Below are 125,294 nucleotides of genomic sequence, written 5' to 3' on the forward strand. Positions count from 1 at the left end.
CTCCCCTCCTTTTCCTATCTCTGCTTTGTTTTATCTCTTTTTCCTTATCCTTCTTTCATTTGTTTCCTTCTCTTTTTCATCTTACCTCACCTCATTTTTTTGTCTTTTCTCCCCACCATAGTTTTTCTTCAGCAGTGAGCACTTCATTTTCCCTACTCTTTACTCATCCCTCTTCTCTTCCTACTTTTCTCTCACTTCCTCTTCTCCTTCGATCTCCTTACCTCACCCCATTTTCTTCTTCCTCTGTGTTCTCTTACTTTCTTCACCTTTCATCACCCCATTTTTACGTCTTCTGTTCTCTCTCCACTCATCGTTTTTCTTCACCCAGTTCTTTCTTTCTAGCTTCTCTTGCTCTTCTTTTCATCTCACAGAATTTTTCTCCTCTCACCACATTTTTTGTTTATCCTTCTTTCTCTCCTTTTCTTCTTATAGTGTTTTCCTCCCCCATTTTCCTTTCTGCTGCTTAGTTTTCTTAACTCCCTCTCCTCTCATCTCCCTCTCTTTTCATTTCCCCCTCCCTCCACTCCAAACAGCTTTTAAGAATAGTGATGACTCATGCCTCCTCCTATTGCTGCCATGCGTTGCCATGGCGGCGCCCCCAGATGTAATTGACTCCTCCTGAGCAGCGCGGGGTGAGCGGAGAGAGACAGAGACCGCCGACTCACCGGAAGCCAAAAGCTGATGTCATTCACTTGCTCGGATGACGAGTCTTTTTCTCAGGCTTCATTCTCCACATTCAGCTCAAACAAACATCCATTCATTCTGCCTCCATCAGCTCACACACACACACACACAGTCTTCTGGCTTCAATACATAGTTTCACAGGATGCAGATTGTTTGGCTGTAGGTAGCTGTTGTGACCTTTATCAGCTGCACATAAAAGAAACGTCCATATGTTTGTACTGAAGCTTTTACCTTCTCCTTCTCTCACCTTCTATGTTATGAAGCTAACACTCAGTCATAGAAATGGAAGCATCACAACTCAGGAGTGTTAAGGTCCTGTGTGGTGTGTGGTGATGTTTACAGTGTTAAAGAACACAATCATCATGTTATTCTCACTGTAGCAGGTGTTCCCATTAGTGATGTGTGATATCACTGATTTCCTACCTGGTAAAAACCTAATGTGTGCAGAAATTAAAATTAAAAGCTAGATCTCAGAAACTTTACAAGGTTTGTGGTGTTGCCACAGTAACTGTCTGTCCCACACGTCACATTCAGTGTTGTTGCTGCTCTGAGAAGTGAAAAAATTCACCACATGGTTGTGTTTGCAGTCGGCCATCCTCAGTGTCCACAGCGGCTCACATTGTTACAGCCAGCATTAGCCAGAATCAACAGTGGTTCACTTAAGTGTGCTTATGAGCTTCAGCTATTACTTATTACCCTCCATACTGCTCGTCTGTAATGTCCCTCTTGTATTGAAGCCCCGACATGAGAAATTGTTCCGCCGGTCAGTGCAAATCACGCGAGATTTGCACTGACGCTACAAACAAGCTTAAAATATAGACTTATTTAATTTTTTTCGGAACAATTTCTCATGTCGGGGCTTCAATACAAGAGGGACATTACAGACGAGCAGCATGGAGGTATTTGGATGTTTTTTGGTGTGTCTTTTTGGACGAAGAAAAGTGAGCACCATTCACAACCATTATATGGACAAATACTGCTGCGCGGACCCCCCCGTAACTCCGAGAAGGCACGGAGGACTCTGAAGATTCTCCCAGCCCTTAGTCGACATGAGGGTGAGTAGATAATGAGTGAAATTTGAATTTTGGGTGAACTATCCCTTTAAAGCAACACTTAAGCTTCTATTTGTGTTTTTCAGGGTTTCCTACCAGAGGAAAATGCCATTTAAGATGAGGCACTCACCAAAATTCTCAATACACCAGACTTAATACACCACCACATCATGAGATGATGATGATGATGATGTGAAAGAGTTTGAATTGTTTGAAATCTGTAGCACGGTAGTTTTCTTTCTTTTCTTTTTTTTTTTTTTTTTAGATCTGTTTGCTGAAATAGTTAAAAAAAAAAAAAATCAAATGGCAGGGGCTTTGATGACTCATGTCTGGACCGCTTTGACACCGCTTGCTGAAAGTCTCTGCTCAGAGTATGAATCAGCTGCAAATATACCATTAAAAAATGCATTGGATTTGCTCAGGGCATTAATTTTTGTTGACGTGTATGTGCGTTTCCAGCGGCCCATCTCATCTGCCTCTCAGGCACAGTCCACAGAGACACAGGGGTGAAGGAGTGGAAAAAGAAACTACAGACTGAGGTTTACAGATCTTTACAGATCTGCTCTAAACAAATCTCTCAGCTCTTGAGTCACATTTGTTTTACATGTGTATATTCCACTGTGTCCCAAAGCATCGACTCCACAGTGACTTCAGCTCACAGCCTAAAATATAGATGTAACACAGCAGTGGGAGGCAGAGACAGGAGAGGAGAGCAGCTATTAGGCATGTTGATGAGAGAATTACCCTCATTCAGTCTCCATCCAAACCAGACAGAGAGGCAGGAAGGTGCCCAGTTGGACCTCCAGTGCTACCTCCACACCCACGCCTTCACGTCCCCCAACTCTGCCCCAACCCTCCTCCAAATGTCAAAATGTGTCACCATGGTAACCACAGGAGGGATGCGAGATGGGAGGGGAGTTGTTTTTGCTTGGCAATGTGGCAGCAGAGCAGTGACGTGTAGCGTCTCACCCCACCACAGACCTAAACTGCGTAGAATAGTACAGCAGTACATCCAAGGTTAGAGGCAGCGCCAGCATGAGCCGACCACAGGCCAATGTTCTTCTCCTCTTCTCTTCTCTTCAATCTCTTTTTCTCCCTGTGAGTGCAAACAGAGAGGCCGGCGGCTGACACAGTTACAGCAGAGGAGCCATTCATCACTGGTGGGAATGAATGCAGAGTGTGTAGGTGTGTGGATCCATCAAGGTTCATTTTTGGAGCCCAAATTGATCTGTCGCTCCTCTCTTCAAGGAGTGCACAGTTGTTTCTGCAAAGATTAAGGTGTCGTTCTCTCTCCCTGGCAGTGAAGTGTGAGTGATGTAAAAATCAAATAGAACACTGTTAGTTATTTTGACGGGTGTGGAGTGAAAGCCGAGCATCTCTGCTGAAGCTTAACTTCTCTCATCTTCCCCCTCCACAAATCAAAGCCAACCTGACCGAGTCTGTTGCCTCCACGACTGAGGCCAACAGCTCACTTCCTTACCTCATATTTAATTTACACATTTACTTTAAAGTCATTTTGTATAGGAAAACTAAGCTTTCATTTAACCAGAGACACTTTGTCGTGTGATGTTTTTATGCCTGCTCTTGTGTTATCAAGGTTTCCTCCTCACTCAGCAAAGTTACTAATCAGCAGAGATGTTTCATGAAACCAATGTGTTTGTATTTGCGTGTCATGTGTTACCACCTTGCACTTCCTAGATTACAGTTGAGGAGTTGGTATGAAAATTATTTAGACCCATCTCATTATCTGTGCCTTTCAAACTGGATTCAGATACACCACTAATTGATATGATGGAACAATGTACAAATACAATGAGAGAATGACGAGCTGTGAGAATGATGTTTGTGATGTGTGAGTTGCATCAAAACAGCTGAGAGAAACTGGACTAGATGTTGGTGTTGCCTTCAGAACTCTCATGACATCCTATTACCATATCAGGGTCAGGGTTCCAAAATTTCAAAATCCCATACTTTTTCCAGACCCTAATTTCCAGACTTATCAGTAAAAAAAAATTCAAATAAATTGTGACATTTGATCAATTAGATGTGTATCATGTAAATAAATTGTAAAATGTATTTTATTTTATTTATTACATTTCATTATTCTGAATTTGTATGCCATTATGTCACCAAATAATTTCCAGGAGATTGTAGCTAGGTGTAATAGCGCATACAAGAAAATTAACCCAAATAACTTAAAATAAGACCCAGGTAAGAATTAAAATGGATATGTTTCCATACAATAGTTTCCATTTTCCATATTTTTCCAGACCTGTAAATGTATCAAATCAAATTCCATACTTTTCCATACTTGCGTAGGAACCGTGCAGGGTACAACAATAAACTGGTTTAAATCCTATCAGGAACATATTCCAGTGGTTCCAGGTCAGTTTTCTTCACAGGTTCATCAGGAGGACGGCTCTGTTCTCATGCTCATTTTAAAAAACCTCATTAGCCGTTGAATCCCAGCTCTACCTCACACTAAAATCCATGGGTTAAAATCATTTGTTAAAAAAAAAACCCAGCTGAATATTACACAAAAGAGGAAGCTCAGACACTGATAATTTCCCCCATTTTTTATTCTCTTAATACACAAGAGAGTGAAGCACTGAGAGGGCCTCACACTGTGTCCCCTGGGAGTGAAGTGGACTGCAGTGAGTCCTCTGTAGTGGATCTTTCATCCACACTTTACAGCAGCAGCTCGGGTGGTTCGAGGGATGGACAGCAGATAATGGTTAGTCACACAGGCAAATCGTCTTTGGCTAAATGAGTGGCATTATATAAGTTAACAGGTACCATTCTGACTCATACTCACCTTTGTCCTCCTCAGTTTACAGCAGCAGCTCGGGTGGTAGAAAGGAAACACAGGAAATAATGATTAGTGAGACAGACAAAGAAATACTCAAGTTACTAAACATTTTCACACACAGCAACACAAGTGTCTGTCTATGTCTACATCTTATAGACTGTAGGCTACTATAGTCACACTCACCTTTACTGTCCATGGTGAACAGCAGCAGCTCAGGAGGCAAAAGAAGAGGAAAAGAAAACTGGTTAGTGAGGCAGACTAGTAATGTTTGAATTACTACATTGAATATAAAGGAGCTAGTGTGCACATTAGTTCACATTATTGTAACATATATTATATAATACTGCTGATCATATTTTTCAAGGACAGAGGCTCATACTCACTTTTTCTGTCTATGGTTCTCTGTCCATCAGCAGCTCAGGAGAAATAGGAAGAAGGGAAAAAAAAAAGGTCGGTGAGAAAATAATCATAAGAACAGACATACAGAATTTAAAATTAAACATGTTCTCACAATAACACAACTTGCTTCCTATAAACTACACTATAGGTCATACTCACTTTTTGTGTCCTCAGTGGACAGCAGCAGCTCAGGAGGCAAAAGAAGAGGAAAAGAAAAATGGTCAGTGAGGCAGACTAGTAATGTTTGAATTACTACATTGAATACAAAATAAAGGCATATAGCTAGTGTGCACATTAGTTCACATTATTGTAATATATATTATATAATACTGCTGATCATATTTTTCAAGGATAGAGGCTCATGCTCACTTTCTCTGTCTATGGTTCTCTGTCCATCAGCAGCTCAGGAGACAGAGGAAGAAGGAACAAACAGGGTCGGTGAGAAAATAATCATAAGAACAGACATACAGAATATAAAAATAAACATGTTCTCACAATAACACAATTTGCTTCCTATGTCTATATATCATAAACTACACTATAGGTGACTTTTTCCATGTTAGAGGCTCATACTCACCTTTTCCATCCTCATAAGACAGCAGCTCTAAGAGACCAGGCTCAGCTCAGGAGGCAGAGATAAGTCATGGTTAGTGAGATGCATGATAACTAAACATGGATGTAAACATAGAGCATAGAGAAGCTTACACTTACTTTTTTCGTCCTCTGTCAGCTGGGATCTCCGGGGCTGATCCGAGCTGACCCTGGGCGAGGGGGTGTTGGGGGCTGAGAGGAGGGTAGGGGTGTGTGTGTGTGTGTGTGTGTGTGTGTGGCTTGCACTACTGTTGATGATGCTCAACCAACCAAATTGTACTGAACCCCGCCAGACGCAAAGGCCAGACCCAAGAAATAAATGGTTGATCGAGCCACCATAACTAAATGTGCAAGACTACAAAAACTACAAAATAACCATTGCGTAATAAAATGTTAGGGGAATACTATACCGTAATGCTCAACCAACCAAATCCCCCTCAGGGTTGTAAAGAGTCACACTAGTGGTGCAGGCCGATGTGTGATGATACCTGCAGCAGAGAGCAGCTGATCTGAGTCGCTGTCCTCTCACGGCCTGGGCCTCTTGGCTGCAGACGCCTGGTCGTCCTCCTCCTGGGGCCTCCTGGAGGAGCGGGATGGAACACCGAAACGCTGTTGAAGAAGATCAGAAAGAGAAAAACCCGGGGGTGGGGGAGAAAGCAGGAGCAGGAGCAGGAGCAGCAGCAGGAACAGCAGCAGGAACAGCAGCAGGAACAGCAATAGCAGGAGTAGAAAAAGCAGGAGCAGCAGCAGCAGGAACAGCAATAGCAGGAGTAGAAAAAGCAGGAGCAGCAGGAGCAGGAACAGCAAAGGCAGGAGCAGCAGGAGCACAAGCAGCAAAAGCAGGAGCACGAGCAGAAAAAACAGGAGCAGGAGCAGGAGGACGAGCATGAGCAGCAAAAGCACGAGCACGAGCAGAAAAAACAGGAGCACGAGTAGAAAAAACAGGAGCAGGAGGAGCACGAGCAGAAAAAGCAGGAGCAGGAGCAGAAAAAACAGGAGCAGGAGCAGGAGGAGCACAAGCAGAAAAAACAGGAGAACGAGCAGAAAAAACAGGAGCAGGAGGAGCACGAGCAGCAAAAGCAGGAGCACGAGCAGAAAAAACAGGAGCAGGAGCAGGAGGAGCACAAGCAGAAAAAACAGGAGAACGAGCAGAAAAAACAGGAGCAGGAGGACGAGCACGAGCGGCAAAAGCAGGAGCACGAGCAGAAAAAACAGGAGCAGGAGCAGGAGGAGCACAAGCAGGAAAAACAGGAGAACGAGGAGAAAAAACAGGAGCAGGAGCAGGAGGAGCACAAGCAGAAAAAACAGGAGAATGAGCAGAAAATGCAGGAGCAGGAGCAGGAGGACGAGCAATAGCAGCAGCAACAGCAGCAGCAATAGCAGCAGCAATAGCAGCAGAAGGAGCAGCAGGAGCAGGAGCAGGAGCAGGAGCAGGAGCAGGAGCAGGAGCAGGAGCAGGAGCAGGAGGCCCGAAAGAAGAGGCAACAGAACCAGCAGGCTGCAAAGCAGGAATAGTAGCAGCCTGAAGAGCAGGAGCAGGGCTCATAGCAGAGGAAGCAGGCCGAAAAGCAACAGGTGCAGCATCGCTGAGGGGAGAATCAGCAGAAGGAGAAACAGAGTTGTCTGCAGAAAAGGGGGAGGTGCTGAAAGAGCAGAAGTCGTCTGCAGGAAAGGAAGAGGAGCAGAGAGAGGAGTCGTCTGCAGAAAAGGGGGAGGTGCTGAAAGAGCAGAAGTCGTCTGCAGGAAAGGAAGAGGAGCAGAGAGAGGAGTCGTCTGCAGAAAAGGGGGGGATGCTGAAAGAGGAGAAGTCGTCTGCAGGAAAGGAAGAGGAGCAGAGAGAGGAGTCGTCTGCAGAAAAGGGGGGGATGCTGAAAGAGGAGAAGTCGTCTGCAGGAAAGGAGGAGGAGCAGAGAGAGAAGGAGTCGTCTGCAGAAAAGGAGGAGGAGGCAGGGCTGGAGGCAACTGCAGGAAGGCAGTCTGCAGGGCAAGCAGGAGGAGCTGTCTGCAAGTATGCAGGAGGAGGAGCAGCAAAGAAAGGAGGAGGAGGAACAGAATAGAAAGCAGGAGGAGGAGTAGTGGGAGGAGCAGAATAGAAAGCAGGAGGAGGAGCAGTGGGAGGAGCAGAATAGAAAGCAGCAGTGGGAGGAGCAGCAGCGGGAGCAGTGGGAGAAGCAGTAGGAGGAGCAGTGGGAGAAGCAGTAGGAGGAGCAGTGGGAGGAGCAGCATTTAAGACAAAGGGGAAAGGTGGAACAGTGTCACCTGGCTGGTGGCCCTCCATGACGGGTGTTGGTGGTGGTGGTGGTGGTGGTGGTGGTGATGCCAACAACCGGGGTGGAGGACAGGGGAGAAGAGCCAGCTGGGGGGAGAAAAGTGAGAAAATGTCACATTATCCATTAGTAAAAAACCTATTGATAAAGAGGCTGGAACAGGACAGCGAGGATTGAAGGTATAGCTGTAGCAGATGCACCACAGGCTCATCATGGGAACCTCCAAGAGATGTGTTTGTTATGCAGCTGCACACTTTAGTTTCTATCTCTGATAAATACCTCACATCAGATCAATAGTCTAATTCTGTCAGACAATTACATGGTCTGATAGATATTTTTGATGGACATCTTTATTATATCTGATAGATATAGATATCTGATAGGTATCTTTATTGATAAAAAATAAGATAAGATGTATTCGTCACATACACAATTATATGTGCAGTGAAATGTTGTTATTGTGCCTGCTTCTAGTAATAATACAATAAAAATACACAATCAAATAAATAAATAATACCATTGAAAGACACAATCAAATAAAAATAAATAATACAATACAGTACAGGGATGGGGCATTTACGAAAGGGCTTCTGCTTTATAACCACTTGTGTGCTTTTTACTGGTGTTTCCATGCTGCTACTTTTAGCAGTGTTGAGCACATTACTTTTAAAAAGTAATTAATTTAGTCTATAGTTACTTGTTACTTTCCCCAAAATGTAACAACTGAATCTACTACATTATAAAGTAGCCTAACTCACCCGCCATAAGCATAACCCCAACTTCCTGTTTATCTGGAACTAAACAACTCATCCTCAGCACAGGCTGAGTGATAGGATAAGATGATGGACTGAACAAATGTGTAGGCCTACAAAACGGTGTATTAGCCTACCGTATTTAGTGATGGGACTAACGGGTGTAACGGCGCATTTTATTGTCAATAACGATAACAGCGTTAAAATGGGGGAAACAGTCACTTTTTTGTTCAGGCTACTCGTTACTGAAAAAGTAGCGCATTTAGTAACGCCGTTATATTAGCTACTGTAATGCCTTTATTCCCATCACTGTGGATGAGTTGCAAATCAGAGACTGAGGGCTCAGACAGATCGCATTTCAACACACAGTCTCTGGTGAACAGGTATAATTATTATTTAATTATTAAGTCTCAGCCTCCGTTTGTTCACAGACAATTACTGTGTCAGGAATACTTTACTAATAAACCCTAACATTCAAGCTTAAATGTCTCGGAAATCATCAGCTTCAACAAGCAAACTGAACGGGTCCTGTGGACTGGACCTGCACGTTCTAACTGTAGTTCCATCATCTCCATGGTGACAAAACATGTAGATTTTTCTTTTTAAGCATTTTTTAAAAAAGGGCCCAGTCGCCATCTCAAATATTAAACTTTTGACAGCAATTTGTTTTAAAATGTGTAATGTTAAACGAAAATATCAACATGTTTGAGCCAATACTTCATTGTTAACACATTCCACATCTGGCCCGGGAAACAAAGGCATAAATCATCATTTTACACCAAGAAAATGTCAAGGAGGCTATCATCCAAAACTGTTCTTTCCCATGAAGCTAAATTCTATCAATGTTTTATGCTAATATCAAATAAAATACATCAATTTACAGCTTTATTATTATTATTATTATTATTAATACCAGAGTTGGGGGGTTGAAGAAGATTAACTGAGTCATTTAGTAGCCTATAAAATGAAAATATGTCTTACCTACAAAGCACTGAGTCCAAAGCAGGTGCTGGTCGGTGGGGGGTCCGACCGGGCCTTGTTTTCCGCTGATTTAATCCGCAGGTGGGTCTTCTTCAATGGAGTCCTTCAATCGAAAATCTTCAGTAGAGCTGATGAGAGCTTTCTACAGGTGTCCAGAGGAGGTTTGTAGTCCGCTCAAGTCCGCAAAGGGTCAATTTGCCAACAGAGGTTTTGCGCTGGGTCAACACAGAGTCAAGTCCAAGTGCAAATGAGACACAGAACAGTTCGGTCAGACGTCAAGGTCCCGTTGCCATGGCTTCTACGGAACGTCGGCGCGTGCTTTCGTGCGTGTGCGAGATAAAGAGATACATTACATAAGGCTACATTATGACATTAGAGGTCTTCAACAGGGGGTCCGTGTGACCCCTAGGGTCCGCAGAAGTTCTGCAGGGGGGTCATGAAACCTTTGTTTGATTATACAATTTTGGTTGTTTTGTTTTTTGTTTCCACATTTATGCTTAGAATAAAAACCTCAATTTGAAAAGCTTGTAGCGTGATTAGCCTATGATTCTATTGAAAGACATTGTTGATATTGGTATTGGTCTGTTTATAAATGGCAGTGGCACGACCATGAATAGCCTACTGTAGTGACTTCTTTTCCTCGGGCCATAAAAGAGAGTCACTCACTGTTGCTGATGTAGTAGCTTGTAGTTGACGCGTGCATGGTGCTAAAGAGGGGCACGTACAAAAGTCAAAACTGTATGCCTTCGACCAGCACACCTGTAGGCTGATTGTCCACGGTTTAAATAACCCCCCGTGACCCGTAGTGCATCATGCACTTCCGGTGTCAGCGGAAGTCACCACAATAAAACCCGCCAAGTACAAACATCAAAATAAAAGCACAAATATGGCTCCTACACACCGGGCCCCAAATTGCTTCTGGGAGCAACCAGGGCAATTTATAAACATACATACATAGCAGGAGCCATTACAACAAGCAATTAGTAATAATCAATATTCAGTCAATAAGCTGTGGTGGCGGGATGGCAACCCGCAGCCCCAATGGCTCCGAAGGCAGACCGGCAGCTCCAGCAGCTTCCGCTGGCGACGACCAGCAGCCCCTATGGCTACGTGATGACCGGCAGCTTCAGCTGGTGGCCCCAATGGCCACGGTGCAGCCCGGCAGCTCCAGCTCCAACTGCTCCGCGGTGACGACCCGCAGCCCCTATGGCTCCGTGGACGACCCGCAGCTTCACTGCTCCGCGCCGCAGCCGCTCTGTTGCCGCCGCGCCGCTCCACCGCCCCGCTGCGAGTGTAGATCCGCAGCCCCAATAGCTGCGGTGGCAGCCGGCAGCTCCGGCAGCTCCGTTGTCGATGACCCGCAGCCCCTATGGCTACGGCCACGGCAGGCAGCTCCCGCAGCTCTGCTGACGGCCAGCTCTCCACTCGCTCCGCTGGCTCCGACATCCTGCAGCCCCTATGGCTCCGGTGACGGCAGCGATCTGGCTCGGTGGTGTGGCGCGGCTCAGGCCTGATCCCTCGCAACACGAACGGCATTCAAAGTTCTTAGTGAAGCACAGTTTTGACTTTTGTACGTGCCCTTCTTTTCCCTATAAGAGGGGCACGGTTGCTGGTCTCCAGTGTTCGGACGCGTGCTAGTGCAGCTAACAACAAAGGTGCCCAAGGCGAGGGTTTGTGCTAAAACACACATTTATTATAACAAAATACACAATACCTCCTTGGCGGATGGGACACGAAAGCACATAAAGACACGGTCAAAACTGTATGCCTTCGACCAGCACACCTGTAGGCTGATTGTCCACGGTTTAAATAACCCCCCGTGACCCGTAGTGCATCATGCACTTCCGGTGTCAGCGGAAGTCACCACAATAAAACCCGCCAAGTACAAACATCAAAATAAAAGCACAAATATGGCTCCTACACCTACTGTATATGAACCATAGCTGAGTATTGAATCCAGGCTCTGGAACCAGCTCTCTCCATGGGTCAGAGAGACAGACACTTACATTTAAGTCCAGGCTTAAGTTAAAACCTTCCTGTATGACAGAGCTTTTAGTTAGGGCTGGTTCAGGTAGCTCTGAACCATTTTATGGCTATGCTGCTATAGGCTTAGACTGCTGGGGACACATCTGGTTACATCCAGTCTCCTCTTACACATTTCGAACTGAACTTGAACTTTGCAGTTTGGCCTTGGTGCCTGCATCGCCTCCTTCCCCTGCTGTTAAACCAACCTGCCCTCCCTGATAATGAACCAGTCTGCCAACCAGTACTCCCATTAATTTGGCCTGCTCTGGTTCCTGTATATGGTCCAGCCTGTCCTCCAGAAGCTGCCTTCATCAGCACTCATTAACTGACTGATTCCATTTCCATGTCTTCCCATATTCCATGTTGTAAACTGTTTTCTTGTCTGTATACATTACAACATCTATGTCAAGTCTGCCCGTCCTGGGTGAGGGATCCCTCCTCTGTCTCTCACCCTGAGCTTTCTCATGTTTTTTTTCTTGGGAGTTTTTCCTCAGTGGTTGTGAGGGTCTAAGGGCAGAGGATGAAACCAATGTGTTTGTATTTGTGTGTCATGTGTTACCACCTTGCACTTCCTAGATTACAGTTGAGGAGTTGGTATGAAAATTATTCAGACCCATCTCATTATCTGTGCCTTTCAAACTGGATTCAGGTACACCACTAATTGATATGATGGAACAATGTACAAATACAATGAGAGAATGACGAGCTGTGAGAATGATGTTTGTGATGTGTGAGTTGCATCAAAGCAGCTGAGAGAAACTGGACTAGATGTTGGTGTTGCCTTCAGAACTGTCATGACATCCTATTACCATATCAGGGTCAGGGTTCCTACTCATTCAAAATTTCAAAATCCCATACTTTTTCCAGACCCTAATTTCCAGACTTATCGGTAAAAGAAATTCAAATAAATAATGACATTTGATTAATTAGATGTGTATCATGTAAATAAATTGTGAAATTTATTTTCTTTTATTTATTACATTTCATTATTCTGAATTTGTATGCCATTATGTCACCAAATAATTTCCAGGAGATTATAGCTAGCGCATACAAGATAATTAACCCAAATAACAAATAAGACCCAGGTAAGAATTAAAATGGATATGTTTCCATACAATAGTTTCCATTTTCCATATTTTTCCAGACCTGTAAATGTATCAAATCAAATTCCATACTTTTCCATACTTTCCATACTTGCGTAGGAACCGTGCAGGGTACAACAATAAACTGGTTTAAATCCTATCAGGAACATATTCCAGTGGTTCCAGGTCAGTTTTCTTCACAGGTTCATCAGGAGGACGGCTCTGTTCTCATGCTCATTTTAAAAAACCTCATTAGCTGATGAATCCCAGCTCTACCTCACACTAAAATCCATGGGTTAAAATCATTTGTTAGAAAGAAAAAAAACCCAGCTGAATATTACACAAAAGAGGAAGCTCAGACACTGATAATTTCCCCCATTTTTTATTCTCTTAATACACAAGAGAGTGAAGCACTGAGAGGGCCTCACACTGTGTCCCCTGGGAGTGAAGTGGACTGCAGTGAGTCCTCTGTGGATCTTTCATCCACACTTTACAGCAGCAGCTCGGGTGGTTCGAGGGATGAACAGCAGATAATGGTTAGTCACACAGGCAAATAGTCTTTGGCTAAATGAGTGGCATTATATACAGTAAGTGAACAGGTACCATTCTGACTCATACTCACCTTTGTCCTCCTCAGCTTACAGCAGCAGCTCGGGTGGTAGAAAGGAAACACAGGAAATAATGATTAGTGAGACAGACAAAGAAATACTCAAGTTACTAAACATTTTCACACACAGCAACACAAGTGTCTGTCTATGTCTACATCTTATACTGTATGCTACTATAGTCACACTCACCTTTACTGCCCATGGTGAACAGCAGCAGCTCAGGAGGCAGAGTGGGAGGAAAATAAATAAAGACAGACCAGTAAACCGTTATAATGTGTGTTACAATATTAACATTCTAAACAACAACAATGATAACTAAAAAAACATTGCATTAAGTATGACATAACACATAGTTTCTTCCTGTTTTAAATTTACAGACTCTTCTAGGTCATACTCACTTTTTGTGTCCTCAGTGGACAGCAGCAGCTCAGGAGGCAAAAGAAGAGGAAAAGAAAAATGGTCAGTGAGGCAGACTAGTAATGTTTGAATTACTACATTGAATACAAAATAAAGGCATATAGCTAGTGTGCACATTAGTTCACATTATTGTAATATATATTATATAATACTGCTGATCATATTTTTCAAGGACAGAGGCTTATACTCACTTTCTCTGTCTATGGTTCTCTGTCCATCAGCAGCTCAGGAGACAGAGGAAGAAGGAACAAACAGGGTCGGTGAGAAAATAATCATAAGAACAGACATACAGAATATAAAAATAAACATGTTCTCACAATAACACAATTTGCTTCCTATGTCTATATATCATAAACTACACTATAGGTGACTTTTTCCATGTCAGAGGCTCATACTCACCTTTTCCATCCTCATAAGACAGCAGCTCTAAGAGACCAGGCTCAGCTCAGGAGGCAGAGATAAGTCATGGTTAGTGAGATGCATGATAACTAAACATGGATGTAAACATAGAGCATAGAGAAGCTTACACTTACTTTTTTCGTCCTCTGTCAGCTGGGATCTCCGGGGCTGATCCCAGCTGACCCTGGGCGAGGGGGTGTTGGGGGCTGAGAGGAGGGTAGGGGTGGGTGGGTGTGTGTGTGTGTGTGTGGCTTGCACTACTGTTGATGATGCTCAACCAACCAAAACGTACTGAGCCCCGCCAGACGCAAAGGCCAGACCCAAGAAATAAATGGTTGATCGAGCCACCATACCTAAATGTGCAAGACTACAAAAACTACAAAATAACCATTGCGTAATAAAATGTTAGGGGAATACTATACCGTAATGCTCAACCAACCAAATCCCCCTCAGGGTTGTAAAGAGTCACACTAGTGGTGCAGGCCGATGTGTGATGATACCTGCAGCAGAGAGCAGCTGATCTGAGTCGCTGTCCTCTCACGGCCTGGGCCTCTTGGCTGCAGACGCCTGGTCGTCCTCCTCCTGGGGCCTCCTGGAGGAGCGGGGTGGAACACCGAAACACTGTTGAAGAAGATCAGAAAGGGAAAAACCCGGGGGTGGGGGAGAAAGCAGGGGCAGGAGCAGGAGCAGGAGCAGGAGCAGCAGCAGGAGCAGCAGCAGGAGCAGCAGCAGGAACAGCAATAGCAGGAGTAGAAAAAGCAGGAGCAGCAGCAGCAGGAACAGCAATAGCAGGAGTAGAAAAAGCAGGAGCAGCAGGAGCAGGAACAGCAAAGGCAGGAGCAGCAGGAGCACAAGCAGCAAAAGCAGGAGCACGAGCAGAAAAAACAGGAGCAGGAGCAGGAGGACGAGCATGAGCAGCAAAAGCACGAGCACGAGCAGAAAAAACAGGAGCACGAGTAGAAAAAACAGGAGCAGGAGGAGCACGAGCAGAAAAAGCAGGAGCAGGAGCAGAAAAAACAGGAGCAGGAGCAGGAGGAGCACAAGCAGAAAAAACAGGAGAACGAGCAGAAAAAACAGGAACAGGAGGAGCACGAGCAGCAAAAGCAGGAGCACGAGCAGAAAAAACAGGAGCAGGAGGAGCACAAGCAGAAAAAACAGGAGAACGAGCAGAAAAAACAGGAGCAGGAGCAGGAGCAGGAGGACGAGCACGAGCAGCAAAAGCAGGAGCACGAGCAGAAAAAACAGGAGCAGGAGCAGGAGGAGCACAAGCAGGAAAAACAGGAGAACGAGCAGAAAAAACAGGAGCAGGAGCAGGAGGAGCACAAGCAGAAAAAACAGGAGAATGAGCAGAAAATGCAGGAGCAGGAGCAGGAGGACGAGCAATAGCAGCAGCAACAGCAGCAGCAATAGCAGCAGCAATAGCAGCAGAAGGAGCAGCAGGAGCAGGAGCAGGAGCAGGAGCAGGAGGCCCGAAAGAAGAGGCAACAGAACCAGCAGGCTGCAAAGCAGGAATAGTAGCAGCCTGAAGAGCAGGAGCAGGGCTCATAGCAGAGGAAGCAGGCCGAAAAGCAACAGGTGCAGCATCGCTGAGGGGAGAATCAGCAGAAGGAGAAACAGAGTTGTCTGCAGAAAAGGGGGAGGTGCTGAAAGAGCAGAAGTCGTCTGCAGGAAAGGAAGAGGAGCAGAGAGAGGAGTCGTCTGCAGAAAAGGGGGGGATGCTGAAAGAGAAGAAGTCGTCTGCAGGAAAGGAAGAGGAGCAGAGAGAGGAGTCGTCTGCAGAAAAGGAGGGGATGCTGAAAGAGGAGAAGTCGTCTGCAGGAAAGGAAGAGGAGCAGAGAGAGAAGGAGTCGTCTGCAGAAAAGGGGGGGATGCTGAAAGAGGAGAAGTCGTCTGCAGGAAAGGAGGAGGAGCAGAGAGAGAAGAAGTCGTCTGCAGAAAAGGAGGAGGAGGCAGGGCTGGAGGCAACTGCAGGAAGGCAGTCTGCAGGGCAAGCAGGAGGAGCTGTCTGCAAGTATGCAGGAGGAGCAGCAAAGAAAGGAGGAGGAGGAACAGAATAGAAAGCAGGAGGAGGAGTAGTGGGAGGAGCAGAATAGAAAGCAGGAGGAGGAGCAGTGGGAGGAGCAGAATAGAAAGCAGCAGTGGGAGGAGCAGTGAGAGGAGCAGCAGCGGGAGCAGTGGGAGAAGCAGTAGGAGGAGCAGTGGGAGAAGCAGCATTTAAGACAAAGGGGAAAGGTGGAACAGTGTCACCTGGCTGGTGGCCCTCCATGACGGTTGGTGGTGGTGGTGGTGATGCCAACAGCCGGGGTGGAGGACAGGGGAGAAGAGCCAGCTGGGGGGAGAAAAGTGAGAAAATGTCACATTATCCATTAGTAAAAAACCTATTGATAAAGAGGCTGGAACAGGACATGTAGAGAGGATTGAAGGTAGCTGTAGCAGATGCACCACAGGCTCATCATGGGAACCTCCAAGAGATGTGTTTGTTATGCAGCTGCACACTTTAGTTTCTATCTCTGATAAATACCTCACATCAGATCAATAGTCTAATTCTGTCAGACAATTACATGGTCTGATAGATATTTTTGATGGACATCTTTATTATATCTGATAGATATATCTGATAGGTATCTTTATTGATAAAAAATAAGATAAGATGTATTCGTCACATACACAATTATATGTGCAGTGAAATGTTGTTATTGTGCCTGCTTCTAGTAATAATACAATAAAAATACACAATCAAATAAATAAATAATACCATTGAAAGACACAATCAAATAAAATAAATAATACAATACAGTACAGGGATGGGGCATTTACGAAAGGGCTTCTGCTTTATAACCACTTGTGTGCTTTATACTGGTGTTTCCATGCTGCTACTTTTAGCAGTGTTGAGCACATTACTTTTAAAAAGTAATTAATTTAGTCTATAGTTACTTGTTACTTTCCCCAAAATGTAACAACTGAATCTACTACATTATAAAGTAGCCTAACTCACCCGCCATAAGCATAACCCTAACCTCCTGTTTATCTGGAACTAAACAACTCATCCTCAGCACAGGCTGAGTGATAGGATAAGATGATGGACTGAAAAAATGTGTAGGCCTACAAAACGGTGTATTAGCCTACCGTATTTAGTGATGGGACTAACGGGTGTAACGGCGCATTTTATTGTCAATAACGATAACAGCGTTAAAATGGGGGAAACAGTCACTTTTTTGTTGAGGCTACTCGTTACTGACAAAGTAGCGCATTTAGTAACGCCGTTACATTAGCTACTGTAATGCCTTTATTCCCATCACTGTGGATGAGTTGCAAATCAGAGACTGAGGGCTCAGACAGATCGCATTTCAACACACAGTCTCTGGTGAACAGGTATAATTATTATTTAATTATTCAGTCTCAGCCTCTGTTTGTTCACAGACAATTACTGTGTCAGGAATACTGTACTAATAAACCCTAACATTCAAGTTTAAATGACTCGGAAATCATCTTAATTTCAGCTTCAACAAGCAAACTGAACGGGTCCTGTGGACTGGACCTGCACGTTCTAACTGTCGTTCCATCATCTCCATGGTGACAAAACATGTAGATTTTTCTTTTTAAGCATTTTTCAAAAAAGGGCCCAGTCGCCATCTCAAATATTAAACTCTTGACAGCAATTTGTTTTAAAATGTGTAATGTTAAACGAAAATATCAACATGTTTGAGCCAATACTTCATTGTTAACACATTCCACATCTGGCCCGGGAAACAAAGGCATAAATCATCATTTTACACCAAGAAAATGTCAAGGAGGCTATCATCCAAAACTGTTCTTTCCCATGAAGCTAAATTCTATCAATGTTTTATGCTAATATCAAATAAATACATACATTTACAGCTTTTTATTATTATTATTATTATTAATACCAGAGTTGGGGGGTTGAAGAAGATTAACTGAGTCATTTAGTAGCCTATAAAATGAAAATATGTCTTACCTACAAAGCACTGAGTCCAAAACAGGTGCTGGTCGGTGGGGGGTCCGACCGGGCCTTGTTTTCCCGCAGGTGGGTCTTCTTCAATGGAGTCCTTCAATCGAAAATCTTCAGTAGAGCTGATGAGAGCTTTCTACAGGTGTCCAGAGGAGGTCTGTAGTCCGCTCAAGTCCGCAAAGGGTCAATTTGCCAACAGAGGTTTTGCGCTGGGTCAACACAGAGTCAAGTCCAAGTGCAAATGAGACACAGAACAGTTCGGTCAGACGTCAAGGTCCCGTTGCCATGGCTTCTACGGAACGTCGGCGCGTGCTTTCGTGCGTGTGCGAGATAAAGAGATACATTACATAAGGCTACATTATGACATTAGAGGTCTTCAACAGGGGGTCCGTGTGACCCCTAGGGTCCGCAGAAGTTCTGCAGGGGGGTCATGAAACCTTTGATTATACAATTTTGTTCGTTTTGTTTTTTGTTTCCACATTTATGCTTAGAATAAAAACCTCAATTTGAAAAGCTTGTAGCGTGATTAGCCTACCATTCTATTGAAAGACATTGTTGATATTGGTATTGGTCTGTTTATAAATGGCAGTGGCACGACCATGAATAGCCTACTGTATATGAACCATAGCTGAGTATTGAATCCAGGCTCTGGAACCAGCTCTCTCCATGGGTCAGAGAGACAGACACTCTAACTACATTTAAGTCCAGGCTTAAGTTAAAACCTTCCTGTATGACAGAGCTTTTAGTTAGGACTGGTTCAGGTAGCTCTGAACCATTTTATGGCTATGCTGCTATAGGCTTAGACTGCTGGGGACACATCTGGTTACATCCAGTCTCCTCTTACACATTTCGAACTGAACTTGAACTTTGCAGTTTGGCCTTGGTGCCTGCATCGCCTCCTTCCCCTGCTGTTAAACCAACCTGCCCTCCCTGATAATGAACCAGTCTGCCAACCAGTACTCCCATTAATTTGGCCTGCTCTGGTTCCTGTATATGGTCCAGCCTGTCCTCCAGAAGCTGCCTTCATCAGCACTCATTAACTGACTGATTCCATTTCCATGTCTTCCCATATTCCATGTTGTAAACTGTTTTCTTGTCTGTATACATTACAACATCTATGTCAAGTCTGCCCGTCCTGGGTGAGGGATCCCTCCTCTGTCTCTCACCCTGAGCTTTCTCATGTTTTTTTTCTTGGGAGTTTTTCCTCAGTGGTTGTGAGGGTCTAAGGGCAGAGGATGAAACCAATGTGTTTGTATTTGTGTGTCATGTGTTACCACCTTGCACTTCCTAGATTACAGTTGAGGAGTTGGTATGAAAATTATTCAGACCCATCTCATTATCTGTGCCTTTCAAACTGGATTCAGGTACACCACTAATTGATATGATGGAACAATGTACAAATACAATGAGAGAATGACGAGCTGTGATGATGTTGTGATGTGAGTTGCATCAAAGCAGCTGAGAGAAACTGGACTAGATGTTGGTGTTGCCTTCAGAACTGTCATGACATCCTATTACCATATCAGGGTCAGGGTTCCTACTCATTCAAAATTTCAAAATCCCATACTTTTTCCAGACCCTAATTTCCAGACTTATCGGTAAAAGAAATTCAAATAAATAATGACATTTGATTAATTAGATGTGTATCATGTAAATAAATTGTGAAATTTATTTTATTTTATTTATTACATTTCATTATTCTGAATTTGTATGCCATTATGTCACCAAATAATTTCCAGGAGATTATAGCTAGCGCATACACGATAATTAACCCAAATAACAAATAAGACCCAGGTAAGAATTAAAATGGATATGTTTCCATACAATAGTTTCCATTTTCCATATTTTTCCAGACCTGTAAATGTATCAAATCAAATTCCATACTTTTCCATACTTTCCATACTTGCGTAGGAACCGTGCAGGGTACAACAATAAACTGGTTTAAATCCTATCAGGAACATATTCCAGTGGTTCCAGGTCAGTTTTCTTCACAGGTTCATCAGGAGGACGGCTCTGTTCTCATGCTCATTTTAAAAAACCTCATTAGCTGATGAATCCCAGCTCTACCTCACACTAAAATCCATGGGTTAAAATCATTTGTTAGAAAGAAAAAAAAAACCCAGCTGAATATTACACAAAAGAGGAAGCTCAGACACTGATAATTTCCCCCATTTTTTATTCTCTTAATACACAAGAGAGTGAAGCACTGAGAGGGCCTCACACTGTGTCCCCTGGGAGTGAAGTGGACTGCAGTGAGTCCTCTGTAGTGGATCTTTCATCCACACTTTACAGCAGCAGCTCGGGTGGTTCGAGGGATGAACAGCAGATAATGGTTAGTCACACAGGCAAATAGTCTTTGGCTAAATGAGTGGCATTATATACAGTAAGTGAACAGGTACCATTCTGACTCATACTCACCTTTGTCCTCCTCAGCTTACAGCAGCAGCTCGGGTGGTAGAAAGAAAAACACAGGAAATAATGATTAGTGAGACAGACAAAGAAATACTCAAGTTACTAAACATTTTCACACACAGCAACACAAGTGTCTGTCTATGTCTACATCTTATAGACTGTACTATAGTCACACTCACCTTTACTGTCCATGGTGAACAGCAGCAGCTCAGGAGGCAGAGTGGGAGGAAAATAAATAATGGTTAATAAGACAGACCAGTAAACCGTTATAATGTGTGTTACAATATTAACATTCTAAACAACAACAATGATAACTAATAGTTAGTAAAACTGGAAAACATTGCATTAAGTATGACATAACACATAGTTTCTTCCTGTTTTAAATTTACAGACTCTTCTAGGTCATACTCACTTTTTGTGCCCTCAGTGGACAGCAGCAGCTCAGGAGGCAAAAGAAGAGGAAAAGAAAAATGGTTAGTGAGGCAGACTAGTAATGTTTGAATTACTACATTGAATACAAAATAAAGGCATATAGCTAGTGTGCACATTAGTTCACATTATTGTAATATATATTATATAATACTGCTGATCATATTTTCCAAGGACAGAGGCTTATACTCACTTTCTCTGTCTATGGTTCTCTGTCCATCAGCAGCTCAGGAGACAGAGGAAGAAGGGAAAAAAAAGGGTCGGTGAGAAAATAATCATAAGAACAGACATACAGAATATAAAAATAAACATGTTCTCACAATAACACAATTTGCTTCCTATGTCTATATATCATAAACTACACTATAGGTGACTTTTTCCATGTTAGAGGCTCATACTCACCTTTTCCATCCTCATAAGACAGCAGCTCTAAGAGACCAGGCTCAGCTCAGGAGGCAGAGATAAGTCATGGTTAGTGAGATGCATGATAACTAAACATGGATGTAAACATAGAGCATAGAGAAGCTTACACTTACTTTTTTCGTCCTCTGTCAGCTGGGATCTCCGGGGCTGATCCCAGCTGACCCTGGGCGAGGGGGTGTTGGGGGCTGAGAGGAGGGTAGGGGTGGGTGTGTGTGTGTGTGTGTGGCTTGCACTACTGTTGATGATGCTCAACCAACCAAAACGTACTGAGCCCCGCCAGACGCAAAGGCCAGACCCAAGAAATAAATGGTTGATCGAGCCACCATAACTAAATGTGCAAGACTACAAAAACTACAAAATAACCATTGCGTAATAAAATGTTAGGGGAATACTATACCGTAATGCTCAACCAACCAAATCCCCCTCAGGGTTGTAAAGAGTCACACTAGTGGTGCAGGCCGATGTGTGATGATACCTGCAGCAGAGAGCAGCTGATCTGAGTCGCTGTCCTCTCACGGCCTGGGCCTCTTGGCTGCAGACGCCTGGTCGTCCTCCTCCTGGGGCCTCCTGGAGGAGCGGGGTGGAACACCGAAACGCTGTTGAAGAAGATCAGAAAGGGAAAAACCCAGGGGTGGGGGAGAAAGCAGGAGCAGGAGCAGGAGCAGGAGCAGGAGCAGGAGCAGGAGCAGGAGCAGGAGCAGGAGCAGCAGCAGCAGCAGCAGCAGGAGCAGCAGCAGGAACAGCAAAAGCAGGAGTAGAAAAAGCAGGAGCAGCAGGAGCAGGAACAGCAAAGGCAGGAGCAGCAGGAGCACGAGCAGCAAAAGCAGGAGCACGAGCAGAAAAAACAGGAGCAGGAGCAGGAGGACGAGCATGAGCAGCAAAAGCACGAGCACGAGCAGAAAAAACAGGAGCACGAGTAGAAAAAACAGGAGCAGGAGGAGCAGGAGCAGCAAAAGCAGGAGCAGGAGCAGAAAAAACAGGAGCAGGAGCAGGAGGAGCACAAGCAGAAAAAACAGGAGAACGAGCAGAAAAAACAGGAGCAGGAGGAGCACGAGCAGCAAAAGCAGGAGCAAGAGCAGAAAAAACAGGAGCAGGAGGAGCACAAGCAGAAAAAACAGGAGAACGAGCAGAAAAAACAGGAACAGGAGCAGGAGGAGCACAAGCAGAAAAAACAGGAGAACGAGCAGAAAAAACAGGAGCAGGAGCAGGAGGACGAGCAATAGCAGCAGCAACAGCAGCAGCAATAGCAGCAGCAACAGCAGCAGAAGGAGCAGCAGGAGCAGGAGCAGGAGCAGGAGCAGGAGCAGGAGGCCCGAAAGAAGAGGCAACAGAACCAGCAGGCTGCAAAGCAGGAATAGTAGCAGCCTGAAGAGCAGGAGCAGGGCTCATAGCAGAGGAAGCAGGCCGAAAAGCAACAGGTGCAGCATCGCTGAGGGGAGAATCAGCAGAAGGAGAAACAGAGTTGTCTGCAGAAAAGGGGGAGGTGCTGAAAGAGCAGAAGTCGTCTGCAGGAAAGGAAGAGGAGCAGAGAGAGGAGTCGTCTGCAGAAAAGGGGGGGATGCTGAAAGAGAAGAAGTCGTCTGCAGGAAAGGAAGAGGAGCAGAGAGAGGAGTCGTCTGCAGAAAAGGAGGGGATGCTGAAAGAGGAGAAGTCGTCTGCAGGAAAGGAAGAGGAGCAGAGAGAGAAGGAGTCGTCTGCAGAAAAGGGGGGGATGCTGAAAGAGGAGAAGTCGTCTGCAGGAAAGGAGGAGGAGCAGAGAGAGAAGAAGTCGTCTGCAGAAAAGGAGGAGGAGGCAGGGCTGGAGGCAACTGCAGGAAGGCAGTCTGCAGGGCAAGCAGGAGGAGCTGTCTGCAAGTATGCAGGAGGAGCAGCAAAGAAAGGAGGAGGAGGAACAGAATAGAAAGCAGGAGGAGGAGTAGTGGGAGGAGCAGAATAGAAAGCAGCAGTGGGAGGAGCAGCAGCGGGAGCAGTGGGAGAAGCAGCATTTAAGACAAAGGGGAAAGGTGGAACAGTGTCACCTGGCTGGTGGCCCTCCATGACGGGTGTTGGTGGTGGTGGTGGTGGTGGTGATGCCAACAGCCGGGGTGGAGGACAGGGGAGAAGAGCCAGCTGGGGGGAGAAAAGTGAGAAAATGTCACATTATCCATTAGTAAAAAACCTATTGATAAAGAGGCTGGAACAGGACAGCGAGGATTGAAGGTAGCTGTAGCAGATGCACCACAGGCTCATCATGGGAACCTCCAAGAGATGTGTTTGTTATGCAGCAGCTGCACACTTTAGTTTCTATCTCTGATAAATACCTCACATCAGATCAATAGTCTAATTCTGTCAGACAATTACATGGTCTGATAGATATTTTTGATGGACATCTTTATTATATCTGATAGATATAGATATCTGATAGGTATCTTTATTGATAAAAAATAAGATAAGATGTATTCGTCACATACACAATTATATGTGCAGTGAAATGTTGTTATTATGCCTGCTTCTAGTAATAATACAATAAAAATACACAATCAAATAAATAAATAATACAATTGAAAGACACAATCAAATAAAATAAATAATACAATACAGTACAGGGATGGGGCATTTACGAAAGGCTTCTGCTTTATAACCACTTGTGTGCTTTTTACTGGTGTTTCAATGTTGCTACTTTTAGCAGTGTTGAGCACATTACTTTAAAAAAGTAATTAATTTAGTCTATAGTTACTTGTTACTTTCCCCAAAATGTAACAACTGAATTTACTACATTATAAAGTAGCCTAACTCACCCGCCATAAGCATAACCCCAACTTCCTGTTTATCTGGAACTAAACAACTCATCCTCAGCACAGGCTGAGTGATACAGTAGGATAAGATGATGGACTGAAAAAATGTGTAGGCCTACAAAACGCTGTATTAGCCTACCGTATTTAGTGATGGGACTAACGGGTGTAACGGCGCATTTTATTGTCAATAACGATAACACCGTTAAAATGGGGGAAACAGTCACTTTTTTGTTCAGGCTACTCGTTACTGACAAAGTAGCGCATTTAGTAACGCCGTTACATTAGCTACTGTAATGCCTTTATTCCCATCACTGTGGATGAGTTGCAAATCAGAGACTGAGGGCTCAGACAGATCGCATTTCAACACACAGTCTCTGGTGAACAGGTATAATTATTATTTAATTATTCAGTCTCAGCCTCTGTTTGTTCACAGACAATTACTGTGTCAGGAATACTGTACTAATAAACCCTAACATTCAAGTTTAAATGCCTCGGAAATCATCTTAATTTCAGCTTCAACAAGCAAACTGAACGGGTCCTGTGGACTGGACCTGCACGTTCTAACTGTCGTTCCATCATCTCCATGGTGACAAAACATGTAGATTTTTCTTTTTAAGCATTTTTCAAAAAAGGGCCCAGTCGCCATCTCAAATATTAAACTCTTGACAGCAATTTGTTTTAAAATGTGTAATGTTAAACGAAAATATCAACATGTTTGAGCCAATACTTCATTGTTAACACATTCCACATCTGGCCCGGGAAACAAAGGCATAAATCATCATTTTACACCAAGAAAATGTCAAGGAGGCTATCATCCAAAACTGTTCTTTCCCATGAAGCTAAATTCTATCAATGTTTTATGCTAATATCAAATAAATACATACATTTACAGCTTTTTATTATTATTATTATTATTAATACCAGAGTTGGGGGGTTGAAGAAGATTAACTGAGTCATTTAGTAGCCTATAAAATGAAAATATGTCTTACCTACAAAGCACTGAGTCCAAAACAGGTGCTGGTCGGTGGGGGGTCCGACCGGGCCTTGTTTTCCGCTGATTTAATCCGCAGGTGGGTCTTCTTCAATGGAGTCCTTCAATCGAAAATCTTCAGTAGAGCTGATGAGAGCTTTCTACAGGTGTCCAGAGGAGGTTTGTAGTCCGCTCAAGTCCGCAAAGGGTCAATTTGCCAACAGAGGTTTTGCGCTGGGTCAACACAGAGTCAAGTCCAAGTGCAAATGAGACACAGAACAGTTCGGTCAGACGTCAAGGTCCCGTTGCCATGGCTTCTACGGAACGTCGGCGCGTGCTTTCGTGCGTGTGCGAGATAAAGAGATACATTACATAAGGCTACATTATGACATTAGAGGTCTTCAACAGGGGGTCCGTGTGACCCCTAGGGTCCGCAGAAGTTCTGCAGGGGGGTCATGAAACCTTTGATTATACAATTTTGTTTGTTTTGTTTTTTGTTTCCACATTTATGCTTAGAATAAAAACGTCAATTTGAATAGCTTGTATGCGTGATTAGCCTATCATTCTATTGAAAGACATTGTTGATATTGGCATTGGTCTGTTTATAAATGGCAGTGGCACAACCATGAATAGCCTGTACAAACCTGTGTATTAATTGAATAGCTGAGTAGGCCTATTGAATCCAGGCCCTGGATTCAATACTCAGCTATGGTTCGTATCAGGGTACGTTTAAACATGGTAGGCTACTAGGCCTAGTTTAATTAACACAATTTTATTTAAAAAAAAAAAAAAAAAATTAAATGATGCCTTATCTCTCCATCAGTTTGGGGGTCCTCCTTGACATCCCTCCCATTTTAGCTTCTATTGGCTTCCTGTGACTTATAATGATCTTAAAGGAGCATTATCGCAAATACAGCAGTAATAGCATAAAATAAGCTGACATATGTAAAAGATGGGTCGGGGGGAGCCATAACTAAATTTACAAAAAAAATCGCCAACAGTATAGTGTCCGTGGGGCAAATGCAACATTTGTCTTTGTTATGATCCAAGCCGCCCGGCGCTTGCTGCGTTAAAATGCACTCGGAACTCGCAAATCAGACCTCCGAACCGGACAAATATGCAACAGTAAGTAATGTAGCAGTGTTAGGGTGCTCACAGTCACTGAATCGCTGGTAGAACACTTTGTCTCCACGTCCCTGTGTCTTTCTTCAGCTGTCCTCTCAGCGTTATTAAAGGTGTACAGAAAAGAAAATTGAAGTTGAGCCCACTTTGGGTCATAAAATGAATGTGATAACTCATCTTTCAGACGTTGTAGGCCAAACTTTGTGCAAAATTCTATTTTTGAGTAAATCCGGGATGAAAGTGTGTATTTTTTTTTTCGCATTGGATAATGCAGGCGCACGGATTATACGTCAGCCTGTACACGATTCACCAGCCACTGATATTGGATCCGTCATCCGTCATTCAAACGTCTGAGACACGCACACACACACGGAGCTCGGTCTCGCCCCAAGCTTTGAATATCCCGCCCGCTCGATAACGACCAATCAAATTCGTTTTCCTCACTCGGGTAAACTCGTGTTGCAGCTCGTGACAACTCGGCGCGACAAACAGGACAAAGGCCATTTCTGTACACCTTTAAGGAGGAGGACGTTTCAGGTGTTGTTGTCGTTGTTGTGGTTGTGCGCAACGTAGAGCTGCCGCTTCCACTAGCGAGTTTTCTTTTTCCCGCGATTGCACGTTCATTCAGCCTGGCGAGGGAGGAGGAGGGGGGAGGGAGAAGGAGGGGGGGCGGGGGGGGGGACTAAACGAGGCTGCTCTCTCTCTCTGACAGCTGCCCACTTGTTTATATCTGATAAGCTCCGCCTGGCTCCATCTAGTGGCCGAATTTTGCGATAATACTCCTTTAATGACAAAGCTCCATCTTATCTGAAAGACCTCATCCTTCCTTACTGTCCTGCCAGAGAGCACTCCGCTCCCAGAATGCAGGTCTGTTAGTGACTCCCAGTATCTCTAGAGCCTTCAGTTACCGGGCTCCTTTACTGTGGAACCACCTCTCTCCATGGGTCAGAGAGGAAGACACTCTAGCTACAGCTAAGTCCAGGCTTAAAGCAGAAGTAAGTGGTCCGGTCGTTTTCACTAATGCTGCGTTCCAGGCAGGCTTTTGAAATCGTAAATTACAGCTCCAAGTCACAACTTACGACTTTGTAGCGTTCCAGGCAACCCACTCGTGTTTTTCCGACCTGTTTTCCCGGTGAAAGTCACTATAACGGCCACTCGTAACTTCCGACCGGTGAACTCGTACCAGATCGAACTGGTACGACTTCACGGTCGGAAAAATACGAGTTTCCTTGAACGCACCATAACAGTCCTCGTCCCTACGTCGCCACATTCACGGCGTTCCTTGGCTGCACACACAGCCCTCCATGCCGTTCTCTCTCCTCATTGGATAAAAACTGTAGGATACGATAAATGTTTTCTCTTCGGCTCAGAGCAGAGCAGAGGGACTGACAGACCCGTGTTTTGGTCCAAACACTCTATGTAAGTGATTGCTGTCGGAAGATAGAACTATTTAAGACTTATATTAACACAAATATATCACTTACTTCTGCTTTAAGACCTTCCTGTATGACAGGGCTTTTAGTTAGGGCTGGTTCAGGTAGCGCTGAACCATTTTATAGCTATATGCTGCTATAGGCTTAGACTGCTGGGGGACACATCTGGTTACATGGAGCCCTCTCCTCTCCTCTTATCTTGCACATTTCGAACTGAACTTGAACTTTGTAGTTTGGCCTTGGTGCCTGCATCGCCTCCTTCCCCTGCTGTTAAACCGACCTGCCCTCCCTGATAATGAACCAGTCTGCCAACCAGTACTCTCATTAATTTGGCCTGCTCTGGTTCCTGTATGGTCCAGCCTGTCCTCCAGAAGCTGCCTTCATCAGCGCTCATTAACTCACTGATTCCATTTCCATGTCTTCCCATATTCCATGTTGTAAACTGGATACATTACAACATCTATGTCACGTCTGCCCGTCCTGGGTGAGGGATCCCTCCTCTGTCTCTCACCCTGAGCTTTCTCATGTTTTTTTCTTGGGAGTTTTTCCTCAGTGGATGTGAGGGTCTAAGGGCAGAGGATGTTGTTATGATGCTGTGTAAAGACCTTTGAGACAAACTGTTTGTAAAAAAAAAAAAAAAAAAAGGGCTATGTGACTCCTACTCAATCACTATTCCTATACTATTCAGTCACTTCATACTGTAGAGGTGCTCTGGACCAGGGGCCTCTTGACCTGTTGGGCCCCTATAGACTCTTTAGTTTTCTTTAGTTATAAATGTTTTCATTTCATCTTTCATGTGGTTCCTGTTAATGTAACATTGTAATCATTTTTAATCATTCATAATTGTAATGATGTAATTCATGTGAAAAGTAAAGCCAGAACACATTTAGATTTAAATGTACTTTAATTGATGATCACCAGGCTGTTTCCCTTTTACAATGAATCTGCAGTAATTCTAGTTTAACCAGTTAGATTTAAAGAGACAGATATTTAATATTGCGCTGAGGAAGAAAAACAGAACTAAGATTAATACAATGCAAAAAACAAAACAAAAAAAGAACAAAAAACAAAAATAGAGAGAGAGAATCAAACAGAACTACCAATACAGCGTCTTCTTAACAACATGTTAATAGGGCAAACAATAAAAGCACAGCCCAGTATTATATTACTGTAGGTCTTTTCAGTACCAGTTAAGACAATTAGCTTTTTTCAAATATACCTCTTTAAAATAGCATTGTATTTTTTATTATTATTTCCATGTTAAACAATTACATTCAGGATTATAACTAAATAAATCACATGCAGAAAGATTAGATGGACAGATGACACCATATTGTGATGAAATGATGATTCGTTTTAATGCAGATATGGTGATGAAATTAAATTGAAAGATGCACTTTTTTCATTCTGTATCTTGTCAACGATTTGTGTATTTTTCTTGGTTTGAGGAATAGTTAGCAGTTTTGATCATACTGTTACTAAAATGCTCAAATATCACAAGAAGGATAAGTTTATATCTTTCGGATTTGTTGTTTCCAGAGCAATATGTACACTCCTGTGCACAGCACACAGGCGTACGCGGAGCAGTAGTCTAATCTTGTTGATGGTTTTCGAGTCTGCATGTGTTTCAAGTCATATTCAGGAAAAGGAAAAAGTTGCAGCTGCAGTTATTACTACCGATGTGTTATATTCAATATGTTTCTTATTGGATCTTGGTTCAAAAATCAAACTTTTCTCCTCTTTCAGAACAGAACTAGAATCGAAATGACAATTTGCCAGAACAGAAAGCGATATCTGTCTGCGTTCTTAGCTCTCTTCCTTGGAATTTTTTTCTGTCTAAGCTGATGTGATTTTTCTGTTGTTGTTTTTTTGTTTAGTTTTTATGTATTTTTTTCGTCTATTGTTTTGATCCAGCAGCATTCATGTGGTAGTACCAACTCTACATTCAGAAAAATAGATCTCCTGTATAGTGCATTCGGCTTCTGTAAAGTCATACAGTTCAGTATTGAGTGATTCACAGCGTTCTGCTAATGCCTTGATCATCTATCAAGGTCAGGTATTTGGAATCTGCCAACTTAAAAACATTATTCAAAGACAGTACAACACATCAGACCATCCTCAGAATCCATACGTTTAAAAAGAGTCTTCCTGCTTTGGACACATGTTCTCACAAGTGTGTAGGTGTGAAGTGAAACAGGGAGTCGTTTTGAATGTTCACGTCGTGCCCTTCAGTTAATCAACTTCTCCTCCAGATAAGGGCCTGTGTATATATATGTGTGTGTGTGTGTGTGTGTGGGTGTGTGTGTGGGTGTGTGCTTGTGCGTACCCAGCTTTTTAATAATACAACCTACATCAAACTTCGATTCTCCCAAGTGGAAAAAAAAAAGAAGCCGTCTGCCTCTGAAGCATCAGAAGAAATGAGATGCATACTGAGGCTTACACAGTGCATAATGGACACAAGTTATGCTTAAGAAGAAAAAAAAATATTAAAACCCTCAGTGGCAACCTTGTAAATCAGCCATCTTTGATTTGAAAGTTTAAAGGCAGGCCAGGCAGAGCAAACATCATGGAGGCTAGGCTTTGGAAGATGAGGTATAAAGTAGTGCTAGTGCTAAGAGTTGAGCAAAGTGAAGAAAATGGCACTGGTCCCAGGCTAGCAGAAGGTGACAAGAGGCTCTAGCTCTCTAAAGAAAGCTCTTCCATATTTTGAAATCAGATTGAGGTAAAGAACTGGGCGAAGTTGAACTGTGCGAGCAGAGGACTCTCTCTGCTTTTCGTTGGCAAGATTCTGACAATCATCTCATCAATGGCTCAAACAAAGTCCTTTTTCGGAAATCCAAGCCTGCTCTGCTTCACCCGGCCTGGCCCGACCCCCTGGCTTCAAATGTGTCTTCAGACAAAACCAAAACAACCCAAAGAAAAAGAAAAAAAACACAACAATCTACGTTGGCAGAAATCTACAATGAACAAAAAAGAAATGAGAAAATGAATTGCAAATGTAAATCTGTTACTCTAAAGATTCAGATATAAGATGAGGAAAAAAAACTTGGCCTTGTGTAAATTCAAGGTGAGCACACCGATGAACCTCTCCCGCCTCTGGCTGTGAACAAACAGAAAGACCTTTCACTCTGCACCCACAGAAAAAACTCACTCGCTACATAACTGACATGCTGCGTTACAAAAACAGCTATTGAGGATGTGTCGTATACTCGCGCAAAACTACCTCTAAAACATTCCTACGTTATATCTGGGTCCATTACAATCATCACCATCATCATCAACATTCATGCTCATTCTGTAAATATTTCTCTTGGGATTAATATTAGATAATCGCCTCATTATTACAATGTCCTCCTTCAGTCTGGATGAACATCTTGTATATGGTTTTATTCTACAGAGAAAAGCTGTTGACTGCTGCTACACTAACTCTCTGTGTCTCAACTGCAAACAAACACTCAAACATCCACCTCAACTCTGCTCTCCCACCTCAGAAAAGTGCGTTCCTATTTGGTGCAATTCCTCGCTTATAGACATTCATCTTGGTTTGAAAGTTTTCCATAGTGGCTTTTTTTTCAAGATGTGGCATTAATGCTTAATTCGATTAGACAGGTCCAAAGTTATTTTCCAAAAGTGGCGAGTGTCCTATTTCGTGAGTATCTGGGGTGTGGCTACACTTTGTGGGTGTATACTGTATGAACTGATCGGTCCTCTGTTTCATAGTGGTGTACTTGATTGACCCTGGTTTCTGGCTCTGCTTCAAAATGTCCCTAAAATGTCCACCTCTCTCCAAAACCACAAGCTAAAGGCACATGAAAGAAGCCTCCTGTAACACACTTCATATATATATATATTTTTCTCCTGAAAAATAAGCCAAACACTACATATAAATATTGCAGTTCCAACCGGCGTGTTGTTTCCCTCTGAAGGGGGCACCAACAGACGAGCTTCCTTTGCTACATTGGTCACAGGTCACTGCTTGTTTTTTCCATCGCGTCATGGTGTTAACAGAGACAGTAAAGATGTAGCTGAACAGGAGGAAAATGACGGAAATATTAATTAGACCTTCTCAAACGCTGCATTCACGTCAGGATCAGAATTTGCTGCATCATCACAAAATATATCATTTATTTAACATAACCTCTGTATTGATATAGAAACATTTACCCTATATGTATACTGGAGTACATACAACCAACAAAGACCATGAGAGAGACTTAAAGAAGAACCATTACATCCAGCAGATATGATTATGATTAGTGTGGAAACATCATCCCTTTGCCTGGCGCCTATTGAATTCACTTGAGCATAGACAGCCAAACAGTGTAGTCACCTGTATCTACACTACGCTGCATTCCACACTTGAAGGCTGGCTAAATTAAGGATTAACCCTATGCAGTTCTCTCCGAAAGAGTCCGAGCTAAAACACAAGCATCATGCACCAGCTAAGCTGTGAAAGCTGAGAAGAAAAATTTTCAAAGTGTGGCAACTTCAGGCACCTCCTAAAACTTCACCACAAATGACAAGAAGGAACATTGCTTTCCTTTTTTTTTTCTTTCTTTTTTTCCGTATTTTTTTTTTTTTTAACATAACATCGATTTATGTCGTTATTGAGTTAATCCAAACACTGATGGTGTGTGAGCAGGATGAGTTTTTGTCGTGCACACTCGTGGAGAAGAAAGCTTCAAATGAAGAAACTGAAAAAAATCCTACTCCTCTACAAACACTGTGCATACAGGATAAAGAAACGATAAAGTCGTTTCTGGAGATAATGTAGGACATGTTTTTGGAATAGTTGATAAGAATTCCTGTTTTGGCACTTGTTTTGGCCGTTTGTACGATTTGCCTCCTGACGTTATTTCACTTCTGAATGAATTGTGATTTGAGCCACAAGAGAACTACATACATTCATCTATAGTTGAACTGTGGCACTACAGTATGTATTTTCGGACAAGGATGTCCACTGTCCAAAAGACATGAGGCAAGGACAACTTTCAGTCTGGATTATGTTATTGAAGATTTGAGTTATTACCATATCTGTTGGTGTGTTAGTGTAGACATTTAACACACAGGAGGAAACAAACATAAAGTACAATTGAACTCATGATGACCCCGTCGTCACAGAAAGCATGAACCCAGAGGTGGGACTTTGACCTCAGCTAACAGAATCTAGTGTGATGAGGGCTGCAGCAAATGTGATTGAGACCGGTACCATGAGAGAGCGAGAAGCCTTGGGAGAAGCAGAGAGTGCTGTTTGCTCCTGCTCTGTCCGTGTTGTGAGCAGATGACAGGGGGCTGGGGTGGGAGGGGGGGGTGGAGCACAGCAGGGCTCGTGAAGCTCAGAACTCGATCTTGCAGGCAGGAAAGGATTCATCCTGCATGACTACGGTGCTGCTGGAGGCCAGGACCATGATGTTCAGGTCCTGCTGCCTCTCGTGGGTCTGCTGGTACCACTCCCGGGTCACCTCCGTGTCGTGGGTCGGGATCAGAGTCACCTGATGGGGGGGACACAAAGAACATTGGACTTTTATGCAGATTCTCATTGTCTCTCCTTCACTCAGTCTGTCATCACAGAATGTACGAGATAACGAAAAACTCACTCAAATATAGATTTCTGCATCTTGGCAGAAATATTTTACAGATTTTTGGGAGCAGCAACAGAGTATGATTACAATGGGTTTCAGATTTCAGGATCGTGTAGACCAGTCATTCCCATTCTCATTTTTGGCTTTTAATTGCATGTTTAATGTTTCCAATTTTCACTATTTTGGGTTTTATTTTAATTTTTTTTAAATTGATTGTTTTATGTTTTTTTTCCCTTTTCCAATTGTTACTGTTAAATGTTTTCTTTTTATGTAAAGCACATTGAATTGCCCCTTAGTATAAAATGCGCTAAATAAATAAAGCTGCCTTGCCTTGCCTACAACAAAACTATCTAATTATAGTCTTTGTGATACAGGTATGTATCATATAGACAGTGTACCCACCTAAAAAGCAGTATACCCACTGCAACAAATTAGACTACACCACTGCCCAAATCATATTGAAAACAGTATGATTTTTGTGAAAAATACAAAAAAATGTAATTATATAAATCATTGTAAATAATGAATAATGGTTTAAACATTAAAACGTAATTCCTTTTAAAATATAATCTTTTCATTGTTTTGTTTTGTTTCTCCCATCATTTTAATAAAAACACATCATTTGGCCCCTGTATTGTTTATGGGATCAGAGTTGGGCTGTGGACATTTTTAAGATTTTCAAGTGGGCCCTGAGCTAGAAAAGATTGGGAACGACTGGTGGAGACAGCTGAAGTGCAGCGGTATCTGCATGATGGTCTGTACCCTGCAGTTACTATGGAGAAGCAGCAGGTTTAGTTGTTAAGTCAGGTGGTATACCAGTATGGTCATAATGCCTCCTCCTCCTCCTCCTCCAGACAGCAGCATGTAGACCACACATGACTTTCTCTGTTACACCGAGCAGCCGTCTACATACTGTGACTCCTGTCTGGCTGCAATTTCCCTCCTCCTCCCTCTCCCAAGTCAACAAAGCAATTTTCCCTCAGTTACTTGCTGCTGATGAGATGTGTCAGTGTTTCATTGAACCCCAGATGGTGTCTATAGCAGAGGATCCCAACCTTTTTATCACCAGTGGACAATTTACCACGGCCCACATTCTCCTGTTTACATTACACATATTCTAATATAAACACGGTTGTGGACGGTCACATGGTTTTCTGTTACGTTTTTAATTCAATTATTAGGCTACGTACAACTCACCATAATATAATAATAATAATATATAATCAGTCATCTGGGGCTGATAGGCCAGTCCACTCTGTCATCTCGTTTTGCTGCTGTCACTGCAGAAAACTCAGCTTCACAAAGATATAGTGTGTTTGTAATGGGAGCAGGTTTTCAGTGCTTTTGTGGAGATCTCAGGATGTTCTGCTTTAATCAAGAACGCAGGGAGATTTGAAGTTTTCTGTGAAGTGATGAAGTGATGGAGAGCTGGTCTCCACGTTTACTATGCATGTGGGCTTGGAGCATGTAAATCACCTGTTGCAGTGACCCCGTAATTTAAACAGGACTCTTGTTTTTTCTTTGAAAACATCTTTTCTTTTTGTTGGTAGTCGTTGGGTCTTTTGTCGTCTCATTATTGAGTCTTTCCTGGCGATGTGTGTTTTTTTACTCTTTTATGCTTGTGGACCTGCCTGTCAGTTGTGCAGGGCTGGGAAGTGGCAAAATTTTCAAAATAAAACGACCGGAAGTGTTAATTAAACAAAACAAACAATTTTATAGTTTTTTCATTCTCTCTCTCTCCGGTACCAAATGATCCATGGCCCGGAGGTTGGGAACCACAGGTCTATAGTTATTCTTAATTTATAAAAATGTAGTGTTGTCAAGTGTCCTCTACATTAGTTGATAAATGCACCTACATATGATGGACATAAGTGTGTGTAGAGGGAGATACACAGAACATGAGAGACGGAGGCTGAGACGACACAGTTACCTGTAAATTGGAGCCCCACTGAGCTTTGCCTTCCAGCAGGGCGTCCAGAACTCCGCGGCTGGGCTCTCCGCTGCCCGGGTCGTTCCCGCTCACCACGTAGTATGAGGCTCGTACTCTCTTGAAGAATTCCTGGTCCACGTTCTTGGCGCTGCAGTGGTTGGGCACATAGGCCAGGTCGACATAGACGGGCGGTCCAGGAGGGACGGCTGAACTGGTTTTCTGTGTGTTGTTACCTGGAGAGGAACGAGGACATAACACGGCATCAGAGTGCTGTAAGGCAGCTTTCTCTTCTACTGAACTAATCACATTCTGTTCACTGATGTATTTATTTACATCAATTATTCTGAAGACAAATGCAATGCACCACAATGTTTCACTGAACTTTTATAGAATTACTTTTAAGCTGCAGATCCATCATCCTTATGCTCTTTATTACTGCATGGTACTGTATATCAGTGGCTGCACAGTTTATAATGAATACAATCTTTTTGCATGTCTGAATCAAGTTCAGCTGTTCAATATGCCACAAGCAACTCTCCATAATACTTACATTTAAACCAAACAGCACAGTTAAGTTCACAAAATTATTATGTGAATAAGTCATCAATCAAATCAGAGTAAATCTGATCTAAAGCTTTTTTTTAAAAGGGACAGTTTAACATTTTGGCAAATTTGCCTATTGCCATAATCCCTATAGTCTTAGGAGTAGGTTCATTACCTTTAATTGTCGGTGCAAGCTGTTTTTAGATCAGCAGGGCAGAGACGCTAGCTGCACAAGTTGTTACCTGCACATTTGCCATAATTATGTAACATTACGACACATGAAGTAAATACTTGGAACTACTTGCGCTTTTGAAATCACTCCGCCCAGCAGCCTTGTCTGAATGTTTTTTTTTAGTTTTTTTAATATTTGGAGACATTTTGGTACTTTTAATTATGACAGTTAATAGACATAAACAACCACAACACACCAGAATATGCAGGGCACACAGTCGGTCTACTCTGCTGTGTGTAGCACTTTGACTATAGGAATTATTTTGAATGTCTGCTGATGTTGTGTTGTGTTTGCAGGACGTCACCCACCTGAACTGCTCTTCACACCGTTGACCAAGCCTTTCCCTGGATTGAGGATCTCACTCCTGGAGCCTTGAGTCTCAGCCATCTTGATCAGCCGGGAGCTTCTGTCCGTGTCCTTCCTCCTGAGGGAGGCTGATCGCGGTGAGGCCGAGTCCTTGGTCTGCTTCGACGGAGTGGAGGACCTCTTCCTGGCCTCTCCCTTACGAGCAGGGGAGGCAGATTTGGGTTTGCCCTTTCTGAGGCCCTTGGTGGACTTGTGCTCCTTTTTGAGAAGTTTCTCTGTGCTGCTGTGGTCGTTGAGATGAGCCTCTGGATCCACCATGCACACATCTGGGTGGGGCGGATGAGGATGCGGGTCCTTCATCGGAGTGGGGAGGGGGTCGTGGGTCCTCTGAGTCGATCTAGGTGATGGAGGATGATGGGTTCCCACGGCTCCTGATGCAGATTTGTCCACTGGCAGATGTTCCGCGTCTTCGTCCGAGTCCAGATTTCCCTCGGCCGTGATGGACGGACACTCCTCTGTCTCCGGGGGGACGTCGGAGTCCGACTGTGACGGCAGCGACTCGCTCACCGATGTGGGCGGCGTTTCCTCGCCGGCTAACGTCACGGCCAACCCGGACGACGTGGCCCCGGGCGGCAGGTGCGCTACCTGCCCGGCGTCTCCGTGGTAACTCTGAGCGTGGGGGTGCTGCCTCTGCTTGTGCGACCTCCTTTTCACCGAGTGCTGCTCCCGATCGTCCTCGTCGCCGTCCTGCAAGTCGTCGCTGCGGCCGCCGCCGTCCTCGCCCTCGTCGCTGGAGAGCTGATGAGGACTGGGGTTGATGAAGGACGGAGACAGTTCTCCTTTGCGATGTTTATATTCACAAGAGGAGTAACCGGGAGGGGAGGCCGAGGAGGAGGTGGCGCCCGTGTTCAGGTCGGAGGGACGCTCTGACCTGAACAACTCCTTGGCAGGGGACAGAGACATACCGTGGACACTGGTCATCCATTCCATGGCTTCCATCGCCTCCTCTTCCTCATCGTCGTCGTCGTCGTCGTCGTCGCCATAACCTGGAGGGGGGGCACTTGGGCAATCGTCGGGCCTCTGCAGCATCTCCCAGTCGGATATACTGCTCCTCCTTCTAACTTCTAATCTCTCTGGTGGCTTATCCAACAGGCTTTTCTCCACCACTGCCTCGCTGGCTTTGGCTTCTTCTGCTTTTTCACACATCTTTGGAGCGGCCGCAGCTTTCTCCTTCTCTGTGCTGTCTTTACATATCCTCTCCTCTGGTTTCTTTTCTTCTGTTTTCTGCTTGACTTCAGGATCTTTCTTGGCCACCTCCGTCTTTTCATCTTTTTCTGCCACCTTTGCTTCTTCCTTCAAATGCGTGATAGCTCCACTCGTCTTTTCCTCTTTTGCCTCTGATGTTTTCTCCTTCTTCTCTTCTGGTTTGGACACATCTGTTATGGCACATGAGGTTTTGCTAGCTCCACTGTCACACAGTGGAGTACATGAGGCTGTCTGTTGAGTTGTTTGCGACACCACATCGGGTTTAGACACAACAGCGGTGGAGGTGATGGTGATGGTCTTCGTCTCCGTGGCACGAGCGGAACTCTCTACCGCGCACGACTCGGCCGTTGAGGAAAACGTCTCTTTTTGCTCAGTCACTCGGGATTTTTGACATTCAATACGACATGGTAGGGTGCTGTCCTCCATTTCAAGTGTAACAGGCTCCTCGTCATCTGCTGACCCGTGGGACTCGTCAGAGGAGTCAGCCCTTTGGAGAGGAGAGACATCAAAGTGAGCCAATGATGTGGATGAGCTCTCTGGCACCTTCACTGGTTCAGTTTGTTGTGGAGATGGTGCTGTAGTGGATGTTGTAATCTTTGTTTCTAGCATATAAAAACTATCAGTGCTTGACTTTGTGTCCGCTTCAGGCTTTGCAGAGCCACTCAGATCCTCACTCTGTTTGGCAGTGGTAGGCAGGGCTGAAGACGACGGTTTGGTCTCCTCAAACTGACTGAGTAAAGACACTTTAGCTGCGGGTTTTGTCGTCACCTCCATGTACTCGTCCCTCTGAAATCCTCCGAAGCAGGAGGAGCTGGTCGAGGCTTTCATGAAGGATGACTCCTCTTTGACTAGAGGGACGTCAGAGCTTGATAACGTCGTGAAGGATTCAACTTTGTCTCCAATGTGTTGGCTTAAAGGGGCTGGAGCTGAGGCTGAGGATGAGTAACTGTACGACGTGGACGAGAATGTTGACGAAGAGTATGTCAAGGTGGTGTATGTGCAAGCTGAGGTAGTTTCCTCATGTATTGCAGAGTGACTTTGCTCTTGGATGTCTCCCTGGCTGAAATATGCATCATCGCTCGGCTTGGGTGGTTGGGAGGCGTCAGAGAGCACAGGTGTTTCTTTCTTATCCTCCTTCAATTCTTCTCGACTTTCCTCGCTGCAGAAATGCTCAGAATAATCTCCAGACCTGCCCTGTCCGATGTCAGCGTAGCTGCCTGTCAGCAGAGCTGAGGAGACAGGTGGCAAAGAGCTGTCTTTCGAGCTGCTGGTTGATGTGGGTTGACAAGTATCTTTTGTCAAAAAGCTTGGAGACAGAGACCTTTTGTCTTCGTCTACTTTTTTTGACCCTTGTACGTCAGAGGAGGTTGTTTCCTCTGTGCATGACGACCTTCTCTCTGTGGTTGTTTCAGGTGACAAATGACTCTTGTCTGTCTTGGTTTCGTCCATTTTTGCAGCACCTGGGTCTGGTGATGGAGTCGTTTTGCCAACATCTTCACTCTTTGTCTCAGGAAGTTTGGCTGCTGCTGTTTTATCACTTGTATCCTCTTCCTTGAGCGGAGTGGGAGACGGAGGCGGTTTACTTAGGTCCTGCTTGTCTGTCTCTGTGTCTTTAGAGGCTGAGGCGTCATCAGCTTTTGGTTTACACACAGTTTCCACTTGGAGGACACTTGATTCAGGCGACGGAGATTTCTTATTCGAGTCCTCGACCTCTGGCGGTTCAGCGCTGTCATCAGGACTACATCTGCACATTTCTTTTTCAGACTGCTCTCTAGCACCCTTTTCCACGTCTACATCGCTCAACTCCTCCTCTTCTTCTTCTTCCTCATCCTCATCTTCGTCTTCATCGTCATCGACATTGAAATCCTCCCCTTCTACAAGTAGCCTTTTATCAATCATCTCTTTTCCTTCGGGGAAATCTAACATGGATTTACAAGTAGCAGAGCTGCTTATTTGACTGTTATCAGAGGCAAGAACATTATCGTCCGGTCCGTGTCCTGAAACGGTGCTGGCTGGGACGGTCCTCGAATCGGCTGATGCTTCGTCTCTCTCTGAAGGTGATGTCTGTTGAGGTAAAATGTCTTTTTCAGCAGGTGAGTGCCGGCCGGATGGGGAGCCCTCTTGATCCGAGGACTCCGTCTTGTCTTTCAGGGACTCAGCAGATTTTTCCTTCTCTTTTTCCGATGTTTTCTTCTCCGTCAGTTCTCCAAAGGCCGTGGGAGAAGCTGAAGCCTGGGTACCGGGATCTGATTGGCTCCACGAGGGAGAGGGTGTTTCTTGTCTTAGTGATGCGCCCGCTGATTGAACAGCAGCGCCGGAAGGAACTTTCTGACTTTCGGCGGTCGCCCCCGGTTGAAGAGCTGCTGCTGCTGCGGCACCTTCCTTACCCTCTTCTTTCTCTTTCTCAGATTTCTCAGGTTTGTCCTCTTTGGGAGTGAAAGAATAAGACTCAGCAGCTTGGGACATTTTGTTGTCTTGCATGTCTATGGGTGAAAAGCTCTTGTCCACATAAGGTGTATCAGGTCTTTCTTCCCTTTCACTCTCCTCCTCTTGGCCTTTCTCTCTGTCTTCATATCTAGGGGAGGCACTTGGACTGTGGTGGCTGCTTCTTTCACTCTCTGTGAGCGATACCGGGCTGTAGTCGACTCTGCTGAAGGACAGAGGTTCTTCTTTGTAATGATCATCGAGGAGGAACATGGCCCCTCCAGCCTCAGACTGGCTTGTTCTTCTGTTATCATCAATACCGATATCAGAGGTGTGATCAAAACCTAAAGAAACCTCACTCTCTTCTCTGGAGTCTGAGTCATGATCTTTAGGGATGGGCTTTTCATACGGATCATATTTGGATGCACCAAAGGTTTGCTTCTCATCTTGTAAGCTTCCACTGATTTCCTCCTTCTCTGAGGTCAATACTTTGCTATCCATTTCTTTAGTGTCTGCTTTTGCAGCATCCACGTGTCCGCCGTCTTCAGAATCTTTGTCCAACATGAAATATGAACACGGCTGTGAAAACCCTGGAGAAGCTACCTCTCGTTCTCCTTCCATCTCCCTCTCCGCCTCCTTCCCTGCTTTCTCATCTGGCTTGGTCTTCTCTGCGGTGGTGACTCCTGAGCTTGTCTGACACAGCATGTGTTTATCTTGTTGTGGTGTTTCCTCCACACTAGACTGGCTTTCAGTGCTGGAAAGCGTACAGCTCCTGGGTTGACTATCCGTGCTCGATACCGTTGACAACACAGGTTTTTTCTCGGTGGAGTCTGACACTGGTTCTACTTTAGCAGCTGGCACATCAGAAGCTGCCTCTTGTTTTGGAACAGTGGCCTCTTCCTTTGATGTGACAACGTCAACAGCGCTGGACTCTGGCCTGGCTAAAGGTGCAGGTGTTTCTGTTTTCACAACATCTCTGTCTATCTTGGGTGAAAGCCTACACTGCTCCTTGCCGGGCTCTTTGACGTCCTCGTCGATAGAGGGCTCCTGCATTGTGAGCGTAGGGATGATCACTGTGGGCTGCTGTTCTGTTGTTGGAGGTTTTGTTTGGTCACTCGTCCATGCAGGTTCAGATGAAGGCAGACCTCCAGAAGAGATGTCATGATCTGTTTTTCTTGGCTCCACCGATAAAGGTCTTGAGCCTGCTCCTCCCATACAGATGTCCTCCTCCTCCTCTTCATCTTCTCTGTCTTCATCAGAGGACTGAACCGCAAACGCAGGCTTGAAATCCGACTTGGTTGCCACGGTTTCTCCTGCCGTCGCCTGCGCCGGCTGTTTGATGGTTTTGTCCTGGTCTTTCTCCTGTAACTCCTCTCTCTCCCATTTCTCCTCTTTGGTGTGGTCTGTATCAGAGGAGTCACACTTTTCTTTCTCTGTGATCTCATCCGTCTTTTTCTCACAGACACTCTTTTCTTGAATCGTCTTTTCATCTTCTGCTGGTTTGATTTTTTCATCTTTGACGTGTTCCGTCTCATAGCTGTATTCTTTTTCTTGTTCTTTCTCCATTTTCTGTTCTTTGCTCAGTTCAGCGACATGTGTGTCATCTTTTTCTTTCTCTGTCTTCTCCTCTGGACTAACAATGACCTTCGCTTCTTTGTCGAGTTCTTTTTTCTCCTCCTGGATGTCATGGGGAGACACAGAAATGTCTTCTTTTGCTGGTTGCGGGTCTTCACTCACTTGTGTTACAGATGGCTGCATTTTACCTGGTGCAGAACCAGAAGTGTCTTTTTCTGTCTGCGCTCCAGGAATTTCAGCAGTTTCTTTGTGTTTATGCTCATCGGTATCACAGATATCAATTTCGTGCTTCTCCTTCTCCGCGGTCTGAGCCATAGGAAGATTTAGGTCTTTTTCATCATCTTTTTTGGGTTCAGACTCAAATGGATAATGATGTTTCCCTTTATCTTCATCTGTGGTGGTCAGTGTTGGAGTGTCCACATCCTTCTCTGTCTCCTGCTTGGTGGATTCAACAACACTACTCTCCTGTTTGATGGCACCTTTCATTTCCTCCTCAATGGGCTCAACTTTAGGTGGCTCTTTATCTTTTGCATCCTTTGGTTGCACTGCAGTGGCTTCTGTGTCTTTCTCTGTCTTGGTGTCATCCTCTTTGACCTTCAGTTCCCCCTCCATCAGCTTGTGGTCAGAGGTGTCGCTCTTCCCCTGTTCTTTAAGCTCCTCTGTTTTTAACTGTTTGTCAGAGATGTCACTTTTTTCTACCTCTGTGTCGTCCTTTGATGTTTTGACAGTAGTATCAACAGTGTCTTCCACCTTCTGGTCCTTGATGGATACATAATCAAAAGTATCACTTTTGTCTTTCTCCTTTTCCATTTCTTCTTCTTTAACCTTGGACTCTGTATCATGAGTTTCCATTATTGGTGTTTCTTTTAACTCCTCCTTGATGGATTTTATATCAGGTGTGACTTCTTTTAATTCTATCTTCTCATCAGTGATGACTTCCAGGCCAGCACCGTCTTTGCTGTCCTGCTTTCCTGTATCTTTTTCCTCCTTTATGGGCTTGGTATCAGATATTTCTTCCTTCACTTTTTCAGTGTCTTTTTCCTCCTTTTCAGGTTTGATGTCAGATGTTTCATCCTTCATTTTTTCTCGATCTTTTTCCTCTTTTCCGGGTTTGATGTCAGATAATTCTTCTTTAATTTTTTCTGCATCTTTTTCCACCTTTTCAGGTTTAATGTCAATTACTTCCTTCGTTTTTTCTGTATCTTTTTCCTCCTTTTCGGGTTTGATGTCAGTTACTTCCTGTATTGTTTCAGTGTCTTTTTCCTCCTTTACAGTTTTGATGTCAGTTACTTCCTGTATTATTTCAGTGTCTTTTTCCTCCTTTACAGGTTTGATGTCAGTTACTTCCTGTATTATTTCAGTGTCTTTTTCCTCCTTTACAGTTTTGATGTCAGTTACCTCCTTTATTTTTTCTGCATCTTTTTCCTCCTTTTCAGGTTTGATGTCAGTTACTTCCTTTAATTTTTCAGTGTCTTTTTCCTCCTTTTCAGGTTTGATGTCAGTTACTTCCATCATTATTTCAGTGTCTCTTTCCTCCTTTTCAAGTTTGATGTCAGTTACTTCCTTTAATTTTTCTGCATCTTTTTCCTCCTTTTCAGGTTTGATGTCAGATATTTCTTCCTTTATTTTCTCGGTCTCCTTTTCAGGTTTGATGTCAATTACTTCCTTCACTTTTTCAGTGTCTTTTTCCTCCATTTCAGGTTTGATGTCAGTTACTTCCATCATTATTTCAGTGTCTTTTTCCTCCTTTTCAAGTTTGATGTCAGTTACTTCCTTTAATTTTTCTGCATCTTTTTCCTCCTTTTCAGGTTTGATGTCAGATATTTCTTCCTTTATTTTCTCGGTCTCCTTTTCAGGTTTGATGTCAATTACTTCCTTCACTTTTTCAGTGTCTTTTTCCTCCATTTCAGGTTTGATGTCAGTTACTTCCTTTAATTTTTCAGTGTCTTTTTCCTCCTTTTCAGTTTTGATGTCAGTTACTTCCATCATTTTTTCAGTGTCTTTTTCCTCCTTTTCAGGTTTGATGTCAATTACTTCCTTCACTTTTTCAGTTTCTTTTTCCTCCTTTTCAGGTTTGATGTCAATTACTTCCTTTAATTTTTCAGTGTCTTTTTCCTCCTTTTCAGGTTTGATGTCAATTACTTCCTTTAATTTTTCAGTATCTTTTTCCTCCTTTTCAGGTTTGATGTCAGTTACTTCCTGTATTTTTTCTGCATCTTTTTCATCCTTTCCAGGTTTGATGTCAGTTACTTCCTTTAATTTTTCTGCATCTTTTTCCTCCTTTTCGGGTTTGATGTCAGATGTTTCTTCCTTTTTTTTCTCGGTCTCCTTTTCTTCCTTTTCAGGTTTGATGTCAATTACTTCCTTCACTTTTTCTGCATCTTTTTCATCCTTTTCGGGTTTGATGTCAGTTACTTCCTTTATTTTTTCTGCATCTTTTTCCTCCTTTTCATGTTTGATGTCAGATGTTTCTTCCTTTATTTTCTCGGTCTCCTTTTCTTCCTTTTCGGGTTTGATGTCAATTACTTCCTTCACTTTTTCAGTGTCTTTTTCCTCCGTTTCGGGTTTGATGTCAGATGTTTCTTCCTTTATTTTCTCTGTCTCCTTTTCTTCCTTTTCAGGTTTTATGTCACTTACTTCCTTCACTTTTTCAGTTTCTTTTTCCTCCTCTTCCGATTTAATGGCAGTTACTTCCTTCACTTTTTCAGTGTCTTTTTCCTCTTTTTCGGGTTTGATGTCAGATGTTTCTTCCTTTATTTTCTCGGTCTCCTTTTCTTCCTTTTCAGGTTTGATGTCACTTACTTCCTGTATTTTTTCAGTGTCTTTTTCGGGTTTGATGTCAGTTACTTCCTGTATTTTTTCTGCATCTTTTTCATCCTTTCCAGGTTTGATGTCAGTTACTTCCTTTAATTTTTCTGCATCTTTTTCCTCCTTTTCGGGTTTGATGTCAGATGTTTCTTCCTTTATTTTCTCGGTCTCCTTTTCTTCCTTTTCAGGTTTGATGTCAATTACTTCCTTCACTTTTTCTGCATCTTTTTCATCCTTTTCGGGTTTGATGTCAGTTACTTCCTTTATTTTTTCTGCATCTTTTTCCTCCTTTTCGGGTTTGATGTCAGATGTTTCTTCCTTTATTTTCTCGGTCTCCTTTTCTTCCTTTTCGGGTTTGATGTCAATTACTTCCTTCACTTTTTCAATGTCTTTTTCCTCCTTTTCGGGTTTTATGTCAGTTACTTCCTTCACTTTTTCAGTGTCTTTTTCCGCCTTTTCATGTTTGATGTCAGATGTGTCTTCTGTCGATTTTTCAGTGTCTTTTTCTGCCTTTACGGGTTTGATGTCAGTTACTTCCTCCAACATTTTTTCAGTTTCCTTTTCAGGTTTAATGTCAGTTACTTCCTCCTTAATTTTTTCAGTTTCCTTTTCCTCCTTTTCATGTTTAATGTCAGTTACTTCCTCCTTTTCAGGTTTGATCTCAGATATTTCTTCCTTTATTTTTTCAGTGTCTATTTCAGGTGTGATGTCAGATGTTTCTTCCTTAACTATTTCTGTTTCTTTTTCCCCTATTATGAGTTTGATATCAGATGTTTGTTCCTCATGTTTTTCTATATCTTTTCCCTCCTTTTCAGATTTAATATCAGTACTAGGTTCCAGAATTGTCACTTCTTCCTCCTTGGATGATTTGACTGCTTTCTCCTTTTCTTCTTCTATTGATTCAGCAACACAGATATCTTTACTGACATCTCTTTCTTTTTCATCTTGCATGGTGGGTTTAGCAACAAAACTGTCAGCCTTTGTGCTTGTTTCATCCTCAGGTGTTTTGACAGTGGAAATGATTACATCTGTCTCTTCTTCAATCTTAGGTTTGATGTGAAAAGGGACATCTTTGTCTTTACTTATCTCTTGCTCTTTTTCTTTTTCTTCTTCTGGTTTGGCAGCATCCTTAAGTGTTTCTTTTACCTCTACCTTGGCTGTTGTAGCAGAGGAATCAACATCTTTACACACCATTAGGTTCTCTTCCTCCATCTTGGTAAGCTGGATGCAGATGGTATCATCTTTGCTTTCCTTTTCTTCCTTTTCCACTGCAACTGTTGGTTTGATGAACAAAGTATCTTCCTTACATGGCAATTCATCTTTTTCCTCTTCTTTTACAGTACATGTTATAGCAGCAGTTTCATCTTTGCTTATGTCATCCTTCTTAACTTCTTCTGCTGTAGGTTTGAAGACCAGGGAATCATCCTTAATTTCCGTCTTTTCTTTTTCCTGCTCCGTGGGAGGTTTTGTGTCCAAGCTATCATCTTGAACTGTTATGTCTTGTTCTGTGGTTGGCTCGGCAACAAGAAGTTCATCTTTACTCACAGTTACATCCTTTTCCTCCTCCTTAGTGAGGATTGTGATGGCATCTTTACAAACGTCTTGCCCCTTTTCTTCTTTCACAGTGACAGCAGATGTATCATCTTTACCTGAGGTTTTTTCTTCTTGTTCAGCAACAGTGATGTCACCTAACTCTTTCTTCAAATCTTTCTGTTCATCAGTAAAGGGCTTAGTAGCAGAGACATCTGTCTTGTCCATCTCTTTCTCTTCTTTCTTAATGTCTGTCTCTTTAATTTCAGAGATTTCTGTCTCTATTTTCTTCTCCTCATCTTTAGTGGGCTCTTGAAAGGGAATATCGTCTTTCTTTGCCTCAACAGGCTCATCCTCAACAGGTTTGATATCTCCAATGTGGACCTCTTCAATCTCTTTCTCTTCAGGCGTTATAGAGCAAATATCAATCTTATCAACCTTTTCCATTTCTTCCTTCTTCTCCTCTTTAACAGCTTTGGTGTCTGCATCTTCAATCTTTTCCATCTCTTTCTCTTCTGTCTTTGTTGAGCTAATATCAACTGTATCAACCTTTTCTGTCTCTTTCTCCCCGATGTCGATGTCTGTGTCTTGGATCTTTTCAAACTTATTCTCTTCAGCCTTTACAGATGTAATATCAACTGTATCAACCGTTTCAGTCTCTTTCTTTTCCTCCTCTTTCAAAATTTTACTATCAGACACATAATCCTTCTTAACTTCTGTCTCCTTTACCTCAGCTTTGTCTTTGAGGTCAAAATCATCATCTTTTTGCGTAACTTTTTGCTCTTGCTCATCTTTGATTAGTTTGGCTTCTGAGGCAAAAATTTCCATCTCTGCCTCTTGAGTAGTTTCAGGAGTCTGGACTTTTTCAGGCTCTTTTTCATCTGTACTGATGACAGTACTGATTTCAGTTTGCTGGTCCTTTACAGGTGTAATATCACAAGTAACATCCTTAATTTCCTCCTTCTTGTCCATGATGGATGTGACTGCAGAAATGTCTTCTTTGATGACAGACTTCTCTTTCTCCTCATCTTTTTCTTTCTCTGGCTCCACCTTGACGATCTTAACTGCAGATTTATCATCATGATCATCATCGTCATCCTTCTTGTTCTCATCATCGTCATCGTCTAAGAAATGACTCTCCCGCTCTGGAAATTTACCTGCAACAGGCACTTTAGGTTCTTTGTCTTTGAGCCCAACGTCACCATCTTCATCACGTTGTGCAGATGAGACGGGGGAAACCCTCCCTGATGTGGGTGGTTGAACTTCTGTTGAAGATGCAGCAACAATAGGGACTGTTTCTTCCTGTTTGCCTTCATATTTTGGCACGGGTGTAATGTCTTTTTCTGGCTCCATCATCAATGGAGCCTCTTTGATGTCCTTTTCAAGCGTTTTTTCCAAAGATGCTGCAGCTTCTACATGTTGATCTGCTTTCTGTTTGTCAGCATCTTTTTGTGTCTCTGTTTCTGCCTCATCTTTCTTTTTAGTGTCTTCAGTTGTAGTGACGACAGTGAGAACCTCCTCTTGCTTTTGCAGCTCCAGAACGGGGAAAGCCTTCATCTTGTCCTCCACTGGTGACTGACAAATCGGAGAGTGAGCTGGACTAGAGGGTCCAGACTGTGGAGGGGAGGCCATTTTCACAGTGATATCATCTGGACTGAAGCAACGATCCTCACTCTCTGAAGTTACCGAGTCTGATCCAAAAGGTCTGGTAGGCACGACAGATGAAACATCTTTAGGTGCAACTGCATATATATTTTCCTCTTCCACTGGAAGGTGGGCTGGTTTGGTGTCCTGTGTAGGCTTTGAAACAGGAGACACAGAGCGCGCAAGCGTTTCAGTGTCTTTCTCTTTCTCCTGTAAGATTTGGGATGAAGCATAGCCCTCCTGAAGTTTTTCAAGTGAAATCTCAACATTGGGAGTTTGGTCTTCTTCCTCCTCTTCTTCCTCTTCCTCTTCTTCCTCAGCATGAGGAGCTTTAGCCTCGGCCTTCACCTCTGTTACAGGAAGCTGTATGTCTTCTGATGGAAACTTGGTTTGTTTGTCGTCTTCTAAGGAAGGCGGTGAAAGAGTTCCAGCAGAGAGTGGAAGCTCTTTGCCTTGTGAAGCGTCCGGTGGGGTCGGTAGGGCAACGGGGCTTTTGGGTGGTTCCTCAGCCTGGGGTGTTATAGCAGATGCTATAGACTGATCTTCGGCAATAGAAGTAGGGAAGGAGGATATTTTGTCGTACTCTGTGATGGAAGTTGCAGAGGACACGTGTTCCTCTTCTGCTAGAGGAGCGGTGATGATGTTGGTGAACACAGATACTTGCTCCTGCACGGCTGGGATAAAGCCTTTGTCGGTCAGGGCTGCAGCTTGTATCTCTCGCATACCGTGCATGTTCACGAAGGATTCAGTCTGGTCTGGAACAGAGATGTCGTAGGCACCGACGTCGTATTGAAGGTGTGGAATCCTCTCCTCCGCCTCTTCGTGAATCTCCTCGTCGGAGATGGTCTGTTCTGTCTCAGAGTATCCAGGGATGGTTTCATCTTGGATGTAGGAGACGGGTTCAGCTGCAGCGGCCCCTTGAGCCACTGAGGTTATGGGCGCTGTGGCCCCTCCCACATGCGACAGGTAGCCTTCCTCCTCTTCGTCCTCGTATTTAGCCGTTTCAGCAGTTTTGCTTTCGGAGATCATTTGCTCTTCGCCCTCATCTTCAGGTTTGTCTTTGATCTCTTCATCTGCTATGACATCCAAATCCTCCACCTCCTCCAGTTCAGCTTTCTCCACTGCCTCCTCTTCCTCTGGCATTTCCTTGGATGGAGGTAAGTGGAACTGCTCTTGTGTTACAACTGTAGCTGAGACAGTTTCTGATTTCTCCATTTCTTCTATCTCATGTTTTCTATCAAGCCCATCATCCTTTGCTTCCCTCAAATTTGATTCATCTTCCTCCTCGCCTATTCCCATATCCTCCTCCTCTTCCTCCTCCTCTGTTTTCTTTTCAGCAGCTGGGGCTGTTTCCTCCTCCTCCTCCTCCTCCTCTTCCTCATCCTGAGTTGCTGCTCCCTCATCCTCAAACTTTTGGGCCTCCTCTAATTCTCTGTCTTGTGTCGATTCCTTGTCTTTGTCTTCAACTTCGGTTTTGGCCTCTGGGGCTGTTACCTCCGTCTCAGGAGACTCTGAGACAGCTGGGATTTCAGGTAGAGTTTCGTCTTCTTCCTCCTTCTCTTGTGCCGGAGGCTCAGGTGAAACCTCAGAGCTTTCTGGCGGTTCTGCTGATACAGCTACAACCTCAGCTTTTTTCAGTTTCTCGAAATCCTGGGTGAGGTCTTCAGGTGTGGAAGGAGCCGACGTGCCCTCCACAGCTCCGTTCTCGACGGGTTCAGGTTGAATGACTTCAGCTTTTGGCTCCTCTGGTTTAGGTTCAGCCTTAGCTGCTTTGATTTTTCCAGTTTTGGCTCTACTTGACGCTTTAGCCTTATGTAATGTCTTTCTGACCTCTGGTGTCAGTGGTTTTAGGTCCGGCTTTGTGATTTTTCTCAGCTCAGGTTTGGATGCGTCCTTCTTTTTGTCCTCTTTGGATTTCACATCTTTCTTCTCATCTTTTTTACCAGAGTCATCTTTTTTTACTTTCTTGATTTCTTTTTTTTCCTTGTCCTTTTTCTCATCCATTTTTGACACCCTTTCCTTCGAATGCTTTTTTAAGGATTTTTCTTTCAAGAGTTTTTTCTTCTCCGGCACATCAGCCTTGGATTTTGTTGTCTTGGTCGGCTTTTTCTCTTCTTTTTTCTCTGATATATTGTCTTTCACAGAGTCGCTCTTTGCCTCTGTGGCAACTGACATATCATCTTGTCCGTCAGTTTCCTTCTTTGTTGACTTTGCAGTAGTCTTTGGGGAGGATTTTAGACTCTCTTTACTATCTGTTCTTTGTTTTAACTTGGTTTGTTTAACGACAGAGGGCGGAGCTCCTGAGGCAATGTCCTTTTGTGTGGCTACAGGATAGCGCAAGAAGTCAAGGTGCTTTAATTTTTCCAGCCCCTCCAGGATCTTGTTTTGTGGTGCATTTCCAGGGAACAGCACTCTAACGATCTTTTCTGCAGGGTTGGCAGGGAGCCAGACGACTAAGGCTGTAACTGATGTCAGGTAGGGCACAGATATTTCTCCTTCTTTCCCATTGGGCAGCACAATGCCGGTTTTGGCCTTGCTGTTTCCAGCCCACTTCTGCATTAAGAACTGCATCTCTTTACTGTCTTTGACGGGGTTGAGGATATACATGTCTAACTTGCCCACTCCCATCTTGTGGAAAAGAGTAATGGGCTCAATAGTGTTGCTGACCACTCGGAAGAGAGGTTCTGGTTTGATTGCTAGTTTGTTAAGGTACTGCAGAGTTAGTGAGGCCTCTTCGATGCTGCGTTTCACTTTGAGGTTCGATTCTGACGTACGGAGCTTCTCCGGTACGTTGAAGAAAACCACGCCCACTTCAGGGGAGATCAGGTTCTTCATCCAGTCGCTGTAGTTGGTGGAGCCTTGAGACTGCTCCTCCTCCTGCTCGGCTATCTTCCTTTGAAGGAGCCCATTGATACCTGGGAGATTGTCAGCGCCGATGTGTGTGAGTAGAATTGAGTCAATGCGGTCCAAGTGACGCACAAGTTTCCAGAAACAGGATTTCCGTTCAGAGCCTCCATCCACTAAGATGTTGAAGCCGTTGACGGCGAAGAGGGCGGAGTCTCCTCGTCCACCCGGGAAGATGTAGCAACATGGCTTGGACAGTTTCAGGAAGCCTCCGGAGGTGGGAGGCTCCAGGAGGTCGAACGGTGAAGGGACGTCCACCGTCTCAGAGATGTACTCTGTGAACTCGGTGACGCCCTCCATCTTGCGGAGAACGGGTTCAGGGTTTAGTCTGTATTCCAGGAACTCCCTTAGGGTCTGCTGCTGTCCCAGGGAGCTCCAGCCCACCTCCCCGCGGCAGGACACAGTAAGTGTAGCCTGCTGCTTGGGGGCTGTTGTGCCCAGTAATTCCCTGACCTGCAGGTAAGACAGCCAGACATATCAGTCAATGATGCATTCACAAATGTGATAAACTTGTGTTGTACAAATAAAGACAAATACAATCATGCTTTGTTGCAGTTGCCAGAAGACAATCTTTAAAAAAAAATTATTCTTAGAAAGAAAACCATTTTCCAACTGAACACTGTGTCAGTTGGGGTACAAATACCTGTCTCTCCTATAATCCTTTGTATGATGAAACTAGTTTCTATTTGTTTATTGACAAATTACAAGTGATGAAGGTCTGTGAAGGAGTAGGGCTACACATAGATTTGCTCCTCTTCTTCTTTATTCATCTTCTTTATACGTTCTTAAACATCACACTAAGCATCTGATATAATCATTACATAATGCTGTATTCAAGTCATTATCTGTATCACATGTATTGTTCTCTCCTTGCTTTTCTCATTGTTGCACCATCTAGTGGGCAAATAAAAAATAACAAAATATCAATAACCCTATACCATAAGCATAAACCTCAATTAAATGAATAGATGAACTTAAATTGTGAAGAGAACACTGATTTTTCACTCAGTGTTGATGTGAGAGAGCTCCTAGTTTCAAACACAGTAGGTATTTGAGAGTGTATATTAAGTGGATGAAAACACAGGGCTGTGGTCCAATATGACATTGTTTGAATAAAGAGGAGCAAGTCACTGTGCTGTCCAACAAATACATTTCTTGCATCTATCACAGTGATTACTCATTAAACAACGATTGTACTCCAGTTTGAACATACAGTTTATAACCTTGTATAAATCATTGTTCTGGTTGTTCTTAAATGTTAGAGGACGGCAGATTGGACTCACCCCGGGATCAGTAAAGACACATGAGAAGGTCTGGTAGGTGAAAACCCCAGTTTGGAGAAGAAGGCCACCGTGATCTGAGCTCTGGCCACTCAAGACCAGAAGCTTGTGTCCTGCTGAGTCTGTGACTAGAGACTGGATCTGGGACAGAGACACACAGAAAGAGAGGACAGAGGACAGTTGAAGGACAGACAAAGGCTGCCAAGAGAGAAAATAAATACCAGTGTCCCTAACAAAAGAGGATTTATTGTAAACTGTGTCAAAGTTATGAAGATTGATTTTTTTTTTCTTTTTCAAAAATACAGAAATGTTAACTTATAAATGACTCTGAAGTCTTTTTATTACTTCCCCTGGTGAAGAGGTGATTTTAGTGATGAGGAGGAGGAGTGTCTGATCTCAGAACTATTCTGGTAGTGACTGACTGTGCTTGTAGCTCCAGTATTAAAAACTGTCAAGTACCAAACAGGGACATCCAGTGCCTGGCTAGATTCATTATCTAGCTTTCTGTGATGAGACAGGTCCCAGTTTAAATCATAACTTCTAGATTTGCACAGTAAAGATATCATACAGAGACATGTTTATATGGTGCTGTCATGCACTGAAATGTCAAAGATATACAAATAATATATATATTATAATTACGGTAAGTATATTTTGGGGGCATTTTTGCCTTTAATTGATAGTTCTTAATGGAGAGAGACAGGAAATGGGGAGGCAGAGAGAGGGGGAATGACATGCAGCAAAGGGCCGCACGAGTCGGGATTCGATACGGGGCCGGCTGCAGTGAGGACCTCTATACAGTATATGGAGCCTGCTCTACCAACTGAGCTAAACACCACCCCAAAGATATGTTTTAAGGTCATTTAGAAACAGTGTCTCTTTTATTTATTAACAGTCTGTATAGTGTGCCATTCAGTAAAGACAGTATCTTGGTCTTGGCCTATTGGTTTAAAAGAATTTTACAGAATCCAAATTTATGAATTTATGAATGTGTGTATAAATGAGTGATGCATTGATTGGGTTATAGAAAAAATATTGTTTCAGTATCATTAGAAAAACCACTGGCAATAAGGTTAAAAGTGACAAACAACAAATGTGAGCACATGTACTTGTACTACACTGCCCGTCCAAAAAAAAAAGTCACCACTTGGATTTAACTAGCTAATAGGTAAGAACCTCCCATTGGATAATTACTGCATGGATGATTATGTTTCAGCTGGCAACACAACTGATGCAGTCTCATTTCTTAAACCACTATGTCAGAAGACGCATCCTATTGTCATGAAAAAGATGTTAATCTGTTTCAGAAGGGTCAAATTATTGGCATCAAGCAAATAAAACATATAAGGAGATTGCTTACAACACATTATTAAAAACTGGAAGGAGAGTGGGGAACCATCATCTTCAAGGAAGAAATGTGGTCCAATGTGACCACAGAGTCCAGACCTGAACCCCACTGAGAATATTTGAAAAATAAATCCAACTTTGGATGGAAATAAATATTGTGACATTGCAGAAGCTTTTTAAAACGATGCCACAGCAAATGCATGCTGAAATCAAAGCTAAAGGCGGTCCAACGAAATATTAGAGTGCGTGCCTTTTTTTCTGGGATGGGCAGTGTATGTAAGTGTACTGTACATGTACTTCAGCTCAGAGAATGTTGACTTACCTCTGATACAACAGTGTCTACTGAAGGGTTGACGAGCACCACACTCTCTAGGACATCACTTCTGTGGTGGAGCGTCCTCTGTCCTGGAAGAGATAAACACACACAAAAACACCAGGTCAACTTATGTCACAGGGAGGGTCATTAAATCACCGAGACACGACGGCTGGACGAGGTAAACAAGTTGACCTGACACTCACTGCCAGACGCTCACACGTCTAGCCTGAAGACATCCTGCTGGACCCCGTCCAGACCTGATCTGGAAAAGCTCTTTGAGTCACAGAGAGATTTACTATACCGCAGTCTGCATCGTACTATACTGTATGTGGGGCAATCACCATATAGAGACAGGCAACCCACTTTGTGCATCAACACAGGAACAGAAGTTGGACCAGGAAATAGGTCACTGATGTCTGTGGGGTGAAGTTTAAAATGAAAGCTATAAGCACAACAACACACACTGCATTTTCCAGTTCCTACCAAGTATTATTAAACTTGATTTCATGCTTCTCCGTTGCTTGACTTAGTTTATTTGTTGCTCTGTTCGTGTTACTTTCAGTTTGTCTTCGTATGTATGAATGTGTTTGTATATGTTTTTATATGTATATGACTATATAGAGAGATAAAGATTAGTAATCATATGTTAGAATAAATCTATATGTATATTAATATATATTAGAATAAATCCAGTTAAATAACTCATAAAGTAATTTATTGTATAGACTATAATGACTAGATAACTTGATAGATAATTTATGAATAAGGGGTGGGAGTAAATAAGTTTTACTTCTTCCCACTCCTTTTCGGATATGAAAAAAAAAAAAAAAAAAAATCAAATTATCTTTATTTTCAATTTATTTTATTTTTATTTTTATTTTTTGTTCATATTTTGTCTTTGCAAAGTTTTTATTTGTTATGTCTGTCCATTTCTGTATTATGTTTTATTTCTTTTAACATGTCCGAAATAAAATTAAACTAACTAACTAACTAACTAACTAACTAACTTGTAGCTATGGACAGAAACATCAGCCACTTGCGAGCTGAAAAACAGTCCGCATTCTTCATTATGGGCCGAGACTAAACAATTCTGTAAGAGACGAATGGAGAGTGTTGCCCAACACAAAGATTATAAATCACAAAATACATTTGGTTGTGAAGCACATTTCCATACATGCTGATGCATATTCAACATAATTACGCAGCAACACTCGGTTCCACTCAGAGGTGATGTTAAGCTTTTAATTCCCCTTTGTTTCAGCACAGATGCAGGCTCTAATATTAGAGAGCTCTAATAATAGGGAGGTCTCGGTGACTCCAGCATCTACAGGGATCTTCAGTGCATCCCCTGAGTTTGCAGTATCTTTTTAGGATCTGGGCTGTCAACATGTGTTTTCCATAAAAGACCTTGATGCCAGTCATTCTCAGCTCACATTACACTGGCAAATTTTTATAAAGAGGGATTATGAACACTTAAGCAGCATTGAGACTGATTGAAGAAGTAATTTCACACGTTAAAGAGAAAAGTCATTGCTGAAACGATTCAGCTTCTGTATCAATAAGGTAATCAGAGCGGAGCTCACACATCTGGAGCGTCTGGGAGTCTGAGGGAGAAGCACTCAATAAGCAGCCATTAACTCTGCTTTCAGCTGACGATTGTACTCTATTTGTCGAATAGATTGGAGCTGAATCAAATCATGTTATATTCAACCGCATTATCCTCTTATCCAGAGAATATTCATCTGTGACATTTTGATGTGGAGAGGTTGAGTCACAGTTCAGAATATATTCAGATTATGAAAACTATGAAGTCAAACTGAAGGGAAGACAAAAGTGTTCATCCTGTCTGTGTAGTAACAGGTTATTGTAATGCAGCTGCCAGAACAGTCTCCAGCTGTGTTGACTGCTCTGTGAGGCTGCACTGACGCAGCACTGCTTAGAGCTAAATGCTAACATCAGCATGCTAATACAATCAGAGTGATGGTATAACACTGACCATGTTCATCTATTTGAAATATTTCATGGACACAAACATATGGGGGGAAAAATAAGTAGAAAGTTTTTAGTTTTGAGAAATGTAACATTTTTCATAAGAACACAGCTGTCACCACAATATGGCACCAGAGTTAAATAATCAATGTACTGTACTGTGTATCTCCACTTGTTCACTGTTCCATAAAACTGAATCTTTCTCTCCAGTTTTCTCTTAGTTCTTTATATCTGATCTATTTATTTATCTCACACAGTCTTGTTTTCTCCTCCTTTGTCTATTTTCTTCAGCTAATTTTATTTATTCCTTTCTGTTCTGTTTGTGTCTTGTGTGTTTCTTTGATGATGCTTTTTTATATTGAAAATCATAATGAAAATGCTTTTACTGTTTACTATTTATTTTACAGTTTTTTAAAGTATATATTTTTCATGCCTTTATTAGATAGAACAGTTGAGAGAGACAGGAAATGGGCCACCCGATGCAGGATTCGAACCGGGGCCGCCTGCAGCGAGGACTGTAACCTCTACACATGGAGCGCCTCCTCAACCTACTGTGCCCCCATTTTACTGTTTTTTATTTTGTTATTAATTGTACTTGTTTTGTTTCATCATGTTTAATTCTGATTCTTTTATGAACGTGAACTCCACAGTGCATGAAATATGCTGCAGTTACAGTAAACTGGGCCACAATGAATCGAAAAAGAAAGTGGCAGTGTTGCACAGATAAATACAAAGACAAAAACATGAAGCTACAAATAAGAAGCTAAGAATTGGAAATTGAATGAAAATCCTTCAACTAATAAACGCAATATGTACAATATGAACACTTAACTAAAAACCCAATATTCAGAGAGCATCACTGTGAAACTAGAGGACATGTTTGCCTCTGTTGAATTACCATGGCAACACAGTGACAACCATATGTTTCTTTTCTGCCTGCACACTCCAGTTACTGTGACGAATGTGAGATAGAAAATGAGTTTTATTAAACTGACCGCAGCATGGAGCGAGAGGGAGAGAGAGAGAGAGAGAGAGAGAGAGAGGAGAGCTGATTGAAGGCGTTTGTTGATGGATCCAGAACGACACCCTTCAGTTCTGGTGGAGAAGTCAGGAGAAGTTCAAACACTTCATCAGATCTGCCCACAGATGCATCCGATTTCACACCGCCAGCTCCACGCGGCGTCGCTGAGGACTGATTTGCCAGTTTGCTTTGGTACTTTCAAAAAGCACAACACACAACAACAGACAACACTGATGCAACCTCATCAAAGCAGACACCGGATACACACACCGGCATCGTGCCGCAAATATATGTGAATCTGCAGAGCCGCTTTCGGAAAGGAGCGAAGCCCAGAGAGACTTCGGCTTCTCCCCGTGACCTCCCGATGTGCTTCTGGCAGGTGAAACGGAGCAGAGGAGAGACTGCATTAGCTGCAGTAGATGGCTTGCCTGCAGGGTGACTGCTGGCTGACGCTGCAGACTGGTACAATGTGATACTACGACAACAAAGACACTCTGAGTCAGTCTCAAACGCTACCCGCTTGCCCCCCGAGCGATCGGATAACATCAACAATGCAGAGCGGGCTGAGAGGCCTGTCACTGCCACCGAGGCTTCCAGTCCTCTCAGGTCAGCTTCACTTTCACTCACGGCTAATGGACGGGAATCTGCAGAGGTGACACCGGTGCATACAGAGTTGAACAGGTCCTGTCATACTTTATTTATAAATGGCTCAGGCTACGATGATTATTAGTCATGATGTTTTCAACTGCAGGCATTTTAGTCACCGATTATCACGTACATGATCCTCACACCTTCTTACAGCTGCATTCTGTGTAAGAGACCGTACATCAAATGTTGCGCGTTAGATTGGAGGATTGAATTCTTTTCTTTGTTGTACATGACGGTAAACTGAATATCTTTGGATCTTCAGATTCTTATTGAGGGGGAAACTTTAACAGGTATTTCTCAATATTATCTGGTATTCTATGGATAAAACAAATAATTCAGTAATAAAATATCTATAATCTTCAGATAATTGATAATGGAAATGGTTCGTTGCAGCCCTACTGATGTATGGACATACATGGCAAAGTACATTAACATAAAGATCAAGCACAGGGCAGAAAATGGACATTCAACTTCATACAGTATGACAACATGAGCCTCCAGTCAGGGAATTCAATTATTCAGCTTATGAAACTTTTTTTAAATCAGGTTCAAAAAGATTTCAGACATCCTTACTGTCAGAAGCAGGTGCTAGTGACGGCGACTTGACAAGAGGAAGTAAGAAAGTAAATGTAATTTATATAGCACTTTTCATAGATAAAATCACAAAGTGCTTTACAAGGATAAAATGCAATAAAAAAGAGCTTCAGCTATGGCTGTGTTTTCAAGTACAGAAGTTACAGCATGGGCAAACGAAGGCCCACGGGCCACATAGAGCCCATTGGGCTTTTTAATCCAGCCAAATTGGTACAAAATTGTCCAAATTATAGCAAAGACCACACATTTTGATGCACTGGCAAAAACAAAACAAAACAATGACCAACAACACTGCTGCTACTAAAACGGAATGTTATTCGAATGTAAGTTTATTTTACTTTTAGGGAATGACATACACATGTCATTTATATAGGTTAACACAAACACTCTCCATCCATCTAACACTGGCCCGTCAAATTTTCAAACTCGTTGGGGCTGGATATGAAGACCATTATTATAATAAAAAGAAAGTGGAGATATTAAAATAAATAATTTTTCAACAAAGTAAAGATAGATGGGCATTAGATATTTGAGGTAAACCAAAGATGCGCACATATTGTGAAATAAAGCATGTATTTGGGCCAGAAAGTTATGTTTTGTTTTGTATAATTTGTCTAAAAAGGAAAGATCCCTGTGTGCTCAAATTAGAGCCGGTATACTTAATGGTCTTCATATGGAGACAGGCAGATACGTAGGCATAGCGGAAGAGGATGTATCTCAAAGATGTGGAGAATGAAATGCATTTTGTGTTGTACTGAACATTATACTGTATGAGTCTGTCAGACAAAGACTGTTTAGTAAGGTAGAACTAAAAAAATGAATTTGTGTGGTTGGACAACGTGGAGAAGCTGAAGCGTCTTTTTCAGTTTGATATATTTGCATTTTCTTTGTATCTTGAAAAGGCCTGGGCTATGAGAGGAAGAGCTATATACAGATGAATGTTGTTAGTAGTTGTTATTTATGTAGGCTACGTGCCAATAGGAAGGAGGACTGTATAGTTTTTGATGTTCTTAGTAAATGTGTCTTGTCATTCATTCATTCATTCACCAAGCAGGACCAAGGAGCTGGCTAGCATGTTAACTTCAATAGAAGACAGAGGGTTCACATTGTCATGGCTGTCCACCTCTGGATACAGATGTGGGTGAATGAGGGAATGAATTTTGATGCTATAGAATGAGAGATAAACAGTTGTTAATGCTAATGCTGGCTATGTAGTAATCAAAAAGAATAGCACAAATAACTCCTTTACGCTGCTGAGAATCAAGATCTTAACTTTCTGTTAGGGCTGGACGATTAATCGAATTTTGATCGTGATTACGATTTTGGCTTCTCACGATCATAAAAACACTGTAATCGAAGATAAACGATTATTTTTTTGTCTATTGGTGTTTTATTCTGAAAAACACACATGCGCGATTCCGCCCCCGCGCCTGCACTGCACTCCTCTCTCAGTTAATGCTGTGGACGAGTCCACTCGTGTGTTGACGGCGGCGTTTAAAAATCAGCGCCAGTGAAGAGAGAGCAGCGGCCACCGCTCAGGACGAATGAACGGGAAATAATAATCTAAAACACTGGCTCGTCTCCTCAAAGCGGCCGCACAACAACAACACCTCCTCCTCCTCCTCTTCCCCCGGCCCATAGGCTACATGTGCATATGTTTACAAAGCAATCTGTAGAGCGGCGGATAACGTTATACGATGTTACGACGTGTATTTGTGTAGTTTAATCTGTCATAAACAAGAGATCACTTATGGGGCGCGTCAAAAAAAAAAAAAGTTATGGGGTGCGTTTGTGACGAGAGCTGGGACAGCGCAGCGGGGCGGAGGCTCTGATCTTCCCAGGTTGGATTTAATCCCAGAGACGCAATAAGCGACACACACGGAAGCAGAGAGCCTCCACTCTCCCTCTTAATAAGTTAAACCATGACAATTACTCCAAATCTGTTTATTCAAGGTAAAAATGTAGAAAAGTTAAGCTAAACATCCTGTATAGTTTCTGCTGCTGGATCATAAAACTAAAAAAAAAAGTTTTAAATACATTTTGAATAAATATTTAAAATTATAAACTTAAAAACCTTAAACACACATTGGCAGTGTTTATTTAAGGTAATAATGTAGCATGGTCAAGCTATAAATCCTGTACCCCCCCATAATCGTGTAAATAATCGTGATTTCAATATTGACCAAAATAATCGTGATTATGATTTTTGCCATAATCGTCCAGCCCTACTTTCTGTATTTCATTATTTAGTGTGATCCACACTCTCCTCCATCACTCGCCTGTAACAAAGATCTGCTTAGTGCTGCAGAGACTCTGCACTGAAAGACAGCAGATGTGAAATGAGAAATCTGCAGAGGATGTGAGATGGTTGTAGGCAAGTGAATGTTTGGGCTCTTTGTTTAGTCAACCCTCCCACTGAAGACATGGAACAGCAGCAATGAAATGGATACGTTTTTATTTGCGTTTTCCTCAGATGTAATTTTCACTGGCTCTGGTTTACTGTTCAACAATGTTGGCTTGATGTAAAATGTGGGTGTTTTATCACAGCCTCTGTTTGTGTTACTTTTCAGGACAACGTATCCCACAAAAATCATGACATAAACCAAAATGTACCCAAGATTTAAATTTTGAATGCTTCAATGCTTTTCCACGGTTTCCATTGATGACAAATACAGCCGGAATTAATAATGTTTTTTTTTGTATTGGAATTCTGTATTTGTCTGTGTCAACACTTAACAGTGAAGTAATAACATGATTTTCCAACAAATATCTGAGGATAATCCCACAAACCTACGTCACCCCTGTACAAACAATTCAAGAAAGAGGTCTATGGCTCTGTGAGAAGGTCAACACAGTCGTCACATCGTAACACACTGAGATACTGAACCAACGGGGTGGACTGACCAACTGTGTTCCCACAAACACAATGCTGCATAACACTGTAAATCTGCATATTAACAGCTCTGTCCACACTGTTCAAGCTCCTTATTTACAAAATGATGAATGAGCCGGGCCTAAAGAAAAGCTGTCACACAGAAAAGACTGATGGATCTCTCATTGACTTGAGTGAAGGTGTTAATCTCTGCAGTGCGCCAGACACGCCTCGCCTGAACTCATCTCCACCTCCTGTCTGTCTACACACCGGCACGTCAGCCTTTCTTCATCTGTATTCTCAACGACTGTCCCCAGAGCAGTAAACAGCAAAACACAACAGTTCTATAGACCGAATCTCCTTGTTGTTTACAACTACCTCCGGGTAGAAAACCCAGCACGTAATTTGAATGAGAATAGTAACGAACGAGAGTTTAGCTATATTCTGTATATCATGGTTTTCACGCTCTATCACCATTTAGACAAATCTGAAATGATTGAAGAAACATTCATATTTCACTGTGTGTGTTTTGTGTTGCTATGTGTGGTATTTATTCAGTTTTGGGGAATCACTGTGTCTAGAAAGCATCAGCGGCTCAGCTGACAGGGACAGCTAACGGCGGTAGCAAAGCTAACATCAGAACGTCTTCTGTTAAAACCCTCCCGTTGTCGGACACAACATAAAACTACTCCAGTTAGCTCAGTCATGTTGAAACTCAGATATCCGCTGGAAAAAAAAATTTTCATGGACCGTTTATTGAGTCACTGAGTTATTAAAGTTAAACGGGTAACGGTTAGCCCAGCTAATCTATGATAACCATGACTTATAATTACAAAAATGTGCATCCATAAATAGTAATGTTTGTCCAATCATTGGCTTTACATACTTTACAAACATCAGATTAGTCTAAACGGTGATATAGTGACGTGAAAAATGAAATACATAGCGAAACTCTCATCCGTCACATCTACCTGGAAGTAGTTGTAAACAACAAGGCAATTCATACTTGGTTGCTGGTTTTCTGAGTGACTGGCTGGTGTGGGTGGGCGGGGCTGATGGTAGTGACATCACAAAGTTACAGAAGTCCTGATGGCTGTTTTTTTTAAAGCTCAGTGGCTGTGTGCTTTTTTCTCTATGGACTGAGGCTTTGATACTTTCACAGTAGGGCTGACCCGATTTACATATTTTGATAATCGAAGCTTCGCGGACATAAAATCGATTTTAATCGAAGCTTCGGCGGCCGGGGGGGTGCACGATCGTAACGTCTGAAGGGGGGGGGGGGGGGGGGGGGGGGACATCCATGATGTCAAGTTGCCTACTCATTTTAATGTAGGCTAACAATTGCCGATGAGAACCGGTGTCAAAAAGGAAAAAAGGAAGAAGAAAAAAACAATCGATCACGGACTTCATGATCGATTACCATGGCAACGCACAACGCTTCGAAGCTTCGATTTTTGGGGGTCAGCCCTATTTCACAGTGTCAATATAGAACTTAGAGCTGCTATGCAGTGTTTAAACCACCTGTATCAGCTGCAGTAAAGCAGTGCACTGTTCTCTCTCAGTAACAGTAACACCAAGACTGTGTGGCTGCATTATAGGCTACCACTCTTTTAACCCTGTGGTCTAAGATAAGTATGGTAGCCTAATACCTAACAGGTATGTTACTGTAAATAATAGTCCAGGCAAGTGAGTCAGCCCTCAGGGTCATAATGCATTCACTGACATATGAATAGTGTGAGGCTGAAGCATCCTCAGGCAGCCCAAGTTTCTGTGTTTAAGCTCCTAAGATGTGTTTGTTTAAAGAGTCCTTTTGAAGAGTGCAATCTTCAGCCAAGCTGCCTTCAACCATTCATCCCTGTAGTTTCCTTTCACTGGCATCCCAGTCAGGGACAAGAGGCGTCATCCTGACACTCAGCCAAAGGCATTTAGTAAAAAGTAGACTCATGCAAATGTTCATATTGGTTGATCACTTCTACTTAGACCATTTTGAAATCCTTCTTTTTTCTCCAGGGGCTTTGCTGCAGTTGCAGCCTCCCCCCACCCCCACCCCCTGCTTTCTTTGTCAGCTGATTCAACCTTAAGTCCTCCTCCTCTTATCACATTAGTTGGCTGTTGGTGTTGAAAATCACGGGCATATTACCAAGCTCCACACTGCGCACACTGTATCATTACCATATCACTGTGACATATTTCTGCAGTTCACTAAGTCCACCACAAAAGACACAGCAGCTGAGTTTGGGATAAAAAAAAATAAAAAAAATTTAAGTCAGGGAGTCAACCTCCCTCGGAAAGTAGAAGCTGCATTTGTGGGTTCTTTAGTATTTGTCAACAGTCAGTCAGTTGAGTGTCAAAGCTGGAAATCCAGAGAGTCTTAGCTCATGCTGAGAGAGCTAAAAACACAACAGAAAACGTCTTGCCCAATTACAGAGTCTACCAATTCCTCCATTAATAGTTGTATGTATTATACAAATAAGAGTTTTAAAAACTCTGACATTGGCTGATTTCATTGCCCCTTAAACAAACATTTTAAGGGTTTGCTTAAATTGGGTTTTGACAATATGGTAACCTATTTACATCAATTCTAAATTACCTATCTTTGCAGTGCAATTTACTTTCATTAATTTAGCTGACTTACACCAAACCATCCATTAGCTACACTGTTTATCCTTTAAGGGTGACAGAGGGCCAGTGGAGTTATATTTGTAAAAAGCTCAAATAGTTTGACAGGCTGAGTAGAGTCCTCATGCTCTTTACTGGCGGTTTCATGTTTAGTGTTGACATTCCACTTCTTAAAGGGATAGTTCAACATTTTTGAAAATTGGCCCATCGCCATGATCCCCCTAGTAATAGCAGTAGGTTCGTTACCTTTAATTGTTGGTCCAAGCTGCTTTTAGATCGGGGGAGAAGAATACCGAGCGGCGCAGCTACACTACGGAGGCTAATGGAATTTCTTGGTTTTGCTCATCAAACTCAGCAAATACACAACCAAAAAACTCAAAAACGCTGTGGTGGACAAGTTGTGACCTGCACATTTACCATGCTATGAGATAATAGCGGAAAGTTAAGAGAAGTGAAGCAAATACTCGGAACTACTTTCTTCAGTGAACCACTGGTCGGAGGGACACAGTGTGCGCACCTCAGCCAGTGCCGTAGTATACGGACGTATCTGCAGTAAACAGGCGCTTTTGAAATCACTCCGCCGAGCAGCCGTCTAGAGTGAAAAGTCCGACTTTGCCTCTAAAACAACTCCATCTCGCAACTTTCCGCTATTATCTCATAGCGTGGTGAATGTGCAGGTCACAACTTGTCCACCACAGCGTTCTTGAGTTTTTTGGTTGTGTATTTGCTGAGTTTGATGAGCAAAACCAAGAAATTCCATTAGCCTCCGTAGTGTAGCTGCGCCGCTCGGTATTCTTCTCCCCCGATCTAAAAGCAGCTTGGACCAACAATTAAAGGTAACGAACCTACTGCTATTACTAGGGGGATCATGGCGATGGGCCAATTTTCAAAAATGTTGAACTATCCCTTTAAAAGTAAAAGTGAAATGCGCCCCCTTAGATTTAGTTTTGCATCACCATTTTCAGTGTAAACATGCAGTATTTTGTTTATTGGATGTTACGATACATATTTTTAACATGGATGATGCAAGACAAAGATGGCTAACTACAACTTTAAGTGAGTCCGTTACAGCCTGAGCTTCAAGTAGAAATGAGGATAATAAACACATAAACACATTAAATTTTAATGTAACGTTTATTCTGGATGATATCTTGTTATATTCAACGATAAAGCAGTGATGCCTTGTCATCCTGTTACATAGCACAATGAACCTGACTTCACATTTTGGTTCTTTACCTATAATGTTAATCACAGTGAAGTGCAGGCACATACTGTACACAAACTGTATGAAGCTTGAATCTGGATTTGACCTGTCACTGTCGTAGCGCGTGGCCTGATCCATGAAACTCAAAATGATCCAGTGGAAGCGTTCGATAACGACGTGCAGCCTAATCCAGCTGCAGCATCATGTGTTCACTGAGAACGCACATCTGCAATGATCCACTTTTCTTGACAAAAATAACTTTGGTGGCGGAGCAGACAATTGTGCGTTATCTGCCCCGCTTCTGTCGGTTGATTTGAGGATCTCGGGGAGGTCAACTCCTCGGTCTTCATATGTAACTGCGAGGCCCAAAGGAAGGAAGGTCGTTCGTCAGACAGAACTCAGTGTTTCTGCTCGTTCCGGCTCTTCCTCAGCTGACCCGTTTGATATAAATATCCACGTCTGAACTCCCAAAACGAGAACGCTCTGTTTAAAGGCGACTAAAACAGAGCACTGATCGACCGAGGCCCAGCCACTGCACTGCTCCAGATAGCATGTTCCACATTTACAGTGGCAGGGGGGTGGTGAGAGGAGGGTTCAAGGAATTTGAAGACTATAGGTAAAAAAAAAAATCTAACAGGCTCTGCCATATTTCTAGGGAAACAGCAATTGAATGCGTAGTTCAGTTCATTTTTTGCCAAAATTCAATCTGCAGGGAGCAGTTCCCATTAGAAAGCTGTTCGACTTTAACTATCAAAATATTTGTGTGAGAGCTCACAGTCGAGAAAATAATTCTGAAGTTGAACTCACTACTGATGTTCTCACAGCAGAAGATCAAGGTCTTAGTTTACGTAGCATCATCAAGTACGACACAGAGCTGGAAATGAGCTGACACAAGGACAGATGCTCTTTCAAATGTAAAAGTCATAATTGTATCGTCATGGCAGGCAGATGGCTGACGTCCTGCTCTCAATATAAAGGCAATGAGCCTGATAGATGGTAACTGGTGTTGTGTTCTGACACAAAGTCAAAGGATTCATGTCCACACCGCTGCAAAAAAAACGGTCCAGTAGATTATACTGTTTCAGTCTGAGGCTGCAAAAGATTATTTTCTATTTCAATTATTTAGTTAAAATGGTGAAAAATTCTCAGCTTCTCCAAGGTCCAATAAAAGCACAGAAGACCAGCACAAACCAAAATATATTCAGTTTATATATCTTACAGAAAAAGAAATCTGTATGTTTTTTTTTCTTCAGTTTTTGGCTTGATTAATGTCCTGACAATCTTCTGCCAATCAACTAAACAATCAATCAAGACACAGCATAGAGGCTGATATAACCTGCACAGCCTCAGAGGACACAACAGTGTTCCCTCGGGATATTAAACATAAAGCAGTAGCCTAATTGAAATGGACATGGATACTGGATATGATATGAATAATATGCATTTATTGGATAGAACTTGTTGTTTTGTAAGATATGACCTATATTTTAATCATTTTAGTATTACAAAATCAATGAAGAAAATATTACAGTTACCTATATATAAATGAAATAAATTGGAATGTCAGTTTGGACTCAACTAACCGGTGATGAACATTTGACTTTTCCTTTTTTTTTTAAATCTATAATGTAAGTGACATCATTTGATATTGTCAAAAAGAAAAAGAATTTATAATGCAGAATTTGTGAACTTTTCCTACTGTAACCTCAGGGAACAGAGTAAAAAAAGCCTGCTGTTTGGGAGCAGATGATAAGTGTCAGATGCTGTTAGATCACCAGGGTGACCAGCAGCACCGTCCCTGTGGGCTCTGTGATGCGGCTGCCCTGGTCGTCACAGTTCTCATGTCACAGAGTGTCAACACCTGCTAAAACCAAGTAACACTCCGAGATCTCTGCTAAAGACCTCCCCAAAGGGCAGAAACCATGGGCTGTGTATAACCACATACAACTAGAGTTGGAAAAAAATGAACTGATCATATAGTCCACCAGCATTTAATCAATCAGCCACTATCTACAGTCAATTAAAAGTCATTTTGTTTAATAAAAAGATAACTTTCTGTTCTAAACAAATCATTCCGGGCAGGCATTCATTTTCATTTTTGGATGCTTTTAGCTTCAAGAGTCAGTTCATCTAAATGACAATAACAGCTGATCCATCTGCACTGGTCCACAACATGGCACTTCCACTGAGAAGATGAGTCAACCACAATACATTCAGAGGATCAGAGCCGACCAGAGGACCATTCTGTCAACACTTGAAACCACTTTCATTAACAATTACTATTAACGCTCATCCTCATTGTCAATTAATCACAGAATGAGTTTCTTGATTAGATGTTTTGTCCATAAATGTTGGGGAAAAATAAAACATTTTTAAAAGCGCCTGTTATATTTTATCAAAGCACAAGATGATGTGTTCTAATATTCAACTTTAAACTGGACCAAAATAAGGGAAAAATCTTCTTCTTTTTTTTTTTACATTTATGCTTAGAAAAATGATTGAAACTGATGACCATCAAAATTGCTGGTGATTCATTTTCTGTCCGTCAACATAAAAATGAATCCTCTAATTTTTTGGTGCACTTTAAAAGTAATTGGCAGAAAATATTTTATGGTTGCAGGCCTCCTAATCATCACCTCTCTGTAACTCTGGCCTTATTTTGTGTTGAAAGTAAAATCAAGTAAAGTTAAGTCAAGTAATGAAGTTAATGAAGCTCAACTGATGCCTCGGGCTTCATCTTCCTAGCCGTCAGATCAGCAGAGGTTGATTGAAGTTATTACCCTGTTTTTTAATCTCATTTGCCTAATGTGAGCTCATTCCTTCCCCCAGACTCAGTGCTATTGTCTGGGCTCAGAGAGATAAAGTGTTGTGAAGTGGGTTGGAAAATTAAAGAAGCCGGCACAGACAAGACCGTCTCCATCCTCACTTCAGTGCTGCATGGTCACCGGCAGTAAAGACGTGTATTAAAAATACAAGTTGAGCCATTTGTTTTTGTCTAAAAGCGTCAAGTGGTTGCTGAGTCACTGCTGCAGTCTGCAGTGCAGGCCGCTGAAACGCAGCTCCTGTGTAACACGTCGACTCGGATCCAATGTTTTCACTGGTCTGACTGAGAGGTTATTATATCAAGCTGTGCACAGATTTTCTGAGGAGCAGATTTACTGTTGGCTAATGATACATTACTGTATTGCCATATATATGCAATGTTTACTACATGTTGTTTACCATAATACACGGTTGCCCACAAAGTTGGAATCAGACACATTCCTCTTTTTATTCCTATTATAAAGGTTAATTGAGGTTGAATTTTCACATTGATATGCTTGGAAGAGATTGATCAATACATTTTTGAAAAGATGTACATTTTATCTATCATGAATAAATCAAATTATTACAATCATTTCATGGTAGGGGGTAAAACAAAATGGTAACACTTTATTTGATACCCATCTCTATAACACATTATAACCATACTTATAATGAGCTATAATGCAGTTACAGTACTGTATAACTATAGTTATAAACACTCTGCTTTATAACAATAATCATAACACACTATAAAGCATTTTATCATGACTTATAAGGTCAGGTATTATAATACATTATAACTGTTAGTAACTCGCTGACAATGTCCACATCAATAATGCCTTATAAATATAGTTATGTGTTATAATTGGCTTATAAACGTGTATAACTATCATTATAAACAATCAAATTATCATAAGCATAACACATCATAGAGCATTTTATAATGGCTTATAAGGTTAAGTGTTATAATAGAGTTATAATGCTCTATGATGTGTTATGCTTATTGTTATAAAGCCTTGTGATAATTTTAGAGTGTTTATAATGATAGTTATACACATCTATAAGCCAATTATAACACATTATAACTATATTTATAATGCATTATCGATGTGGGCATTGTCAGCGAGTTACTAACAATTATAACGTATTATAATACCTGACCTTATAAGTCATGATAAAATGTTTTATAGTGTGTTATGATTATTGTTATAAAGCATTATGATAATTTATGAGGGTTTATAACTATAGTTATACAGTGCTATGACTGCATTATAACAAGAGCAAATAGGCAGCAAATAAAGTGTTACCTAAAAGATTTTATTTCAACTTTATGGGCAACCATGTATATAATAATAACCTAATTATGGTCTACCTCAGCCACTATAACTGAGGATCACTCAGCTTTTTCTGTCAAAATAGTGACAATCCCAGGATTTCTCCAAGGATGTGAAGACGTACAGTAAACTCCAGCAACCACAGTCACTGTCAGTGGTAACAGCAACAGGAAGCCAGAGTCTTAGTTCCTGATGCTAATCCCGGTCCTGTGATTTGGCAATGCTGAATGATTGGGCTGCTAAGCCAGTTAAATCCTCTATGGCAGTAACACCGAGCTGGTAGTCTCTCTAGGAACAGCAGAAAACAGGACAGAGTTTCATTTAAACCTGTCAAAGGAAATGGAAACTTCCTCCAGTTATTTGTGTTTCACTGGATGCCCATTAGCCTCTGCTGTAGAAATCACTACTTTTCCTTCCTATAATGTATCACACAAACACTGCATTCAGCAAGTGTTCAGACTCCTTCAGTTTTAGAATAAACAAATGTGTTTTCCCCTCATAAATCCTCAGTCAGTGCTCCACGATGACCAGCTCTAGGAAGAGTCCTGGTTCTTCCAGGCTTCTTGATGGAGCCTTCCTCAGATTTATGCCTGGACACCGAGCTCTGCAGGCAGCTCCTCCCCCCTCACTGTTTGCTTTTTACTCTGATATCGACAAGGGTGTGTCTTTCCAAACCATGTTCAGTCAACTGAACTGATCACAGGTGGACTTCATTCAACAAGCAGAATGCATCTTTGCATCTCAAAGATGATCAAGAGAAATGCTGTGACTGAATACATATTCGTTTTTCTTTTTAAAACCCTTTTGAAAAAATTTGAAAAAACAATTTTAGCACAAGGCTGAAGCATGAAAAAATGTTCAAAAAATAAAAAATAAAATAAATAAGCGGTCTGAATGCACTATAGATAAAAGAAACAGATCTCAATTACGGTACTCAAATGACCACATCAATACAAAAATGTACAGTATTCCAAACTACATGAAGCTGCACAATCTTCCATAACATTCATGAAAACTAAGACAGAATCAGAGAGAAAAAGTGCTCAGTCATACACAAGCACTTTTTGATTCTCTGATACAGCTTGGTGACTGTCTACCTTCTACAGAAGCCCTGCATATATTTTCTATTTTATGAATTTAGTCTCGAGTCTTGTGACAGTTAACGTTTATCCACATGCAGAGTGGGATATGTGTCTGATTAAGCAAAACACTCCCAGAGAGATGAAGCTCGAGAAGTTTCTGTGGGTAAATCAAGTTTCAGTATCCTCCTGAGAAGCTATTATTAGACAGGTTGGCTGCTAATTAAAATCCTTACAGCAGCGTCTTTAGTGACTTGCATCCAAACCCTGCAAATCTTTCAAATTTCCTCCCAGATATCAGCACATCTTAACTTTTTTTAAATATGAAACTTAACTCCTTCTTGACGCAGCTGGGATGTATACACAGAAACCGTCAGTGGTGGGTTTCCTGCCAGCTAATCTTTCCTCTGAATTTACACCGTTGCAAATTGTTGCTGATAAATCACTCTACTCAGCAAGCCTGGCGATAGCTTTAGTATAATTGGCTTTCTTTGGGACCACAGCGAGCCATGAATGTGCAGTAAATTGCACCTTAAACGAGCACTTTGAAAGTAGGACACGTCCGCAAACTCGTTAAACATCCAACAAAAGCCTGATAAATGTAAAGTTATAGGTTTAAAACGTGTTTTTATGGAGTCATCTAAGTGGAAAGGATCGTTCTGGGGCTGCAGTTGAGGCTCATCAGCCTCTGGTTTGAGCTGCTGATTGAAGCCTCAGACGACGTGTTCCAATTGTCCAGTTTCTCATCCTATAACTGTCTGGATTTAGTTTTAAATTCTAAAATTCTTTACTTCATTTATTTTCTTACAGATAAGACTTCTTTCACTTCTAGTTTATATGTTACAATTGAGGAGTTTTGTAATTTATGTAGTATGTCTAGCAGGTTTTGTTTTCACTTCAGCAAAGAATATGAACATACTTCTTCCACCAATGGTATGTGTTACAATAGAGATGCTATATGAACCAATGTTATCACTCATTATCATTAAATGCTGTACAATGATTATGATTAATCATTATTTTATCCACAATAAAGCAAAAACAATTTGGTTCAAATCCTCACTCCTTCAAACTGGATTCTAAAATAGCACCAACTCTTTATGAGCATGAGTCATTGAGTCATTAGGAGATGAGAGAACGTCAAGTACCTGCACTGACCTCACAGGAGTTCTGAACTGAGGTCAGGACTGACATGACACTTGAAAAAAAACTGATTATGGTCTTAATCTGTCTATAAATGGACAACTAAAGTTCATGTAAACGTGTTAGTCCGACTAAGACTGGACTTCTCCAGATCCTAAAACACCCAGATAATATGATCGGAAACCGGCTTTTTTCTGCATGTGCGCACATGCTCCAGGTCTGGGTCAGTAGAAACGACAAAAAGTGTAGCATAGAGGACAGACTATTGTCGTAACCCTCCAATAGCATCCGGCGTTCTCGTCTGCCACCACCATAACCACAAGGGATAGCGACAGGTTCTCTCTGTTTGAAAATGTGCCCCGTTGTTTACTAGGTGACATAATAGGCCGTCAACTATTCGATTTTGCTTGTTGCATGAAACCGGAACAAGGACCGCAGTCGGACGAGGCGCCCAACTGGAGCTGTGAGCATAGCTCCACTGAGCTGTGCATGTAAAACGCACAAAGTGACAACAAGTTGAAACAGTAGGAGCTCTTTGGTGTTTCAGGATGTAAGTTTGGAGGCATTTAAGGTCAGACTTCTCCAGAGCCAGTTCAACTTCCATAATACCAGTTTCCTCCTCTGTGTGTTCCTCAAAGGGGCCCTGAGCTCCTTCTGCTAGTCTATTATTCAGTCTTTGTTGCCACAGACTGCCATGGTGATGCCTCAACTCCCTCTCTCTCTCACACACACACACAAATGCAAGGTTAGGCTAATGTGTGATTCCAATAGTTTTGTACTGAAGTTAGATTTAGTATTCAATTTATTCACCAATATTTATTTATTGCTTTATTTTGACCAGTATAGGGATAAGGACCAATTAGTAATTACAAACATGCAAAACCTGTATCTAATGTTGTTTTAGATACACACACAAAATGTCCACTGAATAAAAAGTTTTTATCAATATCAACTAAAATGTCATCATCAGAAAACAAAGAGCAACAATCTCATTATTGGGCTTAAAATTGAATATGGGTCAAGTTTACAACCATGGTTCATACGAAGAATCAACAGTAGTGTAACTAAATACTTTTATAACTGACTGAAACTATGTGACTGCGTCTGTTCTGAGAGTGTAAACAGAGAGAAAGTGAGAGAGACCAACAGGAGTGAGACCCTGAGAGTGAGGAGAAGCATGGAAATGCAGAGAGCTGCTGTTAGAAAAGGGCAGCAGGAGGATATTGGCAAAGTGTCATTGTGTCTTGGAGTTTGGTCCACACTGTGCCAACTATGACATCACTGCTCCCCACCCACCCCCCCCACCCCACCCCCACTCCTCCAACCCGCTAAAGAACCAAAGAGGCGCAGGAAGTTGTCGAAGTAAGTTCAAACAACACACACACACACACACACACACACACACACTACAGTCCGTGAATTGCCAAATAATAAGAGTAAAATGTGTCAGAGCATCTCTTTAAGGCCACAAACATCTCCCCATGCTGTCTCACAGTATAAATACCCACAGTAATGGGCCTTTTGTGTTCAGGACCTAGATCTAGAACAAGAAGTCACATTCACACGTCTGCATTATTTGTCCTTGTGTGGCACTTGTGTATGTTGCACTACAATGTGGGCATTATACTTTGTCCACTTTTATTTTGAAAGGGAGTCGTCAACATATTATCATGGGAGGAAACAACCTATGTAGCACTCAGATTTTTCTTTTAAAGGTCAAGTAGCCTACTTATGAAGTTTTTATGAATTTCAGCCCATTGTTTAGTTCTCTAACTGGTCTTACTGTGAATACTGAATACTTATGGAAACAGAAGGCTGTCAGAGGGCCGTCAGGGTGCGTGTTTGATCGGCTGTGATGTCCTCTGACATTTTATTTTATTACTATGCCCTACACCAGAGAGCCCCAGGGCTGCAGAGACTCTTGATGTTTTTAAAAGCAGGCTTTAGACTCACCTTTTTTCTTTCTTTTTTCTAAATTCCTTTTAATAACTAGTTTTTTATGTAATTTAATCCAGATCTTACAGTCTTAGGTTGTTTAAGGAACTTCTAGGATAACATTTTAGGAATAATATCTTACTGTATGACTTTTAAAATGTATTTTAGTGTTGTTTTTAACTACTTTTAGTGATACTTCTATCCTGCCCGGTGTGTTAACATTTGAAGTACTTTTTGTTGCTTTTCATATATATTAAAAGTGCTATATAAATAAAGTTTGAAGTTTGATATGATTTACATTAACGTTACCATGTTAACTGGTGTGGAGGATTTTGAAGTTAAATATGTACAGGGAGCATTATAGAAGAGAAACCACGTGGTTGCTTTATTTCTTTACACCTGCAGCTAATCACAGTATGCATGACTTTTATTTTGCTGTGATAACTTTTAGACATTCAGCATTAAACTTTCCTCTTCTTGTTTTAGACTCCTCCCTTGGAGGACACTGAGCAGTGATACTAAGTGGAGAGGGAGGGGGAGTTATAATGAAGCTCTGAAAGACAGTCCTGTGGATGATAGTCCTTATTTAAAATACCTGACTACACCTGCAGCATTGGGAATGTTTTACTTGCAAGCAGAAATAATATTTTTTCATATTCTCAAGACTTTTTCACTGAAGCACTGTAACATGATGTATGCTGCATTGCACATACCCACGTCTTTTTAAGGAAGGGCATTGCTCATTTTCTCACTGGGGTCAGGCTGTGTCAGGTGATTACAAACCAGCTGTCAGCAATACCTTGACGGGCAGGGACATCTCATTCATCATGGTGACGGACACAAGACAGGGTCCCAGGGTCCAACACACACACAGGCGAAGTAGAAGACAGCTATGAAAAATAATTGTGGATGTGACCTTCACTCACAATGACAAGATATTCAAAACCCTGAAGAAGAGGACGAACCCAAAGAGAGCGGGGGAAGTGGAGAAGAAGCCTCGCTCCCCTCTCAGAGGAGGCTTCAGAGGCTTTAGAGAAATCACAACCTGGAGAAGGAGAAAATGGGAACGGAGAGGTGGGAGAAAAATGCCATTCAGAAGTCACATGCTGTAAAATTGGGTGCAGATAGACCTCTATTTGTTTGGAGCTTTTTTTTTTCCCGCAGTGGCTCCTGGGCGAGAGGCATCAGGCCGTCGGGGGATTTGCTCTCAGCTTAAGGTGGTTTTAAAACTCAAGAAACTGGCTGGCCACTTGGTAATAACAGCTTATCAGAAACAACAGGCTCATAGATGCAGGATGACTTGGATGCTGATCCAGTCTAACATCCACAGAAGCTTCTCTGTCTGAACGTACGGCGGCGATTATGCGGCACTGTATACTGCAGCTGAGGCTCTCGCAGAAGGACGAGCTGATTCAAATCTGTGAGCTCAAAGGGAAACTGGAGCACACAACTTCTGCTTTCACTATTATTTATGGGAGGCAGTCAATTCAAAGCAATATTAAAAGAAAAAAAAAACTTCTGGTTTCCTTCTGGGCTCAACAGCTCATAGATTTGGATCTACATTCACATGCACATGCTTTTTTCCAGGTTTGGCACGCTGGGTGTTTTTCAATCTGTTGTTCTGTTTTTCGGGTTTAGGGGACTGCAGGAGGATTTGAAGATTTAAAGAGCAAAATCAGGTATCCAATATTTGAAAAATGTAACCCCCTTCTCTGACAAAACACGCATTACTAAAGACCCATGATGGATTAAGCTACTTTAAGACTTTTGTGCACAAAATACTGCAGGAAAATATTGTTAAAAAGATGTTTTGTGTTTTGCTGCAGGACAGATATTTTCCTCCAGAAACGACTGCAGCTGACATGTGTCCTGTGAGTAATGAAACAAAGACGTTATTTCACATTACACAAGGGTTAGGAGAAGGACAGGTTACCATGGACACTCGCCCCTCATTAGTTATTGTCTCCCTCTTCATTTGCATTTGCTAGTTGCAGTGCACATTTAAACTTGCCGTGTTCAGCAGGACGCAGGTCGCCTCGGGTTAAGCCTCATAATTTTTTACGCACAGACAGCGTTTCTCCTCCATGTATTGTCTGATGATTGCTCGCCGCCTCTAAGCTTGGTAAAAGGAGAACCAGCTGCATCAACACAAGTTCAGTTCACTCACGAAGAAGCAAACAGGCATGAAAACGATTTGTGTCTCAAATTCTCAACGGACTTTGGTTCATTTGTCATGAGGTGTTGTAATCCACTTCACTGTGTCCTCTTAAGCATTTTGACTCCATTTCCCAGAATACCCTCCTGAAAGCATCAACACATTTGAGCCCTGGGTTATACCTACAGGCGATTAAGAGGATAACAGCAGTGAAACTACATTTCATTCCGGTCTATAGAGACATACTGTCTTCGGCTGTTCCACTGAGTTTTCTTCTTTTCAACATTTATTTTATTCCAATATTTAACAACTTTACCTCTGATGAGACTGTGGACTAAACCTATTGAGACTTTTCTCGTTGGAAGCAAGAAGCAAAAAAACACTATTGGACGAATGCACGCTGAGAGCTGTGGGGACGTTCTCACACCTGACAGTCGAAACCAAGGTTGGTGTTTCTGCTACATCATCTACATCTGATCCGGTTGGTTCTGGTTTCACTCCGCATTGATGCGAGCGCACCAAAGAGCTTTTTATGACATATTGACGTGTGTATGACGTAGTCCCACCACCAACGCTTTCCTCAAATGAGCTCGTTAGCAAAGTAGCCATCCAGGAGAATGAATGAAGTAACAATGATTATACTGTTATAACACTGCTACCAGCAGCATCGATGCCCAATATGGAGCCAAGTTTGGATTCGGATGAATGTTCCTGTGAAGATGATAAAAATGTGCTATACTCTTCATGTGCTACCACGGCTCTTTAATATTTCCTCTTTGTGTGTCGGCTAACCACCAGAACTTCTCGTTAGATGTTCAAAGTCTGATGGTGTGTCTCAAATCACATACTTCTCTTAGTGCACTTCTTTACAGTACACTAAGGAAGTGCGCTTACTTGCTCAGTGCACAAATTTCGACAATTCTGATTGCAACCGGCCGTTGGAGCCCTATCACCGACACTTGACGGCGCTTTTTGCTGATCAAAACGAGCTATTACTGTGTTGTTTTGAGTGTTTTTAAGACGTCGGTGTCAGCTCCGTCGCTGCTCAAATCAACCGTCATCATTTGAAAAGTAGTGACATGCTTATGGCGGCCGTTTTCTGGCCGTTTGAGTGCGCCAATTCGCACTACATTTTCACGCACTGCTCAGTGTGAAGGCACTTATGTACTCAAAATATTAAGTGTAAGTGCAGAAGTAAGCGATTTGGGACACACCATGAGAAAGTCCAAGCCACGGTTTGGTTTGGTCCAGACCGAGACCACCTCTTTTGGTCCAACCAAAGGGTCTTTGGGTCTTTGGTCCAGACCATGGTCCGGGGGAACTTTCGAGTATCCGAGTAGCGAAATGGCACTCGGATACTGCCCAAGCCGAGCGAGTACTTGAGTACTCGGATATCGGCTACAGCCCTAGTAAGAATGAAACCTGAGCATCACTGTCTCAACAACTCAGTGTTGTTTGTAGAAAGAATACATTTATTTTTACATTTCAGAGTTTACTTTTCATGATACGGTAAAATAATTATCTTTCGTGATCTAGATGATTCAACATATTCATAATAAATTAAATATCACTTGAGTACTTTTGGTAAAAACCAAGATGACTGCCACTGATGAGGAAAGGGAAATGTATTTTCTTTAAAGTAGAAGACCTGCTCTCATGCTGCAGTCTGTTAACATCAATCTGTCTCTGTCACAGCTCTGATTGGTTGGAAATCAAAACTTAACTGAGTTCCATTCACCGGTTTAGAGGACGGCAATGCAGCACATGTCGCCAGCAGCTCTTTTACAAAGAGACAAAATGTGGGTGTTGGTTTAGATTTTCCTCTCAGGTGTGACAAAGCCAATGAAAGGTGAAACTAATGACAGCTCATATACGTTGCTTGGCTCGGAGCCGGGGATGTGTGGGACACAAGTGTCTCCACGGTGGTGTCTCTGTCAGCAGATCACAGTGGACACGGGGACGGAGGCGGGGGCCTCCTGGGAACAGCCCCTGATGGAGGGATCAATGTTTACTGCTGCTCTGCACCATCACTGGGGGGAATGATGGGAGACACTGAGGCATCACCTCCGCACTCTGGACCAATATGGCTGCCATCAGCATGAATTGCCCTCCTGCAGTGACTCCTCTCTCTCTCTGTCCTGTTTGTCTGTGTCATTCACTGCTGTTCTGTGTGAAGACGGGCCACTTATTCCCTTTCCTTGCTCTCCATCATACCATCTTATTACCTTCTTCCTCTCTCTTTCTTCTTCTCCTCCATTTCCAAAAAAGCTATAATGATGTTCCTCGCTCTATTTCAGCTCATACATTTATTCCTCTCCATTTCTGCTCTAGAACCCCCACAATGAACGAAGCAGGAGAGAGACACTGAATGAAAAAACATGTGTTGTTTAACCATGTGCATCCCTGCTTTGCTCTACTGGTTGGTGGTTGAATGTTGATGAACCACGGTGTGTGGGTTGCGGATCATAAGAAATAAATAGAATGGATTTTTACATTGTCAGACTCAGAAATGAAAAAGGAAGAGCTGCTGTAAAGACGGACCGAGGGTTCGTCAAGCTGAACGAAGCAGAGAAATGAAGTGTACAGAGACGGAGACTGTGGCAGAACCGTTTCTGCACCTTGAGACTGTATCTTCTTCAAAAAAAACAGGGGCTTTAATCTCAGCAGTGGGTATTTAGGGAGTGGAGGGAGGGGGCGGTTCGGCTCGTCGCATTGGTATCTATTTAGAGTCCAAACAGACTCTTTATACATCAATATTATACATACAGCATGGCTGTTTTCTGTGTATCTGTACATTTTCTCTGCATCTCTCACTCTCTCTTTCACATACACACACACACACACACACACGCTGTAGCAGCAGGGAGAGCTGGCTAAAGCAGAGCAAACAGGGAGGTGCATAATACTGCAAAGACTGCTCACTGCTGCATTCTCCGAGCCAGAACCTCCCCTCTTTTCTCTTCATTGTTGTCGATGAGTCCCGAGACTCTCTCGGCTCAGTACCCGTTCTCTCCGTTGCCCTCCTTTGTCTCGATACCGTGGCAGAAATAAAACCTACAGCACATCATGTTTGATGCAGCAACGACGTCGCTTTCAGCCTGCTTCTGCTTCGTTTTTCTTCTTACTAGCACTTCTTTATCGTACATATACACATCACTGCAGGAGACAGGATTAACTGTATTGTGACACATTACGCGGCAAGTATCAAGTATCAAGATGCCGTCGCTCAGGCTAAGGAGCACCTCACCAAGGGTGTGACCGGCCGGGCTTTGTGAGAATCAGATAAAAGTACCAACGGCCGGCGATGACGTTCTATATGCTAATGGAAATTTTCATGCACCCCAAAAATATACTCAGTGTTATCAGTGACACAGCAGTTAGAAATAGGACACTGAACTCTCCAACGAAGCCTATATAATTTTAGACAGGTCAGCTGCTGTGTGAGGGGACAGTAAAGGAGGTGATGCACTGATCTCAACACAATCTAAATTTAAATACTGCGTGTATATATATATATAGGGTACAGGTACATGCAGTGAACTAGCTCTCCACGAAAGACAGATAGAACTGCAAAAGGTTGCAATAAGCATCCTCCTCCCTACTCCTGGTTATTTTGTATCAGTCATGATCTAAAGATGTGACACAGCAAAACACAAACATGTCATCAAACTTGACAGCAGGTAAATGTCCTGAACAGATCTTGACATACAACTTTGGATTGGACACACACTACCTTTCTTCTCAGACTGTGTCAACACTGACCAGAGTTCACGCTGTCTGACACTGAGCCAATTCAATCAGAGCACCACGGTGCTCATGCAGCACGACGGTGGCTCTGTGAATCACAGCAGTGCACTGAACTGTATGTCCAACAAAATAACACAATAATATGTTGATGTTCAGCAGGTAGCATGTTTACAATGTTAAGCATATTGCTTTATAGCGTGTTAACATGCTCACACTGAAGACAAAGCATAGCTGAGGCTGATGGAAATGTCAATAGTTTGGTTTCCTGTCATACCTCCATTGTCCTGTCTAAATAAATGCCCAGAAAATAAACTGGAAAAAGAAAAACCACTTCACCTCATGATGACAAAAGAGGAAAAGTCAGTGACTATGGCTCATTAGGATTCTTTGTGAATGTCTCGACACAGTTCAACTACAATCCAGGCAGCAGTTGCTAAGATATTTCAACCTTTCACCAAAGTGTTTGACAGCTAGTATCTTTATGTTTAATTAATGTAGCCTACCAACTACTTCCAGATTGAAAAACACACAGAATCACAAATCAAAAAAGAAACAAGTATGATGTGAATCTACCTGAATAACAACACTGGGGGAAAAATATTAACGTATATTTCCTATCTAGTGATAATATGAGAGGTTTTTTTGTTTGTTTGTTTTTACAGTGTATTAAATGCAACTTTTCAGCAGGTGGTGTTACAGTTTGCCAATCATTAGTGGGATGAGCCAAAAAGTTAATTTTGGACATGGACTACACCGGATTTGCAGACAGGTTTTCTCAAGGCAATAAACCAGCAGCGTAACGAGTCGACGGCTGTTTCCTGGAGCGGCTTCATAATGTTCTCTCAGCCCATCTCACAAGGCAACACACTCACTGTGCTCCTCAGCTGCATCTCAGCCTTCAGCCGACGCTCTTATCTGAACTGAGCAGGTATGAGCTCACTGTATGCCCCCCAAAATACATGTTGCTGCTGATGCTGTTGCATCAAAGCCATGATAGGAGTCAACCAGCTTTACCAGGCCTGTGGAGAGCAGATAGTGGCAAGTGGACAATTTGGTGTGTTGTGTTGTGTTGAGTGGGGATATTACACCAGTAAGTTTGCATTGAGCCGTGATACTGGTAGTAGTAACAGTGAAACTAGCAGATCACTGGACTTTGGTCCCATGGGGAAATGAATGTTTTTGTTTTTTTCTTCCAGCAGGTCTTTTCAACAGCTCTCCAGCCCAAGAGGATCGCTCAAAGTCCAGCTGAGAACCGGGTTCAAGCCGATTTTAAAGCTCGGCTCTCTAGCATTTACATAATCAAGTGGGTCACTAATTGGAAAGCCATCTAATGTCCCCACCCGGGCCTTCACCCCATGACATAAGACCGTTAATACTTTAATAAGACGGTGTAATGAAGTATGTCAGCGATCACAGTGGTCTGCATCTCGCGCTCTGCCAAGCCCCTGGAGACATATGAAGGCTGCGGGGTGCTTCATAATGGTCAGCGGTTAAGCCATTTAGAACCATTATAAACAGATTGGAGGTGTGTCTGTGTGTGTGGTTTGTATGTCTGCGGGTTTGATTTCAATCGATGAAACTTATCTAAATGAGCGTTCTGTCTGCCCCCACCATGTGATCCGTGTCCCCAGACGCTGCGTTCAGCTGAAAGCAGGCACAGTCCAGTGTCTCCATCAAAATCCCAAATCCTTCCAGCTTAACAAATAAGCACCTTTTCCAGTAGAGTTAGAGTTAGTGATGTGGAACAGCTGAGTCTGCTGGAGCATATTATACATGTATAATAACAGTGGTAATCAGCATTGTGCTGGAATTAATAAATGAAATCAGATCACCTGATTGGCTGACCTGCCAGATTCCCTTCAAAAAATGAACTTGTTTTGTTTGCAGATTTGCTCCAAACAAGTAGTCAGTCAACCCTGAATTATTAAAAAAAAAAAAAAAAAAATCAGTTTTCAAATAAATATTTCTATCATTCCCATGTTCCAGCTAATACATTTTGAGGATTTGCTGTTTTTGTGACCATAAACTGGATATTATTGGATATTTATTATGATTTTCTGACATTTTGATGACCAGTCAATCAATAAATTAATAAAAACAAAACAACTGAACAGCAAAAATCTTATTTCCCCCTGGCTCTAGGATGAGCAGTTTTCTGACCTTTAACCTCCTAGTGGGGAAAAAAAGACAATAACCCCCGAGCAATCGATTCAAAGAACATCATCATCCATTCTAATTGGTTCTGTGCACATCTTAGAACTTTCTTATAATGACAACCGTTTCTTTATGTTTCTGAAGAAGTTGAATGCGTTGCCATTTTGTTGCAGTGACTGAGGAGACTGAAGCATGCATCTTTTAAAAAACGACATAAAAATGATTGAGTATGTTTTGTTTCAGTGCCCGCGGGGAGGTTTCAAGCACATGATGTTGTACAGCAGTGTAATGTTCGGTCGTCCAAGCGAACAGTGTCATGAATTAATAACCAGCGACTCCTCTCAGCTGCTCAGACGCATCTGTAGACGCTGATCAAACATAACAGCTACAGTACTTGTAGCTTTTTCTCGTCAGCACTGAGATTTTTATTGTGTGGTTAAAGATCTAACCTTTGTGCTGCAGCTGCTCTGTGGACTAAAACACTAGTCACCAGTGTTGGGGAGAATTACATGTAGTTGAACGACAGATTAACTACAATTTGCTGTAACTTAAACTAGATTCATATTTTGTGCTTCTTCAAGTATTTCAACTACTTGTTGGGTCATTTTTTTGCAGTTTAACTACTCAATTTACAAACTACAATTATGGCCAATAACATAAAATATTTTTTTTATTTAAAAAGAAAAAGGCCTATACAATATAATATACATTTTATTTTACAATTATTGTGTTCCAGGACTTTCTTCGAAAAAAGTCATGAATCATGGCATCTAGTGCTAGTGCCTCTGAAGTTCCTGTCATGGTTTTAAACATTGTTGTTCTAGAGACACATCGATCTAGAATATGTCGTCCTCTTTGTATTTTCTACATTTTCTGTTAAATTAATTTAATTTCTGATTTACAAGTGGGTATTGGGTTAGGATTTTCATTTTCTCATTATATTACCCAACATGTCTATAGATTACCCAACATCTATGGTGAACTACAGTATTGACCAACAATGTCAGCTTTTTTTCTTAAAAAAAAAATCAAACTGAGTTGATATATATACTATATTTCTGCTGTTTTTTCAGGCTACTATATTTTCTTTCAGATACACCACATGATGATTTATTTAACACTGAGTTAAATGAGTATCATGAGTATTTTTTTTTAGCTTTTTAGGGGTAGAAATGTAGTTTGTTCAAACTACTGCCAGGCTGAACTACATGTAGTTCTACAAGTAGCTTCCCTAACGCTGCTAGTCGCTGTCTAAAGCTTTGCTGAGTCTCACACTGCACCAGCATCAAGCGCTGCCTCTGGGGTTATCATCATCAGCAGATCTGTTTCAAAACTCCATTTTGATTTTTGTTCCATCAAAGAGACCTCAGAGGATTTCTTAATGAATATAGACTTTCTATTTTCTGATGAAACACTAGTACAACTGTTGGACTGATTGACTAGCAGTTGAAACCAGGAAGTATCAGCTAGAAAGTCATTTATAGTCCACAGCGCTGTCTGTAGTTCATGTAGACCCTTGGAGTCAGTGTGGGATGTGAGGACTGAGTCATGGTATTCAAATGTCAAAAAGTGACTCAGCACTCTGAAGCTGTTGATTCAGTGGCAGGCCTTGATGCTAGGCTATTGGGCTAAATGTATGCCTTGCTTATCGGCACTTCAGCAGTGACTGTACTTCAGTTTAATGTAAACAACGTCCTGACTGTTTGTTAAACAGTGACACAGCAATATTAGCTGGTCTGGAGACAGCTGATTCACTCACAGGCCAGCTCTCTCTTTTTTTTTTCTTCCTTTTCCCAGCATGCCAAGGGCTCCACACATATTAGAGCTATTGGTTTGGGCACAGATTCAAATAAACAAAGCACAACTTTACTAGAAATGGTAAAATAGTCAAAACCCTGCTCACATCACATTCATGGCAAACACACACACACACACACACACACACACACACACACACACACACACACACACACACACACACACACACACACAGCTTATTACAGTGGTGGAGCTCTTTCAACTAGGCCAAGTTAGCCCAGTTCAACTCAAAGCAGAATGTTAAAGCACCCTGGCTCCAGAAGCATCTTTCATGTCATCAGAGAATCTAATTAACAGTACAACTCTGTGACTAACACAAAGTTTAAAAAAAAAAAAAAAGATGACTGTTCTGCTGTGAAGGTCTTAAAGTCTCCTTCAAACAAAGTGGTGGACTGATGTGCAGCGGCCGTGGAAAATAAACCAACGTCAGAGCTGCACATGAGAAGAAATTTTTATGACACATGATTAGAGAAGTTGATGGTTCAGTTTTACCCCCAAAATTAAAGTTGGGATTAGTACGCTGCAGAGTAATTATGGAGACATGGCCATGCATGCAGACAATCACAGTTTATATCACACAGCCAAAATAATCCTGCACGGAGACAGACACTCAATTAGATCAGTCTCTCTCTCTCTCTCTCTCTCTCTCTCTCTCTGACACACACACACACACACACACACACATATACACACAATGCCTGGGTCGAACCACCTTTGCTGAGTCACTGGAAACATCCAGTCCAAAGTAGCTCATGCAGAGAACTGGAGCAGCCTTATTACATGAAGATAACTCAATAACATGGATGAAACTAACTAACAGTGAAAAATAACAGCTTTTCTTAGTATGAATTGTTATTTCTCAGACGTGCACTGCGCGCACACACACACACACACACACATACAGAAAAACAGAGAAGGCTGGTTCCACTGCAATGGCAACGTTCTCTCGGCATGAATGAATCATCAGAAACAGACATCTATTTTGGAGTACTATTGATGGCTGCTTGTTTTGCAATCGACATCCTCACATCCTCACATAGCCCCTTCGTTACCATCTCAACCCACCGCCCCCCCCCCCTACCAAAAAAAAACAGACACACACACACGCACACACACACACACACACATATGCACACAAACACTGCCCCCCCACCCCCACCCCTTTTCCGCACTCAAGTCTGAACCTGCATGGTCATTTGTCCTGCCGTGGACCAAAACACAGCCAGAGACTGACTTCATCCCACCACATCACCAGCATGCCAGGTGGAAACCATAGCAATGGCACAACTAACGCAGTGCCAGGTTTTTCTTCATCTCCTTTTTTCTTTTTTTCCTCCATGTCTGCCGGGGACACTGGGTTCGTCTACATCACCTGCATTCAAACTATTCCTCCTGTTTCTCCAGAGTGACTGGGCAGAAAAAAAGCCTCATTTCAAATCAGATCAGTGTCCTTGCAGAACAACCTCTCTGACCATGACATCATCCTGCAACTCTTACCTTCAGTCAAGTTTTTTCATAATTATTTCATATATAAAAGTAGAGGCTGCTCCTATTTATGTTAAAGTTCATTCAAATGTGTTATTGATCTGCAGACTCATGCACAGCAACCAGATATTATTTTCACAGAGAAAATAGGTTAACCAGGCATCTACTGTTCTATCACCTTCATTAATCCCGTTACTTGGATAAAGACCGGACTTGCTGAAATCCCTGACTGAACCTTACATGGCTCTTCTTATGTCAAGATAGATTTAAATGGACTGATTATTTAACGAGTTTATGCTGTCTCATGCCCTAATTTCCTCCAGACGCTCTCCTTTCCCATTACGCACCGTCAAAAACACCACGTAGAAAAGTAAATGTGTCGTTGCTGGATGCTTGGATCAGATTATGCAACAAAAAACAGGCAAAAGGGGGAGAAATAAAAAGCGACTGACCCGCAGTGGTTTGAGACTAAACGTCACGTCTGTGCGGAGAGAGAGAAAAATCAGAGGTGGAGATGATAAAAGAGGCAAAAAAAAAAAAAAAAAACAGGCAGACAAACAGCATCTCACTCAACAAGAACCCCGGCGTCGCAGTCAACAAACAAGCGGGAAAACATACATGACACATCAAGTTTTTTCTTTTCTTTCCATAAACAGTTTACGTACCGTAGAGGAGGACGAACCACTTTACCGGAGAGTTGAGTGTCTAAGAAACCGGAGAGGAGGAGAGGAGAGGAGAGGAGCGTCGGCGGTGCGTGTGCGTCAGGCGGAGACGGCAGCACAACAGAGGAGGAGATTTGGCACATTGGAGAGAGAGGAACGCAACCTGCTGGAGGAGCGCAGCGCGCCGGGATGCGGCAACATCCGTCTGCAGACAACACACAGCGAGCAGCGGCGTGCGCTCCAGTCCGACCAGGGAGGGGCGCACCAGGCTCACACACTGCACCAGCAGTAACTCATTCACTGCCAGGGCGGTGTGGGTGGGTTGGTGGGTGGGTGGACTTGCTTTTGTAAGCGGGAGGGGGGAGAGAGAGAGAGTGAGAGAGAAAACAGCAGGTCTGGGGGCTGTCTACGTGTGCGCGCGTGCCCGTGTGGTGTTATGCGCCACATCTCAAAGCGCTTAATAAAAACATCTGTTGTCAGCCAATCGCCACAACAACACGAGGAAACTCACAACCGCAGCTTTAAACCCCGACTAAACAAGCGAGATGGGGAAAAACAGCAGAGCAGCACTTGAAGCTTCCTATTAACTGACTGTCGGAGAAATGATGAGGATATTATACAAAGAGGATTAGCCTACTCCATATGGAATGCAGCGCACACGTTATTATCATGACAATGCAAAAAGAGACAGTGAGCTGTCATCACTGGAGCAGGTAACCACGAGTTCAGTTCAACTAATCTCCTGACACAGTTAACTCTGAGCTGGTTGCCTGCGTCCTGGTGGAGGCGCTGCAGGAAAAGATCAACTCCCCATGATCATTAGTGATCAGGACCCAGGCCACTACAATCACAATCCAAAGGGCCAAGACAGGACAAGCACCTGCAACAGCCCAAGGAGCCCCCATGACCATGCACAAGCAGTTTTGGGCATGTTACTTAAGTTATAGTTACTTTCCGCAAAATGTTAGTTAGTAGAGTTAGTAACTGAATTACTAGATTATAAAAGTAACTTATTACCAGGAAAAGTAACTATTACATTACTTTTTTTTTGTTTAATAAAATGCTCCAATTATGTCAAATTACTTGTACTCGCCCCTTTAACCCTCCAACCATAACCTCAACCTCCTGTTTATCTGGAACTAACCAACTCACCCAGCATTCCTCCACACAGTCAGGCTCCGCGAATACTGAGTGAGTTGGTTAGTTGTAGATAAACGCCTTTTTTCCTAATGGGCTCTATGCACAGCTCCAGCACTTCCTGAATTTAAGGCAGGTCCTTCATTTCCTGTCTTACATTATTGGACAAACTGATTAATCCAGGTGTGTCTGACCATTGTGACTACTCAGACACTTCAGGAAGTGCTGGAGCTGTGCATAGAGCCCATTAGTAACATACTAGGCTACACTTTAATTTTGTATTATTTTTTTTAAACAATTCTTTATTTGATTTTGAAAATCAACAGTACAATGTGAATTTAACAAAATACAACTACGTAGATTGATAAAGAGTATGATTTGTGTGACATACAACCCCTTAGCAGAGGTGCAACCAAACAACAACCAAAAATAAATACTTAAAAACAACAAACAAGAACAACCCCAAAAAACAACAACAGCCTGTATACTGTTTCACATGGTAAGGTCAGGTAATGGCGAATAACGGTGCATTTTATTGTCAGTAACGGTAACAGTAACACACAGATCCACACTACAGAAAGTCCACACAGTGGGGGGAGAAAAAAGTGACTGTCCCACAACTACATGGGTCATGAACACTACTCTCATGTCCCCATACACAAAGCCAGGTGTGTAAAGACATGGTTTTATAATTGTTAGAGTGAAACAATTTGGACTTGTAACTGTGGTCCGGGTCTCATCTGCAGCTACAAGCCAGAGTCTGATAGGGAGCCTTCCAGACTGCTGGAGCCTGGAGAATCTGATCACAGCACATTAACCTCCAGAGTGTTGGAACGAGACATTAACCAATATAGTACGTGACTGCAATGTATATATGCCAGTACTCTACATTTTTAATAACTGTCTATACTGTAGGAGTAGACCTGCAGTGTCATCCTACAGTTACAGAGAGAAAGCCGCCATTCTTTTTCAGAACACACACACACTTGTCAGCTGATCAGATCACCACCAGGGTCCATTCAGTATATAAAACCCCACCTCTCCAGTCAGAGAGTCCCACCCTCTCACTCAAACAGCCAATCAGAGGAGCTCAGAGAGCAGCTGACACGTCTGTGAGCTGATAAAGCTGCAAAGCTTCAAGCTCAGGTAAAAACATCTCAGTCATATCTGCAGATGACTATTGAAGCTCTGCCCACGTCTCACATTTTGTCGAGTCATGTCAACAACTGTTGTGGCTTTCATAAGGGACTGCTGGAGAGAATAGATGCACACAGATCAGCCATCACAATTAGACAGGTGACCGGTCAGATCGGTGTAATTCATGGTGATTTATGACAAAAGATATCCCAGAGGTTTCATTCTAACTGCAGTGGCCATGGGTGAGATTGCAAACTCTTTGTGCTTGTCATCCACTGTCCCTCACCTAAATATGCACACAAAAATCAAATAAAAAGATCCTTTAAATTTGATAACCTAAGAATTGTGACCAACATAGTCACTGAGCATTATACAGCAGAAAAAAAGCTCATATGTATTTTTACAAGTGTATCGGTACAAATACTGGATAATAATGGTCCACCTGATTTATCTCAGCCAGCTAGCATATCAGCCTGTTCATTGTCTCTGCTGAAAGGACAACCCACTTACTTAACAAAGGTAATGCATTAGAAACATGTTAAGAGATAGCTCTTTAGTTTACAGATGCATGGTCTTCAATACATCTTCATCAGCTCAGTTCTGACTGACTGTAATCATGTGCAGCCTCCCCTGTCTCACAGTTTTATTATTCCTAGTGGAGGGATCGCTTGTTGTCTTTGAACATACCTGCTTTATTATTTCCCTATTAAAGGAAACCCTATCACACATGATTGCTAATGGCTAACTATCCTTGCATAAACAGCATTTGCAATATGTATTAGTATTCTGCGTAACCCTGCTTTATGGTGGTGTTAGTGAGCTTTTAGTATTTAAAGGGGACATATTATGGAAATATCGAAGGCTCTTTAACATATATCAGGGTGTTTGTTTTGACTTCCGGTCCCCAAAATATGAGAATTGACAAAAAAAAAACTGTAATTTTCAGGCTCCCTAGGTTGAAATCCATGTGGTTTTACGAGCTGTTCCCTCAGTTGTCTTCCAATGATGTAATTAGTTTTCGAATTTGCATAACCCCACCCCTACCTGGTACCAGTAAAAGGGGCGGGGCAAGCAGTGGTTCATTTGCATTTAAAGGGACAGGCTCTGAAACCAGCCGTTCTGAACAGGGCTGTTTAGAGAGGATGAAAAGAGCTGTGATGTTTGATCCTTGGGGGATTTTGAAGAATGAAGAATGTCACAGACATGTCTTTAAGAGACTATTTTAATTTGTTGAAAAGGGGCATGATATGTCTCCTTTAAAAGCGGCACTGACACTGAGGTGGTTCTGTCGGTGCACGACTCCACCTGGAAGCTCTCCTTTGATCATTGTGCAGTGGCGAATCATACGAGGACAGACGGTGTTCACACTGCTTCGGTGTCTAACATCAGTGTTGCAGTGAAGCAGAGGAAAGACACAGACACAGCCAAAGACACAGAGCCGGTGTGTGCCGAGGCCTGGTGCTCAGCTCTGCCTACACACTGTTGGGCCCTCCAGGGACGTCTCTCCTGATGTGGAGCACAAAATCGAGCTCTGGTCCCAGAGGTATGATATTTTCCTAAACCTCTCTGTCTTGTGTCTCGTGTCTCAATCTTCTCACTTCTCAAGTAACTGCTGCCACCATTTTTATTCCCCGTGTCATCTCTTTGTGCGTTTCTCCTTCAATGTCGGCACATCAATCTCTCACCCTTCCCTTTTCCTGCTACATCCTGTTTTTTCTCCTCCACATCTTACTTTTTCCTCACGTGTTCCCCCTGTTCTTCACTCACACTAACTCTGGCTCTACCCCCTCAGACTGCAGTGATGGCAGGCCCTGGGATCAATATCAAAGCTTTGCATAATTCAACAGCTGCCTCAATAATGTATGACGCAATGAGCCACTTTGGAAAGATGCCTCCCCACCCTCTCTCTGTCTCTCCCTATCCTAGTCTCTCTGTCTCTCTGTCTCTCTGTCTCTTGGTCCCTGTCTCAGCCTCTCTCTTTGTCCTGGCTAGATAAAATCAGTTTCTTTCTGTTATTGGCATTAATGACAAATAGCATTCAAAAAACCAAGTGACAACACTATTATGACTGCTGGGCAAACACGTCAGATTCACTGCTCCATGTTGCTATGACAACACAACCACCAAACAAAATGTCACAGAGAACAAAATAATAATAATAAGCCTAATAATAATAATAATAATGATATGGTTCTAGGCATAACCCTTTATGTTGGGTTCTCGGTATAACCCTTTAAGTTGGGTTCTAGGTATAACCCTTTAAGTTGGGTTCTAGGTAGAACCCTCCAAAAGGGCTCCAGGTTCAAGGTTCCACCTGGAGCCAAAAAGGGTTCTCCTATGAGGACAAGCCGAAGAACCATACATGGTTCTACTTAGAACTGTTATTTCTAAGAGTGTACAACAAGCTGAACGACAGGGATCAGAAGCTACAGTCACCACAGACAGCACAGTCAGGAGCAACTTTTAAAGCAGAGCAGACATGAGACGCATTTTTACCTGAAAAGCTTCTTTTAGACGTCGGCTTCTCAAATCAGCTGTCCTGGATGGGTCATTAAAAAATAAACTCTGGCACAAAAATGATATATCCATCTATTGCTGCTTATTGGTCATTTTGCTTTAGGTAGGAAATTAAAGTCAAAGATAACAAGAAATACACCACAACAAATACTCATCCTCAATTTTGCCCACATGGGAAGGTTCAGGCTCGTGGCTGAGAGAGAGATTACAGGGGAGTAGTCCATGATGACGCTGCACTTCAAGCTCTGATGGATTAGCATTAGTGTCCACACACAGTTTGTGGATTCACTCGGGTCCACTGAACGCACACAGGACCTTGTTTAAAAGCACTCCGCAGAGATTTAAATGTGAGGACTCAACGTATTCATGTCACAGCAATATTAGTTTCAGGAGCCACAGGACCTGAACCTGGACCCACTGGAACCAGGTGTCCTCCTGAGCTGCCGGCCAAACACCGGTGACTATATACGCACTGCTCATGTAGTAACAGGCCGAGGACTTCAACGAATCTATTAATCTTAATGAACACATATGAATAGTGTTCATTAAGATTAATAGATTCGTTGAATGAACACTATTCATATGAGGTTCTTCATATTTTATTAGTAGTGTGTGGCCTTGTGATGGTTGTAAATCCAGAGGAGAGCTGCTTTGCTACTGTAAAATCTCATTCAGCCTTTTCCTTGAATGATATCCTCAATGTCAAGAGAAACGTACGACCCTCTAGCATGACTTACTAATACTACACATCAAGGTTATGCCCATCACATTTCATTATCAGTATTTAATCTTCTATGGGGAATCTTGTGTTTTCTTTCTTTTTTCTTCCATCTTAGAAAAGCCAGGTAGCTCAAAGTACTACATTAATCATAAACCAGTTAAAGTCTTCCAAAGTTGAATCTTTGACTCTTATACAGTCTAAACGATCATTGGTAGATACATTTTTGCATGTGATTGACTGTACTGTATTTCTTTAGTTTTATACATTTTCATATATTGCTTGTATTGTGTTTTGCTGAAGAGAGAAGGTCACAAGTGGATGCTTCAGTCTAATAAAGTTCTTCTGCGAATGCTGCAGTTCTGACCTCTACAGACCTTTTCTTTCCAGACCTTGGAAGAAGGTGGAGGAGTGCCAGAAGCCTCGACTTAACTTCATCAGATTCCTGTCTGTTAGTTTATAAAGCACCATAATGTATGTTTGACTATTTTTTACTATTTTCCTCTTCTTCTTCAAGATTTATGTCAATCCAAATCCATGAAGTTTTCCATGTCGTGGTCTGTACGGAGAAAAAATATGTTTTTTTCCCTTTGGCACCAGAAACAACCCCTCTGTTGTGTAAATCTTTTTTCCACAGACAATTCAACCTGTATGAACTGTTCAAAACTCACATCTGCACTTTTTTGTATCATTATATCCAGCATTTAGCATTGCAGTATAGCATCAGGGCTCCTATGAATGAATAGCCTGCTACTACTACTGATGACACATGGTAAATGATAAATGATCTGTATTTATATAGCGCTTTTACTATACCTGAACGATACTCAAAGCGCTTTACAGTACATCACATTCACCCATTCACACACACATTCACACACTGCACATGTACTAGAAACAAACATGAAATTTTGATGTTCTACTAGCTGGTGGAAGATAGTGGCACTCGTGAACTTGAGGGAGTTTAAACTCTTCACCTCACTCACTACCTCCGGGCACCGGGGAGAGGTTTACTAGAAAGCACAAGACGATGTGCAGAGAGGCAGAAAGAAAGGAGTCGACTAAGCGCAAAAGGGCCTTTCTACACCGGTTCAAGTCAGGGCGGTGAAATGGAAACCGACAGCTCCGCAGATGGCTTTATAACGATACTGTAGCTGATGTTGTGAGCATTTGTAGAGCTGTGTGTGTGTGTGTGTGTGTGTGTGTGTGTGTGTGTGTGTGTGTGTGTGTGTGTGTGTGTGTGTGTGTGTGTGTGTGTGTGTGTGTGTGTGTGTGTGTGTTCTCAGCAGGTCTGTTTAGAAAGGTTGAAGTGTCCTAGAAGTGACTGTCTATGACTTCACCATTTCCCAACACACACACACACACACAGCTATGACAAGGTGAGAGAAGTGCTGTGTCACACTGAAGGTCAGGACACTGTTACACAGCAAAATCAAACTGGTGGTTGGTTACCTTGAGCAGCTGGGATGATACAGTGATTCCCCCATACTGGCTCAGTTGCAGCGCACCACCACTGCTAAAGAATGAGCACATTCATTCATCAACAGGCTACCACTGATTTTCACTTACTTCAATCGGAATAGTCCTATCCAGAGGTGATTGCTCTAAGACTGCAAGGGAAAATGTCTAAAAATAAATGGTCAAATATGATATGTTGTATTTACATTTCATTGAATTAAAATGTGTTAGAGCACGTTCAACTCCAAGACGAGTTTGTTCCTAATCAGCTACTTATGGCAGGTCGACTGACATGAGTTTCTTCTCATACATTCCTGTAGCGTCTCAGTGCATTAAAGAGGAACTATGCAAGATTTTTACCTTAATAAATATTTTTTTAAAGGTACATTGTGTAGGAATTACTCCCATCTAGCGTTGTGGTTGTATATTGCAAGCAACTCAATTGTATTTCTCATGCTGCATTCACGTGAAATTGGGCAGACGGACACAGCCGCTGCACGTAACGGCATAAACAAGCCTCTATGTAAACAAGTGGTCCGTCAGCACGAGGCAAAACAATACACTTGACAATATGTTGTCATGGCGATGTGGTATTGTTTACCTGACCCACGTTTTACCGGCTTTCTCTCGACTTCTGTGACTAAAATGACATCTGGTTTGTTACCGACGGCCGTCTGCCCGACTGCAGGTGAATGCAGCATCAGTGTAACGCTCCATTCCTCCTCACTGCGTTACCGCAGTGACTTTTCACAGACGCGACCTCGACCTGAGCCGACAGCTCTGGTGTCTCCGGTGAGTTTCCGTGGTTTCCTACCATCACGCTGCCACCGAACGTGACAACATGGCGACACCACATGGCAGCCAGCACCGAGCTTACCCGCTTCATGTAGATATGAATGACATGAACGGCTAATTCAGAGCTGAAAGGAACACTTCAGTTTGTTGATGGGGGGGATTACTGATTAATGAAGAACATACTTTTGAACGAAATAGTCGATTTTCGTGAATAGATAACAGGAGAAGTTACACAATGTCCCTTAAAGAAAAGGCAAAAAAAAAGGCACCTTTCACGACACTCAAGGTCACCGTACAGAACAGAATAAAAACAGTCAACAAAAGTGCACACATAACAATTGTGATAGATAAAACTGGAAGTGAATGGGGCAGTGGGCGGGGTCTGGGCGCTGGGCTTCTGCATGATGATTGGAGGATTTGTGTAAAGGCTGAATCTCTTTTAGCTTGACAGCTATTTTGAAACATCCACTGGAACCGCAGCATTTCCAGTTCAGTCCCATTGTGGATTTTGCAAGTGAAATCCAGAGACAAGCAGCAGCCCATTTCTTGGTATTTGTTTTGTGATACAGGCAGCCCATTCCCATTGTACATATACACTGTAAATAAAACTATTATAGCATTTCCTTGTTTCAGTTTAACATAATTCTCACATTTCCACGTTCGAGTTTAATATAGTTTTTGTTAGAATATACGTAAATAAATGGACAGATCAACTTCCCCTCTTTAAAAGAGCAACAGCCACCACTGGTCCTATCTATAATTATTCTAGGGTCATTCAATTTAAAGCTATTCTGACTTGCATGGATACAGACGGGTCTGTGTCACATCCTGGATCATGGTCTGATGGTCCAGGGAATGAGTTTGGTGGGTCCAATAACTACAGGTCTCAGTTCACACACTGAAGTTTTTTTGGAGGTGTGAAATTTTGTAAAAAGGTATTTTGTGTCTCCACAGAAGCTCATTAGATTTTGATAAGAACACAGAATGAATGAAATAGAAAAATCAATATCTCTGGTTCTGCTGCATTGATTTTCATCATTTTTGTACTTGTTTATTGTGAATCCAACACTGTTCTCCTTTAACAATGTGCTACAACATGCTTGGTGCCGTGGATCCCCTGACACAAGCAAAGCATCTGCTTTACAAAGCGCTAACTTAAGTAATAAATGGTTGTGCACCATCGCCTCATGTAGTCAGTATCCTTCAAATCACTGAATCAGAGGTTCAGGGATATCACAGATCTGATTTTGTTTGTATGGATCCTCCCCAGCCGCGGAGCACTCTGTGTAGGATCTAAAAAACATCATTACACATAATGTAGAGAATGCAGGAGTCAGAAGAGTGTTTTAGATCTATATGTAACTAATTGCTGTGCAGCCCTGTAGGAGCAGGGAAGGAGATAAAACAGGCTCAGCTCAGGAGCTGTGCAGCATCAGACAGGAAGCGGCCGACACAGTGTCCCGGCACCGGGGGAAAGAGCTTCCAGTCTCGACCCAGCCATAACTTCTGCTGCCACTGTGCTCGATCGATTCCATTGAGGCAATCTAGCAGAGCTTAACAGTGATGAAAATGTCTTCTTCTCACCGTCCAATATGGGAGACGGATGCAGAGATTGACACAGGGAGAAACAGTTCAGAGGCAGGAGGTGACTGCAGATGGGAAAACAGAGGAACAATGGTGCCATAAATGTGAGGAATGCCCCAGTTATTTGTTCTGCCCTTTAACCGAGTGGCTTCAGGAAATGATACATCACAGTTAGGTGGAGAAAATGAGAGTGTCATTGTAGTTGTTTTGTTTTTTTACATGTTACATTTGTTTACATGTTTTTTTTGCCTGTTTTTTTTACATCGCAGGTTTTTCGATATTTCAGAAATTTAATAAAAGTACAATTGCTATTTGCAGATGTTTCCATTGTCAAGTGTTTTGCGAATGAGCCAATTCTCGTAAAGTCTAGTCTGGCAACTGTAACAGTTAGATGGAACTATTGTTTTGTTATTCACACAGACATGTTACTGTGTGACACTGCCTGAGTTATCAGACTAGTTCAATGATTGGACCTCACACGCCAGAGCTTTATTAAAATAACCCGGTTGGGTGAAAGCGGTACAGTACATGGGACGGGACGACTCAAAACAGACGGGAGAGAGTGAAGGAAAAAAGAAGAAATGACCAACGGGATCAGATCTGGTCAGACCTGGAGTGACGTGTAAATGTGAAAAAAGTGTTTCCATTACACTTTTATGATACACTTTGATATCGACACGTCTGAAAAACCACCTCATGAGAGCGTAAAAATGTTTTGGCGATATTTGAGAGGTTTTTCGAAACGTAGGTGTTTCCATTACCTGTTTTTTATTGCGATATTTAGGTTTTGCACATTCTAGGGGTAATGGAAACGCACCTTATGATAACCTCATGATGTGGAGCACCTGCTGCTATTTTTCAAATCAGACTATTTCACACCATCTTGAGTTCATTAGTGGAGAGAAAAAACATACTAACTAACTTATATTATTATATATTCCCAGTTTGAACGTAGGCAGGTCTCTGATCTTCCACTGACAATGTCTTTGTCAGAATGTAATTTCCTCCTCCTCATCATCACCAGTGAGGTTTGCTTGATTTTTTCTAAAACATCAACACTTTTCATCTACAAAATTGTTTTTCTTTCTTATTTTCGTACTATGTCTCTGTAATACACACACTTCTGCCAGTATTTTACCACCATACCTTTCTGAAATATAATAGCTGATATTACTGTGCACTCAGCAGCCACTTTATTATGCCTTTAATGTTCTGTTTTTTGTTTTTTGTTTTTCACTCCTGGAGAATTAAATCATATTTATTTAGTGCGGAACTGGATAAATAAATTATTAACACTTCTCAAATGAACAACAGTACCCTTAAATATGTCCTCCTCAATAATAAACACTTAATGGAATTTCAATTTGGACTAGCAGTAGAGGTAGAATGAAATAACAATAAAAAACAACAGACACGTCCTAACAGACTTAATAGGAGTAACCAGGCTGATGTTTTTTAGGTTTATCGTGCAGCGACTGGTCATGACCTGGATTCACTGCACTTGTTCTGCACACAGCAGCCTCAGTGAGGTTGTGGTGAGAGCAGTTATTAAGGCCTCCGTCGACGGAGTGAATATTTGGTGTGATTAGAGCTCCCTAATCTATCTGGATAATTCCCTGTTAGAGCCCTGTATCAGACTTTCCCTCTCACTTCCACATTCAAACTCCTTAAGTACCTTTCAGCATGAATGAAACTGGATCAGATCTCCAACCCAACAAGAAACGAATACGGGTTTCAAAGTTAAGAGCAAATAGTGCAGTGACCCCAGAGTGAGTTCATGTTGGAGACAAATATGTCAGCAACTCAGGGAAGAGACAGAAGGAACTTTTTAAAGCCATCAGTGCTGTTAAGATTTCACTTAAAGCCCAGGATGATGGTGCAAGAAATAAGAGCAATGAGAGCTTAGAGGAGAAGTAAAGGCTTCTGCTTAACTTCCAGATAAGCATATATTACAACAAGAAGGGAAGAAAGATTTAGGCCAGGATATGACACAATGGGAAGAAGAGTGCATGAGGTGTGACTTGCAGGTCTGAAAAGTTTTTTCCATCCATTATTTCTAAAGACTGGCTATTTGGTAAAACCTTTATATTAGGATTTAAAGTAATGATTAGAAACTCAACGCTATAACTGAGTTTTATTACATATATTACAGTATGTCTGTTGAGTCATAGAACATGACAATCAAGTCCCTTTTAAATTTAGTTTGAGTTTAATAGGTTCAGCAGCTCTAAGGCCACGTTTTGTTAACAGGTGTATCAACACAGCGTTCTGACTCACTACTGCTCTGATTTGTACCGCTGACTGGTTTCTTCTTCCTAGTAACGGCACCAGAGCCTCATGGGTATTGTTGTATTTAGATCTACCTGCTGCGCCACAAATACAGTCAAGATGTGATTTCTCCAAACCAAGTGGAAATAACTAAAAATAGAGGCTGTAATATAAACCCACAGAGTCTCTTTGTGAAGCAGAGCAGAAGAAACCATTGGGAAGTGGAAACAGTGTGCCCTCTACTGACATTTAGAACTATGCTGATGACTAGAAGTAACCTCAGAGCAGAGCCTGGTTTAAAAAGGCTGTTTGCTTCATTATGTTTAAATAGATAAAGGCTGAGAAACTGAATAAATAATGAAAGTGACTAAAATGTGTCTAACACCCTTATAAACATTTTAGAGATCTCACCTGAAAAATTGTTAGAGAAAAACTTAAGATGAGTCTCTTGGTGAATTGTATACACATATTATAATTTTGTAGTCTGTGCTCCTAAAAATTAACTGTTGAATCTAGTTAAAAGGTTTCAGTTATTTCAGGAAAATCTGCAGTGCCCCCCAGAAGAAGAATAAGATACTAAATGTGTTAAAGCAGCTGGTGGAATAGTCTGAGTGTCACATGATAACTCTAGAATCCAGAATAAATAAAAACGGCCCGTGGTTGGTCAGAACAGTTTGTTTTGTACATGCCTCAGTTTAATTAACCATTTAACACTTCAATCTAAAGAGACTTTTCACTATGACAGTGTCCTGTCAGGCAAAATGCCCTATGCTGAGGTGTTAGCATGCAGCACTGGATCCAGTGATGGGGGAGCTGCAGCTATTTAAAAAAAAAAGGTTCAAATGAAAAAGATCCCCAAGAGCCAGGTTTGTAGCCTCAAGGGCCCACAGGTTTTTAAAATGCTAATGGACACATTTACACTTTATTGACCTTAAGCCATGTATTTAGTTGATGCAGATGCATGAATATTTAATATGGACCTATGGATCTATGACGACAAGCTGTGGTAGAAATCTGTGTGCAGAGCAGCAGAGCAGCTAACAGGTTCCATCTTGTGGAGGAAACAGGAGTGGAGCATTTCTTAGCCAGACCTTAAATAAACTGTTGTTTCACTTGTCTTTATGAAGTCCTCAGCAGTGTGGTCAGTCTTTTGATGGTTTAGTCCCATCCCATGTTTTTGGACTTTCATGATCCAATGAGGATGATCCCCTGACCTCAAGTTAAGTTTGTCATTAACATTCACGTTCTCTGTCGGGCTGAGTGATTAACCAACATACAGTATCACACTATGGTTAGCAGCACCAAAGCACCACAGGGCACTGTGCTCTCTCCTATGTTCATTGAGTTCAATACTCAGATGATACTGCAACAATCTGCTGTATCAGGGATGGACAAAAGAAGGAGAACAGGAGGGTCTGAGGAGTTAATGAGGAGATGGTGGTGGACAACCAACCAACCTGAGGGGGTCCATGTGGAGATGGTCAATATCTGCAAATATATGGATGACAGGATGGAGAACTGCAAATTACTGAAGAATTACAAATGAATTTAAAATAAAAATTACAAATATATGGATCATTTATTAGTTTTTTTCAGTGAACTGTCACATAACTTTTGCTATCACATCATCATCCCTGAGACTTAGTTTCATCAACTAATGAAAGGTCTTCAGAAAAGAAAATTGAATTAGTGTAATCACTCATCTATCAGACGATGTAGCCCAAACTTTGTGCAAAATTCTATTTTCGAGTAAATCCGCGGAAGTGGGGTAGTTTTTTTTCCCGCATTGGATAATGCAGGCGCACGAATTGTGCGTCACATTGCTCACGATTCATCAGCCAATGATTTTGGATCCGTCATCCGTCAATGAAACGTCTGAGAAAAACGAGCAGACTCGTCCACCACCACCGACACAAACTCTCCTCCGCCCCTACTCCACTCTCCTCCATCACTTAGCCTCGCTAGCTAAGTTAGCAAGCTATAAGTCTACTAGCTAACAGTTAGCTATGTTAGCTAAACACACTCACACACACACATACACACATACACACACTGAGCTCGGTCCCGCCCCAAACATTGAATATCCCGCCTGCTCGATAACGCCCAATCAAATTAGTTTTCCTTACTCGAGTAAACTCGTGCGGCAACTCGTGGAAACTCGTGGAAGGAGGCGCGACAAACAGGACAAACGGCCATTTCTGAACACCTTTAACTAAATAATTCCAAAAGTGACGACAACCAAGTAATGACTCAGCATATAGTCCTAAACTGTAGTATACTAACACATTAATCCAAGACACTTGCACATCAATGGCTGCCACTATAATATGGGATTGCCCGAATTTTACCAAAACAAAGTCTGCTTGAGACCTTCACACCCCCTCACTCTTCTTTTTCAAATCAAGTCTCAACTGTACCACAACCCTTAGTGTGATGGAGATACAGAGAGGTGTGATGGGAACAGTTGGATTGGGTTGGGTGCACTGATACTCCGAGCTCCGGTGTCTGGGTGAAAGTGCTAACGGCTGCCCAACAGGAGAGATATTCTGCACTGCAGCAGGAGTCCAGAACTGAGCTGCGACCAAGACACCAACTTTTTCTTTCCCTGTGTGAAAATATGACATGTTCACATCTCAAAATAGGAACAAAGATGTTAAAACATGAGTGTTTCAGTTAGTCGTCCACAGTATGGCAGTGCAGTTGAACTGACACCCAAGCGTATAATATATTTCTTGTCCTATTTGAGTTGTTATGATAAAACACATCAGTGAGAAGAGTGAGAATAAACCACAGGAGATCAAGTCCATGCAGATCTGTTAAAACTAACTAGACTAAACATTCTGATTCTTTGACAGATGTAGATATATTTTATAATCCTAGGACTGGGGCTTTAAAAACACACTCTTTACATTTTCTTCACAATGTTTCAGATAAAAATTCCACATTCATTATTCATGTTCTGTATTTTTTGTCAATTTCTCAACCCAAGTTTCAAGTTTCAAGAAGAAGCATAATAAATAGAAACAGAAAAATAGAATAAATAGACATCTAAAATCTAAAACCCAGTTCAAAAGAACTTTTCAAAGTGAATCAGTTTAAAAAAAAAGAGACAAAAACACATGTCCTCCTCTCTGTGATTTCAGACGTCCTGTCCATCCTTCACCAGCCCCCTGCCTTTGTTGGCCTCGGTCATCATCATCTATCAATAAAGGCCAAGTAGCCCCTTTAACCTCTCATCTTTGACACCTGCGGGGTCATCCCGCTCATGCAGGAGCGGTCAGGTCTCTACGGCAACTGCCATGAAAGAGCATGGTCCTCAGGCACTGGAGCAAATTGGCTCCAACATTAAATGTGCGTCCTCAATCACTGTGCGCTACCTCCAGGCCAGCTCTCACCTCCACCACATCCACGTCACAAAACACCATGGAGATAAGTCTCCTCTGTGTCTGTGTTCCCATAAATGCTTAACACACAGGTTAGACTGCAGGAAAAACTGATCCTGGCCTGGAAAGCCATTTTTATTAAAGGGGACATATTATGGAAATATCACTTTCTGAAGGCTCTTTATATCTGGGTGTTTGTCTTGCCAAAATGTGAGAATTGACAAAAAATCTGTAATTTTCAGGCTCCCTAGGTTGAAATCCATTTGGTTTTACGAGCTGTTCCCTCGGTTGTCTTCCAGTGATGTAATTAGTTTTCAAATTTGCATAATACCACACCTACCTGGTACCAGTAGAAGGGATGGGGCCATAGGCTATGGGGGGGTTACGCTCTCTGTAACCTGCGATCTTTTGTTTATGCTACGTCATAACATACAACGTTATGAACAGGGCTGTTTTGAGAGGATGAAAAGAGCTGTGATGTTTGATCTTTGGCGTATTTTGACCAAAGCATGTCACAGGCATGTCTTTAAGACACCTGGGAACTATTTTAATTTGTGAAAAAGGGACAGAATAAGTCTCCTTTACGGGTGATTATATTTACTGTAGTAGCATGAAGACACCTACGTGAACAGAATCAGCCCATCTTATTATGGATTCCTCTAATTAAAAAAGGAGAGATGCATCCTTGGATTAATTTTCTGAGCAATAAATCCCCTTTAATTATGCATGATTGTGCATATGCAGTTTTATATAGCAGAGGTCAGATAGTCACAGAGAAGTCAGAGGGGGAAGTCTAATCTGAGCACGGCTGAATTATAGAACAACATCCATCGTTCTGGAAGTTTCTTATTAAGGACTGGATGCCTGTAGTGTTTCATGAGCTCCCTATCTGACTAAGCCATCTTACCGGACTCAACCTCTGTGTGTAGCACACACGTGTAGGTGGGAAGATCCACGCGTAATGATTACATCGAGTTTATTCCCACTGATTCTTTTACTTTTCCTTTTTTCTCCACCCACATCTACCTCAACAAGAGAGGGAGAGCGAGTAAGATAGAGGAGGAAGATGTGATGATTCACATCTCACTTCAAAGCGTCTCTGGACCTCTGAGACATTAAAGCCTGTTTCCCATAAAGCTGCTGCTCTTTGCTGCTGCTGCTACAGCTTCAATTAGCATTCTCAGTGCTTACTTCAAAACACCACACCACATCAGGGCAGTGGCATGTGCAACACACACACACACACACACACACACACACACGCTGGTGATATTCACTCATAGCACTTACTGAGTCAGCAGTGTTGGGCACATTACTTTTAAAAAAGTAGTAAGCTATAGTTACTCGTTATTTCCCCAAAAAGTAACTGAGTTAGTCACTGAATGACATTATAAAGGTATAGTATAAACTAATTTCCAGGAAAAGCAACTATTACCATATGATTTTATAAAATGTTCAAATATATCAAATTACTTGGACTCGCCCCCATTACCCTCTAACCATGATCTTAACCTCCCCTTTATGTGGAACTAACCAACTCACTCAGTATTCCTCCGCACAGTCAGGCTCCACAACGCAGCATCGACAGCGTCCGACTACTTGATGGACTGAAAAAATGTGTATATAACATATAACATACACTTTAACGGCTGTATTATATATATATATATATATATATATACACACACACACACACACACACACACACACACACACACACACACACACACACACACACACACACATATTTATAATACGCTGTTTTTTTATATGGTCATAAAAAAACTGCGTAATCATTGCTACAAATCTCAGGAGCAAACTACTAACACAATCTGCTGAGTCAGAATGAAGTTGCAAAAGCAAAAAGGTTCAGATGAACGGATGCTCCTGTAATTGTCAAGGAAAGACCTCATTTGCCACAAAGCCGACAGCTCCTGCCTCTACTCTTCAATAAACACAACTTTTTTCTTTTTACACAGCATAAAGTTTGTTCTGCTTTGTAGCATGAAACAATACATCCAATTTCTAAAATAAAACCAGACAAACTTCCCAAGTAACAATAAGCTGTTGGACTGATTTACATTTAATATAAGGAAACCAAGATGCAAACCTCACAAAATATGGTGCGCACACAAGCAATTTTCTAGAAAAAAATAAAATCTTGCACACACGCACACACACACTGTAAATGGACACACTCCTTTGTGAGTTCAGTGTGGGAGGGTTAATCAGAGTAAATCGCTGACACTAATCCATGGCCTCTCTAACCCTCGCCTGAGTATTTGTGTGGGCTGCCTCTGTGCGTACATGTGTGTGTGTCTGTGTGAGTGTTGAGCTTCAAAAAGAACAAAGCATTTGCTCTCACTTTATAAGACACCCAAACCTAAATCTAATGCAATAAAACCTAACTCTGTGGTTACTACTGTATATTTCATTAGTGTTGAAACTGAGTGAAATGTGGTGGACAAACCTCTTGTCAGATAAACAGTGAGGCCAGGCTACAGAACAAGAGATTACTTGTTTTACTTTTATCTAGGTGTACCTAATAAACTGGCAAATGAGTGTAAAAGCTGGGTGTGTTTTAAAGGGATAGTTCAACATTTTGACAAATTGGCCCATTGCCACAATCCCTATAGTTTTAGATGTGGGTTCGTTAACCTTTAATTGTCAGTGCAAGCTGTTTTTAGAACGGTGGAGCAGAGGCGCGAGCTGCTCAGAGCTACGCTACGGAGGCTCATGGAATTTCTTAGTTTCCCTTCATCAAACTCATCAAATACACAATCCAACAACTCCAAAACGCTCTGGTGGACAAGTTGTGACCTGCACATTCACCACGCTATGAGATAATAACGGAATGTTACGAGACAGAGTTCTTTTCAAGGCAAATGCAGAGACTGCTTGCCGAAAAACTGCCCGAACTGCCTGGAATTTCATTAGCCTCCGTAGCGTAGCTCTGAGCAGCTTGCGGCTCTGCTCCGCTGTTCTAAAAACAGCTTGCATCGACAATTAAAGATAACGAACCTACTCCTAAGACTATAGGGATTATGGCAATGGGCAAATTTGCCAAAATGTTGAACTCTCCCTTTAACAGTGAGCAATCAGAGATTCACTGTGAAAACATAGGAGGTCATATGTATGACGCCATTTCAGCTGCAGGAGCCAGTGTGTGATATTTGTTATGGAAGATGTTCATATGAAGTGAGTGAAACAGACTGTAACAGTACGTGTTGTCCATGACATTAAACACTGTAGCCTGCCATTTATAAAGTTACATCACATGAAGCCTTTGGGTTTTTCAGGTGTCAGCAGGCGCACAGCAGCAGTGATTGTGTTTCTTACTGTAAAGTGGACAGAACAGAACAGCAGCGTCATCACTCCCCTACCAAATGTACCCATTAGATGAAAAATGATCGCCGAACCTCTGGAGGAGAATTTTAGCTCTGTGATCGATAAACACAATCTATTTATAAGTTTCCCTGACTGCGATTATTTTCTGTTGTGTTACAATGCTCCAATGTTTTCATCTGGATTTAAATCTACCTTCAACTAAAGGCTATAAATACGGTATGTATGCATTTAGAAAGTTACTTAAAGTTAGTATGAAAAACAGGAACCATCAGTTAATGATCAGTTCAGATGCTAAACAACTGACGCACTTGTTCAGAAGTATGAGTCATGCATTTATCTAGCATTTGATTTGGTTTATCAAGGTTTTAAATGACACAGAGAGAAAAACAATGACTTTATACAACGCTGCAGACAGCAGAGGTTTTATCTTAAGCATCAGTCAAAACCACTACATCCCAGTTCTCGCTGTATCAGTAATGTTGTTATTTGACCCTGCGTCAACTGCATGAAAATGAAAACATATTTCTAATTCCACCTGAACAAAGAGGCTGTAGTGTAAAATTTGAATATATAGATAAATCATTGTAACTATTCACCTTAAGTGATTTTGAAAAATGAAAGATGTTTAGAAATGTTGTATTCTACCACTTTAATAACAACCTGACATGTTAAGATTCAACTGCTCTTTAGATTATTCATTTACATTTACCTCATTTTGAACAAACACTGTTATGATGATGATTCAGCTCAGAAGTGGTTTCAACACTGAGCTAAAATAATGACTACATGTAATAAATCCACATTGACAAACTCCTTCAGAAAGTGTAGAGCCTCTCAGAGACCTGCCCCCTGGAGGAAACAGTACACTCATGAGGAGTGGAGAGCTGTCGTGCAGCAACAGAAATCAAGGACATCAGATAAATGTCCTTTAACACTGTAGTTACAGCAAAATGAGAATAAAAATACATAAATAAATAAAAAATATGTATATATAAAAAAGAAACATGTAATATTTCAAAAGCAGAGAAGTTTATGGAGGAAAAAAACTTAAAGGGAGCTAAAGGCAATGGTTGACACTGAAAATAATCACTGATGAAGTCTATTATTACTTAGATTAAAGAGTTATTTACTCCTTCAAAATGCATACGTACATTTAGATATGATTTTTTAATGCTGTCTAAGATATGAATTAAGTGATTCAAAGAAGAGCTGCAACAATTGATCAATTAATCACATAATAATCAATTATTAAATTAAATGTTTGATAATTGAATAATCGGTTTGGGTAGTTCTTTTAAGAAAAAAAGTCAAAATTCTCTGATTTCAGCTTCTTCAATGTGAATATTTCTGTTTTCTTTGTTCCTTTATGACAATAAACTGAGTCTCTCTTTGGTTTGTGGACAAAACAAGACATTTGAGTAAGTCATCTTGTGGTTTGGGAAACACTGATTGACATCTTTCAACATTTTTTTACATTTTGTTGACCAAACAACTAATCAATTAATCATTTAAATAATCGACAGATTAATCGATAATGAAAATAATCGTCAGTTACAGCCCTAATTCAAAGTGTGTAAAGCTGAATCTGAGGATATTTATTTGTGCTTTCTTTCACAACCTTGACTCACGGTCACACAACAGGAGCCAGATACTGTTCCAGCACTGACACTGGAATGAGTTTCCCAAGAGCACCTCAGCTGTTTGAGTGAGAAAATAGAGGATAATCAATGAGTGCTATTCACCAAGTCCTTCCCAGACCTTTATCAGCGAACCAATCAGCCCTCATCTCCAAAGTCAGCCCAGTGGATGGCGATGGACTGCTGCTGCCATTTTCCCACAGTGGATGTTTTTCCACCAACACGAAGCAATGTGATCCCCTTATCTATTTCTGCACCGCGGCCCCGGCACTGCCCTCCCATTGAAGTGCTATTGATCTGCCTTGTGTGGTGTAGCGAAAAGGAGCGCATGATCGATACTCCCAGCCTTCATCCTCGGCCCTCTGCTCTCAGCTACCTCAGTGTTAAAAAGGGACGGCGCATTTTCATTCATCTCCATTACTTGTTTGGGGATGACACTGCTTTTTAACACAATGCACAGTATGTGTGTATGCTGTGCGCTAATACACGGTGCTACAGTGAGTTACATCACTGTTTACAATCACATGAACATTTATACATGGCACTGGGCCCAGTTTAACACAGTTTTATACAATATACTGTATACAGTGGCATGCAAAAGTTTGGGCACCCCTGGTCAAGATTTCTTTTGAATGTAAACAGTAAAGCAGGTGGAAGATGAAATGATCTCCAAAAGACATGAAGTTAAACATGAAACACTCTTTTGCAATATTTTAAGCAATATCAGTGTATTGTTTTTGTTTTCTACAGTTTTAGAGTGAAAAATGTAAACAAAGCAGCAGCCTGCAAAAGAATGGGAAACCCAGGAGACTTGAGCTCTCAGATAACTTTGACCAAGGAATCAGACAAGATATTTATACTATTTACACACTGTGATAGTTTCCAAAGGGGGGGCTACTAGCTACTAACTATGCAGGGTGGCCAAACCTTTGCTGCAGGTCCTTTTCCTTTTCCGACATTTTGAAAATGTAAAAGATGAAAATTTCGAAAAAATATATATCCATATATTGTTTAAAATGTAAAGGGAATGTGTCATCTGTAACTTTATGCCTTTTGGAGATAATTTCATCTTCCTCTTGTTTAACTGTTCACATGAATAGACATTTGGACAAGGGGTGCCCAAACCTTTGCATGCCACTGTACAGCAGAGGGTCCCTGCTCCCTGCTCAGATCTGATTAAAGCGTTAGCAACACTATAATCAGATAATCAAACACTGATTCCAGGGACAGAGACGTCAGTCTGACAGATGGGATCGACAGGGGGAAGAAAGCTGGAAATGTGGTGACACAGATGTGATGTAGAGAGGGCAGGGGACGGACAACATACTTGTGAGTGTTTGTGATGTATTAGAACTACATGTAGGGTTGTCATAGTTAACGCGTTAATCGAGATGCGATTCATTTTTTTAAATAACGAGTTAAATTTCTTTAATTGCGCGGGGTGAACCAGCGCATCCAGTGTTTCCCATTAATAAACAAGTCTGTGGTGGCCGCAACTCTCTCGCGCTGGCGTACACACGCACTTACACACACACACACACACGGGCACATGGACAGGTCGCTTTGTGACGGTATGCGCTTAATCGCGCTACTGTGTCTATCCGCCCCCCATCAGAGTTTCCTGTTGTTATTCTCACATTCCTCAGTTTTCAGTACAACACAAAGTTAATGGAGCTATTTCTTATAGTAGCATAACAGACAGCAATCTGCTGCCTACTTGTTGTATGTACTGTAGATTTTGTACATGCAACTCTTCATATTTCTCAGTGTGGTACAGTGTAATATTTCCCAAAAATATTGCTTCTCCCAGAATAAGCACTATATTTTTGTATTTCTGTTAACAGAATGGTTATGGACAGAATTAGTGTATGCAAAACACTGTGAAGTACTACCTCTTCAGTTTTAAGACCACATTGTTGTGGCATTTTATGAGCTGTATTTTTGAAATAGACATGTAAAGTGGGTCTTTATTGCACTTTTGTATTTGAAAGAAGAAATAAAAGATAAAATATATTTTATCTTTGTGTTTATTTGATTCTAACCAAGACACTTTGATAAGAATTGCTTTATATTTTTAATATAGAGATTAATCGCGAGTTAACTATGGAAAAAATGTGATTAAAAAAATGACGGCCCTAATTAGAACGCAAAGACTGACAGGCTTAAGGTCACTGGACACTGAACCAGTGACCGTAGCAGGACGTCCTGTCTGACCAGTGTTACTTTACATCACAGTGCAGTACCTTTAGAAATCCAATACAGCATGTAAAAATCAATGCTGCTTCTTTCAGAGCAGTAAGACTATGATCCATCCAATGTCAGTAAAACTATCAAAATTTGTTATTGTCCCCTGAGGTGAAAGGAGAACCTGAGAAAAACAAAAAGTGTATTCCCCTTAGCCTGTGTAGCTAGTTAAAGTCTTTATGTCCTGGTGCTGCAGATGGAGGGGGAGACCTGAGGGAGTCAATCAGGTTTTATCAGCAGTTGTATCAATAAACAGCAGTTGTAAGCACGAATGAAGGTGACTCGCTTTAGTTTGCATGAGTAGAGGTGTGTTTCTTGATGGCAACCTGGAAGGAGCCCTGGATGACAGATCAGTCGAATATCCACATTGTATTTGTTGTTTCACAAGAATTCCTCTGTTTCCTCTGAAGGTATTTGCTTCACTTAACAACAATGTTGAAAAATGCTCTGTCACTTTCTGCTGACTACTGCTGCTGAGCACTTATAGCACCAGTGCAGTGATAATCTATCCTGTGGTTGTCTGTTTTCCGTGTGTGTATATGTGTGTGCAGTGTGTATGTGTGTGTGCAGTGTGTGTGTGTGTGTGTGTGTGTGTGTTTGATCCCAACAGGCCCTTACCTGGCAGACGACTCAAATAAGTCCCTATTCAGCATCTATTGTATTTTCAGCCTGGGCTCTGAGCCCTAAACCGTCACATGACTTCCACACAGGCAGGCTCACGCTCACACTCGCACACACACCTAGCGCTGCAGGTCCACGGCTCTCTGAACAGTCACCATGGTGATTATACACGCTGTTCGGCTGCGATATAAAGCACACAGATTAACCGTCTACCAGGTTCCTCTCTCTCCTGTCAGTCTGACACACTAACAAAGTGTCGGTGTGAAGCTTTTATAGAAAGTCGATGAGTCCTGAGCTGTGTCTCCACTCCAATACTTCCATAAATACACTGTAATGTAGTATTTACTAGGTACACTGATTTTGACAGTGTTGTCTCAAATCGAATACTGTCGTTGTGCACTTACTGGGAACTAAGGGTCACAACGGTAGCCTACGTCTCCGAACTGCTATTGTCGCTCATCAACAGTGTTGGGCAAGTATCCAAAATATAATTCATCACATATTATTAGTTACTGTCATTTGAAATGATTAGTTAACAGCGTGGAGCGGTGCGGGTCTCTGACTGCAGCGGGGATTCATCACGTCATTATGGATGGTAGAGTCAAAAATTAATTTCACCATCATGTCACTTTTATTATCAAGTGTGCCTTTATTAGAACACAATAATGACACATCAGGCCAGGCGCTTCATTTTTCAGGCCGACTGAGAACTCTAGTCTGTTTGGAAGGTTTTTATAGTTTTAAAAATTTTCAGTAGTTTTTATTCTCTATTTAGTTTTCAGTTTGCTTTTTAGTTAGTTTAATAAGTGATTAAGCAGTTATATTTAGTTTTTATTTAGTTTTGGCCCTAGTTTTAGTTGTATTATAAGTATTGGGAGGAAAGCCTTATTTTCTATAATATTTAGTAAAACAGCCCTGAAGAATTCAAATATTCAGATTTGTTCTACTAGTAGCTAATACAATCTTACACTATTATTATATTAGTATTATTAATATTATTAAAACCTGCAGCTAGCCCACATTTAAATCAGTTAATGCAGCTGAAGATAGAACAGATCTTACCAAAACCAACACTGGATAATAAACTAATGAATGAGGTGGTGTGGACCAGACAGACGCACATACAGTCCACTAACTCAGACACAATACTGGTATCAAAAGGATATGACATGCTCACAGTCAGAGGCCTTAATCCCCACTGACTCACATGTGAGGATCTCTGGGAATAAATCATCCCTTCTTGTGGAAGGAATGTCAAACATGGACTAACTACATCTTCATTTGTCAAAATCAGGACACCCACAAGACCTTGGTTGAAAGACGGATGTGTTATTGTCTCTATAAACAGGAGTATACTTATGTTAAGTGTGTCAAACAGCTTTTAGGGTCTAGTATAAAATTTAGTGTTCAAATCTGTTCCATAACAACTCTGCAGTGTCTCCAGGTTTTTTCGAAGATGACACAGCCCTAATTGTGCCGTCTCATCACGGGTCCATTGACTGAGAGCGTGATGCGTCACACTGACCTCTGATCTCGGAGGAGAAGTGGGCGGAGTGACGGGTTATGAACAGCTGCAGCTGCTGGTCAAGGTCGCAGCACTGGAGGTCGACGTCCCAGGATCGAATTCCTGCCAGGAAGAAGAAAGAGATCGAATGAGGATAACAACATAAAGAACTGAAGAACAGACATCAGTGAAAATTCTCGCAGTGCTTTCTGATGAACCAGGGCACATTTAGCATGCGAGACACCAGGCAGGACATCTGCCTTGCTCTGTTTCTGTGAACTTGATGTAACCTCTTTTTTTTAGATGTTGCTGCAGCAGTTTGACTTCCTCCCACTCTCTCCCCTTAGCTTTGTTCAGGCTGCAGGGAAGGTCAATGAGAAAACACTTTTCAGATCCAAAATGTCCAGACACTAATAGAACTGCAACGCATGTCTTCACATAGCCATTTATCACCTCACACATTGTATCACACATATCGTATCATATTTATTTCTTCTCAAGCCCAAACTCTCAACTTTTACAGCATGATAAAGATTCACAAAGAGTGAGAGATTAAGAGACAGTGCATTTATATGAAATGCTGAAAAGCTACTTTTGTTCAGGTACAAACAAACATGCAATAAAAATTTACAATTTATGGAAAGTTCCAGACTAGATTTTATATGCAGCATTAAAAAAGATCCTACCTCTGTATTTGTCTGGAACAATTTATATTTTGAAATTGACTGGGAAAAAGTATGGTTACTACTTAGGACATTTTCTGTTCCAAATAAGGTGTGAGAAGTGTATTGCACAGATGTTATCCTGTTAACTCAACTATTGTAAAGTATATAGCACATGTTGAACCTCTCTGTTCCTTCTGTCATCATACAGATGAATTGCTATGTCATCTCTTCTGGGATTGTCCCTTCAGTCAAACCTTCTGGTGCGACCTCAACCTTTTTTTGAATAGAAAATTAGATACCCCTTTTAAAATCAAAATGTAATTTATTTTATTTGGTCTTTTTGATAAGAAAATACCCACAAAGAAACTTTTTATTATCAACATTTTTGTTCTATTAGCAAAATTCCATATACACACCAGCAAATTTACAAAACAAAAACCCAACTTTTTTTTATCTTCATCTCTTACTGTAAATGATATCTGGACACACTTAATTATTGCAAAAACTCCAAAGTTTTAAAAACGTTAGCCTTATTTAATGAATTTGACTTCTGATCTATTGCTTTTCATTATTATTTATTTTATTTCATTCATTTATTTTCTCTCTGTTCCTCTCTTTATTTGATTCCTGCACTATTGTCATTATTGTGTTTTTTGTTTTGTTTTGTTTGTTATTTTCCCAAACTGCATTACCTCGAGCATTCCATGTTTGTTAGTTTGTACAGTTGCCTTGTACACTACTTAGTGTTAATAAAGTTTATAAAAAAAAAAAAAGTAGGGATGGGGGGAAAAATCAATACAGCATAGCATTGTGATTGTAAGTCTGAACAGACTAGGAAGTTGATCTTATTAGAAAAATCAGATGTTAAAGTTTTCATTTGGAGACATCATCTGCAATCGCAATAATAATGTATCATGATAATGTGGCATGGCAGCGCCTCTGGGGTTCCCACTCTTAGTCTTTAGACTGTATTCTCCAATGACTTGTCAGCTTACAGCTTTCACATGACACAGATTGGCAAAATATGAATTAATGCAGTTTTAAATAAAGTTTTGAATTGGTTGGATGGTATATTCTGTCATCTGACTTTGTGTTACTATTCAGAAATCATATGAGTCATATTTGTAATAGGGAGATGACATTTTAACTGATAGCAATTCCACTGGTATAGAGTAGTTTCCCAGATTACTATATTATTATTATTATTATATTATTTTTGAATGGTTCATCAGTTTTGTACCACATCGTCATTTTCATAATCAAAAAACGTTTCATACATTTGGATATAATGAGAAGTACAAACATAAATACAATTAACTGGAGTCTAATGGATCAGTAGAAATGACTCATAATGAACTGATCTACATTTCACACACACACGCACATACACTCAGCAGATTTATCAGATCCTACTGAGCCGCAGTGACTCAGACTTCAGAGGGAACTTGTGTCAGATCTCATCCAGTAGGATACAAACCAATGCACACACCCCTCTCATCTTATCCACTTGTGGATTCCTTCTGCAAGAGCAAGACATTAGATTTTTCTAATTTCTTCAAATCCACAGCACAGGGCTAAGATCTCCTCTTTCACAAAGGAGACTTTGAAGACCTTGTTTTGCCCTTAACGGAGGAGAAACTGTTCCCTCACTGCAGACTGCAGTCTGTTCCCAGAAATGCTGTGTCACTGTTATTAACATTGACTTAGCATTCACTGGCAAACATCTAACTGTGCACTATGAGACACAGTACATAAAAAATTACTACTTCTTTTTTTGTATTATTATTATTACTACTACATTTCTAACACTGAAACTGGATGAAATAAGAGAGGAGTAATATGCCTGCATGGGGCATTTAGATCTTTTTATTACCCTGGCTCTGTGGCTGTGGATGGAAACGTAATAAACTGTAGTGTTGGAACAACGCTGATTGATCAGGTGACAGAAAACCACCTGGAAACTATTTTGATAATCAATAAATCATTTAAGGTATTTATGAAGCAGATGAGATCATTTGCTGTTTTTTTATGGATGTCATTGCAGGCTAAATATATTTGAGGCCGTTACACATAGCAAACAGTTTGAGATACTATGATGGATCATTTCTCAATTTTCTGCAGATGAATCCACAGTTCAATGGCCAATGACAACTCACATGCGACTAAGTCTGCATAGGGTTAAACGGGACATATTATGGAAATATCACTTTTTGAAGGCTCTTTAACATATATTTGGGTGTTTGTCTTGCCTTCCGGCCCCCAAAATGTGAGAATTGACAAAAAAATCTACCGTAATTTCCGGACTATAAGGCGCTACTTTTTTCTCACGCTTTGAACCCTGCAGCCTGTACAACGATGCGGCTAATTTATAGATTTTTACTGGCTAACGGCCTCCGGGGGGCGCTCTAGCAGGAAGCGCAAGTGAGACAGACATGTGGGGAAAGATTGTGCGCCACACTAGTTTTTAGTGTTGGTGCAGTGTTTTATTTTCTAACCAGGCATGTTACTGTCTGTTGGTGCTTTGTTGATGCCGTGTTGGTGCTTCCGGAGTAATTGTGATGGTTTAACTCGCTACATGACTTGTTACGAGTGAGAACGGAGGCTCTCTGTCTTCACCTGGCGTCTCACGGCTGAAAACCAACCTTGCAACATCACTACAGCTGCTGCCCCGTGTCCCAGCTCTCGTCTCTGCACACCGTGACACAAACGCGCTCCGTAACCCATAATCTTTTGTTCATGATGGTTAAGACTACACAAACACACACGCCGTAACATCGTATGTTATGTAACGTTATCCACCGCTCCATTTATTGATTTTTCGACGGCTTCGTTGTCAACAAATGCACATGGCTAGGAGCATAACCAAAACAGCGGAAAAGCGAGTGGACTTGCATAGTTCCACACATATTCTTCCGTGTACTGTCTTTCTGTGTAAATATCTCATGTTACAACACGAAAACCCATCGGCTTATATTCAGGTGCGGCCTATATATGTACAAAATCTATTTTATTTTAAAATTTAGTTGGTGCGGCTTATATTCAGGTGCGCTTAATAGTCCGGAATTTACGGTATAATGTTCAGGCTCCCTAGGTTGAAATCCATGTGGTTTTACAAGCTGTTCCCTCAGTTGTCTAGCAATGATGTAACTAGTTTTCAAATGTACATAACCCCACCCTTACCTGGTACCAGTAAAAGGGGCAGGGCAAGCAGTGGTTCATTTGCATTTAAAGGGACAGGCACTGAAACCAGCCGTTCTGAACAGGGCTGTTTTGAGAGGATGAAAAGAGCTGTGATGTTTGATCTTTGCGGTATTTTGACCAAACCATGTCACAGACATGTCTTTAAGACACCTGGGAACTATATTAATTTGTGGAAAAGGGGCATGATATGTCTCCTTTAATGTCTGATGAGGTGTCCAATTATCAGGAATAAATGGACGACATGAAGCGAAATTGGACACCTCGAAGGGCATCATCCCATTTATACCATGGTCACTTACCAAAGAAATAAATATGTAATCAATTATTTATACTTTTAATGTGTTTTACAGTTAAAATCATGAGTTTTTCACAAGCCACAGCTAAGCAGACTATTTAATATCTGTTGTCCGCAGGCAGGAAAAAGGAAACCTGCTGTGGTGCAGTAACAGTTGATCAGTGAGGGGAAGTGAGATGATGGCTTACCATTACGTGACACAAAGTTTTATTTCTGCACTTTGCCTATGTGTTACAGACTCTGGTGGTCAGAGGACGATGCACTGAAGAAAATTTGCTATGCTCTGAGTCTCTATTGCCCCGGTTACCAACTAGCGGTTGTGCCAACGCAATAATTTAGGTCTTTATAAGTGTCCTATAACACTTTTTAACGAACACCCTGCAGCCAATCAGAATTGAGTATTCACCCAGACCATGGCATAAGTACAGTACAAGTCAGGCATTCTTAACAACAGACACAATGATTGATTGATTCATTGACAAAATGATTGGATGGGTAATTGACAATGGAAAGAGTTTGAGTTCTAGATTCACCACCTGTACACTTCAACAGGAGACCTAAAATGTTCTGCTTGAGCTACAGTACAGGTGCATCTCAATAAACTAATAGGAAAAGTTCATTTATTTCAGTCATTAAATTTAAATAGACAGACTGAAATATTACATGTCTTTATTTCTTTTAATTGTAATGATTATGGCTTACATTTAATTAAAACCCGAAATTCAGAATCTCAAAACATTAAAATATAGTGAAACAGTTCACATTAACAATGTCACACTTTGACATTAACTCTGAGCCTTTCTCTGTCTGGTTCACTAGCTCCACTATCATGGCGAAGGCTGCTGACCTCCATCAGATTCTACTTTATTCAGATGCACCTGTATGCACTCGGTGCCAGACATCAAACACTCAGACATTAACCAGAGTGCTTCTATTCCAGTACAGTCATGTGAAGACCCTGAGCTTTTAAAGAACCATTTGTATGTTTTTCTAAAGCCATGTCTCCCATTTATTAATAATGACACCTGCCGTGCTGCTGGAAACCTCTATTGCAGTGCATTTATTCTTGTTGCCTTCCTCACAGCTGTCCATTGAATTTACCACAACATCTCAGAGGTGACCAAGAGGAACAGCAGGCACTAGAGCTCATGTTCTCATAATTTTTCTTATTTAAAAAATAAACTAGCAGAAACCTCCCAAGCATTGTTTTCACTTTGTTAATATGGGATACTTTGTGAATGCTCTGTATGTCAGCTCCCATGAACTTCAATATCAAATAGCAGCTCTAATTTTTCCGAAATATGACAATATGTATGTTAAGGACCTGCTCAGTTGGATGGATGAAAAGTATACCATCTGGTTAAAGGGATAGTTCACCCAAAACTGAAATTTCGACTAAGGGCTGGGAGAAGTTTCAGAGTTATCCGTGGCTTCTCTGAGTTACAGGGGGTCTCGGCGTAGCAGTGCATGTCCATATAACGGTTACAAATGGATACCAACTGTCTTCGTAACAAAAAGACACACCAAAAAACATCCAAATACCTCCATGCTGCTCGTATGTAATGTCCGTCTTGTATTGAAGCCCCGAAATGCGAAATTGTCCCGAGAAAAATTAAATAAGTCTATATTTCAAGCTTGTTTTGTAGCAGAAGCTTCTCGAAGCTCCTCTTCCCGGTTCCTCAAATTTGGACGAACTGGGAAGAGGACAGACCCTGGTTCATCCAAATTTGACCAACCGGGAAGAGGAGCTTCCGCTACAAACAAGCTTGAAAAATAGACTTATTTAATTTTTTGGGGGACAATTTTGCATTTCGGGGCTTCAATACAAGACGGACATTACATACGAGCAGCATGGAGGTATTTGGATGTTTTTTGGTGTGTCTTTTTGTTACGAAGACAGTTGGTATCCATTTGCAACCGTTATAAGGACATGCACTGCTACGCCGAGACCCCCTGTAACTCAGAGAAGCCACGGAGGACTCTGAAACTTCTCCCAGCCCTTAGTCGACATGAGGGTGAGTAGATAATGAGTGAAATTTCAATTTTGGGTGAACTATCCCTTTAATCTACAGGAGAGGAGACGTGTCTGTAAGTTTTCATAACCACTGTGAAAACTTGGACTACAGTACATAGGTGCAAACATCGACCAGGCTGACGCCTGTCAAAGACAAACTAACAAAGTTTTTACAGCATCCAAACCGGAACACCGGAGTGGAACGACGTAAAATGATAATGACATTGATGCAAATATGCGATCACCTAATGCTAACCATTTGCTCCTGAACGGGTCATTTAATGCACTTATTTCTGTATAGATTTCACTTTCCTCTTTGAGACGTAGCCAGAAAAGATTATAGCTGTTTAATGCTGCAGAACACCCACAGAGAAAAGTGTTAAGCCACTAACTGAAAGTTATATCCATGGAAGATTCAGAGTTTGGAGACAGCCAGGACACGGTGTCTTCACGCTGTCTGAGGTGAGAGCGTCACAACCACAGCGACAGCACTTTGCTGTTTCACTGCCCCCCGGGCTCCAGATCTGTTCAACCTGAAGAGGTAACAAGGCTGAGAGTCTTTCAGGGAACCTTTTGGGAACATCACATCACAAGCTCAGGATGTGTTTGTGATGTTTGATGAGCCTCTTTTCTCAGGAACAGTCATTTTCACCCAAACAAATACATGATGCAGGAAGTGGCCTTCAGTTCAGAGCAAATGTTGTCTGTGTTGAACAACACAGAATGGGAACGTGGTAACACAGGCCAAACAATCCCACACATCTGCACTCAGGTCTGTCACAATTATTACATAATCGCCTGATCGCAATTATTTGAGCTGACCAAAATTATGGAGCGTAATGGTTAAAATAGTTTCCATTCATCTGTATAAAAACAGCTGGATGAAACTAACAGAAATGTTATATTGTTTGAGGTTTGACTGGTCCTCTTTTAATGACATCACATTGTGCCCCCTTCTTCTTCTGCTCTGCATGGTTTAATGGCACTGAGTTGAGCCACAAATTGTTCATGTTATGGTGCTGAATTTCTAATATTTAACGACCACATTTCTCTGAGCATCTATTGGCATGAGCATCATGGATTTAGCTGCAAAGTCTGGAGACAAATAGAAATGCAGTTTTTATTTATACGTTCCAATGTTTAATGCCAATAATGGCTCTTCTTCTTCATAAGGTGTACATGTATTATTAAGGGGATAGTTCAACATACCCCCTATAGTCATAGCAGTAGGTTCATTACCTTTAATTATCGGTGCATGTTGTTTTGAGATCTGCAGGGCAGAGACGTAAGCTGCTCAGTGAACACAATGGAGGTGAACGGTACAGGTCCCCTGTCCCTCATCAAATTCATCAAATACACAATCCAACAACTCCAAAACGCTCTGGTGGACAAGTTGTGACGTGCACATTCACCACGCTTTGAAATAATAACTTAATTATGTAACATTTAGCAAATACTCAGAACTACTTGCACTTTTGAAATCACTCCACCCAGCAGCCGTGTCTGGGATGTAAACAACTCTGTCTCGTAACATTCCATTATTATTTCATAGTGTGGTGAATGTGCAGGTCACAACTTTCAATCATTTTGGAGTTGTTGGATTGTGTTTGATGAGTTTGATGACAGACAGGGGACTACTGTATCCGTTAGCTGAGCAGCTCGCATCTCTGCCCCGCGGATCTCAAAACAATGCGCTGACAATTAAAGGTAATTAACCTCCCCTATGACTATATTATGGCAATGGGCGAATTTGCTGAATGTTGAACTAACCCTTTAAACTTTTTTAGTATGCTACTGTCATGATGTAGTGTCATGCACTTGGTATTATCTTATACTGTTGATAATATGTTCTGTGCTTTTTTAATTGCCGCCTATGGACTGGTGTTGAAAATTAGCACATGTGCTAAACACACCCAAGCAAAGCATCTGTTCTGTCCACTGGAACAGTCTCAATGTATTTCTGATGTCCATATCAAATAATTAAACATAATACACTTTGTTTAGGATTATAATATTTAGTTAAGCTATTTTACTATTTACAATATATAAAATAATCAGAAATGAACATTACATTGTTAATCACAATCACGCCAACTAAAACATAATGATTGTGACAGCTTGAATCTGCACCACGCACATCCACACATCCAGATTATCAAACTGATCTCCACCAAATTGTCCAAACTCACAGACCGGCCCCTGGGCTCTCTGTGGCCTCGCTCTTAGGTTAAAGAGTGTCTTGTCGTCATGTTTACACTGCCAGAAGTTTCTGCAAAAATGTTTCCTGACAGTCCTCACAAAATTACACTGAATAACAAAGCAGCTCATATGGTGTTTGTCATACACAGCAAAACCAGAATGGTAGATACAAACGTCTGTCAATAAATGTGGGGATTTGGTGCTTTTCCACATTTAACATGACAGATACCTTTGGGTTCTCAACTGACGCCCAGACTGGACTGAAATAAATATTCAATTAATTAATTAGTCTGATTATATTTTTTTTTCTTATTTTACTTTTTATTAGTTTTTGTGTTAACAAATACACATCATACATTCATACACCCCCTGCTGAGAAACAGTATTAGTTAATTACGGTTTTAGTTTCCAGTCCCCGGATTGTCCATTCCTGATTTGTGTTAAAAATGGTTCCCAAATGTATGTGTAAATATCATCATCATGAGGTTGTTTCTGTTAATGCAGGCATGTCCAAAGTCCGGCCCGGTGGCCAATTGCGGTGGCCCACCGACCCGCAGCCTCTGTCATGAAATGACAGACGGTCATTATATAGAAATAACGGACCGTAGAACGCAGCAATGGACCAATCAGAGAGCAGCATTCAATAGAGCCACGTAATAAAATATAATAGTATATACCGGTATGCAATGTTTCAAATGAAACTAGATATGTTCAAGCTTTGAAAGTTTTTTTTTCCAGACAGACTTTTTCTTCATTTTATGTGGTCTTCAAATATGAAAAGCAGAGTGATTTTGGTAAAAATCTTGAAATGAAAAGAATGCCATTTGCAATTTTTTTTAAAAGTATCAAATAGTTAATTTGCATTTAATGTTAATGGTTCAAAGGACATCAGGCTGAATGGTTGGCCCCCACAAATTTTCACCTCACCAATTCTGGCCCTCTTTGCAAAAAGTTTGGACACCCCTGTGTTAATGCATGGAGCCATTCGGAGTAGGTTGGATAATTTTTTCCTGCCCAGTGCCTCAATATGACACTTTTAGCAGTGGTAAGTGCGACCTTTAGCCACTGTGCTTTTTTCTCATTTATTCTCTCATTTCCTTTCCAGGAGACATAACGCAGGATTAAGACTGATATTATACTATCTATGATCTTTTCTGTAACCCTCTGCCAATAGGCGTTAAAGTCGGGGCAGTAAAGGACCATGTGGAGATGGTCTCCTTTAACACAGGTTTGACTCACTTAGCCCAAGTCTATTCATCCTCACTGGTGTCCAGTACAGTCTATTGAATATTTTACTGGATGAGTTTGGACCTGGCATCTCTGATTGATTAAACTTTCTATATTGATTGCCATTAGTTTGATTAATCATTATTTATTTTTTAAACAAAAGATTCACTGTATTTAAGTGCAATATGTGAGATTAAAATAAAGATCTTCAGGTTTCAGAGTGCTGACTGAGGTATTTGAAGGCATCATTTTGCCTTTTACTTAATTGTGGTTGGTGTTTCTCGCTACTTTTTCAACCAAATCATTAACTGAGAAACTAAACACTCTCATAATGTTACTGTACCTTGAACTCTGGGTTCCATTTCTTTATTTCCATTTAACCGATCAAACAAGAGACTGGAATTGACTGATAACAAATGCAATCAATAGTTGAGTGTTACAGGAAATAAAATCTTTTTTCCCAAAGTTATTTTCTTATTCCAATAGCAAGAGACAGAGAGAGACAGAGAGAGAGGGGGCAGGAATAGAGGATGATGACATGCAGCAGAGGGCCATGGATCTGATCCAAACTCAGGCCACTGCAGCCAGGACCAAGTCTCCACGGCGAGGCTACGGCGAGTCACTGGAGCCACCCCACGGACCCAGGAAATCAAATCTGTCTAAAAAATAAGAAGCTCCTTTGCTCTGTTTTTCTCCTGCTATCGACCACATCACTGCAGCCAGGGCGACTTGTTGCAGGACCCCGCGGCTAACGTGTGATGGGAGTCGATAGCGGGTCATTTCCACAGAGTCACACTCAAATCACCTCCCTGCGTGAAAAGAATCGATGCCGTAATGAGCCGGGGTGGGCGTGTTATCATCAGCTCCACACAGAGCTGTCAGCTGTGTGACGGCAGCCAGAGAGGAGGGGGGGGGTCAGAGGGGACGGATGATGAGGCCGATGTGGAGCCAGAACCGGCCTCTGGAAGTGCACGATTGATCATCTGGACTGAGAACAAATTGGAGTGACACAGGCGCATGGTGGGAAAAAAAATTGCTGACTCGTGGATCTGTGCACACTGCAACTTAATTCACAACTGCTTCACACAATCTGCTCAGATCCTCAAACTTCACACAGCTCTCCCCCCTGACAGGAAGGACCGTCAGCCTGCTGCAGCTGCTCAGGAGGAGGAGCAGGGCTCACTCTCATCCAGCTGAGTAATGACAGCCTATTGAAAATTACTTATTTTTCCTTATATAGGCAAAAGTTGCTGCGTTGTTTTTGCTGAGCACAGCCTGCGTATTGTTTCTTTACTACAACAATGTACAACCTGAACCCACATAGGGACACACATGCATGCACAGAACGCACACACATTCCCTGCTTAAAAATACAAGCTGCTTATTAAATGCAAGAGGGGGAAAAAAAAGCTGTCAGAGGTTGCAAATGGTTTCTTATTTAAGCAGTTTGGTCAGGTGTTTTAATGTGCTTTTAATTGCTACTTACTGTAAAGATTCCTATATTGATTTGATGCTTTTAACTAGAGCCCAGTATTTAGATGGAGACCCAGAGGGAGGCTGCTCACCACACTATCAAGACCTGTGCTGCATTTTTACAACTTGAGTCTGCAATTTTACAGACATAGCCCTAGCACACCGTGGGAGAGAGGAAATGCGTGTCCCATGGTGCAACGCTGCAGCAAAAAGCCTCCACCTATGGATAGGCTACCGTCCTGCCGGCTGCGTCAATTACACAAACATATTTCTCTACAGTTTCCCCGGTGGAAGTATCTGACCGTGTCTGTCCCAAGCGAAGCAACAACAACAGATTAACAGAGCCAGGTTCCCATCACTCACCCCGCTCTATCTGCGCTCTGGCGGCGTCCAGCTGGTGCTCGGTGCTGATGTCTCCGATCACTATCAGCATGTAGTAGCTGCCCCGGTTGAACGGCAGCCCTCTCCGCCGTCTCCCTGCGCCTCGCCGGTACCGTAGTCGCTCCTCGGACCCTGGCAGCAGCAGCAGCGGCAGCGGCGGCGGCGCGGTGAAGCCCTCGTCCTCCTCCACCACCGGGAGCGCACCTCGCACCGGGATCTCCATGGCAACAACCCCCGGAGCCGACGCCGCCGAGGAGGCTGACTCCATCGCCATGACAACCAGCGGTGTGTGTGTGTGCGTGAGAGAGCGAGGGAAAGAGTGAGGGTGAGGTGAGGCGGGAGGGGGGAGAGGGGAGGTGAGGGAGGGGGGGGGGGGGGAGTGAGGTGAAGACAGGGGATAGTGTGTCAGATAGTAGCTACAAAAAGTTTGATTTCCGGTGGAGATTTCAAAATAAAAGCTCGTTAGTGGGAGTTTTAAGGGAACTTATGTCTGGTGAGAATTTGTGTAGCTTTAGCAGACCAACACAAAACGACACAGAAATGCTACATCATCATATCATAGGTGGTGATAAATTGACTGCCATGAAAGTGAAATAGCCTGTTCGGTATTGCTCCAAGAGTCATACAGCCATGTGCACGTGCCGCACATTGTGCACATTTACATTAGATATATTAAATGGTAATAGGCTAAGTTACTGTATCCACATTATAATGCATTTACCATTCCTGACAATGAAATGCACTGTTTGACTCAAGGAGTCCCATTATCACAAAATAATACTGTAGCCTACCCCCGTTAAAGTGTACATTAGCCTACATTTTTTTCAGTCCATCAAATAGTCTACTAAACTAGTAAAAACACAACCTTTTATCTGGAACTAACCAACTCACCCAGTATTCCTCCGCACATGGGCTGACTGCAGGGAGCTAGGTGGGTTGACACAATTTACGGTTTTGAATTTAAACAAACATTTTAAACATTTTATCACTCTGGACAGACAGCACATAATGGGTGCCTCTGTGTGACAACAGGAGAGAAACTGTCAGTATGAGCTTGTCACGGTTTTGGTCACTTAACTGAGGCTAAAGCTAGCTGTGTAGCCTACCGGTGGGCTCAGTAGCTTCAGTCTGGACTTTTTAAAGAAGTTAAAATGTTTAAAATGGTCAAATTCGTCATTAATTATCACCTTAAAAGCCCATTCTCAGATAACCCTGAGCCAACTCCCTGTAAGACACAACTCGTACCATGACAGGGCTTGCTCAGGTGTTGTGTTGTCCATCATGCTGCTCATCGGTCAGTCAGGTGGGCGTGGCCTACACTCCGCCCTGCTCTCTGTCTTGAAGGAGGAGTCTCCAACACCTTAGGAGTTGATCTCAGCTGCCTCAGAGGGTGGGCAAGAAATGTGCAGGCGTTAACACGGGATAGTATGGAGTCAACACCAACAACTGAGACTGTGAGAAACCCCATAATATACCAACACCTACAGTAGGAATCACCAACTGATTTGCAGAGGAAAAACTTTGATATTTGAGTAAATAGGCTACTCAAAATATAGGCTATTTCTCACATCAGCTCTGTAGTGTCATTTATCAGAAGCACTAGCCTAGTACATCACCCAAAACGTGAATCAGCATTTTTAAGAGAGTTTTAAAAAAAAATGCATTAGTTTAAGACAGTATAGTGTTGTAGTATTCAAGACTACTCTTGAGACCATTCATTTCATTTTCAAGGTCTTAGTCTGTTAATGCTTGTGTAACTGTAACCATCTGAAAAACTTGGTTGCACCAGTGTCAACAGTGGGAGGAGACTTCAGGTTCTATACTGTGTTATTTTGTTTAAATCCAAACTTTGTCCTGGTTAAATATGGTAATAGATTTTATATAAAATCTTTCCTTTGTAGCTGAGGAATAACGTAAATATCAAGCCACATGATTATTATGAGTACTGGTACTGAATACAGTTATGGTCTTAAAAATGGTCTCGCATTGGTTTGGTTTTGATCTTGGACTTGGTCTCGCCACCCCCCTTGGGTTAGGTGGTCTTGACTACAACACAAGTGTTCCTAATATTTGCAGCTGTTTGGGTACAGCAGTGTAAGAGCAGTTGCACTGGGTTGATATGCCTACAGTATATTCTTGCAGCCCATGCTGTATCTTTCCATTTGCAATGTATATGACATGAAATGGGTGAAAGATAGAATCAAAGCTGGAAGCTTCAGCATTTCATGGTGCCTGTGCAAATGTTTTGTAAATTCACAAACCCTGAATAAGACAGCTTAAAGCATGACAATGACACACATTATGGACCAAAACATTTTACAGACACATTGTCTAGTTCTAGTAGGATTATATTATCCTGGCTCCACTGCTTCCTCTCAGGCTCCATTTGGGATGAAATGTATGAATGTTGTCAGAATTTATTAAAATGATTAGTTGAAAATTAAAGGACAATGTCTAAAACTTCTCTTCACACACACACACACACACACACACACACACACACACACACACACACACACACACACATAGACACATCAGGGCCAACTGATAAGACAGAGAGAATACAGAACAGTCTTAAAATAGCCTCTTTCTTCTCAGAGAAACGTTCCCCATTCAGCTCTTCTCCTGGTTAACCTTGAGCTTGGCACATTTCAGTGTGTAGCAGAGGGCGTCTCAGCATAAACTGTCAGTACCACACTGAGAGGATGATAAGGAAGTCCACACACCAACTTCTGCCAGGCCTTACATGTAATCCTGGACCTGTATTTTATTGTACCTTCACACATGGCAGGAGATAAATGCACACACAGGAGCACGCATATTCAAATCTAGGGTAAAGATTTTAATACTCTACTGTATCTGTGGCCTTTTCTATTCATACAACCAGCGCAAAAACCTTCATATTGTCATTTCAGCATTCTCATCTTATAAAATATTTAGAGCCAGTTTTTCTTGCAGCATTGTTTGTAAGAGGCAGAGTCAGACAATAATGAGTAAAAAAATAAATAAACAGCTTGTAACAGTATACAGCAGCAATGTTAGCCTATAGTGTAAAACTTCAATAGTGTGTTTTTTGTTTTTTTCCGCTGCAGGTCTTTCTGACAGTGAGTCAGCACTTGCTTCACAGAACACTTCTACCACAGCCATGCTTCCCTCTAGTGGTAATAAACCAGACTCCAGTCCCGGCTCCACATAAGTTAGAGGATGACGTAAGTCACAATACATCTGTAGGTACAGGCTGAGGAGAGTGTCAGAGCTGCCACAGTGTAGTGTGTTACAGCTCTGCTACAATAGTAAGAAAAAGAATCCTTTGGTAACAGTTCCAAGTATTTTTGTCACCGTTTTGGCACACAACAGGCTTCAGACCACATCGAAGGTCAATTTTAAAAATAGTCCAGCTTTTTTATTTCTAAGGGAGAAAATGTGTGAATGACTTCAATCAACTGCCTTATGAAAAGAGACATACATGAATTTAATCTTTCAACTTCTCAGCTTCTCACTGTTAGGTTAACTGGTACCACACATTACATTTTCATGTAAATTTACTAACTTTGATTGGAATTAATTTATATTTATTAACATTTTTATTGCACTTCTTACCTCACTGATTTTTTATGACAGTTTTAGTTACTATTAGAATCACATTTTTAAATAGAGAGAAAAAATTATATGTACATTTTGATGATGCTAATATATTACTAATACTATTTTCTACATTATGCACATTAATAAAGACAATCTTTGTCAATAACATTATTCACCTTTATAATCTTGCTTTCGTCGCATTGACAGCAATGAAGTGAATGATGACTCCTCTGACTGTGGCCTGTGCAGATGCAGTGAGCACACATGGTCGTCTGTTCCCTCTCAGGTGCTGGATCTCTCCTAACAGCTCGGTGAGTGAGGATTTTGGTATTTTTTGAATATGTATGGTGGTACATTATGAATGTATGTATAATAACGGACCAACAGGAAACAAGTTTGGGTATCGAGGGATGATGGGACAGCTTGAGGTCAACAGTGTAACGTGTGGTGGTAGAACTGTCAGGAGGAGGATGTTTATCAAAAACACATCATTTGGGGGCGTCGTTTAGCTCGGTTGGTGCAGGCCCCATATGCAGAGGCTGTAGTCCTGTATCGCATCCCGACTCATGGCCCCTTTCTGTATGTCATCGAATTTCCTGTCTCTCTCGAGACTACACTATCGAAAAAGCCCCAAAAATATAGATTAAAAAAACACACACACACACACACACACACACACACACAACATTGGCTGGTTGATACTGATGCATTCATGTACAGTACTTCACTTTAATGTTGCAGCTCTGCTAATTTCAACCACCTTATATGCTAATATGCTATTGGAACATTTGAACTGTAATGCATACAATTAAAAGATGTTAAAGGGATATTTCAATTGCCATAATCCCCATAGTCATAGGAGTAAGTTCATTACCTTTAATTGTCGGTGCAAGCTGTTTTTAGATCGGCGGGGCAGAGACGTGAGCTCTGCACAGCGCATGGTATTTTCGCTTTTCCCTCATCAAACTCATCAAATACACAATCCAACAACTCCAAAACGCTCTCATGGACAAGTTGTGACCTGCACATTCACCACGCTATGAGATAATAACAGAACGTTACAAGACAGAGTTGTTTTTGAGGCAAACTAGGTTGCCTACACGGCTGCTCAGCAGAGTGACCTCAAAAGCGCAAGTAGTTCCGAGTATTTGCTTCATGTGTCGTATTGTTACAGTACATAATCATACGTTATCCACGAAAGGAGTTGTTGGATTGTGTATTTAGTTTGATGAGGGAAACATGGAAATACCATGAGCCTCTGTTGCATTAGCTGAGCAGCTCACATCTCTGCCCCGCTGATCTAAAAACAGCTTGCACTGACAATTAAAGGTAATGAACCTACTGCTAAGACTA

The 125,294-nt window shown here is 41.9% G+C and overlaps 1 protein-coding gene across 1 annotated transcript; it reads right to left on the reverse strand.

The window, feature by feature from the left end:
* Positions 1-32,935: 32,935 nt before the first annotated feature.
* On the reverse strand, positions 32,936-120,639 carry LOC310987292 (uncharacterized protein; the record flags this gene model as incomplete). The annotated part of the gene is made up of 7 exons (XM_083973482.1): positions 120,339-120,639; positions 108,923-109,024; positions 53,293-53,375; positions 51,627-51,764; positions 36,195-50,796; positions 35,112-35,344; positions 32,936-33,091 (listed from the first exon to the last, which is right to left on the reverse strand). Exons 1-7 carry the CDS (start codon positions 120,628-120,630, stop codon positions 32,936-32,938), a joined length of 15,606 nt encoding a protein of 5,201 aa, XP_083829608.1. The 5' UTR covers positions 120,631-120,639.
* Between the last annotated feature and the right edge of the window lie 4,655 nt (positions 120,640-125,294).

The sequence above is a fragment of the Trachurus trachurus genome (genome assembly GCF_905171665.1).
Source record: "Trachurus trachurus genome assembly, chromosome: 6".
Lineage (NCBI taxonomy): Eukaryota > Metazoa > Chordata > Actinopteri > Carangiformes > Carangidae > Trachurus > Trachurus trachurus.